The 123,571-nt window shown below is 34.6% G+C and overlaps 3 protein-coding genes across 4 annotated transcripts; all 3 read left to right on the top strand.

Moving 5' to 3' along the window:
- The first annotated feature begins 44,219 nt into the window (after positions 1–44,219).
- Positions 44,220–79,398, top strand: LOC128547960 (uncharacterized). 2 transcript variants are annotated; one of them, XM_053521962.1, is made up of 26 exons: positions 44,220–44,908; positions 52,353–52,438; positions 55,977–56,078; positions 57,003–57,062; positions 59,647–59,727; positions 60,369–60,420; positions 60,944–61,879; positions 62,214–62,298; positions 62,559–63,251; positions 63,470–63,799; positions 65,102–65,218; positions 67,335–67,445; positions 68,283–68,344; positions 69,653–69,747; positions 70,095–70,145; positions 70,412–70,448; positions 71,073–71,129; positions 72,022–72,312; positions 73,198–73,326; positions 75,219–75,334; positions 75,657–75,731; positions 76,269–76,354; positions 76,791–77,007; positions 77,282–77,435; positions 77,849–77,972; positions 78,190–79,397. In XM_053521962.1, the coding sequence occupies exons 1-26, from the start codon at positions 44,764–44,766 to the stop codon at positions 78,260–78,262; spliced, it is 4,365 nt and encodes a 1,454-aa protein (XP_053377937.1). In that variant the 5' UTR covers positions 44,220–44,763; the 3' UTR covers positions 78,263–79,397. The 2 variants fall into 2 exon arrangements, with proteins under 2 accessions (XP_053377937.1, XP_053377936.1); XM_053521961.1 differs by lacking the exons at positions 44,220–44,908; positions 52,353–52,438 and adding an exon at positions 54,633–55,616 and having other exon boundaries at positions 78,190–79,398.
- Positions 79,399–80,176: 778 nt separating this feature from the next.
- Positions 80,177–91,445, top strand: LOC128547767 (protein FAM133-like). Its single transcript, XM_053520929.1, has 3 exons — positions 80,177–80,229; positions 81,649–81,958; positions 90,212–91,445. The coding sequence occupies exons 1-3, from the start codon at positions 80,177–80,179 to the stop codon at positions 90,710–90,712; spliced, it is 864 nt and encodes a 287-aa protein (XP_053376904.1). The 3' UTR covers positions 90,713–91,445.
- A 287-nt stretch (positions 91,446–91,732) lies between these two features.
- LOC123530293 (uncharacterized) lies at positions 91,733–105,788 on the top strand. The gene is made up of 17 exons (XM_053521963.1): positions 91,733–92,223; positions 92,861–93,086; positions 93,320–93,453; positions 93,599–93,707; positions 94,022–94,062; positions 95,565–95,657; positions 96,083–96,129; positions 97,388–97,454; positions 97,749–97,909; positions 98,174–98,303; positions 98,592–98,717; positions 99,541–99,656; positions 100,477–100,637; positions 102,455–102,671; positions 103,972–104,122; positions 104,616–104,757; positions 105,049–105,788. The coding sequence occupies exons 1-17, from the start codon at positions 92,037–92,039 to the stop codon at positions 105,137–105,139; spliced, it is 2,199 nt and encodes a 732-aa protein (XP_053377938.1). The 5' UTR covers positions 91,733–92,036; the 3' UTR covers positions 105,140–105,788.
- Positions 105,789–123,571: the final 17,783 nt, after the last annotated feature.

Below are 123,571 nucleotides of genomic sequence, written 5' to 3'. Positions count from 1 at the left end.
GATTATAGTATTTATATTTGGACTACTTGTGACTAGACCAGCAGAGACTTACATTTGATTAGGTAGTGATCTGCCTATAAGAGATAATAAGCTAAAGATAATAATGATCAATAATGATCAATTAATTTGTATTTTTTCTTTGTGGCATTTATATTATATAAAAGTATCTAAAATTCAGAACCTCTGTCTAAGCCACACTAACTTCAGCTTGGAATGTGTTCAAAGAGGAACCATCTGTCTATTCCTATCAGACTCACTGAGTTATAAACTAATCTTCCTTGGTTAACCCCACAATCATTCGACAAATACGTAAGGATGACAAACTCTATTGAAGAATTAAGAAATCTTTACATACCAACCCCACTCTGACAAAATCTTTCAGTCATCCTATAGATCAAAGACCATCAATTCCAAAAAAACTTTCTGGGAATGAGGTAAGTGTATACCTTGGAAAAAGGTAACGTCTGTGCGTTTAGATTGGCCAGTCATGTAAACAAACCCAAGAAGTGATTTTTTTCAACATTTAGATTTTTCACTGCATTTACAGTAATTTATTATACATTTTGACAAAATTTGCTGTATGTTGAAAAAAGTTTTATTAAAACGAATTTTCCCGCCACGCCAACGATTTAATCAGGGGTTCATCTCATTCACACGAAAATTACTTAATTAAATAAAGTATCATATGTTTTTCGTCCGATATTTTGGTAGAACTAAGACAGTTCTTGAAAAACATGTAATTAGATATATGTTTCGATGTAAGGAAGGCTGTCCACGTCATATTATAATGTAAGTCTATGGGTAAACAATTGGTGGTCTCTAACCAATAGACCAGCCATTAGACTGATGATAAAGAATTTGTCACAAAATTTCAGTTTTTTTTATTTTTCTTAATTTAATCTTATGTATAAGTGACAAACGCCAGTCTATCTTACAGATTTTCTCAGAGAACTGATTCTAATATTATCATATATTGGACCTAGTAAGATATAGACTGGCTATTTTCTCAGTAGGATATAGACTGGCTATATTCTCAATTTGTAAACATATATATCATAGTCTATAGGAGGTAGTCTAAGCATCCAAAAGCAATAAGGTTTGCTTATTGGTCATATTAGAAATCTGTTATTTTCGATGGCGATTCCCAGTCAGGCAGTAACAAAAAATATTGATACATTTATCAAAATAACACTGAAAATTTTGGCATAGCACCTCTGAATGACAAGTGTCCCATTTATAATGACCCTATACCAGATTTACACCTAAGATGCCTGATATTTCAATATCTTCGAAGGTGTTGACAATTAAATACTAAGTCTATCACGCAACAAAGCCTGTACCAAAGAAGTGATTATTTTTTTCTTTGAATTAGGCGACCACGTGGTCCTGGTGAAACATTGCCTGAAATACTTAACACCTACACCACGGGATATCATCGAGTCTCACTAAAATCTATAACCTATCCCTAGAAACAGTTATTGTTCCCCTTATTTTGGAAGAATGCTGTCGTCGCTCCCATATGTAAGAAAAGTCATAGTCGAATGCCAGTAACAACAGGCCAATCTATCGCATCTGCATTGGTTCCAGACTCCTGTACCACATTTTGATTTCAAACAATATGACACGTTTAATATGATAATAATGACATGCTTAGCCAGTTACAGCATGGCTTTGTCAGAATAATTTGTACATTTAATATATTGCTAATGTTACAAATAGTGCTTGACTCTTTTTTCATTGTATCATTGCTATAATTATGGTTGAATTGCTGTAAATAATTGGATTTGGGTCATTTATGGACGATTGGGTTAGTTACAGTGATAGATGGATCCCAGCATCACACGCTGACCAATCAGAAATTTGGCCCTGGAAATATGTAAAACTTTTTTTTCCCTGCACATTGAGCGCTGTGATGAAAAGCCAGGAACCAATAAACCCTGCCTCGTAGCGGAGTTTGAGGAGTTCAGCTCTCCAACAAGGAAGATACTAATGTTGTACTAACTTACACCGTTCAAGTGGGCTATCGATTATAGAGTCGGTCTCTACTCAACCCCATAGTTCGTCGTTAGCTTAGCCATTATGTTATATACAATAGTAAAAGGGTACCAACTATTTGTTGGAGCAAGTACTCGTTGTTATTCCTTCTCTTGAGAAAGAATATCTTAATTCAACAAGATTAAGCTTACCAAAAGGTTCCTTCTAGCGCACATTAAATATTCTTTTTAAGGGATCTTTAATAAAATAATTATGAACTATTTTAGGCGGGAGTCTATTTTTAGATGATGAATATTCATTTAGTTAATCTCGATTCTACAATATGACATGTAAGATTTAGGAGTTAGATAGTTTAAACTAAATTATTGTTTTTGTAGGTCTGTTAATTACGTAGTTGTATTTCACTAAAGATTAACTTAAAGATGCGTAAAAACACATTGGCAAAGAGGCTATTTGTAATGAATATGCATGAGTACAAATTGGCGGCGCCTACTGGAATTCGGATGCCTTTGATGATACCCTTGTATCCATTACCTGCTCAGTCAAGTGTGACATGTTCACCATAAGTGTTTCTTCTCATGAGAAGGAACAATAAGTCACACTTGACTGAGCTGATATCGAAAGCTGTTGTAATTACAAGCTGCCCAATTAAACTCCGTGACCTTAGAAATAACCTCTGACGTTAAGCTATTCTTTCTCAATTGAGGCCACTCCATGGATTACACAATACTAAACCCGAGGATGATTAATTGATTCTTTTATTTCCTCCATTCTTGAAGAACATAACATATGTACATTCAGTCGACCAGATAGACATATATCAGCAAATTTAAATGTAAACAACCAAATATTATCGTTACCTTCAAATGCATGGTTAATATGTGAAAACAAACCCCATAGCGACCCTCGAATTATGTGCAACGACTTCACACATCGAATCATAATAGATTGACCGGGTCAATGTCTTATTGCCGTATTTACTCTACTGAAAGAGGTAACAGATTTAATTTGTTGTTGGATTCAACAATTTATGTTAAATAACTAGCGTAAATACTTACCTGATATTTTTTGGCAGTATAAAACAGACATTGCAACCAAAATTTTACAAGATGATCATTTTATATTTATATAGATGTGCCCTAGAAGGAACTTTTGCTATGCTTTAACTTGTAAAATACTATGTTCGATTTTCAACCAATCAGAAATAAGTTCTATAAATAGCACCAATCAAAGCTCACTTCTGCTAGGGTATAAAAAGGTAGATGGATGACAGTGATTCATTCTTCTCCAACCCGCCAGTGAGTGCACGTCTCGAGAAGGCACAGGGCATTGACAGAACTAGGTCATTGGCATTTTTCTGTCAATGTCTTGACTGAAGCTGGCGGGAGTGGCCCTAAAAGGGACTGTTTGTGACAGGGAGCTATGTAATTGGCTGACGGCTTGCTGTTCAGATGGCCTGCAGAATTCAGACGGCATGCAGAGAAGCCCCCGAGCTGCTCAAACTCCACGCTCAACGTGGGGGGGGGGGGGCGAGCGGGGAGGGGCACATCACCCACAGCGGAGGAGTGGCGCCGGATTCCAGCGACAGCGGCTTGCAGCACTTATCGTGCTTTTAAGGGCGCCTTCGAGCAACCACGTCTCTTTACGGGTCTCTGTCGTTTAGGTCTCATTGGCCGTGACAGTGATTCACTTTTGGCATCAAAATTATTTTTCTTTGGCATATACTCTACGGAAATTGCGTAGAGGTAAATTTTCACCACTTTGGCTTCGAAAAGCATTAACGGCATGCCTGGTGACATGCCGGGGGTCTATACTCTTACATAGCGTAATGCTATATTGTGCCTGAAAGGGCGGATGGACCCTGATTAAACTTAAACAGACAGACAGACAGACAGTGAATTCATTCTGTATCCAGCGATTATGTAGACACATCGAGGATTCAACTAGTAATTTATACCAGTACCTTGATGAGGAAGTTATTGCAATTACACTGTCAGTGCGGATAAATTATTAAAAAGAAGACATTTGAAGTTCATGGACTAAAGAAGAGTTGCAGAACTTCAACAAGGTTTTTAGCTACAGGGCCAGCGCATAGGAGTTTTACCTTAACGGTAGTTGAATGCTACAGACGATAGCAAATATAGGCAGAGCATCGGAAAGTTGAGGCAGAGACATAGTGTTTTGTAATCGTTCCAGCTTATAGACGAGGTTCAGCGTTATTGGCGAAGTACAGCCAAGGCATCGGTGTTATACCTATATGTTAGTTGAATGCTATATAATTATGATAGCATATAGACGTTGAGCATCCAGGAGTCAGGGCAAACATATTGAGTTACAGTTTTTATTAAGAGGACATTGGCTGAGCATCTATGCGATAAGACTCGTACGTTGTTGTTCAAAGACATCGTCTGACAGGAACTTCGATCTGTGGATGTCTCTAATTTTTTTTTTGGTACTGCTCAACCCGGGCCTAGAGGACGTGGACGGTAGCATGCATTTCCACTACCGACCATGAACCGGCTCAATCAAACCGAACCTGCAACATTTTCATTTTTGCCGTGTTGGGCACCTGTGAAGTTTCCACTTTTTCGTAAACCCCGTTCCTCGAGGTAAATGGTTCAGGATGACCGACACCACCGGCTTAATTATTTTAAGGAAAATCCGGGGCCAGAATTCCTTGTAAAACCACTTTTTGGTTATTTCAAAGTTATTATAATGCTAAGTGCTGTAACAATAAGTTTAATTATTATCACACCACTTTGAATATAAATAAGAATGGTCAACGCATGTGTAAAATTAAATGAAGACACAAGAGTAAGTCCAGTTTTATAAATCTATTAAAAATCTACAGTCCACTCATAACCTAACATTCACCTTTACAAATATCTAAATTATGTCTACTGATAAACCTCTATAATTAATATATACACCCATTCTGAAATTTACTTATATTAAAATATATGTCGGTATTATCAGAAAATTCCATGACTGTTCCAAATAAAATGCACATACATTTCAGTATATTCTTTAGCATGAATTAAACTCCAAAATTCTAATTTATTCTCCAGCAAAAAATAAGTCCAAAGTTCTTTAAAGTGGCTACATTTTCAATAATTTCCAATCTAAGAAAAAGTGTTAAATCCAAAAGTGTAAACTAGAAGAGCAAAGAAATAACTGATGAGCCCATATTTATAGAATCGAAGCACCAAAAATGCTGCAATCTGATTAGTCAATGATATTTTCCCAAATATGCAAAACTTTTCTCAAGAAATGTAATAACATTATTGAATGCCATCAAAAAACAGTTACACAAATATAAACTAGAAAAAAAACTACGTCTAATCAGTATATTTCAAGTTACAAATAATGATTCAAACGTACTTAAATCAAGTGTCAAAGAATTGACAAAAAAATGACAAAATTTCTTCCAAAAATCCAATATGGCCGCCAAAATTAGCTAGGTCTTTACATCTAAGGGGCCATTTTTTTTAAAGGATTACAAGAGAACAAAGCATCTAAAAATCTACAAAATTACATATAACTAAAAAATAACATCATTGACCTGACAATAAAGTTTCATTCCTGAACAATATCTCATCTCTAAATATTTTTAATAAATCATTTTCATGCATTGGTCATCACTAGCCACACAAGAAATTGACTAGCAAAATTGTAAACAAGAGGACATTTTTCAAAATTACTTTAAAGCTACATAGTGCCATGTCTTTAAACTTTACATAAATGTTAAGACATGTATTTACAACATATTGAAAGTAGAAATATCATGGCAAAATATAAAATACCTTTTTAGGAGCATGTATTTGTTTTTACAACAACTGAGTTCGGGGTCGGGAAAAATATGCGATATGCTTTTGCCTATAACTTGATCAATACCAGCCCGATTAACTTGAAACTTTAAGTAAATCAGGCTAATAGTATGGAAGAGTTGGAAACACAAGATTTCGAGACGTACGGACATACGGACGGACGAACGGACGTAAGGACAGCAGCAACGCTATATACCCCCCACCTCCGTGTGTACGGTTTTCAGAGGCCGCGTAAGTTTGCCGCCCTGTTGCACTTGTATGTTTGATATCTGTCGCAATCGTTTGTCAACAAAATCAAATAATCGAGTTATATATACATTTATGCCTATTTTGTTTTTGATATGTAACATGTAGGATTTCTTATTTGTATTGTATTTAGGATTCGACTGTCTGTATTATTTGCTTAATCATTTAAAGTTATACATTATTTATTAATGAGCATGTGTGTCAATATAAAATGATTTGTAAATTTTTAACTATAAAACATTATATTTTTTCTTTTCCGTAAAATAATTTGTTTTGAATCGAGAAATATACTGTAAGGAACGAAGTGCAACTATCATGGAATTTGATTTGTGTCGCATTTTACATAAAAATACATGATATATAAATACAAAGAATACGTAAGAAGTAGTCAAAATTACATGTTATACAACCAACACTTCCGCATTCATACACTTTGGAGACAAAGAAAGACCATTGTGCCTTTTCATTTTAAACGAAGGAAGTATTTTTGACAAATCACGCCCAGCACACGTTTTGCTTGTTTGTCTTATAATTTCACAACTTTGTTGAAAATCAATCTTTTTTTAAGATATGGCTTTCTAAACAACATGTACACCGCTTACATTAAAAATCTATACTGCCACTTTTTTTATGCCAAGTTGTTAAAAGCATGGTTCCAGTTGAAACTACTTAGCAATTTTTATCAGTAATATAGGTCCAATGTAACATAAATTGTTAGTGGCTTGTGGTATAATCTTATTAAGATGTTTATAAATTTTTCACATTATCCCTTACAGAAAGATTCTGTTATATCGCTTTTCAGTTTGTATGTTATTTCAGCAGATTATACATTGTCTATGAATTAATTCTACACATTTCTCAAAAAATGTACATGTGTTGCTTTTTTCTAGTTCTTTTTTTTTTTTAGAGCGAGCATTTCTTTGTCTTTTGTTTTATAAAAGAATCGAATCTTTTGTATAAACACCCTAAAAACCTCTCACTTACTCACGCATATCAGATAAGAATCTTTTGCAAACAACTTTGTCCTTTTCTGAGCAATCGGTAAGTTGAATGTTCCATTTTCCGATGCATGTCTTAACAAGAAGATTTGTGTGCATATACACCTTTATGTACAAACTCTTGTCGGTCAAATCTACAATATTCTGCATCCTGAAACTGATTTCATGAGATCTGAAGGACTTATCTTCCTGTGACTTTGCCAGTATTATACTATGACTCTCGTTTCCCTGGTCGATGTATAGTGCAGCGCTAAGTTTAGAAAAAGGAAGTTCTGGAACTGTGCCTGTCTGCCTTATGACGACATTGAGACACTGCTTCTCGGTAGCAAGCCTGTATGTACACATCAACCAGTACGAGGGAGGATACACACCTTTTACACATTCTGATCCAAATTGAGGCGAAGAATACTCTTTTTTAATTACACTTTGATGTACGGCTGCTTGCATATCCTTTGCGGTTTGTACTTGACGATATCCTGTTGTCGGATAATTTGAAACGCTTACTTGATGTCTCGAGTATTCACGCAGGAAGTTTCGTTCGAATTGCAGTTTACTGCGGAAGCGATTTTGTAGAAGAAGCATATCTATTTCTTCAGTATGAGCTCCAGGTCTAGCCATTTCCTCAGTACCAAAATTCTTGTGAAAGTTTAGCGTACCTTCTTCTTTGATTTTAGTACTTTGTTCCTCAAATATTGTTGAAGAGAAACCTTTATGATCTTCAAGTGACTTACTCCTTCTGTAAGTAGCATACTGATTGCTTTTGTTCCCATTTTTCCGTACACGATGGAATGATCCGACCCACCGGGTAAATGTATCCATATTTCTCACTTGATAAAATACCGGAACGTTCTTTTATGTACGAACGTTTAACATTCGTTCTTGCTTAAAGACAGGGATTTTGAAATATTTATAGATGACTTGCTCAGACAATTAATTACCAAGTGCTAATGAAATGGATGGGTAACCTTACCGGAATAGGGTCTTTAACCTTTAGATTGTTACCACGATAGGGTATGTCGCTGTCTGCAGTTTTATTATATCGCTGAAATATCGACATTTTAGTGCTTGTCTTAAAAACTTTGTTGCCAATTTTAACTGAAGAAATGAATGAAACCCACTTCAAAAATGAATAAGCTCTGGTTTAAAGAATATATCTTGATAAGTAATGCCAACTTCTCCCAGGACAGAATAAATCTATTTGTAGAGGTATTTTTTATTTATAAAATGAAGAGCGGCTATGCGCAAGTATCAATTTTCAAATAAAGTTCATAAAAAGCCTTTCCAAGTATATCGTTTTAGATATTTTTTTTTCTCCGTTTCCCAAATTAACATTATCATTTCATTATTTAGATATTGAATGTTTGGTTGGTAGGGGTTGGTTGAGCAAGAAACATATACTGAGAAATAACCAAAACAAAACATCAAAGCGAAAAAATAAAGAAAATTTAGGGGTTAGTGAGGTTCGGGATACTAAAAGAGACCAATATTAAGAAACTGAGAGGTGGGGTTGGGTTTTAGGTGTATTAAGCAATAAACGAAAGAATGTTAATCAAGAAACACACACAAAAAAGTTTTTTGGCGGGAAACGGGACCTGGGTGGTGGGGATGGGGGGAATACTAAGACACATTATCGAAAAAAGATACGGGCAGATAATACGAAACTAAATTTTAAAAAACATGGGTGGATGGGTGGGTGCGGTAGGGGTTGGTAATGTGCAAAACATTTTTGACAGGGTTGTGCGGGGACGGAATACTAAGAAACGTTATCAAGAAACTGTGAAAAAATTGTTGGGTGAGTGGCTGGGGTGAGAAATGTGAGGGAGTAACGGAATAAGAAGAAACAATATCAGGACATACAAGCAACTAGAAGCTAAAAATAAATACCCGCAAAACAAAACTCACTTATTGACGCAATTTTTCTTATCAGATAAGAACATTTTGCAAACAACTTTCTCCTTTTCCGAGCAATCGGTGAGTTTGAGTGTTCCATCCTTCGGGGGTGTGGAATAATTTGAAGAGCGTGGAGGGATGGGGTTGTTGAAGTGATACTTAAAGAAAAATACCAAGAAACACAAGAAGTTAAGTATTTCCAAAAACAATCAGAAGAAATAAACTGGGATTGGGCTTGGGGAATGAGTAGGTGGGTAATATGCTGGGCTGACGGATAAGGAAAAAATAGGTAAGGGTAGATTTCTCGGAAGCACAGAGCACCAAAAACACAGACCCAGAACCACGCATTTGCATAGTAGGCCCACAAAAAGAAGCTGTAATGGAAACATATTTCAGACGGGTTGCTTCAAACATCCAACAAGTACATATGAATTTAAGCTAAATATAGATGGAAAGGAAGGAAGACACAATATCAAGAAATACAAGGAACTAAAATTAAACAATAACTGGTGGAGGCGGGAATGGGTTTGTAGGTGCATGGGAGCGGGGATGTGAGGTCGGATGAAGGTAAGGTGAGCGGATGACTAAGTGGGCAAAGGGTTGAGTAATTAGGGCAAGGGACATATGACAGGACGTTACGAAGCAATATCAAGGCACGTAAGCAACTGAAAGCAAAATAAGAGGGCCATAACTTTTGATAGAGGGCACGTAGGAAAATATCTGTGAAATTATTTTGAAATAGGGCTAGTCTTTTTGACAAGTTCCGACTAAATAAATATGGGCAGACAGTGTGCTTTTATGTATGGAGGATGATCACAAAGAGATAATATCAAGAAATTAAGAAATAGCAAACAAATAATTCTGGGGTGGGGACTATGAGAGAAAAGTAATGTTGGAGGGTTAATATGAGCAGGATAACTGATGACGTGATTCTAAGAGACAAAATCAAGACAGAGCAGAAACTAAGTAAAAATATGCGGGGTTGGGAAGCGGGTTATATCGGCGGGAACTTGAAGGAAATTGATAGAGGGTCCCGCAAGGAACATTTCTGTTAAATTATTTCAAAATCGTACCAAGGTTTAAGAGAAGAATATTTTTCAAGTTTTCAATACTGTAGAACCTCTCATTAAGATCATCCGTAAATTAAGACCACCTCATTGTTAAGATCACTTTCTTGAAATTACCTCTTCCCGACTTCAATGGTCATAAACCCCTTTAAAAAGACCAGACGGCTGTTCGATAATAAGAAAACCTGTTCAAATCCCAAATTACCCCATAACTCCACTTATAAACCGCTTTTTGATAGTTCACACCCTGTTGTCTATTAAGTCGGGGGAAAAGAAGACACATGCATATTGTAAAATGATGTCATTAAATATTGTGTTAAATACAGAAGAATACTGCATAGAACAAAGAAATCATTAGTGGAATTATTTTGAGTTATTTTCACCATGTACAATTTCGATATCATTTACATAGGTTAATTACAAAATGTTCTGTAGCTAATCAACGAGATATTTGTTTATTTCTATATGAAGTCGAAAGCTTCAGATAATATACATTTTCCTGTCATTTGTTGTGGAAAACTCGATAATAAGACAATCCCGCAATTCAGACCACTTTTAAAGGAACCATTGATTGTCTCATTAGCGGAGTTCTATTTTCGTTTCATTTATTTACAGACTGACATCCCACTATGCATGGGCAGCATCAGAAATATACATGTACATACACAATTATATATAAATAACATACATACATACATACATACATATATGTACATGCATATAAACAATTAAATTACAGTAATAAATTGGAAAACGACTACCTTTCAATATAAGTGAAAAGAAAAAGAAACAAACCAAGAGCTGCCAGTAAAAGGGGCATAACTCTGTTAAAGTTCAAATCAGAGTTATGGGAATTTTTTGTTCTTGTGTAGCCTTTGATAGTAAATAAGTATTTTAAGTTTCAAGTCAAAAGCTTTGATAGTAACAGAGATATTTGACTTTATCAAATACATTAACCACAAAATTCTGTTAAAAAGGGAATAACTCTGTCAGAATTCGAATCAGAGTTATGGGGATTGTTTCTCCCGGTGTAGACTTTAATAGTGAATAACTTTTTTAATCCCCCGCCGTGGTGGAGGGATTATAGGAATGGTCTGCGTCCGTCCTTCCGTCCGTCCGTCCGTCTTTCCGTCCGTCCTTCCGTCCGTAACAAAATAGTGTCCGGTCCATATCTCCTAAACCCCTTGAAGGATTTTCATGAAACTTGGGTCAAATGATCACCTCATCAAGACGATGTGCAGAACCCATGAGTCAGCCTTGTCGGTTCAAGGTCAAGGTCACAACTCAAGGTCAAAAGTTTGAGCCTGCCATTTTGTGTCCGCTCTATATCTCCTAAACCCCTTGAAGGAATTTTATAAAACTTGGGTCAAATGATCACCTCATCAAGACAATGTGCAGAACCCATGAGTCAGCCATGCTGGCTCAAGGTCAAGGTCACAACTCAAGGTCAAATGTTTGAGCCTTCCATTTTGTGTCCGCTCTATATCTCTTAAACCTCTTGAAGGAATTTTATAAAACTTGGCTCAAATGATCACCTCATCAAGACGATGTGCAGAACCCATGAGTCAGTCATGCCGGCTCAAGGTCAAGGTCACAACTTTGGGTCAAATGTTTGAGCCTTCCATTTTGTGTCCGCTCTATATCTCCTAAACCCCTTGAAGGATTTTCATCAAACTTGGGTCAAACGATCACCTCATCAAGGCGATGTGCAGAACTTATGAGTCAGCCATGTCGGCTCAAGGTCAAGGTCGCAGCTAAAGGTCAAAAGTTTGAGCCTTCCATTTCGTGTCCGCTCTATATCTCCTAAACCCCTTGAAGGAATTTTATAAAACTTGGGTCGAATGATAACCTCATCAGAACGATGTGCAGAAATTATTAGTCAACCATGCCAGCTCAAGGTCAAGGTCACAACTAAGGGTCGAATGTTTGAGCCTTCCATTTGGTGTCCACTCTGTATCTCCTTAACCCCTTGAAGGATTTTCATCAAACTTGGGTCAAATGATCACCTCATCAAGAACTCATGAGTCGGCCATGTCAACTCAAGGTCAAGGTCACAACTGAAGGTCAAAGGTTTCAGCTCTGTATCTCCTAAACCCCTTGAAGGATTTTCATGAAACTTTGGTCAAATGATCACCTCATCAAGACGTTGTGCAGAATTCATGAGTCAGCCATGTCAGTTCAAGGTCAAGGTCACAGCTTAAATCAAAGGTTTTACCCTTTCACTATCCATAGCAGTGGCGGGGGATTTAGCTGTCTTTCAGACTGCCTTGTTAAGTTTCAAGTCAAAAGCTTTGATAGTAGAGTAACCAAATCATTCTGTTAAAAAGGGGCAAAACTCCGTCAAAATTCAAATAAGAGTTATGGGGATTGTTTCTCCCGGTGTAGACTTTAATAGTGAATAACTAGTTTAAGTTTCAAGTCAAAAGCTTTGATAGTAACTGAGATAGGGCATAAGTCTGTCAAAATTCAAATAAGAGTTATGGGGATTGTTTCTCCTGGTGTAGACTTTAATAGTGAATACCTTTTTTAAATTTCAAGTCAAAAGCTTTGATAGTAACAGAGATATTTGACTTTATCAAAAACTTTAACCAACGGCGACGTCGACGTCGACGCCGACACCGACGCCGGGGCAAGTGCAATAGCTGTACTTTTTCTTCGAAAAGTTGAGCTAAAAATAGAAAAATATGCTACTGATAATATGATATTAAAGAAATTCACATTTTCTAAATTAGATATAATGTACATTACTTGGATTAACGAGATATGTCATGCGAATTCAGGAAATAAATGTGATTTCTAGTAGAATGATGCAGAATAGAATAAAATTATAAAAAAATTAAGTCTTAAACTTCGTTTTATACCAAATATTCCACTACAGAAAAAAGAAAAGCATAGATCTATTCTATCATTTATTGTTTGGCTAAAACTGGCTTGATACACCATGACTAGAAACTGTATGTATATAAGTATATATATTGTTATACTGAAGTAAATACAAACATAGTAAACAAGTTAGAGATAAATAAAAGAACAAGTTATTATATCTAGTCTGGTGTAGTCGAGCCAGTTTACTTCCAGCTTTCTTGGGGGATAGGCTATTGAACTATAGCCTAATGCCCAAAGAAACTCAGCTGCAGCAATAAACATGAGACGTTCATGGTTGAAAGCTGAAGGGGAGTTTCATCCCCAAGAAAGGTGTCCAAACCTTACCAGGCAATACAATAGTAACATGATATACATTACAGCATTGCAGAGCTAGCTATGAATATTTTTAACAGCTTATACAAAATATGTACACAATCAGGACTAACTAACAGTAGAAAGTCGCGGTACATCGGATGCAGGAGTCACCGAGAAACTCCCTATATAGGCCTCCGATGTCATGTATGGAGCCAGAGTCTACGATGGCAGAATCGGATATTGAGCCCGCGATGGCAGGCGAAGAGACCTCGTGTAGGAGTCTACACTGGCAGACTTGAATATTTAGCAAAAGATGGCATGCTAAGAGATCCGGTGCAAGAGTCTACGATGGCAGACTCGAATCTTATTGCCTGCGGTGGCAGGCGAAACAGCTAGGGGCAGGAGTCTACGATGGCAGACTCAAATATTTATGCCTTCGATAGCAGGCTGTGAGACCCGATGCAAGAGTCTACGATGACAGACTTGAATATTAATGCCTACGATGGCAGGCGAAACGGCTAGGTGCAGGAGTCTACGATGGCAGACTCGAATATTAATGCCTACAGTGGCAGGCTATGAGACCCGGTGCAAGAGTCTACGATGGCAGACTCGAATATATATGCCTACGATGGCAGGCTAAGAGACACGGTGCAAGAGTCTGCGATGGCAGACTCTAATATTTATGCCTAAGATGGCAGGCTAAGAGACCCGGTGCAAGAGTCTACGATGGCAGACTCGAATATTAATGCCTACGATGACAGGCTAAGAGACACGGTGCAAGAGTCTACGATGGCAGACTCTAATATTTATGCCTATGATAGCAGGTTAAGAGACACGGTGCAAGAGTCTACGATGGCAGACTCGAATAATAATGCCTACGATGGCAGGCGAAACGGTCAGGTGCAGAAGCTACTAAAACATACTGGAATAAACATATATGAGTACATAATACTATTGCATGAAGTTAAACTAGTAGTGAAAATCACATATAAATGTACATACAACTATCTCATAAACAAAGACATATTGAAAAAGAAACGTGATAATATCATTATTTACAACATACTAGCGTTGAAAATTCAGTGTCCAAGTGTAAAATATATGCTACCATAATGTAAATTCTTTTGAAACAACAAACATAAAATATAATTATTTACATCATAATTGCGATGAAAAGTCAGTTTTTATAGTGTAACATACTATAGCATACTGAACATTCTTTGCTAAACAAAACTTCAATCATATAAGATAATTTTTTGAGCCTAAACTCAACTTTTGATTGTCTTATATTAAATACTGAGTATTCTAAATGAACGTCCTTATTAGAAAGCGTTCTGAAATACAATGTTGCGCTAATATTGCTTTCTTAAGACCCTTAATACGGCTCTTGTTGGGAGGATGGTCCTGTGAACGTTTAATTTTGTTTAAGTCTGTCTATTTAAACTTACGTCTTTGACATAGCAATTTGAGCCGCTTGTATTGTTTCTTGGTGCGTGTGAATATATGTAGTATAGCAATCCGAAGACTACCTCCCCAGAGTTTTTATTAAGTGGTCCTCTAGTCTTAATTTGCCACATGTGGTAGCGGCCCCGATTCTTAGACTATGACCATTGTATCTAGAATCGTCTAATCATAAAATTCTTGTAACAAATTTTAAATTATGAATGAACTTGCTTCTTGTTAGAGGCATGTCATCAAATGAAATGTATAGAGCTTCTGTTCCGCGGGCGGCATGATGTAATTTTCGAACTTTTAAGTAATCAGACAGCGCTTCCATGGGACATATAGCATTGTGCGTAGCGTAAATTGAAATATTTACCCCTTTCCTAAATGGATCGGTTTTAGATGTTTTCAGAGTAACACTAACACGTTCCTTATCAAACCTTACATCTATCAAACAAAGATTATCATATACTGAAAAGGTATTCTTTACCGTAAACTATCCACATCTCAAGAAACCAAAGAAGACAAGAGTACAACATGAAATCATCATCGCGTCATCATGTACACCGAAACAACCTTTCTTCAGATAATCAACAATTTTTGACAGCATATTAATATCAATTGGAAGTCTCTTTGACTGAGTTGTTTGTTTTCTCTTAACTGATTTTAAAAAAGTATAAATTCTTACATTTTTACTATTAGATTCTAAAAGTGAACATACACCGTGTTTGATATAGTGATGTCTAAGTCCACAAAGATAAATTTTTATTGTGGAATATTGTATATGTAAGCGGTTAAACAAATACGCAATGAATTTGATAATAATATCCTCTGAAATGGGTGGTACTTCCGTATTTGCGGCACAGTAACCATCTTTACACATAAATGTTCTATATTGCCTAACGCCAGATTCGTACGCTTTCGCTGTGTTCGGGCTTAAAACGTTTTCCCACATGTCACTGACTATTTTTTGTAGTCCCACAATATTTCCCTCTCTGTCGGACATCGCTCCGGGTAGAGATTTGCTTCCGGTGCTGCTTTGCAGAAGCGACTCATCTGAAAACGAGAAAGAGCGTCTGCAATAATGTTACATTTGCTAGGGATATATTTTGCTCTAAATGTGAAGTTATGTTTAGCTGCTAGCCATGTCATGTTTCGCATTAGTTGCATAATATAAAGGCATTTAGAACGACCTTTATTTAAAATACTAACGGTAGCTTCATTGTCACAATAGAAAACTAGCTGCTTGCATTTCCATTTTCTACCCCACACAATTGTGGCGGCTACTATCGGGTACAGCTCTCTGAATGCCATAGATAAATTTTCTTCTACTGTGCTAGGCCATTTCTCACAGACCCACTCATTTTGAAAAAATGCAGAAAACCCTAACACTGAACTAGCGTCTGTAAATAATTGCATATCTTCAGAGGAAGAGAACTTATTTTCATAAAACACTGATACGCCATTCCATTTTTTTAAGAATATTAACCACATTGTGAGGTCTTCTTTGCAATCTTTGCTTAAATGAACATTATGATGTAACTCTTCACTGTTGTAGAAATATTGATTAAATAAGATACAAAGCTTCTTCCCGGTACTATAACTTTAGAAGCAAAATTGAAATGACCTAGCAATTGCAACACTTCGCGTTTAGTACATGATTTCTTCTTGAGCAAACTCTGAATAAACTCCATGATTCTCTCGACTTTGTCGCGTGGTAGCCGAGCCTCTAATCTGTCTGAATCTAAAACGACCCCGAGGTATTCTAACACTGTTGTGGGGCCCATTGTTTTTGATTCCGATAACGGAATCTTTAATTTGTTAAATATCAAAGTTATTAACGCCATAGTCCGATATCCGTTTGAATTGGGACTTTGAACAGTGAGGAAATCGTCCAAAAGGTGAAAGATAATGGAAATTCCATAATTATTTTGTGCAATCCAACACACTGCTTTAGAAAGATTGTCGAATATTTTTGGTGATGGTCTACATCCGAAAACCAGACGAGTGTACACGTAATATTTTTCTTTCCATTTAATCATAAAATATGGCATCTGACTTGAACAAATTGGTATTAATTTAAAAGCGTTGGCTATGTCAGTTTTACACATTAAAGCTCCTCGGCCTAGTTCTTTGATAGAATTGATAGCATCGTCAACCTTCACATAACTTAAGCTACACATTTCTTTGTCAATACAACTGTTAATACTGTGGTGAGTGGCGTTGTCGTGTGGGGCCGATAGATCCACAATAAGTCTCTTTTTTTTCCAGAATATTTCCTTTCCGCAACACCTATTGGGGAAACACGAAATTTATCAAACGGTGGTTCGTCAAAAGGTCCTTCTAAAAATTTGTTTTGTAGTTCCGATTCGATTAATTTATCTACCACTTCCGGTTGTTTTAACGCAGACTGTAAGTTTTTACAAATTTTATTTTCTTGAGGAAAGGTGTCAATTAATGTATTAAATCCAAATGTCAATCCGTTACAAAGATAATTAGTGAATTCTTTATCAGGGTAATGTTCAAGCTCTTTCCGTGATACATTAATGTCAATTGGAGTAGATGGTTGAAATAGTCACTGCTTTTTGTTTGGAATGCGATCTGTTTTCTTCGCTCTATGACAAGTAGCTTTACCGTGAGAATTGCCGAAACATTCCGAACATATATGCGTTCGGTTACACATACGTCTAGAGCATCCTTCTGCGTTGAAATTATTACATACTTCTGCACCTTGGTGGTATAGTAACTTCCGGCCATATTTGCCTGCTTCCTTCGACTGGTATGGTTTGTTATGGCTGAAGACTGTCTTGTACTTGTGCATCTCCGACGTTAAGGTATTGGGGCAGAAGTCTGTTTCATGCAACGTAGAGGTGCACACAGAACACTGACGTGCCTTTACTCCTCCAAGGACAAGTTGAAACAAGTCGTTGTCTCTTCTTGACCAATCTACCGCAATTCCCAACTTAACAGCTTCTGCTGCCTTACTTGAAAATGCAAGGTGGTAGTCGTAAAACGCTCACCGTAGAATGAGTGTATTTTGCTTATATCGGTCTCATAAGCCTCAAGTTCTTCCCTTCGATGTGGCCACTTTTGAACCATGACTCTACGATATTTTCCGATGCAGTTCTGAATTGTTCTATTGACAAGCGTTTCCTTAGGCGGCGACTATCTGCTTTCTTAGATTGACTGTTAGGTTCGAATTCAGGAATAAGTAGAACTGCCAGATTCACGTCCCTACCGTCAATAATTTGCTTCTTTAAAGTATCACTCACGATGTCAATGTTTGTGAGCATACTTGCTGGAATGCCGTTTTTATTTTTTTGCGGATTGATGTCTTAGAGAATCTAATTCAGACATATACATACCGTTGTCTGTCTGCTCTGTGTGCTTGTAAACTTCACTTAATGTTGGAACTTCTGAGTCTCTCTTTTCAGGCTGTTGTTCCTGCCTTTCGTCACTATCCTTGTTTTTATTCATTAATTTTATTGTTTCATTGAATGCTGACATAGTTGCATTCAATGTTTGAAAACATTGCGCCATTTGTGCGCTGCTATTGGCACCGTTCAACTCCACGTTTCTGACCGGCGACCTACTTCTTTGTCTGTCGGAGCGAGTGGAACTTTCGCCGACGTTTTCTTTATAAAGAGATTTTAACACTGATTTGGTCATGCTCACTGGAACTTTAATCCCTTGTTTTTCAAGTGCAACCCTAAGTTCCGATATGGTCCAATTATCCACATTGTCTTTGTATGTTCGTTTTTCTTGGCGAGATTTTCTCGAAGACGCCATTTTTAATTGTTAATCAATAACTTTTCGATCGGGTTTAATATTGATCCAGGATCTTCACTAATTGTTCTTATTTCCAGTTAGGCTCTATTACGCATTAAATGTAATCCAATGTAACCAAATGTAACGTATTTAAATATCCAGAATTATTCCATATATAGGTAATATATTAAATATAAATGTGTAACTTTTTTGTAAAATAAATCGTGTCTTACATCGATCTTTACGCGGAACTGAATCTGCATAAATTATCGCCGTGCCGCTTCCAATAAAAAGGTCCCGTTTAGTCACATGACCTTGCTGCTGCGGCTGTTCTTTGTCTACCGCGTAATTACATGCATATTCATAAGGCCGGGTGCAGAAATCGATGACGTATTACGCACATGTTTACCATTCAATACACATTTATCATCAAAACGAATCACGTGATAAGAATTAACTTTGTCGGCCAATCGTATTATTCGATGTGATGACGTATAGTGCAAACTACCGATGATGCGATACGCTACTTTCAATACACAAAGTTTGAATCCCGAACACACGCTGATTACTCGTAGCTGACGTAATGCGATAACACCGATGATCCGCTGATCAAGCATACACAATATTCTGTGCATAAGATGTGAAATACGTGCCAATTGTTTAGAGACGTTCTATATTTTTTATAAACCGCGTTTATAACTATAAACTTTAAAAGACAAATATTCATTCAATATTCATCTTCAAAGATAGCAATTAATTATGAAATTATTCAAGTTTTCCTTCGTTTGCTAGCAGTTGTTGTCTCCAGTTCCCGGGTAGTTATTTTACCGTGTTTTCTTCTTGCAATTCACGATTTTTCACCTGTTTTCAGTGCACTATTAAAGTGACTGTTAACTGATTATTCTTCACTCGACAGCATAACAAGTATTTTTATTATTTAAGATATAATAATTTCCCAAGTGTGGTTTATTGTAGAATAACCCGTGTTTTTAGTTCTTATGCGTAAGAATATATCACGAGGGTCGTAGGCCTGATTGATATATTGTTTGGCATAAGAACGGAAAACTCGGGTTATTCTGCGATAAATCACACTTGGGAACTTGTTATTTCGATTCTAACACTACATACTTGAAACAACAGTGTTAGAAAAAATGGTAACTATTTTTTAAGACATGAACTACACTTCGTGCTACGCACCTGGATTTTGCTGTTGAAATTTTCTCCATGTATTCTCTTTGTTGCTTAAGGATTGCAGCAAGATTGTGTAACATAGCCATCAAACCTTTCATCAATAACCCTCCAGTCCCCAAAACCACGGTGAATCTCACAGATTGTTCCCGTACGCAACAGATTAGTTGTTTGTGCCATTTTGCAGCCGAACTTTGTTGTTGTTTTTGTTCGCGGATACCACGCTTTTTACACTAGTATTTATAAACGCCACGTAACTTTCACTCATAAAAAAAGAGTTGGACGCGGAGGTTTGGCGGTATACGAAACAGCCAAAACAAACCTTTGCATGCGCATGGGTTATCGCAAAATAACCGTTCATTGATTTTCTTCTATGTGTATGTAGGTTATTTGCTGGTCGTGTTAGAATTGTTTATACCTCCTACCCACCCTTACAGGCATGTCCAGTTTCTTGATAGTTATTGCTGATGGCTTGTAGCAGTATTCGAACATTAAGATTTTGCATTTGACTTGACTGTGATTTAAACAAGAGTATTCATTTAGTTCTAGAGAGATTCCTCAGGCCAGTCACTATATCTCCTTTAAGGTTTGACAGTATTTCACAAAACGACAAATTTTTTAAGTAAACAAACAACATCTTTATAAACAATCCATGTGTCTAATACATTTTTACCGTTCTGTCCCATAGAATTGAATAGTTAAAATATTCTAAAACAGTTTTCCCCCTTTAAAAAAGGAATGCTATTTGTAAAGAAATAAGTGTAAACAATTTTGTCAAAAACGATGTTTAACCTAGTTTTGTAAAGTTTAAGCACTCATACATTGTTGCAAATGCATCAAAACGTTTTTAAAGGCGTTGTCAAACTGTCCAGAAGTATGACCCTTCATGCAGTCCCTTTCCGAAATTCAATACATATATGAGTAAATTGACAGTGTTTTTGTAGAATTTATTTATTTATTTATTTTTATTTTGCAGTTACATAGATCACAAACATTAGCACATATTATATAGTATAACAAAATAAAATACTTTTAACAAATAAAATAGATTAGATAGACATTTAAATAAAATAACAGCATTTCTACTGCGAGGATTAAATTTGATAAATTGCAAGTTCAGCATTCTTAAAAACAAGAGTAATAAATAAGAGAATAACTACTTAAGAGCAATAAATAGGTTAAGAGCATATTTTCGTATTGTGTTTGAAACACTTAGGTAATATAAATATGGCCTATGGTTGCATGGATAACCCATTAAGCCCGAAAGCTTATTTCCAATGGGGTCCAGTTTACCAAAAAAGAATAAGATGGAATCAGAGAAGTAACGAAATCTAATTTAGTAATTCATAAATCATATACCTATGACAATAAAAGCCATATAAAACTAAAAACTTTATATATATAAAAAATATGCTCTCTACAGTCATGAGAATTTTAAATACTACAGACTAGTAACACTATCACAAAATGCTTATATTATATCACAATTAAGTTAAAAAGCTAGTATCAACAGCCATAAAATTAGAAATATAAAAAGCAATCTTCACTTTGTGCTTTCCATTTGGTTGCAAGGTGGCTTTTGACAGAAGATTTAAACAAGGACGGATTTCTAATACACTTTACACTATCTGGCAAATTATTCCAGTCTTATACCATTGCAAGAACTATTGTATTGTGTGAAGGAAAAATTAAACTTATTTGATCTAGTGCCATAATTATGAACATCAGATAGACGAACAAAATTATGTTTCATATACATAGGACACTTGTTGTAAAAAAATTTATGCATGTGATTTAGTCTTAATTGTTTAACTCTGTTTTCCATGTTTAGCATATAAATAACATCTAAAAAATCTGAAGGAGTTAAACTAGTTCTTGGATGATATTCTTTAATAAATCTCACAACTTTGTTCTGAGTTACTTGCAGTTTTTTTCCCCAGGCTTTTGTTTAAACTTTCATACCAAGAAGAACAATAATAGTCAAATGACATTGGATTAAAGCAGAACACAATAATTTTCTACAATCTATAGGAAGACTTTTACATTGTCTGTATAAAAATTTGAGTCTTGAGTTTACTTTAGAAATAATATTATTAACAATTGCTTCACCTGATAGCGTATTCTCAATATTCAAACCTAGATATTTGACTTGCTTTGTAGTTTCTAAGGTAATGACCGTTTATAATATAAATGTTTTATATGCTGTTTAATTTTCGTGTAAAACAATTATATCTTTCTATTATTTGGTGAGGTACGAATTTACTCTCTTCACCGAAACATGGACCTAACTCTTAAGTTCTTATAGACAAATAAGGTTAACCCGTATGTTTCTTAAATGTATACTGTAAAATCATTAAATTTCGTTTGCGCGCATTTTCATGGTTTTGGTCAAAACGGCAATTTTGTGGGGATATGAATTCGTGGATTTCAACTTTTGAACATAAAATGAATTGGAATTTTACTTGTTCGTTGGGATTAAATTTCGTGGATTGACTCAACCACGAAATCCACGAAAATTAGTCCCCCACGAATATTAATGATTTCACAGTATCCATATATTTTATCGGTTTTAGGCATGAACAGTTTCTTGATAATTATTACTGCTGAGTTAGTAGTCGTGTATTACTTATTAGAACATGAAAGGCAGATATACGTTTAACATTTGGCTTTGCTGAATTTAATATAAGAATATTTATTTAGTGCTAGATGGATTCTTCATGCCAGACTCAGTGGCTACATTTAGAAAAGTAACGTTCACAAGTACACATTTGATTTTATATACATATGTTTTATTAGGATGCCTGAGTTTGAAAAATTGTGACTTGCGTAGGCATTCTCTGAACGGAGGGGTTGGGTAAGAGGGTTGGTGATGATAGGCGAAATCACTAAATGGCACAGGGGCTAATTTTTTATATATCAGGCTATAATTTATTATTTAGCAATTCCATTTTAATCATTTTGGAAGCGGGTTTCGTTTTTAGTAGTATAGTAATGAGACTGCAGAAGGTTGGTGCGCCATGCTAATTTTAAAATGCCAAAATGTCGTGCTCTCCAGATAATATTTCCTGCACATGAGATAAGTTGTCGAGAGCACGAGATAAGATGTCGTAACCACGAGATAAGATGTCGTGCGCGTGAAATAATTTAATCTTTAAAAAAAATACATGCATGTCCTAAACATACTACCCTAGTATATCCGTAGTACATCCGCTTGAAAAAATGTGTGCCTACGTCTGAATTTTATTTATCAATGTAATAATAAGCGTGAACTGAAACTGAAATGATCAAAACTGCTACAATTCTGGCGCTCAATAAAATAAAGCACGAGCTCATACTTAAGTTACTAGCAAAGGTAAAAGTACATGTATAAAATCTAAACATGTATATATCTATCACTGCAAAGTACTATAATTTAAAGGAAAACAAGGTATTGTCAAACACTACTACATTCAAGAAAAACAGATATTTTACCTGCGGAAAAGGCTTCCTGTAAGACATTGTTTTTATCACAGGCACGTGACTACACTTGATTGAATCTGTTAAGTCATATGTTCATGTGACCTCACTATTGTCATGAGATTCTTCTTTTGTTTGTTTGTCTTGGGTTTTTTAACAGTATTTCAGTCATGTAACGGTGGACAGTTGACCAAACAGTCTTCCTGGATTCTGTACCAGTACAAACATGTTCTCCGCTAAGTAACTGCCAACTTCCCCCCATGAATCGGAGGTGGAGGACGAATGATTTCAGACACTGTCTTTTATCATATCGTCACGGAGAACGTACGCCTCGCTCAGGGCTCACTCACGAACCCGCAATCCGCAGATCTGCGCTATCACTACTGAGCGAAGCGGGCGGGCGGGCCCCGAGATCCTTCTTTAACGTTCTTCAGCTTTGACATTCTTCAGCTATTAAAATCTTCAAACAATTTTCTTTTCGTAAAAAATTAAAATTGGTATATTTATAGATGACTTTGATTGCCTACATGATGGCACATTTTTGCCAGATTTAATAAGATCTGGAAACAGAATTTTTATGAAATTCATACACGAAATAGTTTTATTATAAAACAATTAAGAATTGAGAAAAACGAAGCACATTAATAGGGGAATATTCAGTGCATACATGCCTTTTTAAGTATATAGATTATTCTTTAGAAACCATACCCGCGTTGTATCTAAGAACGCACTTTGACGCCACTTTTTGTTCGTCGGATAGGGGACAAAAACAGTGATTAAAAAGAATACTAGATGGTAAAAGTTCTCAATGTTTTGAAATTTTATTAAACATAATTTTATCTTAAGTATATAAAATTTAAGCAAAAAAATTTCGAGCCGTTTTCCCGTTAATTTAACGAGTGTGCGATTTTTTCAATAAAACTAAAATTTTGAGAATGTCGTTTTTCTTCATTTTTTCCATCGTTTTGAAAACAAAAGTGACAACTACTATCCAGCGCCGTAGACCTTTGTATAACACACATAAACATGTAAATTTCATTGCCGTAAATTGAAAAATAAACAAATGAGAAAAAATAAACCGATTTTTTATCGCTTTTTAGCGTGGCGCCAAAACAGACGTGCATGGTAATGTTTGCGACGTCATAGCCAAAACGTTTCACTAGTAACCAAGAAAACAGTTGCACATTCTTGCCGGGGATAACTTCTACTTTAATATGATATCAAAATCATATGCGGGTTGTAAAAAAATTACAAGGTGCTATTCCACCTTAAACGTTATTTACTAGGTGTCACAAGAAAGACTTGCCCGGCAGTCACCCTTAAGAAGCCCTTTATAGTGAAATAAACGAGGTCAAAGGTCATTCGGTGCATATGTTCATGTGTGTCACATAAATACCTTGTATCTTGGTCATTTATCGGTGTAGAATAACAACAATGGTATCAAAATGAAGCCAGGACTTTGTACATTCAATTTACAAACACTTAATTAAATTTTCTCATTTACATACTTATGAATATTCCTGATCACTTAAAAAATGGGCAGATAATTCGTTAAGAATGACATTTTCAAATAATACAAAGATCAAATCTTCACTATTTGTGTTTATAAATGGACAAAAATAAGCAGAATTACGTTTCAAACATTACTTTATACAAATATATATCTGTTTGTAGCATTATTTATTGTTTGCAAGAGTAAATACTGTCAAAAGTGGGTGGGGTGTATTAATAATTAAAAAAAACAAACAATATTTACATATCTCACATATTAACCATATTTTGAGATGGTAAGATGTTTTGATTTTGGAATAATGTTCTTCATAAATATTAATTAAGAGTTTTTTCAGCTTATTTGCATACTCATGAATATTAATTAAAATGTATCAAATATGCATTCAAAACGTTCATTTAGTACACATATATCTGGTCTTAACCATTGATAAGAATCTTTTTTTTTAGTTTTATAAATGTCCATGTAAAGCTTGTAAATATTCCAAGTATTAAGAATATAATTGTATGTAACATTTATTCAAATACTGCACAACGTAGTTCACACAGTTCAATCTTGCTCAAAGTCATTTCTCTATACAAAATACCAGAAGACATTGTTTTAAAAATGTCACAACTTTATTGTCCTCGTTGCCATTTATATTTCTACAGTTGGTATATAAATAGCCTCGCATGTACATTCAAACCTGGTTGGATCGGTAGCATTTGCACCTTGAACTGCCACATTTCGTCTTGCAATCCACATTAGTATATGATATGTTACTTTGGGTATTATAGGATTACAGTCATACATGTCACTCGTGGTATCCTTTGTATACATGCGAACTTAGATCCATTACTTTACGCTATCGATGTAAAGTTGTGAAGCATAATTAGTATAATTATGTCCAAACTGGCATATATGTATAGCCAGGATGGCCTGTCTGTATACACAGGATACACATGTGGTCAGTCTGTATAAACCTGATACCCCAAATTGCATGCCACGGACACTCATAGTGTATCTGTTTGTATAGCTAACCTGACCTGTATGTATATCCATGATACCCAGAGTGACGTGGATACATCGGCGGCCTTTCTGTATACCAAGGATATCCGTATTGGCATACATATATAACCCTGGTAGCCTGTATGTATACAATGGATACCACGAGAGGCCCGTTTGTACACCTAGGATACCCATAGTTTTCCGTATATATAACCAGGATTTTATACCCAGTATAGCCAGAGTGATCTTTATATATAGCACTTTACAAATAGCGGTACCCAGGATCCAATAATGGCCTGTATTTATAGCCAAGACGACCTGACAGTATACCAAGGATACCCAGATAGACCTGCCTCTATACCTAGGGTACACCGGTGGCATGTATTTATACCCAGGCTATTCATAGTGGTGACATTAAGTAAACGGTCAGGATGGCCTGTTTGTGTACCCAGGATACTCAAGGTGGACTACCTAGGATGCACTCAGGTGACCTGTCTATATACCAAGCATATTCAACGCATATACCGGCCTAGTGTATATCAACGATGGTCTGCCTGTATACCCAGGTTTTCGACCCAGAAAGGCTTATATGTAAACCCGGGATATCCATAATGGCCAGTATATATGGCCACGATAGCATGTTTGTATATCCAGGCTACAGAGAGTGGCCTCGCTCTATACCTTGGATACATAGGTAACCTGTCTGTATACCAATGACACCCAAAGTGACTTGAATGTATAGCCATGCTGGCATGTCCATATACCCACGATACCCACAATGGTGTGTATGTAAATCGAAGATACCCTTAATAGCCTATATATACAACTGTATAGCCAGGATGACATGCCTGTATACCCAGAATATCCAGAGTTATCTGTCTCTAAAGCAAGGGAACTCGGTTGGCCCTTCTGTATGTCCAGAATACCCAGAATTGTCTGTCTGTATATTCAGTATACCAATATTTGCCAGTATGGATACATTGGGCGCCAATATGACCTGTCTGTATGCAAAGGATACCCAGATAGGCCTTTCTGTATACCCATAGTGACCTGTATGTATAGCCAGGGCGGCCTTTCTGTATGCGCAAAACACGCAGAGTGAATGATTGTATAACTAAGATACCCATAGTGGAATGTACATGTATGTATACTCAGGATAATTCTCCTGTATAACTAGGATACCCATGTTATCTGTCTCTGTATCCAGGCTACCTATTGTTGTCTGTATGTCTAGCCAGATTTTCCCTAGATGGATGTATGTATAGCAAAAACGGCCAGCCTGTATACACAGGATGCCCAGAATGGCATGTCTGTATACTCTAGATACCGACAGTGGCATGAATATTTAGACCGGATGGCATGTCTGTATACAAAATATACCAAAACATGGCCTGCCTACATATCACTGATACACAATTTGCCTGTCTGTATCCTAAGAATATCCACAGTGGCCTGTATGAAAAGCCAACATTGCCTGCCGATATACCTAAGATATCCATAGTTACCTTCTCTATACCTCTAGATACATAGAGTTCCCAGTCGTTATACCAAGTATACCATTGATACCAATTTAGGCTATCTTGTCTTTAAACCCAGTATATGTTTTAAATAGTCAAATCCTGCAAAACCTTACATAAAACCTTTTGTACATTCTTCAGTATATTAGAAAAATTTAACATACTTTTTGACGGCCATTGTGAAAAGTGGCTGGCTTATTGGTTGTCTGAAATGGTGTCAACCTGATTTAAAATAGTAATATTTTTTCAATCACAATACTGTACTAAACTACATAAAACAACTATGTAAACTCTATAATGTATGCAAAGAAACCGTAACATATTAACTTTTGGCAGCCATTTTGAAAAATGAGCGCCATATTGTTTATCTGAGGTTGCCTACATGGCTTATGGTCTGATTATCAATTGTATTTATCAATCTTTATGCTGCAATAAATGGCATTAAATAAATATTTACCTTTGTTGGTCATCTTGGTCGCCATTTTGAAAACAAATGGCAGCCATATTGGCTGTGTGACATAGGTTCACATCTTAAAATAACCGGCAGATATGTACCTAATACAAAACAAAATGCCTTGCTTTTATGAAAAAAATACACAATTGTGCTAAAGATTACTGTTGGTCAGAAGTCAACTCACCCCACCCTCTTCAGGCAGTATCTACACATAAAACACATATGGTGGCGATATAAACAGTTGCGTTTATCAATACAAAAGTACCCACCATATCATTTGTTACCATTGTGTTTTTCAAATCATGAATATTATATATAATACAATAATTATTGTACAGCTGTACATAGACGCAAATTTGTATCGTAATTTTGTACGATTTTGCCGCTGTCATTAATATTAATTAATATGCAAATAGGCTATTTTGCATATAGTGATTTTATTTCATAGTTTAATACATTGGCTTCAATTAAATACCATTTTTGCTCACTTCTTTCATCAAATGGCGAAGATATGAGGCCATATAAGTGAAGATTGTAAAACTGCACTTAATGACCTTTGACCTAATTTCTTGACCTTAATTTGACCTTAAGATTGCGACTACCGGTATCAATGAACTTCTTATATCATATACTTCAAATATATCACATAAAAGTTGCATCTTCACGAAATGCCTACGTATGCGTTATCCAGCCACATATATGAAAATAATTGGTAGACTATATGTTGTTTTCTCCCATACAACATTATTCCTTGAACTATAGTAATTAGAACATACAGGTTGTACCAAAGCACTATACATTTCCGGTATTAGAATAAAAAATATACAAAGAAATATAAACTGTTGTCAGATCTGGAGCATATTAATACCTGCATGAGCAAGTCTAACCATGAAATCGAGAATAGATTAGACCTGCTACAGGCCATACTAAAATAGTTGCGTGTGATATGGAAAGACGAAGAGAAATTGTGTATCACAAAAGGACCGAATATTAACAACCTTGTAATTTGACAACACAAAAATGTATTTAGTAAATGACTTAAATTCTGATGATGCGATTTATGATCTAAAATCCTTTTACAAAAAATATACTTAGATTTGTCAGTTGTTTAAAATTGCTTAATGTTATTAAGTTAATACATTTTGTACATGTGAACATTCTTGGTTTTATTCTTGTATATCTATCAATATATCGAATTCTATCATCATTAAATAATGGACAACATAAAATATGATTGATATTCGTCACCTATATCATTACAATTAATATAAATTCTTTCATTATAAGGGATATTTCTCCATCATCCAGTTTCAATTGGTAAATAATGGTAGTAGGCCCCAGGACTGCGCATGCGCGGCGGCCATCTTGGATCTATGACGTCATGCGCGGCGGCCATCTTGGATTTTCAAATAGTAACTCATTTGCATATAAGAAATGAACTCAGTGTAAATGCGCGGCGGCGATTTTGTATCTTTAAAGAATGACATCAGAGGTTTATTTTTAGAATGTTCTATTAATAGAACATATCTCCCAGAAGTATACGGAGCTGACTCGTATACTTATCTAGGGCGTGGTCGCGCACATTGAGGGTCAGGTGCTCAGCCCTAGACGGGGAGATAACATAAAAACAACATGTTACAGAAAATCAAATAGAATATTAATTATATTTAACCATATTAATTCATCTCAGACCTAAATGAACAAATGCATTTTTTTTTTTAAATAAAAACAGATTATATTGATAAACAAGGGACATTACTAATTTAAAACGAAATATTTATCACATTAAAACTAAAACATTAAGCATTGTTTAAGATAAATACGTGTTAAAAAAGAAAGATTTACTGAATATTACTTTTTTGTCAACGATGTGTACCCCTCGGCGTCCACTAAGTAAATGACCATATATCTGTTTTAACAAGAGCTCATTCAAATGAACTCATCGTCTAATTTTAGAATGAACTTCCGAAGTCGGTGCAACTTTTTTTAGGTACTGTATACTCATAGCGATGGTCATTTATCGAACAAGTCTTTGATGGTTGAGCTTTGGTATTCATGCGAAAATTTGTACCGGATGAAAAAGTCATTGAATTCTCCGTTTGGAACTAAGGCGTGATAGTGCACTTTCTGCATCTCTGAGTCCATGAGGCAAACTCATTATCTTTTCCGGAATAGCACTCAGGCGTGATAATGCACTTTCTGCTTCTCTGAATCCATGTGGAAAACTCCTGACTTGGACTTCAGGCCTGACAATGCACTCGATGCCTATCGGAGCAAGTATGGAAAACTCATTATCTTTCACCGACTTGGAACATGGGTGTGACAAATTACTCGATGCCTTTTCGGAACAAGTATGGGAAAAACATTAAATTTCCTGACTTGGAACTCAAGCGAGATAATGCACTTGGTGGGGGCAAATATTATTAAAAATATGACGTGGCCCCTAATTAATTCTATTGAAATGCACGATATGGTCAACTGCATGCATATTTTATACCCGGTTGCCATAGCAGCTGTTTTAAGTTATAACGTTCTATTTAAACCTTGGATGTTTATTGCTTGAAATCTAGCTGATTTTGGTCTTTTATACATAAAATTAAAAGAGGAATATGTCACTTTTTAAATATACAAATGTAACAGCTTATGCCACGAAAGTTTAACATTTCATTAAATAAATGAGAAATAAATTTCCTAATTTCAGTAGTTTGTCGCTTTAGTAGCAGAACATCCCATTTAATTTAGATTAATGAGAAATGTATTACTATATTCATTTTAGAAATTTACCCATTTTATATGCCGTTTTTAGAAATAAAAACAGAAGCCATATAGCGTATGTTGATTTAAGGTATTGGACCTGTAATAGAGTATCTCCTTTTTGAAGAGTATTCAATTCCTACCATAAACCTACTTTGACTGCAATTTTCAGGGGGGCATAGGTTCAAACCCCACTGGGACCAAATTTTTTTTCCATGTTTTCTTTTTTTTCTAGCAAGTTTTTACTTCTTTCAAGACTAATTATGAATGAATTGTACAAAAGTGAAAATTTTTCAATTTATAAGCGATCTTTTGCTGTTCAATGTGAATTTACCTCTGAATCAGGAGGGGTAGAGTTAGACATCTTTTAAAATACTGAGTTATGTGCGGTAAAAGTTCTCTATTTTGTCTTCATTCTTTAGATTACATACTGTGGAAGAAATGCAGGTAGGTTTTACTATTGCCCCAAGGTTATTTTTGAATGAAGTGAGCAAAATTCAAAACAGACCCACAGGATTCGACCTTAATTCTTCAATGTTGGAGTTAGAATTCTGTCTCATTAAATCTGTTTACTTGAGACACCCTAGGCAAAAAATATTTTTACAGTTTTATTTTGTGTTTTATAATTGTTTAACAATAGTTTGATCTTTCTTTTATCAAAATTAATGCTGTAATGAATTCTCTGCAAAAGTTTTAGATAGTGGCCATCACATTGAATTTTGTCTCTTCTAAAGCGTGAGGAAATACCATAAATTATATAAAATTTACAACAAACGGCACGGTAAAAGTTGTTTAAAATTTGCAACACAGTGTGAAACATGGTCAACTTTAAGAATATACCAAGCAAATGCCATTTTTTAAACATTACTATTACGGGTCCAATACCTTAAGAGCAGATACATTGAAATTAGGCTATTGATATGTCATAAACCGATTTTGACGATCTTGGTATCAAACGAAATGTCTCAGTGAGAACTAACTGCTGGTAGCATCCAACCGGAAATGAAATCACTCGTGCGTAAAATATCGATTTTCTCCTTTATTAGTCAACCGAATATACCCGTGTTTGGTATCCTACGAAATGGTTTGACAACGTCTATCAGCTCACGTTGTAAAAGCGTAAGTGAAATCACTCATGCATAAAATACAACTTTATTCCTTATTCTTGGAACGGCTATAGCGGTGTTTGGCATCCTACGAAAGGTTTTGACGAATACTATTTAATTGTTTACACTAAAAGAATATGGGGTAACTCACGCGTAAAATGCGTCAAAGTAAGCTTACCTGATTCTTACACTTTGAAATCCAAAGTGACAGTGAATGAATTCACAGGGTGAAGTAAAATGAATAATAGCATTGCTCTGTTTGGTTAGTGATATGACGCATTCTGATTGGTCACTCAGGTTCACACGCTCCTCCTCCTTCTCGCCCTACGCCTCCTCCTCCTCCATCTTCTTCACAGTGATTTTAATTATAAGCTAGACAATTTCAGGGATCAGACAAATCAATAAATATTTCAAACTAACAATTTCCATTTAGCTCAAACTCCTATAGGCTGGAGACTCTATACTTGACTGGTCTTTTTGTTGAAGTTCCCGTCAGACAATGTCTTTGAATCAACAACATACGAGTCCTATCGCATAGATGCTCGGCCTCTGTCCTCTCAAACTCTATAAGATTGCCCTGACTCCTGGATGCTCAGCGCCTATATGCTATCATATGTAGCATTCAACTACCATATAGGTATTATCCCTGATGCCTTGGCTGTACTTCGCCAATAATGCTGAACCGTCTATAAGCTGAAACTCTCCTACTATCTGAGTAGATTACCAAACTCTGGGTCTCTGTCTCAGCTTCCCGATGCTCAGCCTATATATGCTATCGTCTATAGCATTCAATTACCTTTAAGGTAAAACTCCTATGCGCTGGCCCTATAGTTCGAAACCTTATCGAAATTCTGCTACTCTTCTTTAGTCTAAGAATTTCTAAAGTCTTCTTTTTAATAATTTATCCGCCCTGACAGGGTAACTGCAAGGTTACTTCTCAAGGTACTGGGATAAATTATTAGTTGAATCCTCAATGTGTCTTCTTTAACCGCTGGATACCGAATGAGCTCTCTGTCATTCATCTACCTAATTATACGCCAGCAGACACTATGGATTGGATCACCTATAGATTTTAAAATGAATAACTATGAACTCAAGGAAATGTTAAAATATATGTGACAATATGTGCTGCTGATCAACTCAAATACGTAGGGGACAATACGTCATTTCAAATACAGGCACGAGCCAGGGATCGGGAAAGCATTGGATGGCCTTTTATTTTCCTAAAAGAGGACCCGACGAATTCTTCGATTCACTGGGTAATAGAATAGAGCACTACAAAGTTCATTTTGACCAAGTATTAAAGAAGCGTTATTGGATGAACTTCAGTCAGATACAGGGTACAGATTCAGATACATGCGGGCTGTATTGCGTATTTTACATTATGAACCGATTTTCTGGACGAAAAATGAATGACATTTTAAAACCGTTTGATGTACATTGCAAGAAGTTGAATGATGACTTTATTTTGTCTTATTTCGGTTGATACATATAGTCTGTATTAGTATAACAAGGTTGGGCAATAAAAGATTTAAAGAACAATATGCCTTTGTTATTTGTAACCCATTTATTTGAATTTGATTTGACAGAAATGTAAGATGAAGCATTGGTAGGTGTGGCGGTGTACACTAATAAAACAACGTATTCGTTTATTGTATTTAATTTCTTCAACATCGTTTTCACTATAAGCGTATCTCACAGTTCTAAATGAAGAATTGCAGCGATGATATCTACAGATTTTGTAAGTAAACTAAGATTATGTTTATTATTATTCTCTTGGACTGGAAACCAGTCGTATTGAAATTCTTGGTCGCCTCCTCGAATCACATCTTTGACATAAAGCGCTATTTCCTCATTCTCAGGAATATAAGTCATCCAGTCACTTTCACCGATCGCCTCAGTATTCAAATTCATCTTATGAAAACAAATCATGTCGATCGAAGTGTCTTTAAAAGACATAAAAGTGCTCTTTTGTTTTAACCACTGTTTTATACTTCCGTGGGAATTTTTTTGTGCTGTAATTTTACCAAGAGCCATTTTATACGGCTCATAGTCCAACATGTAATATAACAGTATGTACGGTATTTCTACACAGTCAGAAAATATTTTTCCAAAGAGATCCGATGGTGACACATCCATCATTTATTCTTTTTAAAACTGTCTCTTTAGCCTGTCCTTCATACAAATTTCGTGTAATTGATCAACACAAATCAGCAACGAGTTCAAGCCAGGCACGCTTTTAAATGCTTATCTACCAATTTCTGTTTGCATGATGATCACACAGCATAGTAAGTACATTTATATAGATATGTTCGGGTCCTTCAGGTTCCGTACTGATATTACAGGGGAAATAGGAATTTGGTTGCAAACTATGTTCGCACCACTTGAGTTCTTTTTTCGGATGATATTTACTCATATATTGTCGGAGCATATATACCCATGTAGAGTAATTCATATCGAACTCTATTCTCGGTTTTTTATGTCCTTGTACTTAACATAGAGACACCCCTTCGCTTTCAGAAAGTCGCGTAAAGCACACTCTGTATCTACCAAATAATGACCATCATGCAAATTGTCCCACATGTCCCTATATGGATCACCAGTGTGTATAAGGGAGAAGTCTACATTTAGATCCGTCCTGTTTCTTATATAGGTTGTAAATAATTCTACGAAAGTGTCTGTAAAAATCCTAAGATGCACTTTACTGAGATGCGCTTCATTAATCGATACTTTGTAGTGTACTGGACACGCTTCGTTGAGTTCCACACTGAAGGAATTCACCATTGTCTCGTATATTGTTGGGCTACTTTCCATGATTTGAGTTCTGAGGTCAGAATGATTTTGTCTTGTGAAATTTTAAGCGCTATTATGTACTTTTCATTCGGGGTAGTTTTAGTAACAATGGTCATTCCTATCAATTCTGACTGGTGATTAAAAATAGACATTCCAGTTTGGAACAACTTTGAACCAAACTACCGCACAAATGACTGACAAGTTTTAACATGAGGATTAAATCTTTTGAATCAATCAGAATGCGTCATATCACTAACCAATCAGAGCAATGCTATTAGCTCTACTGACTAATCAGAACATTGCTTTGGAGGAGGAGGAGGAGGAGTGGAGGAGGAGAAAAAGGAGTAAATAAAAAAGGAGGAGGTGTTGTTGGTATATACAGTAGCTCGTAACGCCTTCTGTCATAGTCAAATTGACTTTTGACTTATATGCGTGTGATCCCTGAGTGACTGATGAGAATGCGTCGTATCACTCACCAGTCAGAACACTGCTATTTCTTATATCGGCCAATCAGAATGTTGCTTTAACTCTATTCATTTTACTTCACCCTTTGAATTCATTCACTGCCATTTTGGATCTCAAAGTGTAAGGATCAAGTAAGCTTGCTTTGACGCATTTTATGCGCGAGTGATTTCACTTACACTTTTACACCGTGAGCTGATAGACGTTGTCAAACTGTTTTGTAGGATACCAAACACGAGTATATTCGGCTGAGTAATAAAGGAGAAAATCGATATTTTACGCATGAGGGATTTCATTTCCGGTCGGATGCTGCCAAGAGTTAGTTCTCACCGAGACCTTTCGTTTGATACCAAGATCGTCAAAATCGGTTTATGACATATCAATAGCCTATTTTATATGCATCCACTCTTAAATCAACATACGCTATATTTATGGCTTCTGTTTTTATTTCTAAAAACGGCATATAAAATAGGTAAATTTCTAAAATGAATAAAGTAATACATTTCTCATTAATCTAAATTAAATGGGATGTTCTGCTATTTAAGAGACAAACTTCTGAAATTAGGAAATTTATATCTCATTTATTTAATGAAATGTTAAACTTTCATGACATAAGGTGTTACATTTGTATATTCAAAAAGTGACCTATTCCTCTTTTAATTCTAGGTATAAAAGACCGAAATCAGCTAGATTTCAAGCAACAAACATCCAAGGTTTAAATAGAACATTATAACGAACGTATAAAACTCTCAACTTAAAACAGCTGCTATGGCAACCGGTATAAAATATGCATGCAGTTGACCATATCGTGCACTTCTATAGAAGTTAATTAAGGGCTACATCAAATAACTTTTGCCCCCCACCAAGTGCATTATCTCGCTTGAGTTCCAAGTCAGGAAATTTAATGTGTTTTTCCCATACTTGCTCCGATAGGCATCGAGTAATTTGTCACGCCCGAGTTCCAAGTCGATGAAAGATAATGAGTTTTCCATACTTGCTCCGATAGGCATCGAGTGCATTTTCACGCCTGAAGTCCAAGTCAGGAAACTTAATGAGTTTTCGACATGGATTCAGAGAGGCAGAAAGTGCACTATCACGCCTGAGTGCCAAACGGAGAATTCAATGACTTTTTCATCCGGTACAAATTTACGCATGAATACCAAAGCTCAACCATCAAAGACTTGTTCGATTAATGACCATCGCTATGAGTATACAGTACCTAAAAATAGTTACACCGACGTCGGAAGTTCATTCTAAAATTAGACTATGAGTTCATTTGAATGACCTCTTGTTAAAACAGATACATGGTCATTTACTTAGTGGATGCCGAGGGGTACACATCGTCGACAAAAAAGTAATATTCAGTAAATCTTCCTTTTTTCATCTTAAACAATGCTTAATGTTTTAGTTTTAATGTGGTAAATATATTTCGTTTTAGATTAGTAATGTTCCTTGTTTATCAATATAATCAGTTTTAATTTTAAAAAGTGCATTTGTTCATTTAGGTCTGAGATAAATTTATTTGGCTAGATATAATTAATATTCTATTTGATTTTCTGTAACATATTGTTTTTATGTTATCTCCCCGTCTAGGTCTGAGCACCTGACCCTCAATGTGCCCTAGATAGGTATACGAGTCAGCTCCGTATACTTCTGGGAGATATTTCCTATCAATAAAACATTCTAAAAATAAACCTCTGATGTCATTCTAAAAAGATACGAAATCGCCGCCGCGCATTTGCACTGAGTTCATTTCTTATATGCAAATGAGTTACTATTTTAAAAATCCAAGATGGCCTCCGCGCATGACGTCATAGATCCAAGATGGCCGCCGCGCATGCGCAGTTCTGGGGCCAAACCGATGCCTATACTACTGATGGTTTCTAGTGATAAAACATAATAGATTTTTGTAAAACTGATTCACTGCGTAAGAACATTGTTTTTTAGTGTTTGTATAAGTTGCTAGGTAATGTGTTGTCTATTTCTGAACGCCACTCTTGAATGGATATGTCCTTTTTGTTTTTGACGCGATGATTCAGTAATCCATTTACTACTAGATAGGCATTGGCTGTTACAGATCCAGATTCCAGAATAACCTAGGCTACACACATTCTGTTTTACGGTATCTAACCATTGAGATTTAACTTTATCTTGTGAATACAAAAACAAGGATGAATATCCAACAGGGAAAGCCACGTTCTAAAAACGCAGCCTCCCTAAACGTAAACCCAGCATGCGGACGCGCACACGACTAACACACACACAGTCAAAGTAAACACACGAATTCGTAAAGCAAAGATTTTAGGAACTCCTGTCCCATGATAAGAGTAGATTTTAACACTTTCTGTCCTGAGATAAGTGTGGATTTTAGGAACTCCTGTCCTATGATAAGAGCAGATTTTAACAATTCCTGTCCTGTGAATAAGTGTGGATTTTAGGAACTCCTGTCCTATGATAAGAGCAGATTTTAATAATGCATGTCCTGTGATAATCGTAGATTTTAGGAACAAGTGTGGAGTTTAACAACTCCTGTGATCTGATAAGAGAGGAGTTTAACATTTCCTGTTCTATGGAGAATGATATGCATTCAGGTAAATATTATCTGTCGAATTGAAGGTTCATAGAAATGCTCAGAATGCATTTTTCAGTTGAAAATATAGACAAACAAGTTCAGACTTACAACTGGTATGTTAAAATCCATGTAAAAGAAGTGCATTTTCACAATAGCTATTACATAATTCAGCAATTTACATAATATTAATTCAAAGCTTCTATGTGGTCTATTCCTTTTGAAAGATTTCTTCGAATCGGAAGAATACAAACGAACGTTGGCAGCTGCTAACTCGGCTTTTATAATATTTTTTAATGAAAAACGTTTTTCTTTTGTTATTGATATATGTGAATCCCTTTTGCAAGTTTTCTAATGACCTGCAGATCTTGCGTTTCGCTTTTGTTTCAAAATTTAAATCAAAGGCCTGAAGGGCCTGAGAGTCGGCTAATGATTGATGTACTGGTAGTATAGTCTACCAGTTTCAGTTTGGTTTTAGATTTTTTCCCCAACGGAACAGAGATTTTGTTACAATAGATGAAATGGACATTCAATCGATGCCTAGTAAAACTTTGATTGACATTATACAAGTATTTAAACCCAATATATTTCTCTAAAATTGAAGAGTGGTTCGCAAAAATAAAAATGTTGAAAGTACAAACTACAATTTGACAGGTGACACTAAGATACTGCCCATGACTATAAATATTTTTCCAGTAAACATTTGCCTCCGGCATTACCAAAACAGGCAATTATCGGCTGGTATATATTCGCACATGATAAAATTTGAATATGAAAATTTATATATTGAAATTTTATAGCGCGGATTGCCACATACAATTTATAACGGATGGACGAAAGAACTGTTCAGATATTTTACAGATAAGGGGCCTGGCAATAACCGTGTCACACGCTAGGTATTGTTCAATCATATTATAAGGGATGTGAATTTAAAGTATACTTACTTTTGCGTTTAAAGATATGTAAATGTTGCTGTGTGTCAATATATAGTGTCATGAATGTTTACACTGACAGGAAAATTGCGCATTCGAAACTAAGAGAAGTTACTCGGACTAGCTACCAATTTCGGAAAAGATAACCAGTATTAATAAATGCTGTTCTTTTTTAGTTAAAACCATCATTTATTCTATTTCAGACCTGTTAACCCCTTCAAAACCATCATAGCATGTCAGTAGTCCCCAAGTCTATGTACTTTCAATTATCTGTTTTGATTCATGTAGACAGACAGGCCCAGACTGGGCTGAAAAAATGTTTGAGCCATTTACGTGGTCGGTAGCAGGGTGGGTGTGGGGAGGGGTGTTCCTTCCCGCTTTGAACTGCAGTCAGATTTTGAAATGGGCATTGTGGCAGGTGGTAAAAGGGCAAATGTATCAAACTGTAAAGTGGCAATATGGGGGGAGGGTGTGGGAGGATACCCCCTCCTGCAAGTAGGGTTTGGGGTATCACCACAAGGAAATTTTGAAAATGTAGACCCTTGATACAGCCTTTGGTGCGATTTCTAACTGAAAATTTTATGTTTCAATTTCTAAATATTACCTAGATTCTTTTTAGTATTACAATATTCAAAGTATGAATGACTGTCACTTCATATTTTTACTTTCAGGTCATGCCTCAGCACTAGAATATAAGTCTGATATTGATTCTATGTATGTATTATAAAAATAAATTCTAGAATCATTTCTGTTACAATAATATCTATCATGTCTGTTACTTTAATGTTTAAATTTCATAACACAGCTCGATATTTACCCAAAATGTTATATCCGGATATGATTACACTTTCCTTTATACTGCCAAAACCTCCAGAACTTTCAACAATATGTTTTACAAATTGTGATGATATGAAGACAGTTTAGCAGCAATTGGCAGTATCTGACATTGAAGTTTACGGTGAAATTATTTAAATCATTTCATAAAAAAAATTGTTTCGTTTCGTGAAAGCAGCCAAACATAGACGATCTACTTTCGATTTCAAAAACTACAAGAAAATACAATTTAATGTTTCGCCGATTTGTTTATTTCTCGAAAAATAAGAATTAATATCATTTTTAATATCAGTAGTAACTAAACAAACCAGTAAGAGCTTCTTCTTCCGATAATTTATCCGTTTACTGACTACAAAATTCAACCCACGCAGTCGTAGAAGCATTGTTATAAACAGGTCACGCGTGTTCGCCGAGAAGTGTCCAGAATGTAGTTAGGATTCATCCGCGAAGTCTCGCGGAAAAATTAACGTACTGCACATATCTTATTTGGGTCATTTAAAATGAAGCTGTCATAATTTAATTTCATCGATGTGGTAAACTCTTTATGACCATTTTGTGTCGATTCGCCGTAAAACCCAACTCACTCACTTTGATAAGAGACATTCCAATGCTTTCAGAGGTACCCACTCAATAAAATACTAGCAGTATGTTCTGGAACTATATTTTGTCTTTCGCTGGATGTTACGCAAGCTTTGTAAGTCTGCGCAATTCATAAAATGCACAGCACAATAAATTTGTTATTTGCGCAATGATTTTAAAGATTATTTGTTGAAACGGACAGGGTAACAAATGGATAATTAATGGCAGTTTTTATTTGAATTTGTGAACATCATATTTGCTATTTTGTGACAAAAGGGCATAAAATTCGTCACCATAATCATATGCGCAAATGTATTACCAAATCCCGCAGAATCGTTATGCGCGTTTATGCTTAATGAGTTACCGCGGAAGAAAATACGTGGCTTTATTCGAGTATTGCACAATTACAAGTCATAAATATGACAGATTACATCGTATATTGGTCATAGCAAATAGGATTGACATAAATGAACTTCATTCGATCAATGAACTCTTTGAAATTAGAGACAATCCAATGGAACTATATCACTTCGCTCTGTTGTGAGGCCATTTAAGAATGAGAAATCGTGCGATAGCAAGGACTCGTCAAACGCTTGACAGCGTTTAGCCGACTCAAAAAAGGTTTTGTTAAAACTTTGCATGCTTATTTTGGAATTTACATAAATACTCTCTGGAATAATCTCGCATCTCTTCATTCCTGTAAACCTTGCTTTTCGTCTTCAATCGCTCAAGATTTGCTGATATGTATGAAGATTAATAGCGTAATGTATTCGTTATTTTTTTGTTTTAAATATACTAAACGAGTAACTTCTGTTGATGAACTCAAGGTCACCCGTTACGGTGAATTAAAGTATTTTGTGGTTGCCTATGCTCCGTCGTCGTCTCACTTTTTGACTACTGGTTTCTTGAGTGTGGAGTCAATGTTTCCTAGTGAGCGGTATTATGCCTTTTGAAATTAAAATGAAATTTGTACAAATGTTCTTAATGTTTATTTTGCTTTTTTTACATCGGATACATGTATGTACTATGTAAATAATTGAATCTATGTTATGCTCTTCACTATTGGAGAATAAAAGTATATATCTATGTGACAGTATGGACGTACCGGGGACAATAACTACCAGAACAAATCAACACACATTACAATATTTACAAATTTATTTACAGAAAAAGATTATGTACAATGAATAAATGAAAAGTGAAAAAAAAATCTTATTGAAAGAAAGAGTGAACCAAAAAATAAAAATCTGAGCTCAGTATCTCTTTTTAACAGGTATAAAGTCCTAACACCAACAGTTCCGTGACACAGGTGTTTCCGTTAACTTCGAACTTTAAGTAGCACAAAAATAAACAACATATCTTCAAGTAAAGTCCCTCTAAACCGTGAAAACGTTGACTTTAGTTTAATCATATTTTATTATATATATATACATATTTAATACACACACATACAACAAGCATACATAAATACATCAATGTAAATATACAAAAGGGTTGGGCCAGAAGTTATAACAACATTATCGGGGGCCCTCCCCTGTTATCGGGGGCCCGTTGACGCCGTTTTGGCTCCCTATGATGGTAGGTGTTTGCATCCCTGAGCTGTTTCAGTTGATGGCAAAAGTCATCGTCTTTGCGGGTTACGGCACAACCATGGGACGAAAGCTCTGCGCTGGGAAAATCACATCCAGGCGAGTGAAGACAAAATAACCTCGGGTATTGTACTTCCGGATCGTGACATCATCACTAGGTAAGGTCGTCTGGTGGAAGAAGCTAAAATATATAACATATGGTAAGCACCATAGCAAAACAAATAAGTCAGGGCATAAAACTGCTCCTTTAGGTACACCATACCTCCGTAGGCTCCTATAAATAATACGTGCTACTTCTACAAAATATGAGTGCTACTAAGTTCATACGTCAATTGATTAAAATACGTCACTTATTACTTCCATTATTTCTAAAATTAATTACTTAGAAGTCAAAAGTTAAAATATAGAAAAGATATGAAAAGTTTATGATGAAAAATTATAGATACGGAAATGATAAACTGCAGCTATTATTTACAACTACAAATTAACACAATGCAATGCGAAATAAACGTTACACAAAAGCTAGCATGAATATAATACCAGTTTCCATTCAACAAAACGGACATTGTATGTATATGCTATAGACTGGCACACAATTTCAAATTACAATAAATATATTACATACACGGTACTAGACTTGCCACATAGATTTATACATTACAATGCAACCCGGTAACGGCGCTCCATAACTAACAACGAAATGTTTGACATATGTTTTTGACAAAGAGTACTTTACAATTATCATGTTACACAAATTTCACTACAAATCTTACAGCTTATATATACAGCTTATTATACAAACGAAACATTTTAGATTCCTCTTTCGAAATAATTTACAAAAGACTGAAAAATTTAATAAATTAGCCTGACATACCGAAACCAGCTAATATCTTGCCGAAAAGTAAATGTTACAAAATTCTGTAGAATGAACAAAAATTTACTAATTTTAAAATAAAAATCGTAATTCAAAAATTATACAAAAATCTAACAAATAAACTTCTTACCTCGATCGAGCATAAATTTCTACCAAGAAAAATCAATTTGACGTAAATTCGTCTAATGTCGAAAATGGTGTGCCCTAGGCATATCTAGTCCAGTCTATTTGTAGGGTTATGTCCCGCCAAATATTGGATTTCATGAGACTCACGACATAGGCGTGTACTCTGACTATTTGCATTTCCACGGGAATCACGATATAGCCGGGAAATCTGACTACTTTGGCACGGATTGGAATTGGACAATTTAAGGCCCGTTATAGTGGTTTTGGGGATAAAAACATGAATTACTGAAGTTTATAAAATATCAACTTTCTTATTACTGAACCGAATTTAATAAAATTTACATGGAAATTTAAGTTATGAAATACAGAAAAACATGAGAGGTATTTTATGTGTAAAATCAGACATTTACCCCAATAACTCAAAAATTTACAAAGATGATGCAATACCTACATTTAAACTACAGATACATTGAGGCCCGTATGTCAGTTTGTGACAATCTATATATCTTAAAAACGGTCTTAAAACCAGTATAGGCCAATCAATTGAAACGTTTTATATATAGACCCTAAACGAATAGATGGTGCCGGCCCACTTAGATCAGTAGGGAGGGCACAAAGCTGTGAATCACGGGGTCGTGAGTTCGATGCCGAGGCAAAGTGTTTGTTCTTAGTGACAATGTGATATAAGACATTTTGTCTGAAATCATTCGTCCCCAACCTCTGATTCATGGTTACTCGCGGAGATGAGGTTAGTACTGGTACATTACCCAGGAACACTGGTTAGGGAAGCTGCCCGCCATTACATGATTGAAATACTGTTACAAAACGGCGCTAAACCTAAAACAAACAAACGAACAAACAGAACATTATTAACAGTGATAAAAATATTTTTCAGTTCATTAAAGAAATGAGTGAAATAAGTTGTTTATTGCAAGGATGAGTTTGATACTTCAGTACTCAAGTATTATGATAACAAGTACCATTTTCTCAGTACTGGACTCAGTATCCATGAGACAATATTGAACCACTGAAAGTCTCCATTTCCGGAAACTGTGTGAACAATTTAATCTTCGGTATCAAGTGCAAACAAAGGAAAATTTGTCAACCAATCTAATCTATTAAACACTGAAATCAAGAGCCCAAAACTATATGTTCCTCACCTTGAATCTGCAGATGACAACCTGCCTCGGTGTTACAGGGCATGTATGGGATTGGTTTTCTAATTTTATGATTCTTGCATTCAAATTGTTGGTTCTTTCATTCGCTGTAATGAAAGGCAGATTTACCAGTAATGTCATACAACAATAACACGGGGAAACATTGGCATACTAGTACTGTTGAATCGCAGACAAGATCTCATGTACACAAGTAATCACGGACAACGTGTCTAACATGAAAAAAAAACTTTAACCAGGGACTGATGTTACAACTACCTCACATGTTAGCCACAATAGACGACCCATTCATGCCAGTGAAATGCTTGAAGATAAAAAAAATCATTTTTCCAACGCAGAGCAGCGTGATTGAGTTGACAACCTCAGCATCGGCATTACGAACAGTTCATACACTTATGCGTACTATATCATGTATTTACTGTTAAATTTGAATTATTGTGATACTCATAAAAAACTCATGAGTACTGTCAGAAGTTATATTCAAGTACCACTCCAGTACTTTAACAAAATCAGTACTCAGTACTTTCACGAGGAAGTACAAAATTGACCAGTATCGATTACTTGCCTACTGACAACACCCAATACTCGACCCTTCTCTGGTTAAATGTAAAGTTATGACGTCTATTCGTTTTCTATCTATCTCAAATTTCAAACCGCGCTTGATTCATTACATTTTAAGATTTAAACCATTTAAACACCCGAAAATCAATCAAGTCACGCGAATAATGCGATTTATATAAACACATGTTAATTTGTTTCAAAACGCCGAAATCAAAGCTATAATCTATGATAGCTTCTATTAATTTCAAGGTACTTTAATCACAATAAATTGTATACAATCGCCTTACAAAATGGAACAAAATAGTATCAGTTATGGCTGTAAAGATTATTGCAATAACTCGGATCTTTAAATTCAAATACCCGAATGTTTTATGAAAGCTTGCCAAACCCTCTTACAGTATGATATATCGAGGGATCTTTAAATGCGTTTTGATAAGATTTGAGTTTTGTCTTTGCATTAGCAAGCCGCTTAACAATTTTAAGCTAGGCCGGTATTGCAGTCAGCGCTATTCAGTTCCATATGGTCGACGAAAGACTATAGAGCCTTAGAAAGGCTATCATATTTTTTATTATACTTAATCAATGAGAAATTGGATAACTATAAACTAACTGATGGTTAAAAAAGATACAAAAACTATGTGTTAAATTACGTTGTATGACATTTTTACTGTGATATATTGGATCGGTAACAGTTTTGTCGGAGATTCCTTTGATGGTATAGAATCGTCCTGGAAACATTTCTTTCCATAGATTCTGTGTTTTGGAAAATATGTGACAATGGATTGATTTTTTTTCTCGCTGGAAAAATATGTAAACTATAAATTACAGACTAGTTTCTGATTACTTACATAGACTACAGGTGTAGCACATATAAAGTATCAACATGAATGGAGGAGTGTCTCTCCCGCCGATACGTGGTGCGATGCCGAAGTCGTACAGTGTACCGGCTGGACTCGACTCCCGACCTGGCAGTGCGAATAGTGGCCGGGCTTCAAGTATGTCCACCACACTGCCACAGATGTACTACGGTAAGTCTTTTTTTTTTAAATTACTTTTTATTGTTTGTTTGGCTCAGTTTTTTAAAAACACAAAGTTAATGTTACGTTATATTTGTTTAATAAAACCTGTTTGCTTCATTAATATTTATTTATCAGTTCTTTTATATTGATTTACTACATTTAAGATGAATTATGCTTTTTACTCAGTATTTCTCCATTTTACTGTGTCATTCTTGGGATGTATTGTTTTGTAGAATTTAATATTATAACTAGCACATTTTCAGTCTCTTTCTGTTTTATTTATAATTGTATACTTTTGCACTAAAGCTCTTAATGTGATAGAAATAACTTTTTTAATACTATATGAGAAACTATGAAAACAAAGCTTTAGTTTTTCTTTCATCTGAGCCAATGGACCGCTTACATAGGTATAGTCACGTTTGACGGTTAGGAAAGATTCTTTCTGCAGAAATCGTGACTTTGCAGAAATCGCGATTCTCTATGCATTAATCGCGATTCTTAGTGCAGAAATCGCAGTTATCTCTGCATAAATTATAGTTCTTTCTGCATATATTTCTGTATAAGCATGCACCTGAGATATGACCGTCATAATGGCAAGTTCGTAGCCTCATTTTTTTATCTTTCCGATCTTTACTTATCCTTTTAAGTGATGAAATATTGACAAGTTTATATTTTCTGTTTATTTATATGGTGCCATATTTGATAACATAAATGCGTATGGTTAAAATTGCTTATGAGTCAAATTAATACAATTTCACCCTGTTTAGATTGCGTAAAAATATTCAAATTTTAGCAGTATTTGTATACAAAAATTTTCCTCATTACTGATGCAATTCGGAATAAAAGTTTTATCAATCAAGCCCTTGCAAGTTTTCCATATGTACTTTATTTGGTATTCTGCCTTCTCGATCATTGGTGTAGATCATGATCAGCCTGCACATCCGTACATCGGTGCAGTCTGATCATGATCTACACTGGTCGCCATTCAGTCAGTAAGTATGCATCCCTTTTAACGGTTAATGGTACTGTCCAAATTGAAAGATGGATAAGTTCATTATGGAAATTTAGCAGGGTAAGGAACGAAGAAATGCGCATGTCTCATCAATATTTTACTGATACTGGTTATCTTAATCAATCGAGAGGGATCATGTTGTGAACTTGTATTTGCAAAGTGCTCAAGGAACATATTGATAAAACAAGCTGCGCAAAACAGCTGTACATTTTATAACAACAAGTTTGTATCTTAGGAAGGAAGAATTACAAATCAATGTTTTAAATCAAGGGAAACGTATTTCGAAATATCAAAGCGTATGAAGAGTAGTTGGTATTTCCTTGTTTCCGCAAACGCAGTGAGATACTTATTTTTTTATTTAGAAATGTTTCGAATTAAAAATAAAGAATATTGGTTCAAAATGAAACAAAAAGAAACAGTATCTTAAGTTCTACGTGATCTTTGTCGAAGTTGACCATATCCATGTCGTAGTTGTACAGATCCCTCTCGTAGTTGGCCATATCCCTCTCGAAGTTGACCATATCCCTGTCGTAGTTGGTCATAGCCCTCTCGTAGTTGGCCGTATCCTTCTTGTAGTAGACCATATCCCTTTCGAAGTTGACCAGATCCCTCTTGAAGTTGACCATATCCCTCTATCACTCTCGTAGTTGGCCAGATCCCTATCGTAGTTGACCTTATCTGTTCCCATTTTCACCTATAGGCTTATCATAATGATACACAGTGATTTTCGCAATGTTTTTCCTTCTGGTTTCCTTTTTAAAATCGCTTTCTTAAAACCAGAAGGTCTTATATCATTTTTACGTAATATATGTTACCCTATTGAAGTGCAGTAAGGTTTATTTGAATACTTGAACAAATAAATGCAATTGAATGAGATTTAAAGTAGTTTAATACAAATAATTTATCTTTATCTGTCAACAAAATGTTTATTATTTACTTTAGCTATCGTAAAAGTCGTTCTTTATTAATGCATGTTATTCGTGCGGGTATGTAACATTAACAAAATGTTTACTCATGGATTAATTTTTTGATTTGTCAAATTTGAATACTAGTATTATCAAATATCTTTTGGCGAACAAACTCGAGACGACTTTAATGAAATACTTTTGAAACATTTTTAGTCACTAAATAACTAAAACGTAATTTCAGCAAGATATCGTTGGTGTAAACAACTTAAGAATAATAATTGTGCAGGAGGAATTAACATATTTTAATGTTAATGAGCTGATACCCTCTAATTATGTTTTGTGCTCACAATTGCGCACATAGCCTAACTACAAAATAAAGGTTAAAATATGGAGGCTATTTAAGTCCCTTATTAGTTTTATAAATTTTAGATGAGAAGAACATGGCATCTTAAAGATTTGACTATTGCTTTTAACAGAATCGATGGAAAAAATGGAACTTTGCCACGGAATGCTGTAAATCATGATATGCTCAATCATATCCAAGCATATCTAAACATCGAATGCAAATTTGCTTTATTGCTGCTCTTTTTCTCACTTCTATCACTTGGCAAATATTCTTCCATCATTTTGTAAAACAGCTGCACGTACGAGTATACCATCCAGCACATGTCTCTATAGTAACGGAGCACAGTTGCACAGTGCACTTAAAGGCAAGGCCACGTACTATTTCCCCTTTTCTTTAGAATCAACAATGTTTTGACATTTCCATGTTTGATATTTTGAAGAATTACAAACGGAAAAAATGCACTTTGTTTTTCAACTATGGGCTTTTTATCGAAACATTGCAATCTGTGTGGTTCTGACTAAGCCGACACTTTCTTTCAATTAAACCCTTTCATTTGTACAACTGTATCGATTTCCACTTATGAGAATCATATCAGATATTTTATAACAATCTTGACTTTAAGAAAAAATCTTTAATAAAGACATCTTGACGATTAATAGTTTAATAGAAATATCTTAATCGATACAATCCATGGTGTGAGATGATTTAAGCGTGAACGCACGCGCTCTTAATTATTATAAATTACCTTTAATTATCCTCTCACAGGATGATACGATAACATATTATAGGGACGAAAATATTTGGATATTTGCGTTATGATAGGTTCTATAACTATAAGGTGGATTAGAAGATTGATTCATTATCAATATATAATTTTCTTTTTAAACTCTATAGATCCCAAGCATTATGTGACATGACACTTTTAACACTCGTGGCGTTATGTATATCGAAAATGAGTCTCACAGTTTATCTAAATTTTCAAATTATAAAATAAAATTGTTAAACTCGCTTTTTTTACTTTGTTGATATTAATATTCACATATGAATTCAATGCAATATAAATGCATTAGAGATTCATGGAATGAATTGTGGTTACGTAATAACCAACATCAGACTATTTAAAGTGTATGTGGAGGCACTTTAGATAAACCGCCAAATGTATTTTATTTCAACCCTAAATAATGTTCCGATATCATTTTCATTGCAAAAATCAGGCATATGAATATTACACATGGTATTTAAATTTTACCCGATTTATGAAATAAGTAAAACAAAAGAATTGAATATAGACCTTGAATAAAGGCAGTAGGTACAGTTGAACATTTTCTTTGTGGATATGGCTATTTCATAGAAAGTGCCGGGCCTTGGATAATGATGGAATAACATTTTCCCCAACTCATTTGCATCTATTTGTTTGTATGCTTGTGACCATAATGACGTTTGCATGTGTGCATACATCATGACTTAACTAAAACGCATTCCATGAAAACGCAAACAGAGCGTCATCACTCATTTTTATTTTAATCTAAAAGCTTACAACAAGTTTTCTTTAGGTCAGATCTTTTTTTAACAGTTCAACCTTTTTAAAATCAAAAATATATTAGGACATCCAGTATGGAATGTTTATTTTAAACGGAACAAAATATATGCATTATAATATATGTACCTCTGAAATAAACTAATATGGCGTGGCAAAATCAGTGGTTTCCCCTTGAAAAGGGACATTGACTTGCAAATTTGATTAAGTTTTCATGAACCAAAAGTTTAAAATAAATTGGCTTTAAGCCGTGTCTCGGCGTGAGAAAGTGTTAAAGTTGGAAACGTTCCCTGTTACTATAGTTCATAAGTTTACACCCTGAAGTTTCTATTTTTGATCGAAAAAAAAACAATGTTAACTATAATCGGTGTCCTGCATCTGCTCTAGAGCATGTAAACGCACTCAGTGACCACTGTCAATAATTAATAATATTTAGTATTAAGTATGGTTTACATAAAAAAACCCACTGTTCAGGTCCATCCTATCTTGAGAAATGTGGTCTTGCACTAAAGATAATTTTATTTGTAGTTTGTATTAAGACTATCTGTGTGTATTGAATTTACATTATGCTCTCTTTTTCGCGAGCTATCATGCAGAATCTTCGCACTTGGCTTTATATGAAAATGCTGCACAGGCTGCTTGTAAGGATAGCACATGCATGTTCAAAATTTCTCAGAATTACATGTAGAGACATTTTACTGAACAGAAAAATACATTTTTAGCTGAAAAAAAAACCATCCGTGGTGAATCCATAAAACATTGAAAGTTATCATGAATACCAGTTTAGCAAAACAACAACAACAACCTACGATTAATATACTTACCAATTATCATGCAAAGCATTATAAAAATCTCTATGTTTTAAGTATTTTTTTTATCTCTGCTTTAAGATAATATTACTGTCTATGTACAATGTTCTCTAATTAATTTGAATTATTCAGTTAGAAATTATACAGAGTGAGTTTTCATCAACAACTTCAGGACTTGAATAACAGATGAAAAAAAGAGAACAATACACGAGTCGCTTTTGATGAGTGTGGTCCGTACTAATTATCATATAAAACATTTTAAAAATCTCGAAGTGTAACATATACAGCATGAATGATTATGTTAATATGAAATTTATACGGTTTTCGTATCTTAACTTATTGAACAACCGCCAAATCTAGAGGAATCTGTCGATGTTGTTACGATAAATTGACATTTGTACAAGACCCCCTCGGATGACTAATGATTAGGGAAAAATGTTACAGTGTATTAAACACTGTTTTCAATCAAATTTAAGCAAACTCATCTGTCATGCAAAAGTGCCAAGATATCGAATGGTATAGCCCTATAAGATCGTATATGGCTACAGAAGGTCATACAGGTCTCGGCATATCAGTATTATAGACTTAATTCATCAGTATTATAGACTTTATTTATCGATATTAATGAACTCTATAGACCTTGATTATGACCGAAATAGAAAGTCCAGATATATAGTGATAATATTTGATAGGAGAAATTACAGAATAAAACGCCAAGTTTACAGTTTTTTCATCAGTCAAATACATTTTAACCTTTATAGTGTTTTTATACGCCCGAAGGGACGTATTATGTTATTTATCCCTGGTGTCCGTCTGTCCGTCCATCCATCCGTCCGTTAGCAATTTCCTGTCCGCTCTGTAACTCTTGAACCCCTTGAAGGATTTCAAAGAAACTTGACACAAATGTTCACCAAACAGAGACGGCGTGCAGAGCGCATATTTTGGATGTCTCGCTTCAAGGTCAAGGTCACACTTAGGGGTCAAAGGTCATATCAGTTTGTTTTGTGTTCGCTCTGTAACTCTTGAGCTGCTTGAAGGATTTCAAAGAAACCTGGCACAAATGTTCACCACGCCAAGATGACGTGCAGAGCGCATGTTTCGGATGACCCGCTTCAAGGTCAAGGTCACACTTAAGGGTCAGAAGTCATATATGACTTTGCTTTGTGTATATTGCTCTACATTGCAGTGCTCTTGTTTTTATTAGGCAGATCTCTTTTTTGTTCACTTACAATAATTTTTCTTGAATTACTTCCCTTTTATGTTACTATATATAGCTTATTTTGAAACTTTTTTTATTATTGGCCGTAGGGAAAAACCAAAACCACTTTTCTGTGGTACAACATGGATAGAACCTCCAATTTTTAGGTGTATTTTGACATACCTGTACCTGGTAGGGAATTTTTGTGGACTTGGATTTTTTTTAATTTCTTCCCTTTGTTGATCCTGTCCTTTGGACTTCAACAGTCAAGTTCTTTAAATTTGCTCCCATCCTGTGATGTAACTCTTCGGGCGTATATTGCCCCGCTTAGCGGAGCTCTTGTTCATAAGGTATTCAATACATTAAATCAGTTTAAAATATATGCGAACTACATTTTGAAAGCTGAAAGAAATTGCGCATGTGTAATGCCTTGACTAAGCTTTTTTTCTAGATTTCAGACCCTCCACAATGGGATAAACCCATTTATTCCCCCCGTTTTAAGCATAGAGGAACGTTACTAAATCGCATGTATGACTCGAGATCGTTGTTAAATATGGGTATAGAATTAATATGGTTATGATATAAGCATACAGTTTCATATCCTCGTTTCTAAAAAATAACATTACATATAATCTTAATACAAAAATTAATTCATGAACCAGTAACTCGCCCCAAAGTCATACTCGACGAATACGACAAAATCTTTTTTTTATCTGCAGTCTTTAACCCTTACCCTGCTAAATTTCTAAAATGGACTGGTCCATCATTCAATTTCCATTTATTATTCGAAGGGGTGTTCACTGAAAATTTACAAACTGAATAGCGAACAGTGCAGACCATGATCAGACTGCACGGATGTGCAGGTTAATCTTGGTCTGCACTGGTCGCAAAGACAGAATCACTTGCCGCCAGCAGATTAAGGTTAAATACCTACTGTGTTCTTTCGTTGTGTTTCCATGGCGGTATTTATACATGGTTTACATAAAAAAGAGAAATACAAATTGACAGTGACATGTATTAGACCAAGCGAAATATTTTATTGAATTAATGTAGCAGTATGAACAGTACCAGGTGTAGACCACAGTTTGTTTCTACAGTTAATTATCTATTTTCAAATACTTTATTAAAAAGATAGACTGAATAAGTTGCAGACATACTAATTCAGGAAGGGCCTAAATGTTCTACGTGTCATACTGTAGTATAGCTGTATTATTAGAATGATTTTGGGAAAGGGGGTAGTTCACTAGGTCATGATGTGTCTTTAAGAACATTGTTTAAACATGCAATGAAGAGTTCTTTCGTGCAAAGTCCTTTTTGATAAATTACATGTACATTTCTATATAAACAGTGAAAAATGTACAGTCCAGATCAAAATGGCCGCTTCGACAAGATTCATACACCTATTAAGTTGATAATATTAAAAGGATGGTGGGTGGGTATCTAAATATAATACAGGGATCATATCTGGTCAGCGCTGTCCACTCAGTATGTGTTTGTTTATATTACATCTGCAATGAATATACATACAACCTTTGCCGTAAAAAAAATCCAAATACAAGCAAAACAGTTAATAAAGAACAATCTATGTTTTTTTCTGGGACTTAAATCTTACTTACCGTTAGATATTTTCTTTTTTTCTTCAGACAACTGTGTTTTCCAAACATCAAGAAATATCACGACATCAAGATCCTATACGAAACTTCCATCTCTGAGAGCGCCAAGCCGAGCTGTAAGTACAATATTTCTTACTTATGTGCAAAACACGCTTTTTGGTAATCACCTAATAAGTGGTTTGCATTGACAGTGCCCATTAGGGGAGTTCGAAGCAATATGTGGCAATACTTAAGAATTTTTGGATTTCGGTGCGGGCTAGGGTTTAGGTTTGGTTAGGGTTCGAATTAGGTACGGCAAACGAAAACACAAATTGAAGACGATGGATACGGTATCACACTTGTTCATTTTTACTGGATGCAAATGCAGAGCACCCACCAATAAAAGGGGTTTTTGTTCGCGGGGAGATTTATTTAATGCATGGGATAATTCTGACTTCGTTTCAAGAATCAATGCCTTTCCTGATGTTGTTATTCATGTTGTCAGTGACGGCGACTATATTCAAAGGGAATGTGAATTGACTGCAACTAAAGGACTACTGAAATATCTAAATGTAATCAACAAATACAAAGATCGTCTTCAAAATCGAGTAATATTAGATAAATTTATACATGTAGCCCCAAAGATAAAAAATAAGTTTGTTCTTTTTTAGTCTGAAGCGGTGATCAATTCCATAATCCATGTTGTCACATAATATGTTTGTATAAAGTAAATTTGATACCACAACTTTGATAAGATGATTCCGCATTATGCATTAGGTCAAATTAGATCCCAGAATATATATACATTGATTTAAAGTTATTATAGGCCGCTATCAAATGAATGTATTTACTCAAAACAAACCAATTTCGAAAACATGTACTTGAAATAAGGCACGTATTTATAAGAAAGTACTCTATTCCGTATAAAGTTAAGCTTTTAGTATGGTCGTTATCGAAGCAAACCGGTAAATATTTACCACAAGTGGAATTATACGTATATTTCGCAGTTGTTTACAAGTCCGGTTTTAAAAAATGCGATTTGCTGATTATTTTTTTTTAGTAACTGCAGACATTTTTTAACCGATGCTTGTTTTTCTACACATAAGCATCTTAAAACATATCTTGTCTATTAATCATATTGTAACTGTTTCTCTCCCACTTCTAAGTACTTACTTCAAGAACAACTTCTATATTGGTACAATTTGTTAGGGAAAGAACAACCGTAAGCTAATTAGCTTTCTGTCCAATTCCCTTATCACAGTTGACGTATATTACACATGTAATGACTTGAACAAATAAAATATGTTTAAACCAATTTGTTTCTACATTTACTTCACGTCATTAAAGTCTGTAATTCCAGCTGAGTGATATAGGACACAGCTTGCCTAGTATTAAAACAACAACAACAAGACAACAACAGACAATCGTTTAGGAGCATCAGAAGTGCAGCAGCCTTTATACAAAAAAAAGATACAACATAACATCATGCTAATTTATAAATGATAAGGTCTCTATTAGACAATACTGGACACTTTTATGTAGCTAATGATGTACAAACACGAAAAACTAAATTGTACAGATCACTTGCTTCTAATGTAGACTGGTTAGTTCATCATATTCCGTGGGACCGTCCAACAAATAAAAAATCCTGTGGGATGAACTACTTTGCCTGATGATGGAAATCATACCATAAATTGTTCTTATTAAAGTAGTTTAGATACTTTCAGTCTCGAATATACCAGATCTTGTATGTTGAAGAACGATGCGCTTCAGCTGATTTCTAGTCTTTGAAAACATTAAAATTTCATTAAAAATCTTTCTGAAAAAAATCGGATTACATAGATATAGTATTGTAATTAATTGATTATGTTTTGCATAATATGATTTATCTTACAAAAATATATCCTATACAATCTTACATTGCATGACAACACAATCGTGGATGGAATATACACGGGCTAACTTTTCAAATATCTGTAATTTTATTGATCACTTTGCTTGTATTGTATAAGACAGAATGTATAAATTCCTTTGGTCGAATTTCATAACTCTATCCTATATAATATAACTCAGTATGTCCGTGGCGACGTATTAAGTTCAGGATTTAAAAGAACTATTAACAAAATTTGCATGACTTTTTGTTTGATCAATGTTAAGGGCCATTTGTTGCAATGTCAAAATGCTAGAAGCTCTTTTGTCCAAACGGAAAATGATACATTTTTCAAGTACATGTACTGGTATTAAATACAGTTACCAAAAATCTTAATTTATGTCACAAAGTATCTACCATTTAAGAAGCAGTTAATAAAGTTAATTCCAGCTGAGGACAAGTAAAAGATAGTATCTGTAAAATGATTCGATTTCAAAGGACTTAAAGGATTTTATGTAGACTAAATGCTTTTCGTTTTGACAGATAGAATAAATAAGGAGATAATCATCTAAATTTAATGTGCAAGAATAAATAAGGAGATAATTATCTTAATTTAATCTGCAATTTAGAGGTCAGATATGGAAGAACTTAAGAATATATCTAGAAATCAAATCTGTGAGGACATATTAGCCAAATTCGCCGAGTCTTCTTCTTCTTCAGCCTTGAATTTTAGACAGGACCTGTCAAATACTATACCACGACCTTCTTATTCGAAAACACCTAGGCCTATCAGTGAAATATCAGCGATAATTTCTAGACGTCACGAGACGTATAAAAAGGAGTATGATTTACACAAACGTCAGTGGAGAATTCGGTCCCCAGACTTATCAGTGATTGACAAAACTGTTGGAAAAACTTCACAAAGAGAACGTCCCTTGTCTGAAATTGCCGTACCAAACGAGTGGAAGAGAAAAACGTGGGATGTGTCTGCCATTGGTCACCAACCACTGCCTCCCTCCGAGGAAAAACCAAACAGACGTAGACCAAAACCGCCGTATGCAAAAATTGAAAAAGACGAAATGGATCAACAGCCAATATTGAAAAGGCAGTTTGATGACATGAAGCGCGAATTAGTTCAAACAGACAGTTATGCTGGGTCATCCTCAAATACTGACACTTTAACTCAAAGTTTATTCTTACCAGTTAGTGAAGATACACAATCCACGTCAACCACACGTAAAAAAGCCAGAAGGTCCGATAAATTCAGATCGCAAGATAAACAGTCAAAGAAAAGAAAAGGTCGTCCAATGTCAGAAAATTACCATCCAACATGGGATTCTTACATGGTTGCGCGTGCAGAGTTATCTGCTCCTGGCTGGGGATCCCGGACGCTTGACAAGCGCTTTCTGGAGCTAGCAGCGCGGGAAATTTTAGATTTAGATGTGGTGTGTTTGAAGTTTCTTGATATTTGTTATACATTCAATCATCTTTTTCGCGCTACGTTTAGAACAGATAAGTTACCAGGGAATGCGGGACATTTCAAAGCTTTTTGATAACATACGTGGTTAAATATGTTCATCTCTTTATTTGATCGTAGTTTGGCAGAAATTGTGAACTTAACATTGGGAGAGAACAAATATTAACTAAAAATTGTATTAGGTTTTAGAAAACGTCATGAAGAATTTTACATTTATTCACTGTACTTCTTTCGAAGCAATGCTTTTGTGAAAAACTAAGTTAAATAAGTATTTAACATATCCGAGGCGGACGATTTAGGTCATTCTAGTTTTCTTTTTCTTTTGCAGAGTCGAGCGAATTCAGAGATACACTCCAAGTACTCAGCCAAGTACAGAAGCACTCCGGACCTTCGAACGAGACTCAGCGCAAATTCACCTTTCCTGCCGAAGGTCAGTCCTTTGGCAATTCATTAAAGTTTAATAATATTTTATTGCATCTATTATACACAATATTATTTATAATAACAATACAAATGGTTGTGTTTATTGGATATAGGTCAGGTTACATGGATTTAACATTTGCCACGGCCCACAACCCGCAAATTTTAATGCGCACATAATATCAGTAATAGAGGTAGGTAATAAAAAAACGACACTCTTGGTTAATTAACGACATTTACGACACTAATGTTTGTATGAACCTGATAACTTTTTTTAAAAAAAGCACGTGGTCTTAAATAACAGATTTGTGTCAAAGAACTGGATTAAACATGAATGTGTAATCCCCTCTCTTGTAGGTCATTATTCGGCAATCTTAACGGATTTGCAATTCTAATTCTAATCCAATTAAGTACATGGCAATCTTCTTTTAAGTTATAATATAACATTACAAAACAGTTAACACTATCCCGAATAGAAACCGTGGTCTGAATTTACCTTTACTGTTTTATATTTCAAGGTCTGATTCCAGGTGTAAATTACAAAAACAAGATAGCAACTTCTGTATGATATTAAAAAAAATCATAAATTATTATGTACTTTATCCTTATGCAAATGAGAGGGGGTTAGACTGGAATTACTTTGTCAAGTCCGTTCTCCCATCCGTCCGTCAATTCCGAAACATTGAAAACAATATCTTTGACTCGGCTGAAGAGAATGTGTAACGTAATACATCACTGACGTCAATGAGAGAAAGTGCATATAACTCTTTATCGAATAATTTTAAAATCATCTCCCTTTTTCTAACGTTTTATATAAGGTAATAATCTTGACTCTTAATGTAGCAGTGTATAGTTATAAATTGTAACAAGATGAATGTAAAAACACCCGAACCGAAACTCATATCTTGAATAATGATGTTACTATATTTTGTAGGCATCGAGCGAAGAGTGCCTGAAATGCTTGCTGAAAATACCTCACAAGAAGTGCGAGTCGGTACGTATGACACAACCCCTAAGTAGTCGTAATCAACTGTAATTACTTACATTTGTTCAAGTAATAAAGTAATTTTGTTCATTACATGTTCTGAAAATACCTCACAAGAAGTGCGAATCGGTACGTATGAAACAATTCCTGGATAATCGTAATAAACTGTAATCAATTACATTTGTTCAATTAATAAAGTAATTGTGTCAATTACATGTTCTGAAAATACCTCACAAGAAGTGCGAATCGGTACGTATGAAACAACCCCTGGGTAATCATAATCTAATGTAATTAATACATTTGTTCAAGTAATAAAGTAATGTTGTTCATTACATGTTCTGAAAATACCTCACCGAAGTGCAAGTCTGTAAGCATGGCACAACCCTTAAGTAACCGTAATCAATAGTATTCAATAGTATTCAATTACATTTGTTCAAGTTATAAAGAAATATTGTTGATGTACATGTAATCTAAATGTAACTTAAGAAGTACTTCAGAAAATCAATAAGATATTGATTTTACATTTTGATTACATTTTCATACTACACACATATACCTTACATTTTAGAAATCTATTCTCTTAGTCTATAGATTATATTAAATGAGCATGCATTGGCATATAACTTCTTATTAGGTAGTTAGGCACAAACTAAGCAATAGGTTTTCATATATAGATTGTCAAAACTTTAACACTGCCTTTTTTACCAATGTGCTCCTGACGACAAACACCTATATGAATTTTTATTTATGTGGAACTCGGTATAGTCGGCCATGTTCCCAAAATTAGCATGTAAAAAGTAATGTTTACTGTTATGTAAAAAGCAGACACATAGTATATTATTACATAAGCAAGATTTTTCAAACTATCTGCTAGAAACAGGTGTATTTGTCATAATGTTCCATGTAATAATTAAAGCATTGAGCTTAGGCATAAATTGCATTCTGTAACATATTAGGACTTACCATGCTGGACACGATTAATTCTGCCTTTGTGACCAGTGTAGATCACGATCAGCCTGCACATCTGTTCAGTCTGATCATGATCTGCACTGTTCGCTATTCAGTCAGTATCTTTTTTGGTAAGCATCCCTTTTTACAGTTAATGGTACTGTCCAAATTGAAACATAGACAAGCTCATTTTAGAAATTTAGCAGGGTAAGGGTTAAACCCGTTTTGTGTAATGAATTGTGTCAATGTTTAATCTCTATTGTCAGGACTGTCATGTCGATATAACTTCAAATTATTTACTGGCAATATTAGAAGAACTTAAAAAATAGTTTATCGTAACTATAATTAAACTGCATCAATTTTAATTGTCAATTACACAGGTCGACACTATCTTATATAAACCTTTCAATTATTTACATAACGCCTTAAATGTAACTTTATATTTTTTGTTGGTATATCTTATAAACGTCTTTCATTTTTATGTAAGTTTTTTATGTGTCAAAGTTTTTGTACATGTCCTCGTCATGGCACTTTGCCATAAAACAGTCAACTAAGGACTAAGTCATTATTGAATATTGAACGGATTAATTATGTCAGTATTGGATTCCAAATCAGTTTTATAAGTAGCGATAAATGTTTAGGTAGAATCTGATTAGAACAATTACTTATCTGAAGAAAATTGAACCCATATTGCTCTATATATCCATATATATTTTTTTAAAGTTTCTCAATTTCTAAGTTCTCATGTATTTGCGTTTCTCTGTAATGCAGTTAACTGCAGTAATATTAAGGCCGAAATACACACATAATTATATTGTTTTACTATCTATTGCATATGTTATGTAGAATACTTAGACATTGTAAGCATGGTTATATTTATTTCTGTAGCACTTTCACGAAGACGGTATTCAATAGCAACGCATCATATTTTTAATAGAAACATTCTAGTTCGTTGAATATTCTGTTAAACATAACTGTTGTAGTGTTTGATATTGCACTGTATCAAACTATGATATTTAACCCTTACCCTGCTAAATTTCTAAAATGGACTGGTCCGTCATTCAATTTGGGCAGCATCACTTATTATTCAAAGGGATTTACTGACTAAATAGCGAACAGTGCAGACCATGATCAGCCTGCATGGATGTGCAGGCTGATCTTGGTCTGGCAATATCACTTGCCGTCAGCAGCCTAAGGGTTAATAACTACAACGTGTTTGGCGGAGGAATTCCTTAAAGATATCCAATGGTCACCTTCCACTAAAATATTTTATCTTTGGATATTTACTTCAGATAAATAAAGTCCTGATCAAATGTATTTAACTTTAAAGATATAAATTAAGTTTGCATATAGAACTACATTCATAATTAATGCCAAGCAGTAAAAGTTGATTGTTAAAAACTATCAGTTTCTATTAGTCGTAATACACATTTATACTGTGTTCATCTATACATATATACAATATGTACTGTTTTACAACTAATGCATAGCACTGTTCATACACATAGACTTTACATAAACTATATGAAATAATTGTTCATGTTTTTAAATATGACATTTGGATCTAACATGATTTAATATACCTTTAAGATGGACACACATATAGCGAAACATGACTAAGAAAATATTTGTTTATTGTTTTCAGCACAAGTATATCAGAGTGGGTGGGGGATACAGACATGGCTACTGGTATGTCAAGTGTTTGCTGGAGGAGTTAGAGCTTCAGGTATGCCATCATTAAAGTATTAATTTGTTTTTGTTATGTTGAGTACGAGACAGCTATAGGTTCGAGCATTATTTTACACATAGTAAAATCAACAAAATCTCAAATAAGGTCTTGTAATTGAAAGTCAACGATCTTAACCATTCAATCAAACAGTCCCAATTCCTCCCTTGGAATATGATACTTTATGTCGACTTGATTGAAAAATAAGATATCATGCTAGTATATATGCCTGGATGTAATGGCACTTTATAGCATGACGGTCTTTAAGTAAAAGATTTACTAGAGATGAATAGTTTTTTTTATAAAAAAAAAAGGGAACATATCTCGAAGAACATTTAAAATCGAATATAAAATAAGTGAAAAACCATATCTACATTTTTAAAAATAAAATGAGCCGTGCCATGAGAAAACCAACATAGTGAGTTTGCGACCAGCATGGATCCAGACCAGCCTGCGCTTCCGCGCAGTCTGGTCAGGATCCATGCTGTTCGCTAACAGTTTCTCCAATTCCAATAGGCTTTAAAAGCGAACAGCATCGATCCTGACCAGACTGCGCGGATGCGCAGGCTGGTCTGGATCCATGCTTGTCGCAAACCCACTATGTTGGTTTTCTTATGGCGCGGCTCAAATTCTATTTGCAGAGACAGAGAGAGCTTATTGCAAAGCAAAGACTTGAAGCTATCAAAGAAAAGTGTGAGTATTATCCAATCCTTTGCTATCTTGTACATAAACCAACCAGTCTTTCGTTTTTAAAATACAGCATAACTATAGTTACAGATTTATAAACATAATATAACAAATATTAACGTGCATGTTTTGGCAGTAAGAACATATTATTTTGTCGCAAACTTTACTGTTTTTGTCAAACAAATAAACATAAATATCGTTTACGATTTCATGTTCCATAACTATGACATGTACATTGTTTTCATAACGATCTGAACATACTCTTTCATCATTTCACAAGAAATGAAGAGAAAAAAGGTCATTTTCCCTACGTCCTTATGTTATCTGTAATGAAAATAAGCTACGAATTTGCACTTTATGCTGACGTGGTTACATTATTCATTTGTTCTGTAAAGTTTAATTTAAATGCGTGATACATTTAATTGTAATGCATCTGTTCAAAACAGGTGAAGTGTGTGTGTATATTTTTGGAAAACCTTCCATTTTTCACATTTCTGATAAATGAATCGAATATTTTCTTTATCTTTAGCTGTGCGAGCAATTAAAACATATATCAGAACAAAGAGTGGCCGCCTGGTGGAGAGAATAATCTTCATGACAGAGGAGGATTACGAAGCTTTCAAATCGGGCAAAGGTGCTGCCGATATTCTTAAGAAATACCTCACAAAAGACGAAGCGGCTGGTCTTGAGTCCTGGGATAAAGATGAGGTTAAGGCAATTAAGACATATGTACGAACAAAGAGTGGACGGCTTGTTGAGAAAGTTGTTTATGTGTCTAAAGAAGATTATGATGCAATTACACAGGGGAAAGTAGATGCAAAAGATTTATTGAAAAAATATGTAAAAGAAGGTGAAACGGTAGAAGGATGGGATGAAGCAAAAATGAAAACAATTAAAACATATGTTCGTACAAAGAGTGGAAGGCTTATTGAAAAGACTATTATGATATCACAAGAAGACTATGACAAAATGATAAAAGAAGGAATGGATCCAAATGAAATTATTAAAAAGTATCTACCTTTAGAGGAAGGACAGACAGTAGAGGGTTGGGAAAGTGAAGAACCCATGAAAGCCATTAAAATGAAAGTAAGAACTAAGAGTGGTAGAATTATTGAAAAGACAATAATGGTACGCGCGGATGAATACGATAGATTGATGGCAGGTGGTGCAGATATGAACGAAATTCTCGGTAAATATTTAGGCGAGGAGGGTGGTACAATTGAAGGTTGGGAGAAGACCGAAGGTAAACCTATGAAGGTCATTAAGACACTAGTCAGAACAAAAAGTGGACGATTAATTGAGAAAACTGTTATGTTGACAGAAGAAGAATACCGAGCGTTCCAAGAGGCCGGAGGAGATCCTGAATTCTTGAAAAAGTTCATGAAACTGGAGAAAGGAGAAGTGATTGAAGACTGGGAGAAAGCCTCCACAGTTTATGATGACGATGATCCAGAATTAGCCACAGGTATTTCATTTCTGAAAGTACTGTAAGGATTATACAGACATAATGTAGGGATATGACGAAAAGGAAATTAAAGATTAACGGATAAATCAGTTTATTGAAGATTTCTTTTTCCATTTTTATTGGCAACGAAAAATGAAATATACAAGCCTAAATCTAGAAATAACAGTCGGTTATTTATACAGTTACATGTAATAATAAAACTATAACACTTAGAAAAAATAATTTATTTTTAGAGTAAATATAGTTCACACAATATATAACTGAGCAATTTAACTAATACTAATAATACATAAAATGCTAGAATTGTAAAGATTGGATTGTGTATGACTTGCAGCTATAGCAGGACAGAGAATTGTTGGTAAGGATGGAGCAGTATATGAAGTAGTGGTTGATCCTCTCACTGGCAAAAAGTATAAAAAGTAAGAATTTGATCAGCTACATAATTATGTTAAAGAATATTTATTAAAGATGATGAATATTTAGATAATTGAAAGAGAAAATTTGGAAGGACCTCATGTACATGTAGTAGAAAAGTTGTTTTGCTACAATAATGGAGAAACTTCGTAACATATGTATGAAACATTTATAGTAAAAGAGACAGTGTAATGATATAGATACACATTTATGTCTTAAAAATGCTCATTAAAGATTCTTTAATTCATTACGGTGAATTTTGCAGAAAAATTGGGGGCCCTGAATCGGATTTCGACAGCGGTATTGCTTCCATGCAGAAAGGTAAAAAGGGCAAGAAAGGTAAAGGCGGTGTTGATGAAGAGGAAACAGCTGAACAACGCATGCGTAGAAAAGCTGGCAAACGTGACGCTGACAGTGACAGTGACTATAGTTATAAAAGTTTTGTAAGCGCAGGAGGAACGCGACACGTGCAGCGGCGTCGTAAACGCGCTGACGGCACATACAGTGATGCCGAATCTTACCATAGTAGTCAGGACGGAGAAGGGGCTGCTCGACGTCGGCGCCGTCGCCGTGAACGCGAGCATCAGAATAGTGCTCATAGTTATTACAGTGTGGTAAGTGAAGGTGGCACAAGACATGTACGTCGTCGTCGCAAACGTGCAGACGGAACTTACAGTGATAGTGAAAGCTATCATAGTGCAGACAGTGATAAACCAGGCGGTAGACTCGCTGAAAAGAAACGTAAAGAAAAGGAAGCCAAAGAGGCAAAAACAAAAGTAGGTAAAGATGGTAAAATCAGAAAGAAGCGAGGTGGTAGTGGTAGTGATTATAGTTACACCAGTGAAATAAGTGAAGGTGGGACTAGACGAGTTACAAGAAAAAAGAAGATTAGAGATGCACAGGGTAATGTTATTGGGTATGGAAAAGCGGAGAGCTTTGAGGAATCTGATGAAGAAAGGTTAGTTATATCTTTGTATGTGTTTTGTTTTACATTTAAACCTGTGTATATCACTTATAGATGCTAGTAATGTGTACTTGTGTGACTGAAAATAAAATTTCATTATCAATACTGTTTACGCATGCATCAATCGAGTCATTAGATATTCAAATATGCATTTTTTCTACAATTAATATACCAGTAAGTAACTTTGTAATTGGTTTATTTTTGCTGCTTAGTGTATACACGGAGGTTTCTGACGGAAAAGGTGGTAAAATGCTTGTAAAGAAACCAAAATTGACAAGTAAACAAAAGCAAGAAGCAAAAATTAAAGCAAAAGCCGGAGCGAAAGCGAAGGAACAAATTGGTAAAATAAAAGGCGGGAAATTTGCTGATGTAGGTGACTTTAGCGATTCTACTATATCCGAGGATGTAGATCTAGAAAATATGACAGAGGAAGAAAAGGCAGCTTACTTTAAGGCTAAGGCTGAGCGCAAGGCAGCGAGGGAACAAAGAAGAAGGGAGAAATATGGAGACAAATATGACCTGATGATGGAAAAACAGAAGGAGTTTGTATTTCTTCCTTTGGTTGAACGTTTCTCTTGCATTTAATACCAAGGACTGGGTTGTCTTCACTGATTACTAATGCTTTGACTGAAACAGTTTTATATTTGCCTGTTCATGTTCACTATAATGTACGAAAGGAAGTAGCGCAAATTAAAAAAAAATATACACTTGGAGTTATGAGAAATGATTGAATCTTTTGGTAAAATGTAAGTGTGGTTGTTCTGATAATTTTAGAAATATCATCTGCATTCAGATTTGCAATAATACACTTCCTTGATATACATTCAAGTATATTTACATAAATTCTAAATTTCATTACGCCAAAGGAATATAACCCTCTTCTTTCAGGTATTGCGTTCTTCTCATCCCTACCTTATTACTACGAATGGCTAGATATTCGTTTCGTTTTGTACTTTCTTCTCATTTCTTCTTTAAAAGTTTTTTCTAACACAGACCTTCTGTCTCTAATACTTCTGTTCTAATAGATCTACATAGGTATGCTAACATCTCCAGTATTTTGTTGTAATTACCATATGATTTCAAAACAAGATAATTATGTTTTTCAATTTATTTTGTTAACTCAGTTTACTTGATATTCTAAAATTATCTTATTTGTAGTTTAGTTTATATATGAAATAAACTACGGTTGATGCGTGGACCTGTGAGAGATCATTTTGACGACAATTATGACGTCAAAGTGCCGGATGACGTCCGGTTCAAAACTCGTAGTACTCGGATTAAGTTCAGCTTAATATAATCTTAGTATAGCAGTAAACATGTAATGAAAATGTACACGGCCTTTTTGTGGTTTGTCATCTGATTTACCATGGCTCGTTGTTCAGATGCTTGGATATTTAACATCTGGGGCTTTACGCACTAATGGCGCAATTTCTGCGTATCTAAACTATGAACCGTGGTAAATCAGATGTTAAACCATGCGAAGGCCTTTACTTTTTGTTAGATACAAAATGATGCCCAGACTGTTTGTAAAACACAAGATTGAACTAGTGTTTAATGAAACAAATCACATGTTAATTTAGTTGCCAGTAAATTTTAAACTAAAATGCTAGTAAATTCTAACAATACATTATACTTGATACTGTGCTAGTCAGTAGGTAGAGAGTGACCTTTTCAACCAATGTTCTTCCAACAGTATGACAAAAAAGATACATACAAGTTCAAAATCAAGCAAAAATAGTTTGATTAACTGAACACCGATACATTATCGTATGTTTTAAAACAGAGCTGTAACCCTATATCAAACATCTAAGTTAATAATACTGTCTGTATGTGTTATATTTCAGGCTGAAGAAGCTTAAGAAACTTCAAGAACTCCGAGAGAAGGGAATGATAAGTCCATCAAGTGATTGGTCAATTGATTCTGATACTGGGGAGCCCGTGAGGAAATCTGTGAAAAAAGAGTAATCAGACCACTTTAATTTCTATGCTCACACATTACATATACCCGGATACAGTAAATCCAGTACTGAAAACCACTGTAGAATAAAAACAAAAATTAAATAACCTGCATTGAAATATCACCATTGTCTCATCATTAAGGTACAAACAGTACAATGTTATGTGTTATGAGAGACTACAAGTTAACAGAAGCTTTTTTTAGCTCACCTGTCACGAAGTGACAAGGTGAGCTATTGTGACCGCTTGATGTCCGTCGTGCGTCAACAATTTCTAAAAGAATCTTCTTCTTGAAAACCACTTTGCAGAATTACACCAAACTTCACAGGAATGATCCTTGGGTGGCCCCCTTTCAAAATTTTAATTCCATGCAGAACTCTGGTTGCAATGGCAACCGAAAGGAAAAACTTTAAAAATCTTCTTGTCCAAAACCACAGGGCCTAGGGCTTTGATATCTGGTGTGTAGCATCATCTAATGGCCCTCTACCAAAATTGTTCAAATTATCCCCGTAGGGCCAAATATGGCCCCGCCCCGGGGGTCACATGGTTTATATAGACTTATATAGGGAAAACTTTGAAAATCTTCTTGTACAAAACCACATGGCCTAGGGCTTTGATATTTGGTATGTAGCATTATCTAGTGGTACTCTACCAAGATTTTTCAAATTATCACCCTAGGCTCAAATATGGCCCCGCCCCGGGGGTCACATGGTTTATAACGACTTATATGGGAAAACTTTGAAAATCTTCTTGTACAAAACCACATGGCCTAGGGCTTTGATATTTGGTATGTAGCATCATCTAGTAGTCCTCTACCAATATTGTTCAAATTATCCCCCTAGGATCAAATGTGGCCCCGCCCCGGGGGTCCCAATTTTTACATAGACTTATATAGGAAAAAAAGTTTTAAAATCTTCTTGTCTGAAACCACAACACTTAGACCTTTGATATTTGGTTTGTAGCATTGTCTTATGGTCCTCAACCAAAATTGTTCAAAATTTTACCCCTTGGATGAAAAGAGGCCCTGCCCTGGGGGTCCCAAGTTTTATAAAGACTTATATAGGAAAGAGCTTTAAAAATCTTCTTGTCTGAAACCATACGATCTAGGCTTTTGATATTTGGTATGATGTTCAAATTATGCCCCTGGGGTTAAAAGAGGCCCCTCCCTGGGGTCACTTAGTTATTATGTGAGTTATATAGGAAAAATACTTAAAAATCATCTGATCCTATTTCCAAGACTTTTTAATTATAATTACCTGATGACCCAAAGTAATATGATGTCACTTGATTGTGACCTTGACCTACTGACCTACTTTCTTGTTTTTTAAGATACAGCCTTGAAATTTTGATGACATACAGTTTTGCACACAAATCGTAAAACTGAATTTCATTGACCATGAAGGTGACCTACTGACTTTCTTAATATTTTATCATCAGTTTGACATTTGAAACATGTAGCTCATATTACTCAGGTGAGCGATCCAGGGTCATCATGACCCTCTTGTTTCATATTTTGGTAAAGGTTCGACTGTTAAAGCAAATTCAGCATACTCTGCAATAGGATTTTATCGCTCTTAGTCAGTTTTACTTCCAACTTGTTAATCTTTAATTCAATTAAAATCCTATCTACAAAATTCCTGCATACCTGTGTATAATTTATTATTGACGTTCATGGAGGATTCACAAGCAGTGGTATAATATACGGATGAAATACTTTAAAGATACATTATGCCTAAAGTTCAACGTTGAAAATACGGGTAATTGCTACAGAGTATCTATGTAGACACTACATAAATATGATTTTGTATATAGACATTGTCTTAAATATCGAAGTTTTTAAATGTATCAGTATGAATATGTAATGTCATTAAATATTAGAAGTTATAAGAAATGGCTGTTGGATATGACATTTAACTGTGATTTCTGCATTACATACAGATTTATTTGATATATTTGACTAAATTTATGATTTTGATGCGGACCATATAGGTTTAAATCAATATCTAATGACAACATATTATAGTGACGGATGAGCATAGGTTATCTTTAAGAGTAAAACTGAGAAAGCGAAAAATTTAATATGATCGGAACTGGAAAATTTATCATAGGGATACTTTTCAGGGCAAAGAAACAGAAGATTTTACAAGATCTAAGAGAGAAGGGCCTTATCAGTCCATCAAGTGACTGGACCGTAGACAGTGAGGGCAATCCAGTCAGAATAAGTGAACTCGTGTACGTATTCATTTACATGTTTCATACATTTTTCATTAAATTGGGTCGTCTAGCATAGATATCTGACATATAATTTGCGATTGAAAAAATATTTTCTTTCTGTGAGTTCAAAAACCTCTCTCTGAGTTTAGAATCCTTTCATGTGAGGAAGTCGTCTAGCTGGCTTACGAAAGATTGTTGGTTATACCCAGATGTCCATCCGTGACGAAATGATGAATTATGCATTCGGGTCTTCACCTACCATAGACAGCTGGAAAATCGCCTTATGACCTGCCTATGTGACATGTATTGAACCATCAAATGAATATTTTCAATAATGCAAAAATGTATCTTGATAAATAATCTCTTTTGGGTAAAAAGGCAATCTAATTCCATTTCGAACAAATGTTGATAGTACTGTTCATCATATTTTCTGTCATTACACCATGTACCAAATATGAAAACGTGACACTTATTTTGTCATCAAATTTTCATGAAATGTTTAACTGTCCTTTGAACAAAGAGTAATTGTTTTTACACGATCCATGTTTTTCAGGTTTTTTTTACATAACTTAAATAAAATGTTAGGTATTGAATAAGTATAAATAACGCTATTGGCATCATAAAACAATCCTAATACTACTCACAGAAACATCTTCAGCAATTGTTTCGATAATAAAGCATTACAAAAATAAGACGTCGTTGTGAAACACAAATAAAACGAAATAATTAGTTTACTTACATCTGCAAAGACTGAGCCAGTACCTATTTATGTTTAAAAGTCTGAAATAAGGCATTTGTATTACTTTTTCGGTTATTAAGATATCCAGTATATTCGAAATTTAACTCAATTTGCAGAGCTCAAGGTAAACGGAAGAAGAAAAAGGACGGCAACGATGCTGACGACGAGAGCGATGAAAGTAAGTTACACATACCCTAATACTAACATGTCAAAGTGCTTGACCTCACGTGTCATTATTGTTCTGAGAGTATTCTACATAACAGATAAAAAAAATTTAGATATGATATAGATCGAATATTACAAATGCTGATTTGTAATACTGCTGTATATAAGATTTACTCTTATCTTCTCTGCAGTGTAATTACACAATGACATTTTAACATTAATTTGATTTTATTCTACTGTAATTATATTTTATAGTTTCAGTGACAATTGTATTTGATAAAAATATATAGAAAACAACGTTGAAAGGAATGTCATTTTTCAAAAGAATTTTGTGTGTGAAATATTTGCAGTAAAGCAGTCTCTCAGGAGCTGTTGTACTCCATGCTTTCAAACTATTTTCTTCGACTTAATGTAACAAAAGTATGCCTCTCTTGCAACATAAACAAATTTGACAAAAACACTTGTACGTCATCTAGTGATATGTTGAAATGTTTTGAATAGCTAATCGCGCTGGCATTAGTCAGCACTTTTTTATATTTTAAATTGATATCTGCTTTACTTCTATTTTTGATGCTCTGTATTGTTCTACTATTCACTTAATTCGTCATTATAAAAAAAGATATCGTTATTGCAATACCACCGCCCCAACATTGAAATTCATAACATAAAATATTTGTATTGTAAGTATACTCGCTGTCAACAGTTTTTATGTTAACTGTCAACCGCTAGTTTGTTTTAACATTCTAATACAGAATCAGAACTGACTCGGCTCCCTTAAAAACAATTTTTAGACTTCGAATGCACAGTAATATAAAGTTGCATTGGAAAGAAAATGGGAATTGACCTAACACACTTTCAAAATTACAACATTCAATAATTTGTGGATTTATAGCTGCTAACTAGATTGTCTGTTGTTAGGCTATGTAGTTTTCTCATAGAAGCCATAGTGCTTTTATTTGTGCTATATACGTCGCATCAATTGTCGCTGCTTTTGTCTTTTTCGTTAGTTTAGAAATGTAGTGCATTTTCCTGTGCGCCGGTTCTTTTCATCAGTTTATAGCATGCTGAGTTTCCAGGAATCACAGGTAAGACCTATTCCAACCCATTCTGCTTTATAGCTAGCTTGTTTGTTTAACTAACATTCTGTAAATTCTGAATTAATTAGACTTAACGGCTTGACGGATGCTTTTAGCTTCTTAATTTTAGCTGAATTAGAGCTTTAACTTTGCATGTTGTATAGCGCGTGCCTTAATTCTTAATAGAAATTTAAAGGCCTACATGAAGACATAAATCAAAGACACATTGAGTGTTGTGATTGCAGGTGAATACGACCCAATAACTGGGGAGAAAATAAAGAAAAAAGACAAGAAGAAGACTACTAGACCAGGCGATGAAGGCCCAGATGGTTATGAATATGTAAGTCGAGTTACCATTCCATAAAAGCCTTACTGTGATACCCATGTTTTGACACACACATTGCTACCTACCATCAGATCAGCATTGCCCATCGTATTTACAATTACATGTTCGGCTACAATCAAATAAGATTTCACACGAAAACTACTTTAGATGATTCTGACGAAAAACATGAAGTAATAATGTCTTCTCTGGTATAAATCGTATTCTATTTCTTTGTATCGTCTTGTCAATTTTGTTCATGTAAATCTAAGTAAAACCTTTTTTTTCTATAAATTTTGGTTTCTATAGGCTGTATTTATCACCCTATTTCATGTCTAATCATACTTTTATTTACTTTAAAACAGACATACGATGAACAAGGGCGAGTAATAGGAAAGAAACGATTACCGGGATGGGTAAGTATCATATTTATTTTTATTTCACTTTATACCATATTTGAATACAATATTCAAAGACATGATAGATGTTAAGGCAAAACTGTCAAATTTTGTTATTTTTCTTGGTTGCTTTCCACGCAGATGATCTTCCAAATACATGCTATATATATTTAAAGGTAAAGTTGTGGACGAAAAAGCGATTGAATGTTAAATGCTACAGCATATGTAGCAGCTTATTTTCGAAAGTTTATTTTCATGTTTCATACTGCTTATTTGCTTTGCAGGGTAGTGATAGTGGATCCGAATACGAATATGAGTACGGTAAGAAAAACATATTGCTTTACAATCAAACCGAGCCTGCAACAGTTTCGTTTTGTCGTGTTGAGCGACCTGTGGAGTTTCCACTTTTTCTGTTTTACAAATAAACATTTAAAAATATAAATTATCTTGAAGAACTAGATGTTACGGAACTATTTTCGTTAATTATTTGACATTTCTAGTAGAAGCTTCTACGTATGTTCACTCAAAGCTGTTGTTCAAATGGTTTCCATTGTTTTGATATTCCTATAAAAGTTTGTGATTTGTGAAATTGTGTGGCTTCTGATACATATTCAAAAGCGGGACATTACTGTACTTCACTAAAATATAAGGGTATAAACTCACTGTTTAAACAACTTATTTGAAGAACATCATGATGTTACCCGTATAAAAGTATAAAGTCATTGAAATAACATTAAGTGAAAAGAGATTTGGTTTACTGGGCTCCTAGAGAACATTCATTGGCATCTTGATTTCACCCGATTGAGGATGTTTCGAACTTGCACGTCTTTTTGGTTTGTGGGTTTAATAGGCTGTTTGGGAAGGCCGCATTTTTGTGTGTAGCATTTCCTGCGGTTGTGTTTTCTTTCTTACACAGACACAAAACATAATCTCTCTCTATTTCAGATAAGGATGGTAATGTTAGAGTCGTCAAAAAACAGAAAGAACCAAAGAAGTTTGGAGGTAAGAAGTAACATGTGACAAGATTAAATGAATTAGAATGCCTTTTACTTTACTGTTTCTGGACATTCTTTTGATGTCCGTTTCGATGAAAACTGCGATTTTAAGGAAGTCGTTTATCTTACCAGTTGTAAAAATGTAATATTCCGTATGCAGGACTAACTAATCAAAATACCTTTTTAGAAACTTTGTAGCTCCCAACAATTCTTCAATATAATTAACAAAATCGTAATGCGAGACCTTAACGACGACTTTTAAGTGGTATGCCAAAGTATGATGTATCTCATGCCATTAATCGCTTATGTAAATAGGCGTTTTGGATACATAAATATTGTACAACGTTAGATAACCACTGATTAGTAATATCGTTCCTTTTATCTGTTTTTATTATATGTTCTATGGGAAAAGCTTATATATCGGATCCAATAATACATACGGGTTAGTTTCTTGTCGTGTTGAATATGCAATTTTATGTATCTATCACAAGTATGGATCCACAATTTATCGTTAAGTCTCTTTGACGTTACGAAACTTCCAAATTTGTTTATCTTGAAAACTCCTCGATAAAATAAACTAAAATTATTGTTAATATCTTACTGGTTTTGATCTTTTTAGTATCATTGAAATAATCCGCATTTCTAAAGAAACTGTTTTCAGCATGTAATTGCAGTTGCTTACTAATTAAACATAGTTCAACGCTCAGATTCAAACAGTAATTATAAGAACGTAAATCCGCGTATCAGGAAGTTTCATAATATTCCCCTGACGTTTACATACCATCAATGAACTTGTAGGGTGCAACTATATAACATTATAACAGTTTTATAACTGAATTATGCAAGTGGTATTTCCTACCTGTTTCTAAACAGAAACTTACAAAATAATATTTTAATAGGGGATGATGATGATGCTCAGTTTGAAGTTGGTGCCGACGGTAAGATACGCTTACGTGATGGAAAAAAGAAAATAGATCTTTCTAAACTTACTGACGACGATCTGAGGAAACTTGGCATAGACCCGACATTGGACAAAAAAGAGATTGCGAGATTGTTAAAGGAAAAGTTTGGAAACGACATCTCGATAACTGATAATGATAAAATAATTCCAACTAAACGGGCGAGTGAATATGGAAGCGATGCTAATACTGACGATTTAGCCGACGATGAGGATCTTGACGTCAGTACATGTAAGTAATTACAGTTTTCTTCCTCGTTTCTTTTGATTTATTTTAGATTCTTTTGCATAAGAATTTGCAAGGCAACATCCTCATTATTCTTGCCATCAAAGGAGGAAATACGTTGTATGCAAGCAAGGTAGTCTCATTGTGTTTCTTGCCATCGATCGAGGAAATGAATTGTTTGCATGCAAGGTAGTCTTATTGTTTTCCTTGCCATCAACCGAGGAAATGCATTGTGTGCAAACAAGGTAGTCTTATTGTTTTCCTTGTCATCAAACGAGGAAATGCATTATGTGCAAGCAATGTAGTCTCGTTGTTTTCCTTGTCATCGAACGGGGAAATGCATTGTGTGCAAGCAAGGTAGTCTCGTTGTTTTCCTTGTCATCGAACGGGGAAATGCAGTTTGTGCAAGCAAGGTAGACTCATTGTTTTCCTTGTCATCGAACGAGGAAATGCATTGTGTGCAAGCAAGGTAGACTCATTGTTTTCCTTGTCATCAAACGGTGAAACGCAGTTTGTAAGGCAGTATCATTGTTGTCCTTGCCTTGTCACACTGGACGAGGAAGACCATTGTTACCCTTCCTGTTCAACAAGAAATTTTGTAGAATTATTATATTGTCATTTGAATTTTATTTCAAGTTTTGCTTGTAAACTTTTAGTCTGGAACTCATGAGAACATGGTTCAGCTTTAGTACTCAATCTATTTACCGCAAAGTGAGTAGTTTGATAAATTGTCATGTCTTTAAACAACTTGATAACGCACAAGTTATTCATACCAATTTACCTGAATTCAAGATCAGCACAATTAATTAAAAATAAACTGATTTCAGATTTAGATAAAGTAGGGATTTTAATGTCGACATGCATTACTGATGAACGTATTCTTTATTCCAGTGCGTGGAATAAAGAAGGTGAACGTTGTCTGGAAGAGAGGTGGCAAGAAACTACAAGACCACATGAAGAAAATTCTTGAACAGAGCAAGCTAAAAGAAGACGATTATGCTAAAGATCTCGATGAAAAAGGTAAAAGTCAACATTATATCACTTTCAGAAATACTCTGTTAAGCCAAACATAAAAGGGACAAGTGTACAGAATTTGTTAAACTTTTCGAAAATTAACGCGTATGTCTTTTTTTTAACTGGTATAAACTCCAATCTAATTTGCATTTAAACAGCTCCTAAAGGTTACACTCTACCAATTCAAGTCCTTATTTATTTCATATTAATAACAAAACATTCAGACCTCATTTTCAGCACTTTAGAGCATTTCTGTGATATGAAAACCATATATGGTCATTTAGTATAACATGTCTTCTTATCAAAAACAGAAAAATATTGACATGTTATGTTGAATATAAGAAAAATAATCTGTTCTGAGAAACATCACCCTCTAAAAATGCCCCCATGGAAACAGCCGTTTAGCAGTTACGCGTAGGTAGACATTTTTCGCAAAGAATAAAACTTATTCCAAGAAATTTACAATGAAAATGGTCTAGATCTATTCTCAATACTATAAGCAATAAACATAAGCCAAAAATTTAACTGTCACCTCCTCATGTCACTCATTATACCAGATTTCATCCATAGCATGGAACTACATTTTGGACTACTTCACATGTAACACTGAGTAGTCACTTCCGGTTTGGTGTAATCCGTCCTTAAAGGTTACATTCTACCAATTCAATTCCTTATTTATTTCATATTAATAACAAAACATTCAGACCTCATTTTCAGCACTTTAGAGCATTTCAATGATATGAAAACCATATATGGTCATTTAGTATAACATGTCTTCTTATCAAAAACAGAAAATATTGACATGTTATGTTGAATATAAGAAAAATAATCTGTTCTGAGAAACATCACCCTCTAAAAATGCCCCCATGAAAACAGCCGTTTAGCAGTTACGCGTAGGTAGACATTTTTCGCAAAGAATAAAACTTATTCCAAGAAATTTACAATGAAAATGGTCTAGATCTATTCTCAATACTATAAGCAATAAACATAAGCCAAAAATTTAACTGTCACCTCCTCATGTCACTCATTATACCAGATTTCATCCATAGCATGGAACTACATTTTGGACTACTTCACATGTAACACTGAGTAGTCACTTCCGGTTTGGTGTAATCCGTCCTAAATAAAAGGTAGAATCAAAAACGATACAGTGAGTTCTATGGTGTATCTATTCATTTATTTAAACTTTGTTTAAGACAAGCTTCCAAAAGTGTTAGTTATGAAGAAATAATTTGATACAATATAGATAAAATTTATCTGTTATAATACTGATTTATGGTCATTAATACTGAACAGTTTTATTCAGATAAATTCAAAGTTGTAATATTCTGACGTTAGTTCCGTAAAATTAACTAAAAGGTATCTGCTAAAACTGCAGTCCAGCATTGGCCAATAATAACTTTGTACAACTTTAGTAAATCATTTTTTATTTCTAAAAATCGCTGGAATTCTTCTTCTTAAAGGTACACTGAAACCAAATTTCATACAACTACTACTTACAGTTTAAGTAAAACATAAAATTAATAGGTTTAAGTATAATTACACTGCTAAGTATTAGATTAAATATATTACTTACACTTAATACATGCGTACCGAAAAACAGTAAAAATGTCTACTGCTGTTATAAAAAATGGAGCTTTCAAATAATCGAATGATACTGCATGACGTTTAATTATGAATGTAGCTATATTATAAACAATTAAATTATATACTTTGTAAAACTTAATACATGTAATAGGGATTTTGACATTTGAAGATAATATATAAAGATGAAATAGTTTAGTGAAAGATGGACTTTGATATCTTTAAAGAAAACAATCTCAAATTGCTGGCTTTTGTGTCATCGAAAATAAATAAATGACCCAGAGTAACAGACGAGTGTGGATTTCTTAATTCAGATGCTGACATTGACTTCCTGACACACTACAAGCTGGTTGATCCTGGTTTGATAGAGTCTTACGCAAGAGCGTTCGTTGTTGAAGATGACGATTTTGACACTGTCATTTCTGCAAAGGTATTTATTAATTATATTGTCAAATTTTACAGGTCGGACGAGTGTAAGATGTTTGCCTTTTCAATGATGTCCAGAGAGTGACTCTTTTTACATGTTTCATTTTTTGGTTATTTATAAGAATATCTTGCAAAAATATTATGTCAATAAGTTTGTACCACAAGTCATTTTCAGAGTGCTCACATTTTATGGACTTTTGATAGAAATTATTTTTCGCCTTAAATGTGTGGGTTAGTCACTTTAAATTGAATACGAATGGAAAATAATTTATACAGCACACATATTACGATAAAACTTCTGCAAGTTACTATAATTTTTATTTAAGGAAACGAAGACAGCGCTTGAAGGAGTACCAAGTGTCCAACAAATGACACCTAAGCAGTTTGAATACGTATTTAAGGTAACATTTCTGACGTTTGTTAATTACATGAGACGTGCTATGAGAAAACCAAAATAGTGGCTTTGCGACCAGCATGGATCTAGACCAGGCTGCGCATCCTATTGGAATTAGAGAAACTGTTAGCGAACAACATGGATCCTGACCAGACTGCGCGGATGCGCAGGCTGGTCTGGATCCATGCTGGTCGCAAAGCCACTATGTTGGTTTTCTCATGGCGCGGCTCACATATCAATCTCCCTGTTTATATCTAGAAGTTGACAGATAACTAATAACATTTATCCGTAAAAATTTATATTGAAATGTGTTTGGAAGTTGCTAAAATACCTTTTCGCTGCATAAAGACAATAGCTGTCTTTTTTTTTGAAATACTAATAATACTTTAAGACATAATATTGTTCGTCTTACAAATTTAGATTGAAAATGCGTACTATATAGTGTAAAGGTTTGGTTTGTATATAACTTGCTGAATTATACAGTAATCGTGTTACTAATGATGCAAGTATACATTTTGATATTTATTTACATATTATCATACAGGTACTCAAAATAGATGATGCCTCGCAGGTGACATTTAGAATGTTTGCAGTCATTTCAGCACTTTGTGAGCGAGTAACAAAAATGGAGTAAGTAGTTGTGGTAATCTAAATATCGAACTTTGCAACACTTAGCATAAAAAATCAAAATCCTTTAAAAGAATCAATTGACCCCAAAACCAAGACACATTCAAAATGTAATATAGATTGTTTCAATAGTTTTGGAGATATGGTCGTTATTTCAAAAAGCAAGACATATAAGTATCGTCAGTAGAATTTTATCACTTCGACGTTGGGCGAACACCTTTATCAGGATATTCAACATACAAATATAAACAACGAGCGTGATGTTAAACTTTTAACGTAACGTTGAAAACGTAGTAAAGTACACTATCAAAATGCATATACGTGCATATTAAGTACCATCTCGAATATGAGATATTTAAATTTTCTATAGTTTTTTTTTATCTCATGATATTGAAGGATATTCAGTTACATATACTATGTGAATATCTCTTTTTTACAGTCCGCTTAGCAAATATTTATTAGAAGTAAGTGATCTCTTGGATATTCAGAGGAAAATGGACCTGTACAGAGCCATGTTTTACTGCAATTCAGAGTCGGATAGAGATGCCAATTTTATTAAGTGTGAATCACTGCGAATTGAATTAATCGCAGGAGGTCTAAACTGGAAGCAACAAAATTTTATAATGGATAGATTACAGCCAAATGCTTTCCTGGAGGTCAGTTCATTTCATTTTTAAAATCATCTTTCAAATAAATGAGTCAGTGACATTGTCAAATGTTTTCCTTCTGCAAGAAATACAGCAGCTAATGTTAACTTTAAGCAGTCATTGTAGCAATAAGGTTCATTAACTCGCATTTATCGAAAACATAAGATAGTTTAAGAATCAAGCATTCAGTTTATAAATTCCTACTTTATTTGGCAATGCAGACAGTACATTTTCTTACTGCAATTTCGAATGAAATAACTTTATTTTTCCTCATTTTATCTAGATTTCTTTTCTGGATTACCTGTGCTACGTGCCATTATTTTTGTCAATGCATGAGAATATTGTAACAAATCCCTTGGATATGGCTGATGATAAGTATGACCACATGCTACGCAAACCATCTGGAGGTCATAGACAAAGGGATATGAATCCACTCGGTAAGCTTTACATAAGGCTATAATTATGTGGAATTTATGTTATAAATCCACTTGATATATCTGATGATGAGTTACATACTACGTAAGACTTTATGTGGAATTTATGTTATAAATCCGCTTGATATGTCTGATGATGAGTATGACCACATTTTACGTCAGACTATATGTAGAATTAATGTTTTACATCCGAACTAGATGTCAGTTGGATAAAATAAAAGAAATACGGACTGCTGTCGCTAGCAAAAGTGGCAGTATATATGTTCAAATAAACACTGTTCATATTCTAGAATTTATTACTTTATTAATTAAATATATATATTGCATTTAACGTCTTATATATAAAACGTTTGTTAGAACTAATTTCAATAGTGATTCTTGTCACTGAAGACTAACATGGGGCTTATGACTTGTAGGTAATCATTTAAAAAGAGATTCAGTATTCCAACTACGCGGTCAGGCCCAGGATTTACTCGATGGAAAGATTAACCCGCAGGACTTGAAGGATGAGAAAAGAAAACTTCTAGAAAAAGTTGCCACGTAAGTTATTTTCATTAATAGGGTCGTTTTGTTCTGCAAGATAAGAATTGCTTTTATTTTAGTTTCTAGTTATTTTGTATAGTTAAAGATAACAGATAACAAAGACAAATGTTTTATTTTACACTCGAATATTTTTGAATCAGTTATAAAATTTCATTATATTTTGTCTATTATTTCAAATTGAGTATACGTGATGCTTTTTGTTATTTTTCTGCAGATTACCAAAACTGATAGAAGAGAAACCAATAGAAATAAAATCAGATAGTCCTCCACCAATGATTTGGTCTTGACCCTAACTATATGTAGAGAGACCAAGTCTACTATTCATCTTACAGCCGTGCTGCATGATGTTCACATCAGTTAGATGGTGGCCATAAAACTGTCTTTCATAATTTGTTTCCCTTCACATATCTCTGTTTTTAGTTGATAATATCTGTTTAATTGACTTTAATAAACATCCTATAAACGTTTCCTGACAACCCAATACCTTCTTAAAGCTTAACCTTTAGCCTGCTGGCGGCAAGTGGTTCTGCCTTTGCGACCAGTGCAGACCAAGATCAGCCTGCACATCCGTGCAGTCTGATCATGGTCTGCACTGTTCGCTATTCAGTCAATAAATTTTCAGTGAACACCCCCTTGAATGATAAGTGGTACTGCCCAAATTGAATGATGGACCAGTCCATTTTAGAAATTTAGCGTGCTAAGGGTTAAAAACGAAGTATAATTAGAATTCCTCTTATATATACGCATGGTGGTATTTTTAGAAACATTGTTTCATGCATTAAACTTTCAAAATATAATCGGATACTAGTACCAATCGCCTTATTTAATTTACTGGATGAGGAAAGATTTTGTTTTCTAAACTAAGTTGCAAAACCATGTTTTGGTCACCTTCTCAATTTTTCATTATTTAATTACTAAGTTCCAATTCGAACTTTTCTCTTAGAGTGACTAAAACGTTACGATTATATTGTAATGATATGTGTAAATGCGAGTATTTGTGGGAACATTGCTATTTTCATATAACATTCAGTGTTATTACAAAAATAGTTGTTATCAAAGAAATTTCATGGCAGTGGATTTTAAACATGATGTATCAAAGACGTTAAGAGACAAGGCTGCTATTATATGGAGTGCGTGTATTTGGTGCTGATTCATGTCCAGGAGTTTCTATAGTTTGGTCGGAGCTTGCTTATGTATAATTGTACAATATTGATATACTGACCCTTTGTCCAAAATGAGTATATGAGTTTTTTGTGCCTGTCAGTTTACACATTAGATATGTATTTTTATCCAGTATGTGCCAACAGTTGTATAGAATTCTAGACTACCTTTTGTTTGTATATATTTGCGTTAGTTGACACTGCATATCTTGTGTGAATAAAGTATATGAAGAAAAAACATGCGTTCACTTTACTTGCATAGGGACCAGCTCCAATCACTAGTCTTTATGCTTTAGTGCATTCTGTACCAAGTGACATACATAAGTCAATTTTGTTGGTTTAGCCCTTTTGCTGTGACTTGTTTGTAGATTTTTAGATTAACAGTAAGTATTACTGTGTTAACAATGTTTTCAATGTGGGAATTTTAAGCTTATACAGATGCCCATATCAAGCATGCGCACGTAAAACTCGTGCTCCTGTTCATATCTACAAAGGGCATTTCTTTCACACATGATAAATCTAGTTAATACAATGGTTTTGAAGTTTTGTAATTGGATGATACAGATTTCTTTTGATACACTCATAAAACGTGTCATGAAAGGCGCCTACACAGGTAAATTGAAGATTTACCATCGTACCCTATTATGAAATCCACTGTTTCTCTGTAACAGGAGGCATGTACTTAAAACTGGTTACCGGTCTGTCTAGCTATCAGCTAAAACCTTGCTAGAAATAATACTCGCATCATTTGCTATTTAGTCTGCGAGTAATGTTATGTATAATGTTGATATAAAGTAATGCTTAAATAAATGAGTGGTTTTCGTTTCAGAACCTGGACCTCAAAAGTTAGTATAGTGTGTTCCTTACCCTAAATATTGTTGTTAACATTTTCCCTTTAACTCCCTCTCGGTAGGTAAGCTAAACATGAATGGATTCAGACTCAAACAAACATTAGGTCACATGATAATTACTTTACACAGAATTTTGTTTTTATTTTAACAAAATTGGTCATACCAGTCATTTTCTTTACCCGTGTGTATAATGATAAGGCAACTTAACTTTGGAGTATTGGCAAGATCGCCTGTAGGAGTTGAGTAACGTTTACTGTAATACTATGATGGTGTTGACTGAAAACATTTTCCCTCTGCACCGTGTACGTTTTGTGTTACTAGACCAATATTTTTGCTCCACTCAGACACTGGCTGTAACACATTCTTTCTTCAAACTGGCGTGATTAACACTTTAATATAAAGTCCTGTTTGGAGACGAATACTAGAAACTTACCCGTATTAATAAAAGCATAGGCAACAATACGACACATTTACTGCAATTTTCTATTTAAGGCAGCACTTTTGTATGCAACTAGTAGAACAGTGTAATTGAGCTTTTGGTAGTCTCTGTAAAAAGATAGATCAACAGTTATGATTTCTGTAAAATGTGTGGAAATGTTCTTCATCTTGTAAGACATATGGCATGATCGTGATGTTGCATAATCATTTTTGGATAAGAAAAGCTTGCTACAATGTAGATAAGATGAGATATGTTTTCTGCTACCCTGATTTCTCAAAGCATGATTGTATACCAAGGGAAATCGGCAATGAATACATATGGTCTTGAGCTTAACTATCTGCTTGACCTATCTGAAAGTTGTTGGACTTCAAGCAAGTTTTTATAGCAGTAATCTAAGGGAAATGTCAGTTTTGGTGAAATTCTGGCGTTTAGAGACCCAACACATTGGAGAATAATAAATGTATAATAAATCTTCTCATAGAATTAAATTTACCTATTTCCTATCGTACCTTTGAATGGCTGACGTGATATTTCCATGACCGTATTTGCTTAAAAATAAAACTGTTAAATCTTCTGTAATAAATTGACATGCTGTGGATATTTCACAACACAGATATTACCTTATTGGTTTGATCAACATATCAAAAGAAACAGATGTTGTAGTACGCCACAGTGTGTCTTTATTTTGATCTCTTGTATTATGACTAAGTGATGTTGCTAGCTGGATAACTTTACACAAGATTGCTTATTTTCATGGCATATTCTACGTTTCCGATGCCTTAGCAACGGTGTCAGCATAAATGAGATCGAGCCAGTCAGACGTGAAAACCTACACTGCTGCTTTAAAAAACTGTTTTGTCTTTTAAGTGAGGGAACGATGCTACGGATTATATTAGAAACAGAGAGCATTTCGCTAGACTAAATACCATGGAATTTAAAGTTTAAAAAATAGTTTAAATAAAGTGTGAGTGTTGATTTTTCTAATTTAGATCCAAGAATGAATCTATTTTTTTGTGTTTTCTATATATTCTAAACCATGTTTATATTTCATTACTTAATTTTAGTGCAGTTGCCCTTGCATGCTTTTTGTTTGCTAGGGGTTTGATGAAGATGTATTCAACAATTATCGTACTTTAAAAATGCTCCAAGAAATCCATTTTCTGTGAATGTGGCTACTTCTAACGAATGATAAACGGGCCACATAAGCACATGTAATAATAAAGAGGCAGAAACAAAATAAACTCATTTTACTTATTTGTTAGAGGGAAGAAAAATTTGAAAGGCAAACGAGGAAGTTTGTCCAAAGCTGCCAAAGCTGCAAAAGCTTTAAAGAAAGCAATGGAAAAGGAGAAAAAGTCAAAAATGTCCAAAGAACAGAAAGAAAATTATAAGAAAGGTAAACGAAACCCAGACAGTGACAGCGAATACAGTTACAGAAGCTTTGTAAGTGATGGAGGCACACGTCACGTGAAACGAAGACGAAAACGCGACGATGGAACTTACAGCGATGAGCATTCGTATCACAGCAGTCAGGTATGATAACTTTTATAGCTACGCCAATCAAAGGAACATGCTAATTGTGACTCGTAACCTTGAGGTGACACTATCTTAAGATTTTGGAATAAGCTTGAGGTTAAGAGTGATAGCAGGTGCAACCAATAACCAAGTTTAAATTCCCAAGAGGTGTTTTGCCAGTGACCGTTTCAAGGCGGTGTCCCTGTGTGTTGCTTTATTTGTTTGTATTGCCCTTGTTTAATTTTGTCTATATTTTTGTATAAATGTCAATCTGGTACTCGGCCATACACACACTGCTCTGGGGTTTATCCATAATCTGGCGACTGCGTTCTTGTAACATGGCTATTTCTTTGATACTATGTCATTTTTTTCTCCTTTCTCACTCATATCAAAATTCACTCTATACACAGATGTATATTGAAATAAATGTAGAAAGTTGAGATTTTTTTATCTTCTGTAGTCAACAAAACTTGTTATGCCACTATTATTCAACCCACTTGATATTTTGGCAATAGTTGGTTTATGACATTTATATTAATTACAATTGCTTTTGTTTAAGTTTTCTTCCTACAGATTTTATTATAACAAGAAAGTTATAACCCATATGTTATATATTGACGATTGCGTTATAAATATACACTTGGACAAGAGCAAATCTTTAGCCCTGAATTTAGGGATACCAAAAAGAGAAGATATGGTTTTTTTAGGTATACTCAGCACAACAGCACTGCCATTAATGAACATGATTGTTTATTGCTAAATCTATAAAGGCTGCTGAATTATAGAAACCACTGCACTAGTGAAGGCCAAGCTCATTGGAAATAAAATTCAATTCGCAAAAAAAAAAAAAAACATCAAAATTTCCATACAATGACCAGGAACACAATCACAGATACAAGATCAAATTATTGACCATAGCCACTAAAAAAATAATACATGTAAACAAACATTCAGACATCTCGAATAATCAATTTACAATGCTGCACTCTGTCCCAGTATGTGGAACTACATGCAGCCACCTCACTTCACATCGGCACCTTACAACTGTAAAAGTAAGCAATGCCACCAGAGACAGAGAAACCATTTACATCACTACATATAGGTAAAACAAAAAAAATCAGCATTCAAACCCAAACAACCGCATGCATGTAGCCATACATGTGCTGAAGTAAGAAAAATGAAACTGGTAATAATGCTGTTGAAACACCTAATGCGCACTGTATGAAGACACATGAAAAAAAAGCTTAAACAATTTTCCAGTGAAATACATTCTCAACAAATGAACAGCCCTTAAACTTTAATTTACATAACGCCATAATACACGCAGCACAAATTGCTAACTTAATAAAATTCATAACAGGTTGCTGAACTTCAAACCATCATCTAATCAATAATTACCAACCTAATTCTAGACAAGCAATAGGCAACATTATGCTAAACCACAAAATGTGATGCAAGCGCCCTCAGCAAAATTTAATTTGGGGAAAATATTCCTCAGAGTGGACTTTTGGTTATTTTTTAACAAAGTTCATATATTTCTAGACATAAAAGCCCCTAAATAACTACTGGATATCTGGCACATTCCAGGCTATAACTTCCTACACTCACAACATTTTAGTATATGTTCTGTTGGGCAATCTGCAGTACCGTATTTTTCATTTCAGTAATACAATATAGCCTCCGCATAAAACAAACAGCAAAGAGAACCAGGACAGCACATAAATACTAGATGACCACGGGCAACATGTCGAGCCCGTCAGCTGTCAAAAGGACTGGGAGTTGCACACGACACTCTGTCTCATTGAGGCAAACATTTATGCCAAATAAAAAAAGATTGCAAAAAGTTACAATATAGGTCATTTGTAGTAACAACAAAGGGATGTAGTTAAAAAAAAAAATCTGTCCACACAAAAATTCTTACCAGTAGAGATAGGTCAAAATACATCTCAAAATTGGATGTAACATGCATGTTGTACTACAGAAAAGTGGTCTTGATTTTTCCCTATGACCAGTAATGAAAATGTTACAATATAAGCTATTTACAGTAACAACAAAGGGAAGTTATTCTAGGTTTTTGCGTATGACACTCCGTCTCATGATGGTGAACAATTGTGCCAAGTTACATCAAAATCCCTCTATGCATGAAAAAGAAATGCTCCGGACAATGTCATTCTTGTATCTGACCTTTGACCTCTAAGTGTGACCTTGACCTTAGACCTAAGGACCTGGTTCTTGCGCATGACACTCTGTCTCATGGTAGTGAACATTTGTGCCAAGTTACATCAAAATCCCTCCTTGCATGAAGAAGAAATGCATGTCCTTGATCTTAGACCTAGGGACCCGATTCTTGCGCAGGACACTCCGTCTCATGATGGTGAACAATTGTGCCAAGTTTCATCAAAACCCCTCCATGCATGAAGAAGAAATGCTCCGGACAAAGTCATTATTGAATTTGACCTTTGACCTCTAAGTGTGACCTTGAACTTTGAGATAGGAACCTGGGGTTTGCGCATGACACTCCGTCTAACTGAGGGTTACATTCATGCCAAATATAAACAAGATTGCTCCGTGCATGTCAAAGTGATGGTCCGGACAAACAAATCCGAACGGACGCACGCACAGATGCACGCACTGACGCACGCACATACACCGAAAAGCCATTTGGACAACTATGTCTTCGCTTCCGCAAGTGGGCTCGACAATAAGGATATTACAGCATTCAATTGTTAATAAACAAATTAAATAAATAACTAAAATTGGATTTAGAGCTGATAAAATTCTGTTCAACCAACACTTATCTAAATGCCCATTGTGATTTTAACCCCCTCCCCCAAAACCCCGCCACACTGCTTAGGAATTAAAAGCGCACGTACGAGCTATAAATATAACAAAAAAAATGTATCAAAATGCAGTTGTTTACATGTTTTCCCGTATAATCTAATGTAGGTGGAAACTTGAGAATGTTATGTTGTATTTAAATTTTGCTAAATGACATGTTTTATCCAGGCCCAAGCTCAACTTTTTCTCAAAATGGGAACTTTACAACAATGCCATAGTTGCAAAGGGAGGTTAAAATACCACCTTTGGTCATCAACAAAGGTAATAAGATGCTAAAATTTTAATTCCATCATGAGCCCAGTGAAAAATATAATTATTTTGATATTGCAAACGCCTCTACCATATATTTCCCATAATAACCTATCAATTCCCTCAACTTCTGTGTCAGCAACAAACCAGGGGTGCGTTCGATTCGGGGAGAGCCGAGAGGAATTTTAACACTACCACCAATTAAACGCGATTCGTGCAACACTAGTGTTGAGGCCACAAGCCAAGAACATGCTCCTCCTGTAATGGGGAGTGTAGTCAATCACATATGCGCTCGACTTAATTCTAAATGGCAGCAGCAGTAAGTGAATGATTAGAACCGAGCTAGTACAAACTCTACCGATTGCATATAAGAATCTAAGATCACGTTGGGTGAAACAATACAGATTTTTCAAATAAGTGGAGATGGGTAATTTCAGCTAAATACGCTCAACTTTACCCAGCTCAAAAATTACTTTGCCTGCAGTGCATATAAAATAAAACCAAAACGACTTACAAAGGGAAAATAAAATGTTTTTTATTTTTTAATAATAAAAATTATAAAAAATATTGTTTGTTCGCAGTGCTCTGATATAGATGCTTTTCCCCCATTTCTGCCAACACAGACATGACAAAAATACAAACAAAGAAAATTCAAGCTGCCAATATTTAGGCTTATAATGAATAAATTATTACATTCTACAGAAATAAGTAAATAGTTAATACAATTTTTATCTGTATGCCAGGGCTTCCTGCTAGGATTTGAACCTAGAACTCTTACTGAAATAAGCGTGTTTCCTTACACTACAAGAAGTAACCCCATAGCAAAACAGACATTTTAGAGCATCCTAACACTTCCATTTATATAGAATATAAAAGTGCAATTAGTTCCCAAATCTGCAACAACAGATGATAACTGAAAAGACATATACAAAACGGCAACCTATATATTATATATGTGACGGTGACACTTGTAAATATATTGTAAATATTTCAACGGAACAAAATTTAATACATCATTAACTGTTGTGATATGTGCTGATAAATTAGCAACACTTGGTAGTCTGTACATGTAAAAATAGCAAAATGAACCGCGCCATGAGAAAACCAACATAGTGTGTTTGTGACCAGCATCCGTACAGTCTGGTCAGGATCATGCTGTTCGCATTCAACGCCTCTTACAATCAGAGAAACCGTCAGAGAACAGCATGGATTCATGCCGGCTGCAAAATCACTATTTTGGTTAGATCTATACATAGATCTCTGAATTCGGCTACCCCTGTCAAATAAAATACAATAAAATACCCCCAGTCAGATAAAATACATGTGATCAGCTGTTTAGATGGCATAGAAGCTATGATTATGAATATATTTTGGTCTTCTCAATCTCACGGTGCAGCTCAAATGAAAGTGAATTTAGTTGTTGTTGTCAATCTATAAGTGTCAAAATTAAAAATATGTATCATATTTATAAACAAACAGATGCGGTAACCGGATCCCTTGACCCTTATGTCTACCGGTCTGGGTATGTTATAATTTAGTAAATTTAGACTGGTAATTGGGAAAGCTACCATCAAACATGCCTCTTTCCATTTGTTTTTTTAAGAATCTATACATTTGTATGAAAAACAAATATCTATGAGGCGTTACACTTGAACTTAGATTATTAATTAAATGATTAAATCAATTATTTTGGGACGAACTGTCAAAGCAAGAGCGAGTTGACTGGGGACGAATTGGCAGTATGCCATTATTTACGCGTATTTTTAAGACCTTCGTCTACTTAACATTAAACAAACAATGAAGAACAGCAAATCTATAACATTGAAATGAAATGGGACTTGTAACTGCCTGTATTGATTTGAACAAACCTACATTACGTCAGAAAATAAAAATTCACGGAAGCTTACCTCGCAGTCGCCGCCATATTTGTTTATCAAAATCCCATCAGCCAATCAGGCTACAGAAGTCGCTGGTGGTTACCTGTCGTACTTTTTCAAAGTTCGCAGGGGAGCAGTCTATAGGACTATTTCTTGTGGTATAACAGTAATATGCTAATTACGTAAAAACCTTCACACAGCTCGCCCAATCAGCTGCTTCTTGGTGCGTGATTAAAGTGCCGCCCTTTTACTCAACTTTTTCCATGCACATTTTCTAAAAAAATAAACAATGGCTAAGTGGTAACTATAATATCAATAATTATGCCACAATAATGTTGTAAATATGTATTTGAAAATATTCATGTAAAAGGATTTGCATAATTTTCACTACCTGTATTATGCCTTTATTTGATATTTTTCTCTGGCAAAAATGACAAAATTTGCAATTTTACATGCAGTCAAACTCGGTATATATTCAGTCATGTAAAAAAATAATTACAGCCCATTGTAAAGCAGACAATGAAGAACAAAGTCTTAGGGAATTATGTTGAAATTTTACCTGGTCAGTGAAATATACACTAAAATCCAAACACTATCAATTTATCCAATTTGTTCTATATCTGTTCACACATAATTTACAGTTACATAACAGGCTTCGGTGCGAAAAATGTGTGGGATTTATTCGGGTGGAGAAATCACTATCGTTTCGTATGCCGTTGCTCGCTCGTGATGCGTAAACGGTTTGGAACTGGGTTTTGAAGTAAAGTTTTTCTGAAAGATTAATCTTTTGCCGAAAGGGCGGCCAACCATTGATAAGGAAATATTGTTTTGAAAATAAAGTACGGACCTGGAAGCAATGCACATGTCAAACTATTCTTGATCACCTTTCTCATGGCTCATTGTCACAGGAGCAAATTTTTTTTCAAAATAGCTTTTTGTCTTTTTTTTCCTAAGAAAACATTATAATTGTAGTAAATTTAAGGTCATATGGCTCATGGACCCATACAGTATCCTAGGTACGTTACTGACACCTGTGGGGCCAATGAGACCAGAAAATGCTTCGTAAACACAAAGCCTCTGTAAAACTTCTGACGCAAATTACATCATTTACGCAGATGCCCACAAGAAAAAAAGTCTCTGATTGGCCGCTACATATCACGTGGTACATAAATATAAACAACATAAAGTAGGTCAATATCTACTTCACACCTTATCACCAACCTTCCCTACTGCAAATGACTAAAAATAATACTCTTATCCTTATTTAATAACACATAACTGCCACAACATTTCTTTTATTAACATTCATAAAAGATGTAAAATTCCCTGCCATAAAGTGTTATCATGATGATAAACACATGCACATGTCCACGGCTATGTCCTATCGTTCAAAGAAGTATAAAATACACAGAATGGCAACTGGCTGTAATCTCGCGTGAGCTCGTGTCAGAGCGTGATTCGGCGTTATCTTACTAAAAACAAACATCGGCGAGCATGGAGTTACAATTTGTACCTTTAAAACTACATTTAAAATACATGTTAGCTTCTAAAACAAAATTAGTTTAATGAGAAATGGTCTTAAGACACGAAGAACAGGGTTTTTTTTGCCATCGAAAGAAGCGTGGTCATACGGTGATAATTATTTTACCGATGAATAATTGCTTTCGCATACAAAATGGCGCGTGGAGAAAGCGCCACTTCCGGTAACGAGATCTCGTTTTTTTGTCACGGGAGGCTGGCGAGATTTGCTCTATATGCCTTTCAAGTTGCCAATCTATTTATTTTTATAGCTCTTTGTATCGTTATATAAACATCAAGCCTTACAAAAACCCTACCTTCAAGATATCAACAAAATCATAAAACATAACATATACATAACGTTCCATATATATATATATATATATATATATATATATATATATATATATATATATATATATATATATATATATATATATATATATACGTACCTACTCCATTTCAAACAATGTTTTCCATTTCCTTTCACTTTCACAAAAAAACTAGATAAATAAAATGGCGAGTTTTCCAGTAGACACCCTACTGGAGCATGCGCATAATCCAATTCCACGTGACCGTTCAACAACCAATCAAAATGTTTCAGATATTTAATTACTTTTATAAATGGAAAATACATAAATCAAATAAACGATCATATTACATACCAACACTTTATGATAACATCTATTGATTCTCTCAATAAAATTATACTTTGGCACCTCTATGTTGCAATTACACGCCATCCTTCTTGACACATATACGCATGCGCAAAAACTACGTCACTAGCTCTGCTACAAAATAATATGACAAAAGAGAAATATCCATAGGTACCTATGTAAATAAATACCCTTCAATAACTTTCGTCATGAAAAAAAAACTTCAAAAAATCGAGCCCTGATATGAAACCATCTAATTTAAGGTCTTCAATCCAAATTTTAAAAATAGTCACAAAATGTACAAAAATGTCTTGGATTTCTTTAAATGTCATGTGAACAAAATCAAAACTTCCTGTGATATCATTTTGTTAAAATCCTAGGACGTTAATCGTTTTGCGAAGACAACTAGATTACGCATAAATGTTTAGAATTTCGCTATAAGGCGGGTATATTATCATTACAATGTTATGATTTCTCTATACTGGTATATATCAAATGTTTTAATTATCAGTTATAATTCAGAACCTATATCTTTGTATCCTTATAAGTGATGTTTGCTCGTTTAATAGAAACAGAACATTAAGTTATATTTCTTAGTCTTTTAAAAACAAAAAATGGCTTAATATCGTAAAATCATCACATGATATCATTGTATAACATAATTTTGAAGAAAGATTGATTAGTAATAAACAATATATATATTTTTGAAATGTGTGAGAAATACCAGATATAAAATACAAGTAATATAACGATGTGTCCAAAATATTGATGGACGTTAGATGTTTTATTTACTGTATTTTATTTCTTTGTGACACGCAAAAAAAAAACAACTGACACTGTAACATTATTAGTAACATGTTTTTAAATATCCGTAAGTATAAACAAACATATTTTGATTTATAAAGTTGGTTTAAAATATATTAAAGGAAGAAGCATATTTCTTTTGTCATAATTAAGTGTACAGAAAGCATGACATCAGAAAAAAAACATTCGTTAAATTATCCAGTTTTCATCTAGCTGATCAAATCTTATATTTATGTATCATAAAAGTATCAGAAATACTCGTTTCAATTAGGTCTACAGATAATTCTATCCAACATATTGTTAATAATTTGTAACTATTTGGGCTGAAGGATGAAGATGGTGAGGCCAGACGTCGGCGGCGCCGTCGGGATCGAGAACACGGCTCGGACAGCGCGCATAGTTATTACAGTGTTGTTAGTGCTGGTGGAACGCGACATGTGCGACGCAAGAAACGTCACGCAGATGGAACATACAGTCGCAGCGAATCGTACAGAAGCGGGCAATCAGACATAGATGCTAAAGCCGACAACAGCGACGGCGGCATGGACGGTGAGGATGACGATGACGGCGAGGATTCTGATGTGAGTATCTTCAGCGTGGTCAGTGAGGGTGGAACCCGCACACATGTCCAGAAGAAGAGGATAAGAGACGCGGATGGCAATGTAATAGGATACGGAGAAGCAAAACCGGTAAAAGGCGGTTCAGAGGCTGGTCGTCGAGGTAAAGCAAAATTTATAATAAAAATGAAGGTTGAATATTTTATCTTGCAAGTGAATCTTAACACCCTGTGGTTAATTTTAAAAGTGTTTGTGTTTTCAAGATTACACTAGGGCTTTAGAATCCTACATGATTCTATACATTATTTAAAGATATGCATTTATACAATCTACGCAGCTACAAACCGTAATACATTGTAAAGAGTTTATTTAAGTAAAGAATGAAACATCAGTATATTAAAACAGCGTTTAACCTAATATAATTTGTTTACCATTCAGGTTCACGAAGGTAAATACATTGCTTTGTAATTAAACCATACCATTCACATAACTAATACTTTGTAATGTTGTCTATCTATGAACATTTGTGAACTTTTAACAGCAGTACCGACCTGTTTTACCTGTTATTCTAACAACCGTTAGTTCCACCATGTCTTATAATACTTTTTGTGTGAAGAAACAATATGTAGTTTGTGACTAACAGCATTTTTATGAAAGAACAAAAGTTCAATCTAAGATTGTATATCAAAAAAATATTATTTCACCGGTTGAAGGTGCGGATGGAAATGTCTGGCTTGATGGTAACTGTTCAGGCAGTAACGTGGCTCTGCTGAGTAAATTCTAAAACGGTTTCCTGAGAGTCAGATTTTTTCATCCGCATTTTCATCTAGTGGTAAAAAAAGCTTTTCATATTACAATAGCGTGTACATTTACGCATTCATTTTTTATTTACAATACGACAGCCACTTTGCACCTAGGGGTGTAAGACGAGTTTTGTTCCAGTAGAATCAAAAACGCAGGAAAATCCAGTCTAGCATGCAAAAAATAAATAATATTTTCGACAAAAACAAGACACACAATCGTTAATTCAAAAATGAAAGGCATATTTGTTTGTTTTAATTCAATTTGTTGGTTTAACGCTGATTTAGCACTAGAGATGTTTTTCAGTATAAAACACATGATAACATCTGAACACTTTGAAGACTAATTTAACAGCTTTTTAATTAAAGTATAATAAAAGTTTCCTTATTTCTTATACATTTTGAATATATGGACAAATTGCATTTCATTTTTGTAAACAATGGAAATCAAGTTTCTCCTTTCTTATGTGAAAACATAACTTGTGATCAGTTCAATATTCATGTTATTTTTAAGTAGCTGTTAGATATGCGGTCGAAATACATCCTAGATGTATCACTAGTTATCACAGGAGCATTTCATTGTTTTAAGTGGCGTTGCAATACAATAGGCAGGGCCTTATTCGTACATTTTCTACTTTAAGAAGAGTACTATATAAACCAAGCCAAAAGCAAAATGCCTGCTGAAATCACTGGCAGAACTGCGTGTATATGTTTGCGTAGAAATTCAGTACCGAAACTTTTACTTGAACTTTAGTGTTTATATTTTTGTTGAGTTGGTATAAGTTTTTCAAATTCCCATGTCTGATGTTAAGTACAAACATATTTTATATTGTTCACTTATTTCATACAGGGATGCAAAAGAAGCTTTAGAGAGTTTACAGCAAAAAAGAGACGGAGAACTTCTGCGGGAGATGACGACTGATAGCCTACGCAATCTGCGTGACGACGGTGAAAATATCATATCCTCAAACATGGAATGGCCTGGTATACTCTTAACTTGACGATCCTTTGAATGCTTTTTATTCTTTTATCATCATTGTTTAGAAAAACACATTTAAAACTGTATGTATGTATGCAAAGGCTGATGTTTACCAGTAAAATACAGGTCTAAATACCTATACACGATATCAAAATGAATGTAAGCTTCTTTACATGTAAAGAAAGCCTCACGTTCAGAGGCGCCTCTCTTGACGAATGGTTAAGACTGATGACTTCGAGTCACTTTCCCATTACCGCTGTGGGTTCAAAAAATGCTGGGGTTATATAATTCTTTCCTGTTGACTTATGGAAGGTCATTGGTTTTAACCGCAAGTGCCAGAAATAAGGAACGTGATGGTACCTGGCGTTTTCCGCTGGAATTCAATAAATTTACGTAATGTCGTGTCGGTGGGACAAAAATAAACAACAAAAACAAAAACAAATCGAATTTCGGAAGTTAGTACTTAACCATACTTTCATCACTTGATCTGTAATTATTTAAACTACATTTGAAATTTGATTAACTTGTCCATGTCAACTGTTTTTATTTGCTATCGCATTGTTTGGAATATAAGCGGAAATGTTATCATTACAAAAGTATTAAAAATAAATAAATCAAGGGTAAATTGCCATGTTTATTCAGGACAAAAGGCAGCTGAACAGGAACAGAAGATTCTGGAGGAAGAAGGTCACATTCCTTCAGACTTTAGCGATGCTACTACAGAAGACGATATTGATCTTTCAAAATTAACCCCAGCACAGAGAAGACAATATCTTGCCGAGAAGGAGAGAAGACGGAAGGAAAGGGAAAAGAGAAGAAGGGAAAAATATGGCGATAAATATGATGAAATTATGAAAAAGAAAAATGCGTAAGTCCGACTGTATCAGTTTCCTAACTTGATACTTTTCAGTTGAATATTTGCTATTACATTCAACGCTTATAAAGGTTTTGCCGTGTACCCTATTTTATGTCTCATTTAAGTAAAATCGAAAGAACCGTACTTTGGAAAAAGTGTACTGTTTGTAATTTTTACATTGTTAAATACAAATTAGTTACTAAGTTGTGTACTGGTCTGTAGTGTTTGAAATATTTCATTTATAGAAAAAAGTATGAAGAATTAGCACAGAAAATTGCCGGTCGAGACGCTGAAGAACAAAAAAGAAAAGAAGAACGTGAAAAAGAAAAGGATCGTCTAGGAGTAAGAAGAAGATCTAGCAATGCCTCCAGTATTAGCAGTAAGTATGATTAAAATTTTATTGATCCAGATAAAAAACTCCAGTTTTCATTATTGTATGCTGATTGTGCAGAATTTTTGACTTTGAAAGGAGATGCGTATTTCATTTTTTCATCTTTATTTTAGACGCAAATACTCTTTTTCAGGACCAGGTGGAAGGCCAAGGTCTATGGTAACATACGACAAAGGTCCTCCGAGAGATCTGGGGCATGATTCTAAGAGAGATAACAGAGAAATTGGCTTAGCCCACGACGAGTAAGTTAAAGACAGAATCAAATAAACAGAAAAATGTACAAATATTAGTACCTAAATGAAAATGAAAAAGAAAGTTGTTTTAAGAATTGATGCGATTTAATTTTTAATGTTGAGTTTGCATAGGGTTGTTGTATTGACTAAAGATGAGGTAAGTATAAAAGTCGATGTACCTTTATACAATTTTGATTAAAGTCAGCTTAGAAGACTGATCAAACCGTGTTTAAAAATGTAATTGAAAAATATTTTATTGGTCAAATTATCAATGAGACTCGCGTATTATAAGTTTACATTATACATGGATTTTTTTTTTTCAGTTGGGCACCAAGAGATCGTCGTCCAAGAAAAGGCAGTGATGGTAATGTAAACTTAAGAAAGATTTTTGTAGAAGTCGAGAAACCTTCTATCTTCGTTTTCATTTACAAGCAAACAGGGCCTGTATTCATAAAGAATCTTAGATCACCTCTAAGATATTTCTTATCCTAATTTTTTAGACTTAGTTAAGAGATATTCTTAAGCTTCTTATTCATAAAGCGACTTAGAAAAATATTAGCGAGAAAAAGTATAAGAATATTTTTTTCTTAGTCTCATGTCTATGTCTATATTTATTAAGAAATTAGGAAAGCCTGTCACAGGTTAAATTAAGCTTAATATTCTAATAAGTCTATACAGTAAATATGCAATTCACGAAAAATTGATAATTGCTGTCATTGGCGTCCATTCTATTTTTACTTTTCTAAGATAATTCTTAAAAGTTAAGATGAATGTCCACCTGTCTTAAATTTTAAGAGAAAAGTCACCTACTTAAGACAATTTCTAAGCCAAATTTTGTTCTTAGAACAATTCTTAGGCAAAAGTGTTTCTAAGCCATATTTTAAGCCAAAAATGAGAAAAACTTAGAAAATGTTGACTTCTAAGAGATATTTCTATCTAAGAATCTTTATGAATACGGGCCCAGGGCCCGTATTCATAAAGAATCTTAGAATCACCCCTAATATATTTCTTATCTTAATTTTTTAGACTTAGTTAAGAGATATTCTTAAGTTCTTATTCATAAAACGACTTAGAAAAATCTTGGCGAAATAAGTATAAGAATAATTTTTTCTTAGTTTCATTTCTATGTCTATATTTAATACGAAATTAGGAAAGCCTGTCACAAGTTAAATTAAGCTTAATATTCTAATAAGTCTATACAGTAAATATGCAATTCATGAAAAACTGTTAATTGCTGTCATTGGCGTCCATTCTATTTTTACTTTTCTAAGATAATTCTTAAAAGTTAAGATAAATGTCCACCTGTCTTAAATTTTAAGAGAAAAATCACCTACTTAAGATAATTTCTAAGCCAAATTTTGTTCTTAGTACAATTCTTAGGCAAAAGTGTTTCTAAGACACATTTTAAGCCAAAAATGAGAAAAACTTAGAAAATGTTGACTTCTAAGAGATATTTCTATCTAAGATTCTTTATGAATACGGGCCCAGATGTATACATGTCATGACATAATAAAGCATCATTTCCTTGTAACTATACGGCTTGCTATCTCTGTAAAGTGCGAAACTCATTTGATGCCAGCTTGAAGTGTTACAAATGCGTAGATAGTTTTATCATTGAGTATACGTCATTTTTTAATCCGGACCATCAGTCTTAGCGCACATCTGTCTATTGCAATATATAAAGAAAAACAATTAAACAATGAACAATGTTTTAGTCGGCAGTCACTGCAAAAAATTATAATCAAAGTGATAGTTTGCAACAGTAAATTTACACATCGTTATAAAAGCTAAAATCTAATTGGTATCCATCTTTTGATAACTCGTAATTTGTCTAGTCGGCCATGAACAATAATGTTTACATTTCAGCGAGTGAGAGTAGTGACGCGCCACCAAAACTGCACAGGGAAACCACAATGTTGAAGCCACTACCTACCATTACACAAGGCAAAATCTATGAAGGTGAATACGCCACCTTTAAATAAATATTTATAAAAATTAGCAGTAAATTAGATGCCTATTTAAATAAAATAACAAGGGTATGATAACCAAAACTCTATTGGTAAATAAATCGACTCTATTGGTAAATAAATCGACTCTATTTATAATTAAGTCGACTCTATTGATACATAAATCGCCTCTATTGATAAGTAAGTCGACTCTATTGATAAATAAGTCGACTCTCTTGATAAATAAGTCGACGGAAATCATACATCAGTCATAACAGTTAGGATATACCAACGCAATTATATCAGTCATTACATCAAAAGAAGAGGAATGTATCTAGCGCAAAAACGTATTCAGACTTTCAAAAATGTGTATATAAATATGTATTGAAGATACCTAGTGATATTCAGGTTTTCAGTTGTTTATAACATATTTTTCAGATGATAAAAACAGCACCCTCACAAGCCGAACTTCTAAATCGTATAAGGTAGTACATAACATTTACTGTTGGTTTTACTAACTGTATGTGGCACATTCTGCATAGCATATAAAGAAATAATTGCTCATTTATATATTGATAAGTATTATAATGGCAGAAAATAAACTATTAATTCAAATTATTGCATGTACCATTTTGGCAAGATCTGGTGATTCTTTGACGATTTCTGTTACGTTACGATCGGGACGTCGATCATGGTTTATACTCTATTCGATTTTCCCCTAATGTACCTTAATTGCCCTTTCTTTAACCCTTAACCAAACTGATGAGAAATATTATTTAATTTTGTAAATTACCACAAATACAGTTACCAGAGAATCGGGTATTCTGAACAGTGACCTTTATCTTGTATACCATATTCTACAAGTGATGGAATAAAATGTAATGAAACAAATTACTTTCTTTACAGTGTTATTTTCTTTTGGTGGCGTAATTAAACAAAGAACAGAAGTTTGAAATTAACACCAGTTACATAACAATGTCGAGTTTCGGTTTAGTTTTATTATTTGAATATAACATTAGGTATTTTTGTAACGTTAAGTTTTGCTGAGGTGTATAATAACCCTTTCTAACTCGAGAACTATACCTATATATATATAAAGAGGAACTGTCAGGTTATTTGACTTTTATCCATATTTACTTCAGAATTAGATTATTTTTTTCTGGTGTACATTCATGTATAAACTATGCTTTTAGCGCAAACATTAATGATTTTGTTCTCCGTAGAAAAAAATGGTGGAGTCAACTTTTTATTAAATTTTCTATCGAAACCATGATCATCGGATGGGAATTGCTGTAACTAAGAAACTCAGTCCTCATACATTCATGCATTGTTAAAAAATAAAAAAGTACTCGTCGTTTTTCGAATATTACTGCTATCTGATTTGGCATTGATAATTCACTTTTTTACGCGCATTAATACAAAATGATAAACAAGGGGTTCGCCAAGGTGCCCCCCATGGCCCAGTGGTTAAGTTCGCACTTGCCCATAACCGCTGTGGGTTCAAAACTTCGCTTGGATGTAGGATTCTTTATTGTGAGGAAGCCATCCAGCTGGATAACGGAAGATCGTAGGTTCTACTCAGATGACTACTCCGTGCCTGAAATAATACCGGACACATGGGGTCTTCCTCCACCACGCGAAGCTGGAAATTCGTCATATGACGTACAATGGTGCCGAATGGTACGGTTTAGCCATAACAAAGACAATGATATAAATGTAATATAATTAAAATCTGAATTCCAGCGCATGACGGACGACGAAGAGGATCGAGTCTCTGATAAAGTCGAAAAATCTAACAAAGAGGAGACAGGTACATGTAAACTTCGTTTTTGATTTTTTTTTTGTATGAAAAAGCAATGCATTTGAAAACTACCTTTGTAACTGTTGTAAACTCTTAAATTATAGAAGAAATCTATTTGATGTTGTCTTTCATTCTTATCCTACCCATAAAAATGTAATCTATATCTTTATATATGTTTATATAATTCAGTTAAGATATAATTAGTTGAAAGAAAACCTATATAATTCAAAATTCCTCACTATTTACCTGTTCGTGCTTATATAATTCGAATCTTTCACTATTTATTTGTTCGTGCTTATATAGACGGAGAAAATGAAGCAAGAAGACTGTTTGAAGTCGGTCCAGACGGGAAAATACGATTAAAGGGCAAGAAAATCGACTTGAGTAAGTTAAGCTTAGACGACCTGAGAGCCCTAGGGATAGATCCAAACCTTTCAGCAAAGGAAATAGCAAAACAGCTAAAGGTGTGTTTATCTCTTATAGATTCTTCCAGCAAATAAAGGTCATAAAATTCCTTGAGTACCATGAGACCAAAGATAATACTGGTCTTGTTTTGAGCCAGTATCATGAATAATAGTTAAGAAAAAGTTCAAAAGTTGTTAAGACATCCGTGTTAACATTGAAACAATGTTCTTTATCATTCCAAAATAACAATGTCGTACTTTTGATTAAACTTAAATTGTCTTAAGCATTGATCATTGCTATAGTCATTGTGTGTTTTGGTACAGAAATTATTTGGAGATGATATACAAGTAAGTCAAGGAGACGTTGTTATCGGAACGAAAGGAATAGGTGATTACAGCAGGGAAGTTAGTGATAACACACTTGCCAGAGATCCGAACTTGGATGTCGATTCATGTGAGTACTCTGATATCGTAACTGGATCATATAATATATATTAAAGTCAGCGGCAACTTCAGTGTAATTAGGTTGGTAAGGCAACATCATATCTTATACTTTAAATTTACTGTCAACATTTTGTTGATGACTTAAAAGCAGAAACAACAAAAAAGTAGGAAAGAATAAATTTATATATTTCCCATATAATGTTTCGTTTCTGTGCATGTTACGTTTTATCGTTACGGTTATACTTTGGACATTCATACAAACAGTTCTAAAAATGAACGTTTTCTTTAACATTTTTAGTGACAGGGGTTCGTCGTGTAAATGTGATTATGCGACGTGGTGGTGCAGCATTGCAACAACATTTAGAAAAAGTTATCAGTTTAAGCAGACTTGTGGACAAATACGCCAAAGATCTCGACGAAAGAGGTATGCCATTCAGAGATGTCTTGGAAGTCAGGGCAATTTAGCCTACCATACCCATCTCATCCACAAAAGACATTTATTCGTATTTACCAAATTGTTTTGTAGGACCGGCTTATATAAAAATATTCCCATGAAAACAATCTTTTAAATTGTATTCCGTGACAATTTTTCCGTCTTGGAAATGTCAACCATATAGATAGTAACCTAGCCAGTTTTGGTGATAAAACAATAAAAATGGTCCTAAAATGGAGCTAAAGCACTGACCTATTATTCTAAATGCTTTATTAATAGAATAATTTGCATATTCATGAATGTTAAAAAATGACAACATTTTGTTTAAATATTTTTTCTAACTTTTAATTCAATTTATCTTTTAACAAAATATGTCATTTGTTTTATTCTTATTAATATTCATGAATTTGCAAACCGATCTATAGATATAAAAATACTGCGAATAAAAGGCAAGTGTCTCAGCTCCATTTAGATGCTCCATTTTCATTGTTTTATCACCGGAACTAACTTAAACATGAAACTTTATCATATATATGCTTGTCACTCCCACGACTCACTTGATCCTACCAAACAATTTGGTACCTTTGAAAAATTGTCTAGACGGTGCATTGTAGAGGGGGTGCATTGTACCTTGCGACCCGTTGATTTTTTTTTTCAAATTTCAACAGCCATCTTGTGCTGATCAATGTTACTGTTTCTTTTTAAAACCCGTTGTATTAATTGTAAGATAACTTATATGTTACTTGATAGGAAAAAGAAGACATTAGTCATTAAAGTATGAAATTGATATTTTATAGAAATTGATATTTTATAGATGCTGATATAGACTTTTTGTCCCATTATCGTCTTGTGGAAAAGTCCAAACTCGACACATATGCAAGAGCGTTCGTTGTCGAAGACAGTGATCTTGATACTGTTTTAAAATGTAATGTAAGTACTCAGAAATATTTCTTAACAGTTTGAGTATTATTAGATCTGCCATGCATGTAGAGTTGTTTGTGTGTTTGTTTGTTTTGGGTTTAACGCCGTTTTTCAACAGTATTTCAGTCATGTCACGGCGGGCAGTTAACCAAACCAGTGTTCCGAGATTCTGTACCAGTACAAACCTGTTCTCCGCAAGTAACTGCCAATTTCCCCACATGAATCAGAGGTGGAGAACTAATGATTTCAGACACAATGTCGTTTATCAAATAGTCACGGAGAACATACGCCCAGCCCGAGGATCGAACTCACGACCCCGCGATCCTAGACCGACGCTCTACCTACTGAGCTAAGCGGGCGGGTGCCATACATGTAGAATAAATGTGAAATAATACTAAAAGATATATAATGCCCTAGACATTGAATTCAAGCTGTATGGATACACGTACAAATATCTCAAATTAAAATGTCAGATAAGAAAACTTGTATTCAAATATTTAAGTTATGAAAAGCGAGCAACTTACTATTTCATACGTTTAGCATAGAACAACATTTTGAACAGACAAACAAACACCTAATTACAAAAAGTGCCTGCTTTTGGAACAAAAATACTTGTTTTTAGTGTATGTGTTCGTATATATATATCGATGTTCCTTAGCACAGAGAAATAAAGTTATGAAAAAAAAAAAAACGAACGTATATTAAGAAAATCAAAACCTCATGTATGCGTAAGAGATATACATTCATTAACTTGTTCCTTCTTCCATACTTTTGGCCGAAACGTTATGATTTACATCAGCTTTGAAGCGGTATATTTACAACGTTACAGGAAGCTAAAGTTGCACTTGACGGTGTACCATCCATACAGCATATTACAAACAAGCAGATGGAGTATGTCTTGAAAGTTCTAAAAATTGACGAAGCCACACTTGTAACATTTAGGATGTTTGCTGTGGTGACAGCTCTTTGTGAAAGGGTTACACACATGGAGTAAGTAGAAATTACAATTTTATAACACCAAACACAATTTCAGTAAGCTGCCTTTGGTCCCGCGTAAACCACTGTGCACAACATGCCCTACAACAGTTCCGAAACGATGTCAGTGCAAAACAGGCCCGTGTGCAGGATTTGTTTGCTGGGGGGGGGGGGGGGGCCAACCTGGGGTGGGTTCGGGAGGGGTATCCCCTCCTGACTGCGAATTTTTTTTAATATGGCACATGAATGATGAATTTTCTCTACTGTAACACTTCAAGGATGCATGAATTAGTATATAAAGTATGGAAAATTGATATTTTATCATGTCGATAAGCTTTTTTCAATTATGTCTGTTTGTAAAGTCAACGGTATGGACGTTTCTTGTCGAGAACCAGTTTGAATAAAATTAAATGTAAGTTATTAGAATATTATTAAGTTAGACTATAGATCCTGCATGCATGTAAGTTTTTGTTTTTTTATTGGTTTACCTGTAACAGTGACACATGAGCCAGTTAACTAACATGTTCCAAATTTATGTACATCAAACCTGTCTCGAGATAACTGCAATTTCCCACATATAAACAGTGAAAAATTAGAAAATATCAAATCACGAGAAATAACCGTAATTAACGTGATCTGGCTAGTCTACCTATTAAGGGGTATGCATTAAATTTGCAAAAACTAAAGATATATGCTTGCTTATTCATCTTATGATACACGTAAATCATCATCAATAAATTAAAAGATAAATTTTTATATTTTTATAAAAGCCCTTCATAGTTACACGTTTAGATGAACACTTTTGTAAGATAAGAAACACTTAATTACAATAAAGTGCCTGCTTTTGGACAAAAATAATTGTAGTACGTGTTATAAATTCGATATCTTGACAAAATAAAAAAGTATGAAAAAACAATTAAAAACGAACGTCTTATGTAAGAAAATAAAACCTCATGTATGCCAATTCAGATTACATTCTTAAGATTTTCTTCCATACCCAAACGTATGTTTATCAGCTTTTGAAAGCGTTAAACAAGTTAAAAACTAAAGTTGATACGGTTGTCATCCATACCATCATATTACATACAAGCGAATGAAGCATGTCATGAAAATTTTAATAATTGAGGCCAATTGTCATTAGGATGGTTTATGCTGTTAGCCTTTGTTGGAAATCACACATGGAGTAATGTAGTAATTACAATTTATAACACCAACACACAATTTCGGAGGGCTGCCTTGGTCCCCACCACTGTGACACTGCCTGCAAACATTCCAACAAATGGAGTACCAGAAGCAAAGCAATTGATTTGTTTGAAATTGCGATGCAAACGTATCAGTTCCTGTAAATTGTATTTTAGAGGGAACATTGTCATAAAAAATTGACATATCCAACTTTTAAAACTTATTCATATTCAAATGAGATAAACTCATTTATTACCCGAGCGAGATTCGAATAGCTTAGTATATAAAAATATTCAATCGCAAAATGTCTTAAGCAGTTTCCTGGTGAAAACAAATTTTTGTAGAATACTGATATCGCGTGTTCAACTGATCACCAGTTACAGATTATGATCGTCCAAAATTTACTTGACCGGTCAAAAGTGAGAAGCCACAGACCACTGATTTCGAATGTCAATTCTCCAACATTCGCAAATTATATATTTCTTTTCCGCTCAATATAGTACGCTTGAATAACTGGAAAAAGAACGAAATGCTTTACGACACGTCATATCAAATTTTACAAAACACTTTATTTTTTTAGACGAAATTGAAAATGAATTTTCTGTCTGCATGAATTCTAGTTGTCATTGCGTTTTCATGTATAATTTCAGCTCTCTGAGTCAAAGGCTGTTGGAAATCTGCAACTTGGCTGACATAGAGCGCAAATTAGATCTTTATAAAGCTATGTTTTATACAAATACGGAATCAGACAGGGACTCCAACTTTATCACCTCGGAATCGCTGAAGATCGAGCTGATTGCGGGTGGTCTGAACTGGAAACAACAACAATACATCATGGAAAAAATGGAACCAAATGATTTCGGTGATGTAAGTTAAACAAATACATTTCCAATTATTGTCAACACTAAAGACGATAAAAGATGAATATGAATTGAAGGGAACTGTAGCCTGATGCTGACCTTGACATTAGATGTTCAAAATGCAACTACCAAAATGTATTAAACTTGTCGATGGTCCACCTACGAAATTGTCCAACCAGACCTTAAATACTGATATAAATTAAATAAACGTGTTGGACACAGATTCTTGAAATCTTTACTAGTATTCAAAGAGAGTACAATTATTGACTCATTCTGTGTAAAATTTTTATTTAACTTAAACAAACTTAACTGTGGTTACACCAACGATACGTTATAAAACACACGCGTTCAAAAATCGCTATATACTGATTAGAATTATACTCTTAATTGAATGAATGGGCATTACCGCCATTGCGTCTAATTACACGAAACCATCTTTGCTCCATATAACACATGTATATGGTCATGTTGATCCGTTCATTAATTGGAGTATCAGTTAATTGCCGTTGAGGGAAACTTTGGTGGTATGTCGTACAAAAGAACAATTCTTTAAAAGTAAATTTTTCTCAACAAAACAATGAAAACAATGTTAAGATAAACACGTATGGAACATTTAGACTCGGTATCTATAATTGTTTTTCTTATCTGAATATTGTAGCATTCTTGTTTTGGCCATCCCAGTTGCTAAGGCTTGTTGTGCTTGGCATTGGTTAAATTTAAAATGATTTAAAGTTTAAATGTGCACACAGTAAATGACAAATTTGTGATCACTTGCATAATTTTGCGCAAGCGGTCTGTGACACAGTAACATTTCAATATCATGAGTGTTTAAAACATTTCATCATTTATTCAAAGCTAATAGTTGGTCGCAACTGTCAAAATATATTAATCTCCATGTAGGAGATATATGAAATATAAAAGGGTCAGTCCTGAAAAGTCCGCAGGTATATTTGGTAAGGTAATTTGGACAGACTATAATTTTGTTTCTTTACAACGAAACTGTATAGTCTTAGCAGTAGGAATTAAAAATAAAATAATATTCCGCTTCCTTAAACATACACACAACCTCAAATTGTAAAAATGTCTATAATTGATTCACCTAATCCGAAGCATCGTTTTCATTTTCGTCATTTATTTTGAAACTGTTGACGTTATACATCATTCTAAAAAGCACAGAAATTGTTTAGCTTATTTTCAAAATTTATTGATAAGATAAAACCATTTTAATGATGACCAACTTACTATTAACTATAAATTACTTGTATCGTTTTATAGAATAATATAGCACTTTTTCATTTCCATTCTAGATATCATTTCTCGACTATATGTGCTACATACCGCTGTTCCTATCAATGCACGATAACATTTGCTATAATCCACTGGACATGAGTAATGAGAAATACACTCAGCCGCCGCGCGAACGTCCGCCATCAGTACAGAGAGATATGAATCCCCTTGGTATGCTTATTACGCATCATTATGATTCTTGGCTATAGAGCCGTGTCTAGTTGTTCTAAACTCAGTTAATTTCCTGTACATAGCGACATACAAATAACACATGTTCCTTAGTCTGCTGTTCACCATCAACGTATACTGTTAAGTAATCTTGCAACGTTATATGCATCATTTGACCATGCATGAATATTGAAAACTGGACAATGCAGTATTGACAGCCTGTGCTGGAATTGTTAATTTACAGTTTAAACGTGTTCATATATGGTGGAATGTTATAACTTCACTAAACTGGTAGCAGAGAACTGTAATATTAGCTTTCATACTTTTAACCTGGCAGTTAGTACTGGTATGCTCTGTTCGCTATTCAGCCAGTAAACTTTCAGTTCACACCCCTTTGAATAATAAATGGTACTGCCCAAATTGAATAACAGACCAGTTAATTTCAGAAATTTTGCAGGGTAACGTTTAAAAATACTTTTTGTTTCGTTCTGTGTAGGTAACAAACTTACAAAGCAGTCGGCATACCAGGTGCGAAAACGAGCTATGGAAATGATGCAAGCGACTAACTCTAACGCTGTACAGGTTTCGAAAAGCTACATGGACATTCTGAACAAGTATAAAACTGAACGATATACTAGGTATGTTCCATATGACAATGTATTAGTGGTCAATGAACTGTAATATCGAACAATAAATTGTTTTGTTAAGATTTCATAAATAAATCAAAATTGGGGATCTTTCTTTAAATTTACTACTAGTATACTGACGGAAGAATTTTAGTTTTATAAACATTGTCTTTATATTATTTATATTAAGAACGAAAAGTTTTGAATACGCATTTAAGTGATTACTTTTTAGATTCTGTAACTGTTTGTATGTGAGCTTTAATGAAAACTCATAAGAAATGGATAAAATTCTCTTTTTTTCAGACTGAAGAAGTTTGAAGACCAGAGATTCACAAGTATGAAACTGAAGGAGAAGAGTTCCTCGCTTGATAGTAAATCAGACATGATATACTGATTCTTTGTGTGCATACATAGCTATGATTGTACTCACGTTAACATAAGTTTCTACATTAAAAGAGTTTCCTCTCTTTATCAGCGTGTCGCCATTTGCAAAATCCATGAGATGATGTTTATTCTTGATTTCGAGTATTTTTTCCTGGTGAATATTGATGACAAATGGCAAGATGTTTGAGCTTTTCGTCAACTATGACACAGAACTATGACACAGAAGCTGGATGCACGACAAACACATACTGTTATTGACATAATGATATTTAGGGAAGTTTCCAGCTATATCTATATAAATTTAGCTTTCGGCCCGGAGAAAGGCAGGAACATTTGCTGACTCATAAGCGGGTGGTTCCCTTGTTTTATTTCTACCATATGACAAAAAGGTCTGAAAGTCAACAGATGTGATTGTAAGATAGAATCGAAAATCACTTCATGTTTGTGTGTTCGTTTGGTGTTTGTATAAACAAATGCACAACTCTTTTTATGAATTTGTGTTTGATGAAATGATATGTTTCATCTGTAAATATTTAAGAAATTTGTTCAACAAAAACAAATAATAACAAGTTCAATGGTACCTTTTCCACCAAATAAATTTGTTTTGCTTATTTTGACATTTTCCCTGTCACATTCGTTGTCATAATAAAATTTATTATTGCGTAGATTTTCTGTTGTAGTATATAAATATATGACTGCTCTATCGACAATGTAGTTCATTTATGTCACAAAGAAACACAAAGTAATTTTGGATTGAAACTGTCTGCCATCTAAGCAATGTCAGACGTTTTGTTAGAAAACATAATATTTCCTTATGAACCATTGTATAAAACAAGTATTGTTATTATGAAAATGTTACATAAAGTTTGCATTGCAAAGCTGATCCAAGATATGGCAAAAACAGAAACAAACAGTCTGGCATTGGCAAGCAAAAAATGAATCTTAAGGTGCTTCAGTAGAAAATTAAAAACTTTTCTGTGTTACAATATTGTTTCCTCGTGACTGAATGTAAGAAAATTATATTCATGTGCCAAAACCGATAGATTAATCTTTAGCCTGTTGGCGGCAAATGATTCTGCCTTTGCGACCAGTGCAGACCAAGATCATTACATCACAACACCGATGTAGCTTTTTTATTCCCTTTTGACATATCGTCTCTGTGCAGTGTAGAAAGAGGACAAGCTCTTCTTAATGTCCATGCAGTTATTCACTTGTGGCACTGAAGTTACAATTTTGTACCTGCTGTATAAGAGTTTATATACATATATAATCAAGGATAAACAAGTACAAAAGTCATATTAGAAGAACGCTGCCGTCCATACAACTATTTACACGTGCCTACATGCTATATACGCATACACGCCCATACAAAATGATCACCAACATATGAGGAAACGAAACGTGAGTAATGTATAAGTATAAAAATGTCATTTAGTATTTATTCATTCAAGATCTATATGATAATGGTATTCGAAATATCTTTCTTGTAGTATTTATTTTTTTTCTATTGGAAAGAGTCTTCTCTTTCAGAATAGAGTTGTGCCCGTAGATAGTTCAAAGATTATACAATCAGAATCTTAAACAGTTACACAGCTGCATAATATTTTAAATACGGCGTGTAATTATCCCTCAATATAATTATCATTCACAATGATTGCAAGTCTATACACACTCCTGAAATCCATTACAACAACAGTCTAAGAACCCATAGCAATGCATGTTTAACATGATTTCTACAGTATGTATTTTATAATGGTCCAACAAATTTAGAAGTATTCGAAACTATGATACTGTCCAAGAAGGGCTACTAGCTATGTCAGTTTAAAATATAAATAAAATAATGTTTAATATCTTGACTTGTCTTTAAGAGAAATTATCTATGTCAGATAAAACCCTAATCTGAAGTTTAATGTTCGCGTTCAGACGCTTTAGTGAACAACGAAGAAGACGATATATAGTTTGATTTTGTTTGTTGAGAGTTCAGTTTTTTATATTATAGGCTGCCGATTATGGAAATCTCGTTGTTTAAGAACCAATATCGTATTGAATAACATAACCTAGAAAATGACCGCTCCATTATCAAAAGGACAAAAATATCGCTTACCTATGTTTTACAAGAGTTAGATAATAACTATTTCATTTGATATAACATGGCTCCTTATCATAAATCGCTGGCAATTGTTTCTGCTATATGACCAATCAATTGAAGTACCACGGGCAAATCTATACTACATTTGTATACAATAGCGCCATGTTTATAAACCAGTAAACTGTAAACTTAATGCCCAGCCGTAGAGGTGAAATAACACAGGCTACAAAACAATGCGACATTTTTTTCGCACAACACAAACTAAATTCTTTCAATTCAGGTAACGCCCCCACCTTATTTTTGGAGTAACTTCGGCATATAGCATCGGCGACAGAGAAATGATATTGATAATTCTAGAACTGTGCATTCAACAAGCGAACAAGTACAAATTAAAGTTGCTGCAAAGAAAGCGTCGCCAAACATTACTGCCATTATATGCATACTTTTGTCCAGAAAAAGTAATAAATATAATGATTAATAGTAAATAATAAAATCCAAATATTTGCTGATCTCATACGTATATAGCATCATATATAGGACATGCTGAGTTGGAAAAAATTTTGTGTTTTGTGAACATTTTACAATTTTATTTTTTCAGAAAACATTCACATATCCCTAATACTGAGAAGAAATATCACTTGCGTTGGAATGTAAAAGGGTGGGGAGGAGGTGGTGAAAATGAACAAAAGACGTTTTGAAAGCATGGACTTCTTTACCTGCTACGCATAAATTTAAATATGCTCCACAACATGAAGTTTAGAGATATATCAAGAACTTGATTTTAAGTTATTTTATCAAGTATTCCTACCAGGGAGAAACTGTTTTCTGTTATTCATCACAGGTTTATCTTTAGAATAGTAATCTCGATGTATTTTACAGTCAGCATCCAATGAACGGGCCTTACAATTCAAACTCCTTGCAAACAGTCTCAAAAACCTATCTTCAGCACAATCACCTATTTCGACTAGATGTCCCCCTATATCTGTACATGCTGCCTGTAAAATAGGTATATAGGGAAACTAATGGTTTATTTCTATTTACAATTCAATTCTATCGCTGTATGTCCAATGGTAATTTTGGATGTTATTCAGAAATCTAGAACTTATAACTCTATTCGTATCATATGCTCGTTTTTTTCCATTTCTGCACTGATTCGCATTTTAACTTATGGAAAATTATTTTTCTATGAAACATCAACAATCGATGGCACGCATGGACCTAGATAAAATCATAAAATTAATAATTACGTAAAACATTAACCCAAGTCCAAGTTGCTAATGTTTTTACTTTGGGCACCAAACGCTCAGAAAACAACATCTTTTTACTGAAGTTCTGGTCAAGACTAATGCCAGTGTAAAGAAAATTATCTAAGCAAAAATCACACACTAACGATTTGTAGCTGGTGTTTCTGGTTCAGAAGGAAGAAAGGTATTATCATTTCTTTCCTACTTTTACTGCTATCTGCACTAATCATTAGGGATCACCTGTTTGTTATAATCGTATTAATTTGAGATGGGCGAACCAATTAGCTAGCTGGCTAATAATAGCATTTACAGTTGATGCTCTACTTTTACATACTAGTTAACAACTCACGCCAAGAAATTCGTCATCAGTCAGTTGCGTTTTTATTGATGCACTCAACTGAAAGGTCATTCTTATAGAAATTTATGAAAATCATAATTCACAATTGTGTAATGTTATTTCTTGCACGTTACTGTTTTGTTTCCAAAAGTAAAAAAAAACTACACTGGTCAATATATTCGTCCATCCATTCCTAACAAATGTCACTGCGTTTGTTTGTTTAACCTAGGAGATGATTTGAAATAGTCTTGTCGGCTTACCGATGCATTCCTCCATGTTTTTGACTCTTTACTAAAGAGATAACATGATGACATTCGAGTTAGCCAGCTATTTGGACAACCACGATCTGAAATAAAATTGACATTTGTAAATTAACCTGTTACTGGGGCAACCATGACAAAATAAAATTAGCATTTGTAAGCCAGCCTACTACTGGGACAAATATGACCAGATAGAAAATTGACATTTGTAAATCAACCTGTTACTGGGACAACTATGACTTGAAATGAAAATGGCATTTGAAAGTTAGCCTGCTACTGGAATAACTATGACCTGAAATATAACTGGCATTTTAAAGTTAGCCTGTTAACAATCATGACCTGAAATAGAACTGTCATTTGTAAGTTAGCCTGCTACTGGGTCAACCATAATTTTAAACAAAATTGGCACTTTAGTCGTTACTGGAACAACCATGACCTGAAACATAACTGGCATTTTAAAGTTAGCCTGTTACTGGAACAACCATGACCTGAAATAGAACTGTCATTAGTAAGTTAGCTGCTACAGGGTCAACCACAATTTTAAAGAAAATTGGCAGTTTAGACTGTTACTGGAACAACCATGACCTGAAATAAAATTGTTATTTGTAAGTTAGCCTGCTACTGGGGCAAACATGTTCTAAAATAAAATTAACATCTGTAAGTTAGCCTGGTACTGGGTCAACCATGATCAGTAACAAAATTAGCATTATTAAGATATCCTGCTACTGGGTCAACCATGATCTGAAACAGAATTGTCCTTTGTAAGTTAGCTTGCCACTGGGGCAACCATGACCTGAAACAAAATTGGCATTTTTGATCTAGCATGCTACTGGGTCAACCATGGTCTGAAATGAAACTGGCTTTCTTGAATTAGCTTGCTACTCTGATAACTATGATCTGAAACGGAAATGGCAAATGTAAGCTAACCATTACTTGGACAACCATAGTCTGAACGAGAACTGGTATATGTAAGTTAGAGACAACCAAGACCTGAAATAGAAAATTAAAAAGTTAAAAAAAAGTAAACGATTAATTTTGTTAATACATGTATACACATAATTTGTTTGAAGTCTAATTGCATGTTTCGTAATATTAAATAATTGACAAATATAAAATTTGTTTCTTTCGCAACAGTTCGTTTTTTAAAAAGAAAAACTTTCAAAAAATAACACCTTTTACAGAGAATGTTATAAATGTTTGATCACTTTCTTTTGTCAGTTTTTGTTAGAAATTAATATTTTGCTGCGTTTGCGATGTAAAATCACATAGGTCATGAAAACTTGAGACGGTTGTGGATTTACTATTCTACTAAGTCATGTTTGCTCTATCGTCTTTTTAAGATTACCGTCAATAATTTCTTCTTGTTGGCTGCGAGGTCTAAGTGTTTGTGTACATGATATTAGTACAAGTATTTGTCTGAGATGACAGGTATTCTGCAAATATATGTTAATACATATAATATTAAAGGCGTTACTTTTCGCTTATAAATGATGCAGAATTGTGGAACAAAAGAAAATAAATTATATTATTTTAGTGTTTATGCCTCAGATTCAAATTATGTGCATTTATTACCCATAAATGCACAATGAATATATACGCATATACATGTAGATCAGACAAGAATGTTAAACCTCTTTTCTAGAATGAGAAACGTCAGAGTTTCTGGGAAGAATGACTGCTTACATGTCCATTGTATTATCTTTTGTATCTTTTACTCGAAATAATTAAAGCAATAAATGTGCGATGTCAAATTAAATGACTCTTTAAAATACGATTCATTTGTTCGTTAAATCATGAGCCGAATTATAACTGACTTACATCAGTAATTAATATTTAAGCTCAAACGAGTTTGACACTTTTATATTACCACGTATCTGTATATGTTATCGTAAGATACAATATTTAGTTAAGGCTAAATTGAGGATGTTTATTTAAATAATATGTGCCGGAAATACTGAATTATAATGAAATCCAAATTTCACACTGAAAATTATCGTTTGAGATGGAAGTATTGCAAAACAAATATTAACCGCTATAACTGTCTTACTTGCCATTAAAGAATCTTCGGTCACTATATTTGCTGAAGTTTTTTCAGTCCCATCGTTAGCATGATCAAGCTTTGACGTTAAAGATGTTTCAAGACCCTCATCATTATAATTTATATCCTTATGCATTGCCGGTAAAAGAAATCCATAACGCAAATCCAGTTTTTCTTCCTGGCCATGTTTTGCTATGAAATACACAGCAATACCACTACTCAATATTAGAAACGCAACTAAAATTATTAACACATATGATAATATTACTTTAGAGCACCTTCCATTCTTTGGCTTTGTTTCAAATTCTTCAGAATAAGTCAATTCTTCATGTTCTTCCGAAAATGTTATTTTGTTATACGCATTATACTTGCTTTCGTCCGTTATATCCATTCTATTGTCTTTCCATTCAAATAATTGTGTTTCCTCCATAATTTTCTGTGACTTGAAAGGACGATATCCGTTGTCAGAAATAGGTTTTATTTTTACAAAATTATGATACATTTAAATCATTCTGTAGCGATATTTCCATGGTCTTGTAAATACGTATCCATTATTTGCTTGTATAGGTGATATGGATCTGTTCAGTACTCCCAAATGATTTGATGAAAAAGTAAATTCTTTTAAAATATCGCTTAAATGTAAACATCTTGCCTGCAGAAAAAAGTATTGCCAATTACAACACCAACGTAATAATTGCTAAAAGCCCCAGTATAACACCTTTGGTCATATAACATCAGGATAACACATTTAGATAGCCATACAGAGCCTGTTAGTCTGTTATAGTTGTACAAATGATATTACACAAATAATAGGATTTTTTTTTAGTATTGATATAGCTAGTACCAATAATAAGACACCCAATCATTTCATATTTCAGATGTAGCAACTAGAGGTCGTGATAAAAATATATTCAACTTTGATTCACGCTACATTTAACTTAATATTGTTGTATTGTCACGGTAAGGTCATGACAAGACAATATAACTGTTTTCCATCCAGGATGCGAAGGCCTATAGCAAGATAACACCGCCCCATGAAACTGAAATTATTATAGTCAGGTAACCACGATCATGATGTTGCGAGAGAAAAAGTTAGTGTAGGAAATATGAATAATGACAAATAGGGGAAAACGGAATTCCAAATTATTTGTTAATATAGAGTCCTTTTCAAAGGAGCATTTACTGTGTAATAAAGGCTTTGTTAAAAAGTTGGCTTCAATATTTTTTATATGCACATAAATATATCATTTTGTTGTTCCTGTATTAAAGAACTACTATAATGCTACTGCCATGGCAAAAAAAATCACAAATCACAAAGCAGTATGTCGCCAAATATGTAAGAATAGAGGTTAACTTTGAATAATTGTAAATTATGCACCTTTCCTAACTTTCGAGCACCAATAGCTGCCACCCATCCAATTCCATCTGTCTTAATTCGTGCGGTCATAGCAAACGATTAAATTTTAAAAATAATTTTGACCCACCCGCTATGGATCGCGGTGTCAGGAGTTCGATCCTTGGACGTGGCGTATGTTCTCTGTGACTAGTTGATAAAAGACATTGTGTCTGAAATCATTTGTCTTCCACCGCTGATTCATAAATAATTAACTCGGAAAATTTTTAGTGTTTGTTAATTTTGTCATTATTATTTCTATTACTGTGTCTGTTTCACGAAGCATACTTCTGACAAAGCTTAATCTAAGAAGAAAGATGTTTCACGAAAATAAGGTCCCTTTTAATACTGAGATAAATCGCAGGAACTGTTTAAAATTAAATGTTAAAATTTTACCACAAGATCGGTTTTAGGACAAAATTTAAAATATTTTTATGTAAAACTGATCCAGAATCTATATTTACAACAGGTCAAACTTATGAACTGATAGTCTTATTAACATTTACATTGCGCGTTGGGTGACTCGTGTTTCGTTAAACGCCTCACATTTGGCAGCATGGCGTCAAATTTTGACACGCCGCTCCAAATCACACATCACGGCTTCAGTATGCATTAGACAGTGTCAAGCTTTAATGAATCGTTTCATTTTTCACTGCACGAACTCGTGTTGCGTTAAACGTCTTCACATTGGACGGCATGGCATCAAGTTTTTATACACCGCCCTTAATTATACACAAAGCGGTTTCAATATGCATTAGACGGCGTCAAGTTGTAATAAATCATTTCACTTTACACTGCACGTACTTTTGTTGTGTTAAACGGCCTCACATTGATCTGCATGGTATCATGTTTTGTTGGGTGATTTCATATTTCGGTGCATCGCAACATGTTTTTCAATGCATCGTTCATTGTTTAAATGGATGGAATGAAGTTTGTATTAAATGGTTTCAAAATACAATGCGTTGAATGCAAATATATTGGACGGGGTGGAGTTTTAGACTAGACGCGTTGAAATGCACTGCACTGACTGACTTGTTTATGAATGGATTGTATATTTACTAATTTTGGCGGTTACCGCCGCCCATATTATTCCTTGCCTGGGAAGCAGAGCACTAATTTTACCAACGTTAATCTATATATTTACATTCCCCCTATTCTTTTCCATTGAAAATTATGACGTTCATTTCGTATGAACAGCAAAAGGGAAGACGCGCAATTACGTCATCGCTGCTTGGTGATTAACCAGCCGCTGTTTTGACGACGTCCGCGTATAGTCAGGCAGAACGTTCCTTAGATGACGTCGCATTGTTCCGTCTGGTGCACAGAATGGCCGGGAAGCTGATTTTAATGTTAAATGCCACAAAATAAGTGCAATTTATAATATTATCTTGTTTACAAATGGAAAGGAAATATAATGTAAATATAAGAAATGAAACTATTTTTTTTCGGTGTTCATGCGCAATGAACGAAATGAACGAAAAAATCATTTAATTTCTTAAATGACGTCATTTTCTCGAAATGACATTCTATATGACGTCATTTTCTCGAAATGACATTCAACTCAATAAGACTTGTTTTACCCGACATGGCCACATTTTTGGATCTACTTTGGTGATGTATTCAGCGGTTTCGCAAGGGACTTGTATGCCTTACAGGTGATGCCAGATGTCACAGTTTATGTGCATACATTTATATGACATGTGTGTAACACACCACTATGTGCATACATTTATATGAGATCTTTCAAATTAAAATTGACATAGTGAGATCATATCATTCACACTGGGCTTATAAGATAGAGTAACATATATTTGGACGCTTGGGTGTACCACATTTTTTGTAAGACATTTTACATTTAATTAAGAGATATGGGGAAATATAACATTAGTATAGTATTTTGTATAACAAATAATTTTAGTCCCCTATTATTTAACTATGTAAAAACTATTGAAACATGCCATTTTGATCAGGACTGAAAGAAACTTGACAAGAAGCATCATCTGAGACAATTGTAAAACCTTAAAGTTTTATTTCAATTATTAAATACAATGTTAATGGCTAACTAAAATACAAACATGTCACTTTTCTTTTAACATGTAAATAAACTATAATGATTTTTTATCCAAACTTTATACAACTAGCTACGCTAAACTTTATATACATGTGACTGTCATCTTTTTATAAACACAAACAGAAACTAGTATCATGAGGTTGCATTTAAACTTAAAAAAGTAAATTATAATATGTCACGGACATCAACTTTTATGAGGTTTCATCTGAACTTCAAAAACATTAAAATATATATACAAATGTACACCATTTTTTACAATTTTGAACATAACCATGTTAAGGTTTCATCCAAAATTAAAAAGTTCAATTATAATATGAATGGGTAACTTTTCCTCTAAATGTACATACATTATCATGAAGTTTTATTTAACATAAATATCCTAAATAAATGGTGCTTAATTTAAACTTTAAAAAGTTTAATAAAAATATAAACATGACACTTTTCTTTTAACATGTACATAAACTATCATGAAGTGTTACCCAAACTTCGAAAAGCAAATGTAAAATATAAACATGTCACTTCAACAAACATATACAAAATCTATCATGATGTTTCATCCAATTTTTTTTTTTTAAAAATCTAAATTAAAATATGAGCATGTCACTTCTTCAAACATGTACATAAATGCTCATGAAGTGTCATCCAAACTTCCAAAAGCAAATGTAAAATATAAACTTGTGACTTCTACAAAGATGTACATAAACTATCAGGAGGTTTCATTTTGCATCAAAATCCTAAGTAAATCCTTAAAATGATGCTTAAGTTAATTTGCTTTTCCAAAGTCTGTCTGTCAGAACGACTTTAGATTTTTTTTTTAATTCAAGGACTGTGTTGTCTTTCTTGGGGCTCTTGGTATATCTAACTCTGCAAGGAAGGTGTCCCAAAAAATCTTGTTGCAATTCCTCATCTGTTTTGGTGGTGTCAAAAGGTATGATTTCATTGAATTGTTTTGTGAACAAGCTCAGTTGATCTAATTCTTGATGTTCATCCTGTAACATTATGTTACACACAAGTGACCTACTTGAATCAGATTTGCTGTGTGTTCCACATTATTGGGACACCTGCTGTTTACAAATTTCTTATTAAAACATGTGTTCTTTGAACAACTTTGGTAAGTGTGCAATGACGAAAGTCCAATAATGTCGCCAGTTTTGAACGTCGTTGTTGGTTTCACTACTGACTCTTGCATGGACACTCACTCATCTTCTGAAAAGAAATGAGGACTGTATATTTAGGAAATTTCCTTCAGAATCATGGAGCTATCATTGATCCCCATCTCCACGCCCATCAAGAGCTGTCACTAGAATCGATAGGGCATAAATCTGACAGCATCTTACACAACTAGCTGTCATAGTTAATGTTTCTGTAAACTGTCAATCCAACTTGCCCAGTGTTAATGGTGATATAGTCAGGACAAATGTACGTAAATGTAATATATAAGTAAAAAATAGTAAAGGACCATAACTCGCTTCTTCACATATTTTATTTTAATTTTGTTTGTTTAATGCTTAGGCTTCACCAAATTTGTTCATCGGATTTGCCGCTCGAACATTTTTAGAAACACACACAATTTTTTATAGTTTTTGTTTTGTGCTCGCCCCATTTAAAACAATCAAGCCAAAATTTGTTAGTACACTACCTTTTACAGACGTAACAGTTTGCAAATGCTTATAATTCCAGTCCCAGATTGTTCTAAAATGGACTTTAATCACAATAAATACATACTACGTACATACATCGTCTATAATACTAGTGTATCATGATACTTAGATTTAGTTGCATTAAAGTTATTTCCCCTTATGCAGTTATGCCATATTCTTCGAATGATTTACCAAATTGAGTTGCTAAAAACGGATTCATTTCATTGAAAACTGGATGAAAAAAAAAAAAACATACTAATTTATTTGATAACATCATTGTGGTAAGGGTAAGTATGTACTGATGCATGCCACTTAACTTTTCTGTTTTCTGTTTTTCCTGTCCAAATGATCAGCATTTGTATACGGAAGTTTTTGGGATAAGGAATTTTCATTATGAGCAGGGAATTTTCTGTAGCGATTTGAAAATTGGCAAATTTAGCTTTTCTTCGTCATCAGATTTCGCGACCAGGAGAGCACAAAATTCAGGCCTTAGACATGTATTGCAGATGGTATGTAATGATACACATGCAGTCATGTTAATATTGCAAAAAAATTATTTCAGGGGTGTGTTTACAGACTTTTGAGTGCAATTTTGAAAGTCAATTATGCGATAGTAGTCCGAGAAGCTCTGAAAACTGTTTACGGCCTCCGTAGAGGAGTCATTTTCCGTTCCTCCGAGCGTTTCTGTTATAAAAACTTTTTGTTGTAACAGCAAATACGGCATGCATACGCTTTAGTGACATGGCTTCAGGTACCTTATAAAAGTGCGTCTATAAAACTAATTGTATAAATATGTCTTTTAGCAGTTATTCTCAAAAACAAGATGGCGTCATTTTGAAAAAAAAAATACAAAAAAGAAGTCCGGCAAAAGTTTATTTAGTCGCTGACCTAATAAAGCAAATTTTATTCTACCCCTACGTTTAGCTCTTTATTTCGCCTGAAGGTAGGATAAAAAGTTTTATCAAACGAATTTTTCCCGCCATGCCAACGATGTAAACAGGGAACACGAACATAACTCAAATGAAGCATCGTATTCGTCTATTTTTCGTCCGATATTTTGGTAGAACTAAGAAAGTTCTTGAAAAAAATGTGACTTATAGATATACATGATTAAGATTTATGGAAGGCCGTACACGCCATAATGTTATAATGGAAGTCTATGGGAAAACAATTGGTGATCTCTGACCTGTAAGGAATGCACCTGGCGGGGATAAATTTTATTCAAACCGTCACATATTCTTTGTATCATATTTGGGATGATGAATGAGGTTCTGTACACAATGAGGCAGCTCAAATTCTCCAGTGTTATTTTTGGCCACTGACCGTTCCCAGGTGGTGTCCTGTTGCGTTTCTTCATGTGTTTGTTTCATCCTTGGTTTTTAGTTTTAAATGTTTTACTTTTTTCTATGCATAAATCAGTATGTATAGCCATACACTCACTACGGGATGGTTTGCTATTACACGCTACGGGATGGTTGGCTTTTATACACTACGGGATGGTTTGCTATTATGCACTACGGGATTGGTGGCTTTTATACACTACGGGATGGGTGGCTTTTATACACTACGGAATGGTTTGCTTTTTTACACTACGGGATGGTTTGCTTTTATACACTACGGGATGGTTGGCTTTTATACACTACGGGATGGTTTGCTATTATACACTATGGGATGATCGGCTTTTATACACTACGGGATGGTTGGCTTTTATACACTACGGGATGGTTTGCTATTATACACTACGGGATGGTTTGCTTTTATACACTATAGAGGATGGTTGGCTTTTATATACTACGGGATGGTTGGCTTTTATACACTACGGGATGGTTTGCTATTATACACTATGGGATGGTTTGCTTTTATACACTAGAGGATGGTTGGCTTTTATACACTACGGGATGGTTGGCTTTTATACACTAGAGGATGGTAGGCTTTTATACACTAGAGAATGGTTTGCTTTTATACACTACGGAGTGGTTGGCTTTTATACACTAGAGGATGGTTGGCTTTTATACACTAGAGGATGGTTTGCTATTATACACTTCGGGATGGTTTGCTTTTATACACTACGGGATGGTTGGCTTTTATACATTACGGGATGGTTGGCTTTTATACACTAGAGGATGGTTGGCTTTTATACACTACGGGATGGTTGGCTTTTATACACTAGAGGATGGTTTGCTTTTATACACTACGGGATGGTTGGCTTTTATACACTAGAGGACGGTTGGCTTTTATACACTAGAGGATGGTTTGCTACTATACACTAAGGGATGGTTTGCTTTTATACACTACGGGATGGTTGGCTTTTATACACTACGGGATGGTTGGCTTTTATACACTAGAGGATGGTTGGCTTTTATACACTACGGGATGGTTGGCTTTTATACACTAGAGGATGGTTTGCTATTATACACTTCGGGATGGTTTGCTTTTATACACTAGAGGATGGTTGCTTTTATACACTATGGGATGGTTGGCTTTTATACACTACGGGATGGTTGGCTTTTATACACTACGGGATGGTTGGCTTTTATACACTAGAGGATGGTTTGCTTTTATACACTACGGGATGGTTGGCTTTTATACACTAGAGGATGGTTTGCTTTTATACACTACGGAATGGTTGGCTTTTATACACTAGAGGATGGTTGGCTTTTATACACTACGGGATGGTTGGCTTTTATTCACTATGGGATGGTTGGCTTTTATACACTACGGGATGGTTGGCTTTTATACACTACGGGATGGTTGGCTTTTATACACTATGGGATGGTTGGCTTTTATACACTACGGGATGGTTGGCTTTTATACACTACGGGATGGTTGGCTTTTATATACTAGAGGATGGTTTGCTTTTATACACTACGGGATGGTTGGCTTTTATACACTAGAGGATGGTTTGCTTTTATACACTACGGGATGGTTGGCTTTTATACACTATGGGATGGTTGGCTTTTATACACTATGGGATGGTTGGCCTTTATACACTATGGGATGGTTTGCTTTTATACACTAGAGGATGGTTGGCTTTTATACACTATGGGATGGTTGGCTTTTATACACTAGAGGGTTGTTTGCTATTATACACTTCGTGATGGTTTGCTTTTATACACTACGGGATGGCTGGCTTTTATACACTACGGGATGGTTGGCTTTTATACACTAGAGGATGGTTGGCTTTTATACACTACGGGATGGTTGGCTTTTATACACTAGAGGATGGTTTGCTATTATACACTTCGGGATGGTTTGCTTTTATACATTAGAGGGTGGTTTGCTTTTATACACTATGGGATGGTTGGCTTTTATACACTACGGGATGGTTGGCTTTTATACACTACGGGATGGTTGGCTTTTATACACTAGAGGATGGTTTGCTTTTATACACTACGGGATGGTTTGCTTTTATACACTAGAGGATAGTTTGCTTTTATACACTACGGAATGGTTGGCTTTCATACACTAGAGGATGGTTGGCTTTTATACACTACGGGATGGTTGGCTTTTATACACTATGGGATGGCTGGCTTTTATACACTACGGGATGGTTGGCTTTTATACACTACGGGATGGTTGGCTTTTATACACTACGGGATGGTTGCCTTTTATACACTACGGGATGGTTGGCTTTTATACACTATGGGATGGTTGGCTTTTATACACTACGGGATGGTTGGCTTTTATACATTTCGGGATGATTGGCTTTTATACACTAGAGGATTGTTTGCTTTTATACACTATGGGATGGTTGGCTTTTATACACTAGAGGATGGTTGGCTTTTATACACTACGGGATGGTTTGCTATTATACACTATGGGATGGTTGGCTTTCATACACTAGAGGATGGTGGGCTTTTATACACTATGGGATGGTTGGCTTTTATACACTACGGGATGGTTGGCTTTTATACACTAGAGGATTGTTTGCTTTTATACACTACGGGATGGTTGGCTTTTATACACTATGGGATGGTTGGCTTTTATACACTACGGGATGGTTGGCTTTTATACACTAGAGGATGGTTTGCTATTATACACTACGGGATGGTTGGCTTTTATACACTACGGGATGGTTGGCTTTTATACACTAGAGGATGGTTTGCTTTTATACACTAGAGGATGGTTGGCTTTTAAACACTACGGGATGGTTGGCTTTTATACACTACGGGATGGTTGGCTTTTATACACTACGGGATGGTTGGCTTTTATACACTAGAGGATGGTTGGCTTTTATACACTACGGGATGGTTGGCTTTTATACACTATGGGATGGTTGGCTTTTATACACTACGGGATGGTTGGCTTTTATACACTAGAGGATGGTTGGCTTTTATACACTACGGGATGGTTGGCTTTTATACACTAGATGATGGTTTGCTATTATACACTTCGGGATGGTTTGCTTTTATACACTAGAGGATGGTTTGCTTTTATACACTATGGGATGGTTGGCTTTTATACACTACGGGATGATTGGCTTTTATACACTACGGGATGGTTGGCTTTTATACACTAGAGGATGGTTTGCTTTTATACACTACGGGATGGTTGGCTTTTATACACTAGAGAATGGTTGGCTTTTATACACTACGGAATGGTTGGCGTTTATACACTAGAGGATGGTTGGCTTTTATACACTACGGGATGGTTGGCTTTTATACACTATGGGATGGTTGGCTTTTATACACTACGGGATGGTTGGCTTTTATACACTATGTGATGGTTGGCTTTTATACACTACGGGATGGTTGGCTTTTATACACTAGAGGATTGTTTGCTTTTATACACTACGGGATGGTTGGCTTTTATACACTATGGGATGGTTGGCTTTTATACACTACGGGATGGTTGGCTTTTATACACTAGAGGATGGTTTGCTATTATACACTACGGAATGGTTGGCTTTTATACACTACGGGATGGTTGGCTTTTATACACTAGAGGATGGTTTGCTTTTATACACTAGAGGATGGTTGGCTTTTATACACTACGGGATTGTTGGCTTTTATACTCTATGGGATGGTTGGCTTTTATACACTACGGTATGGTTGGCTTTTATACACTATAGAGGATGGTTGGCTTTTATACACTACGGGATGGTTGGCTTTTATACACTATGGGATGGTTGGCTTTTATACACTACGGGATGGTTGGCTTTTATACACTAGAGGATGGTTGGCTTTTATACACTACGGGATGGTTGGCTTTTATACACTAGATGATGGTTGGCTTTTATACACTACGGGATGGTTGGCATTTATACACTACGGGATGGTTGGCTTTTATACACTACGGGATGGGTGGCTTTTATACACTACGGGATGGTTGGCTTTTATACACTACGGGATGGTTGGCTTTTATACACTACGGGATGGTTGGCCTTTATACACTAGAGGATGGTTGGCTTTTATACACTATGGGATGGTTGGCTTTTATACACTACGGGATGGTTGGCTTTTATACGCTAGATGATGGTTTTCTTTTATACACTACGGAATGGTTGGCTTTTATACACTAGAGGATGGTTGGCTTTTATACCCTAGAGGATGGTTTGCTTTTATACACTAGAGGATGGTTGGCTTTTATACACTAGAGGATGGTTGGCTTTTATACACTACGGGATGGTTGGCTTTTATACACTATGGGATGGTTGGCTTTTATACACTATGTGATGGTTGGCTTTTATACACTATGGGATGGTTGGCTTTTATACACTACGGGATGGTTGGCTTTTATACACTATGGGATGGATGGCTTTTATACACTACGGGATGGTTGGCTTTTATACACTAGAGGATTGTTTGCTTTTATACACTATGGGATGGTTGGCTTTTATACACTACGGGATGGTTTGCTTTTATACACTAGAGGATGGTTTGCTTTTATACACTAGAGGATGGTTGGCTTTTATACACTACGGGATGGTTGGCTTTTATACACTAGAGGATTGTTTGCTTTTATACACTACGGGATGGTTGGCTTTTATACACTACGGGATGGTTTGCTTTTATACACTAGAGGATGGTTTGCTTTTATACACTAGAGGATGGTTTGCTTTTATACACTACGGGATGGTTGGCTTTTATACACTATGGGATGGTTGGCTTTTATACACTACGGGATGGTTGGCTTTTATACACTAGAGGATGGTTTGGTATTATACACTACGGGATGGTTGGCTTTTATACACTACGAGATGGTTGGCTTTTATACACTAGAGGATGGTTTGCTTTTATACACTAGAGGATGGTTGGCTTTTATACACTACGGAATGGTTGGCTTTTATACACTATGGGATGGTTGGCTTTTATACACTACGGGATGGTTGGCTTTTATACACTAGAGGATGGTTGGCTTTTATACACTACGGGATGGTTTGCTATTATACACTATGGGATGGTTGGCTTTTATACACTATGGGATGCTTTGCTATTATACACTATGGGATGGTTGGCTTTTATACACTACGAGATGGTTGGCTTTTATACACTAGAGGATGGTTTGCTTTTATACACTAGAGGATGGTTGGCTTTTATACACTACGGAATGGTTGGCTTTTATACACTATGGGATGGTTGGCTTTTATACACTACGGGATGGTTGGCTTTTATACACTAGAGGATGGTTGGCTTTTATACACTAGAGGATGGTTTGCTTTTATACACTAGAGGATGGTTGGCTTTTATACACTACGGAATGGTTGGCTTTTATACACTATGGGATGGTTGGCTTTTATACACTACGGGATGGTTGGCTTTTATACACTACGAGATGGTTGGCTTTTATACACTAGAGGATGGTTTGCTTTTATACACTAGAGGATGGTTGGCTTTTATACACTACGGAATGGTTGGCTTTTATACACTAGAGGATGGTTGGCTTTTATACACTACGGAATGGTTGGCTTTTATACACTACGGGATGGTTGGCTTTTATACACTACGGGATGGTTGGCTTTTATACACTACGGGATGGTTGGCTTTTATACACTATGGGATGGTTTGCTATTATACACTACGGGATGGTTGGCTTTTATACACTACGGGATGGTTTGCTATTATACACTATGGGATGGTTGGCTTTTATACACTAGAGGATGGTTTACTTTTATACACTACGGAATGGTTTGCTTTGATACACTAAGGGATTGTTTGCTTTTATACACTAGAGGATGGTTTGCTTTTATACACTACGGGGTGGTTGGCTTTTATACACTAGAGGATGGTTTGCTTTTATACACTGCGGGATGGTTTGCTATTATACAGTACGGAATGGTTGGCTTTTATACACTAGAGGATGGTTGGCTTTTATACACTACGGGATGGTTGGCTTTTATACACTATGGGATGGTTTGCTATTATACACTT

The sequence above is a fragment of the Mercenaria mercenaria genome, chromosome 13 (genome assembly GCF_021730395.1).
Source record: "Mercenaria mercenaria strain notata chromosome 13, MADL_Memer_1, whole genome shotgun sequence".
Taxonomy (NCBI): domain Eukaryota; kingdom Metazoa; phylum Mollusca; class Bivalvia; order Venerida; family Veneridae; genus Mercenaria; species Mercenaria mercenaria.
This window is presented reverse-complemented; position numbering and strand designations above follow the sequence as displayed.

What these genes read in the sequence shown, in the direction of transcription:
- LOC123530293 (XM_053521963.1), top strand. Translation starts at nt 92,037, where the DNA reads ATGTCTGATGTTAAGTACAAACATATTTTATATTGTTCACTTATTTCA. An exon ending in CTCAAACATGGAATGGCCTG is followed by an intron (nt 92,224 to 92,860) that starts GTATACTCTTAA and finishes ATGTTTATTCAG; the next exon opens with GACAAAAGGCAGCTGAACAG. An exon ending in ATTGGCTTAGCCCACGACGA is followed by an intron (nt 93,708 to 94,021) that starts GTAAGTTAAAGA and finishes TTTTTTTTTCAG; the next exon opens with TTGGGCACCAAGAGATCGTC.
- LOC128547767 (XM_053520929.1), top strand. Translation starts at nt 80,177, where the DNA reads ATGATAAGGCAACTTAACTTTGGAGTATTGGCAAGATCGCCTGTAGGA. An exon ending in AGATCGCCTGTAGGAGTTGA is followed by an intron (nt 80,230 to 81,648) that starts GTAACGTTTACT and finishes GTAATAATAAAG; the next exon opens with AGGCAGAAACAAAATAAACT. An exon ending in ATTCGTATCACAGCAGTCAG is followed by an intron (nt 81,959 to 90,211) that starts GTATGATAACTT and finishes TTTGGGCTGAAG; the next exon opens with GATGAAGATGGTGAGGCCAG.
- LOC128547960 (XM_053521961.1), top strand. Translation starts at nt 54,810, where the DNA reads ATGGAAGAACTTAAGAATATATCTAGAAATCAAATCTGTGAGGACATA. An exon ending in ACTGGCAAAAAGTATAAAAA is followed by an intron (nt 62,299 to 62,558) that starts GTAAGAATTTGA and finishes TGAATTTTGCAG; the next exon opens with AAAAATTGGGGGCCCTGAAT. An exon ending in AGAACCAAAGAAGTTTGGAG is followed by an intron (nt 71,130 to 72,021) that starts GTAAGAAGTAAC and finishes ATATTTTAATAG; the next exon opens with GGGATGATGATGATGCTCAG.